Here is a 144,179-nt window from a genome sequence, read left to right on the forward strand (position 1 = left end):
TTCAATTTAAACCCTGCTTAGTAAAGTTATTTGACCTGGCGGAGTGATACTCACTAGCCTCAGTTGTGAAGAGGGCTAGGTGGGTCAGTGTGGGCTCGGTCAGCAACTGGGGAGGTCAACCATTCTCACCTCTCCCAAGATCAGCACTCCATCAGCTGGTTTCATAGTCAAGGTAAAAGTTGCAGAGTTTTGTTATAGGGAAGTAATTCATTCATGCCTCAATAGGAAAATATTAAAAGTTTTAAAAAGTCAGGTTAGGGAGTGTTAAGTCAGGGAGTGATTTCTATTAGTTGTTGTTTAGATTTGCATAAATAAATGATTAGATTGTTCTTCGGTATTTTATTATTTCCATGAATAACTTTGCATGTGTTGATATCCTCGCCACCTGGTCTCCACGAGTCTGGGTTTATTTGGGGTCGCAAGCCTAGCCCAGTTTAAGAGCTAATATATTCCCTTGTTTTCTGTAATTCCCACACTTAACGTAAATTCATCCCCTCTTTTTCCAAGTAATTTGTGGATTAAGCCCCAAGGGTTAAATGATTGATTAATTGGTCCAGACCCCGATTAATTGACGCTTTTGGTTAATGGTGTGGTGGTGGCAGCGTAAAGAGGTCCTTGAGTTTGCTAGAAATCAAGTACGACGTCACTTGGCTGTAGAATCTTAGCCGATCGAGCAGCTAAGACCACGTGGCGTGAGACTCGGCTGAGAGGTAGCTCTGGGGTCCCTTGGAATTAAGTTTAAGTAAGCATATGCATGGGCAGGGTAAAGGACAAAGTAGAGCTAATACCCGTCCCGTGTTACAGAGATGTGAACTTCCGCCCACCCACCCGTGCCCCACTGGCCACAATATCCCATCACACACACAAGCCAGCTGAGCAGTGATTCAGGCGGGCCTCACTGACACTCATTTTTGCCCGACTTCGCTACCCATCACGAGTTCAGGACAATATAATACAGGCATAGATATATGGTGAACATCATTGGAGCAGGACGGGGGATCGAAGCAGCATCCTGGGTACAGGTGCGTGCCTTAACCAATGTACCACGACATGGTAAAGGTTATATAACCTGGGATGCGCCCGGATCCACAAGGAGCCTGGAAGCACCGAGCTGGTAGGTTACGGAGTTTTCCACCAAACTCTCTCTTCATATACTGTTATGATCCCAGGTAGCTGAGAAACGAGTCTACCTTGAGAGTTATTCTGCAAGACCTGACCTATATAAGAGGTCAAACAAATATAGACATGGAGGTACATACGTAAAACAAGTGGTTAGATTTGATAAATAGTTTAAGAGTATGGGCAGTGATCAAGAATATAAGAAAATGACTTGACATGAGATGTGGAGAGTTTGCTGGGGGCGTGAGGCTCGCGTCTGATGACGTTGAGCTCACTTGAGCACCAGACATCGTGGGGGGAAAGCCACGCTCCATGTGAGCTCCTGTTAGAGAGGAACCACTAGTTGATATACCTTCAAGAGGAAGGAAGTGTGCAGACGTTTCAGCTGTGGAATCAAGCTGGGAACGTGTGGTTTCAAGTCCTGGACGGCAAGAAGAGTTGTGAAACCGCCCAGACATTTTCGTGGCCCTGGTCAGGCGCCATTGAGAGGGAGAGCACCCTGCAGGAGACCTTATTGTGGTAAGCCCAAATTTAACTAATTACTAGTGATTGCCTATAGTTGATCGTGTGCCCAGCGATCGTAGCAAGTGTCTGTTGATATGTTAGGCATGTTTTGATAAGGCAGAAGGCCTAAATAAGTGAGTAAAGATGGAGGAACGTCCTGGAGGGCAGAGCGACATCCATTTCCTCCGACCGCTTGTGGGTGACTGAGGGACCCTGACAGGCGGAGAATCGCTTAGCAGGAGGTGGAGTATAGACCAGCCCAAACGGAGGAGTCCACACTCAAGACATTCGGAAAGCAGGAAGATGTCAAGTGAAACATTCATTGTGTGTGATTCATTTCGGTTATGTGTTTGTAGAGCAACGTTTTTATTGGCGTGTCGATGGGTTGCAGGTTTGTCCTGAGGAAGATGTTGATGGGAGTACTTTAAGGCCAGAGGAGAAGTTATTGAGTGGAACTTCAAGGCCGTTGGAGTGGATATTGAACCCTGTAGAAGAACAGAGCCCCATAGTGAGGAGGTGGATCTCAAACTGTGGGAAGAGGAGCAGTGAAGGAAAGATTCACGTGCTTCTGTGATACCAGTGCTTCACCACTGGTATCACAGAAGGAAGTTAAGGAAGACTTCATGGTGTAGCAGCCGGAAGAGCTGTCGAGGACCATGGTAGACAATTCTAAGAGAACCTAAAGATGTTCAGGGTGGAGAGCCTCTGTTTGTAGAGAAGAGATTCTTAGTAATTACTTATGGAGAGTCGGTAGAGCGTTTGAGTGTCATTGGCGTGCAAGACGCAGTGGAAGGTGGGTGACTGACCATTTTTGTATCAAGGAACATTTATATTAATGTTTATAGTGTTACAGCCATAGGCTAGATTTCCTTGTGTACATTTCGTGTATATTTATATATGTTCTAGGACTCACAGGGTGATTGGTTATCATTTACTTATGCTGAAGTTTATTGAGTTACAACTGTGTGCTGAGTTACCTGCAGATATATATATATATATATATATATATTATATATATATATATATATATATATATATATATATATATATATTGTGACGGTAAAGTGTTGGAGTGTTGATGTTCGGCAGTCATCAAATGGCAGGGGGCAATGCCTTGTCACATTTACAGAAAAAAAAGAGACTGCTTGCCTGTGGTAAGGTAATGGGAAGACACACAACACAAAATATAAACAATGAAATTTTAATTACTTTAGAAAACAAGATATGAACAAAGACAATCCCTTGGCTTACGTAAAATTCAAAACAAGTCAACAAACAAAACAACATGAATAATTAATAAATATGATATTTTACTCTAATATAAAATGAAGTGCAAGACAATAATGATAATCAGGTGCTGAGAATACTGGCTTAAGCTGCCACCTCCCTTAGTACACGACAGCCAGGGCTTAGTCTACAAGAGAGAGATGTCAACTTCTAAGAGCACAGAGATATTCTGAGGAATACGACGTGAGCTGGCCCAGACGTCGACTCAGGTAGGGGGCGTGAGTGCAGGTGCAGGTGCGGTCGGCGAAACACCAGCCAATCAGGAGCAGGCAGGCGGAGAATGGGTAGTTTGCTTGTTGACGGCGGGCGGAGGAGCCGGCGTGTCTGGTGGTGCATGGTACGCTTTGCTTCCTGGGCAAAACGTTTGGCGATACTGGTGGACGTATCTTCAATATAGTATCTTGTACTTGTAATATGACGTAAATGATATAGGGAAGAGCAGGCTCAATCTCTCTTGAAAGAGATTATCGTCCCAACTCTCCCCCGAAGCCTGCGGTTCCGGAAGAAGTTACGTCTTCATGTGGTAGAGTGATAGGTGGAGTTGCCTCTACTTCATAGACTCTGGAGAGGGCGTCAGCTGTGATGTTGTCAGAACCCTTGTTGTAGAGATCTCCAGGTTGAATTTCTGCAGTTATCAAGCCCATCGTAGAAGACGTCGAGTGTGGAATTGGGCTTACTGCAGGAAGTGTAGGGTGTTGTGGTCCGTGTTGATGGTGGTAGACCGAGCACTTTTCAGGTATTGCTTGAAGTGCTGCAAGTTCAGGACGATGAGTAGCACCCTGTCGATTGTGCTGTAGTTCCCTGTAGCTGTGGTCGTTAATAGGTATATTCTCCTCGCCTCGTTGCTGTATTAGGTCAACCCCAATGCCGGTACCACTGGCGTCGACATGGAGGATGAAAGGCTTGGTGATATCTGACGAGGTGAGAATAGGATTAGAATATGGCAACGGAGCCCTATTATGGTCCTGAAAATGGTTATGAAGATTAGTTAGGATTTCCGAATTGGAAAGCGCTGACTCAGTGTCAGTGCTTTCGGGAGGAGAAGCAGGGAAGGTCTCACTGTGGATGTATGGACTTTTAAAGGAAGAATATGTTATCAATACAGTGGGAGGAGTACCGTTATATAGCTTCAGGAGGTTGACGTGGCACAACTGGGTCTTCCGCCGCCTATCTGGAGTCTCTAGAACGTAATTGTGGTTGTTTCTGCACTCCTTGATGCGGTAGGGTCCTGAAAACCTGTTTTGCAAGGGAGAACCTGGGATAGGGAAATAGGCAAGCACGAAGTCTCCCGGTTTAAATTTCCTTACTTTGCTGTTCTGGTCGTAATGAGTCTTCATCCTCTCCTGTGCTTTCAATAGATTATCCTTGGCAAAGTTATGCACCCTCTCTAGAATGTGTTGTAGGTTTTGAAGAAACTGGGGCACATTCTGATGCTCACTGAAGGTGGCATCACGTAGAGAGTCTTTAAAAGCTTTGAGAGGAGTACGGCACTTACGTCCGTAGAGCATCTCATAAGGAGATACTCCTAGAGACTCATTGGGAAGACTTCTAAATATACACATTATTAAATCTATTTGCTTATCCCAATCCTTAGAGGTTTCATTGCAAAACTTCTTCAGGAGTGCTTTAATAGTCTGATGACTACGCTCAAGAGAACCCTGTGAAGCAGGATGATAGGGGCTGGACAATACCTGTGTGATGTTGAACTCTTCCAGTGTCCTCTTGAAGAGATCACTGGTGAAGTTGGTGCCACAGTCGCTCTGAACCTCCCTTGGAAATCCATACTGGGTGAAGATCTTCAATAAGTGTTTCACAACCGTAGCAGCCGTAATGTTCTTTACTGGAACTGCTATGGGGAATCTGGTGGTAGGACACAGGATGGTTAGTATATAGGCATTACCAGAACTGGTCCGAGGTAAAGGACCAACACAGTCTATAATAAGTCTGTGGAAAGGTTCTGCAGGCACCTGGATGGGTGTCAGTGGTGCTCTGGGGATAGAGATGTTCGGTTTACCTGCCATCTGACATGTATGACACTGCTTGACGTACTGTTTGACGCTATTTACCATACCTGGCCAGTAGTAGTCTTGACGGATTCCGTGGTAGGTCTTGTTAAATCCGTAGTGTGAGAGTGCTCCGTGGGCCAGGTGTAGAATAGTGGGCCGCAGGCTGGCAGGAATCACTAGTTGTTCGACGTTGGCCCAATCGTCCTCCTCCTTCAGTTTACTGTGTCTGTATCTGCGGTAGAGCAACTCGTTCTCTAGAAGAACCCAGGAATACTGTCAGGTTGAGTCTCAGTCTGGAAGAATAATGGTGTCAAGGTAAGATCTTCCTTCTGTAACTTACGGAACTCCAACGTGGTCAGATTCGGGGGTAGTTTCTGAGGGTCTTGAGGGACAGCGGTAGCAGTAGAGTCAGCTGGCTGTGGTCGTGCAGCTTGTGCACGGGTGGTCACTAAAACCGGAGGAGAAACTTCATCACTCTCTTGAACCTTTGCTGGAACATACTCAAAGATGGGATTATCCATTACAGAGGTACACACCTGGGGTTTGTCCATGACGATCAGGTTGGTCGGTTGCAGGTCTTCTGCCAAGTCGTTGCCCAGGAGAAGTTGGACTCCAGGCATGGGAAAAGGCTTTTCCCTGATGGCGACTTGGACTTCACCGGTCACGAAGGGACAATCCAGATGGACTCTGGCGAGTGGATAAGGAGTGGTAGCAGTGAGGTCAGTGATGAAGACGGTTTCCCCGGTGTAGGCGATATTGGGCACAGCTGATTTCAAAATAATTGATTGAAGAGCCGCTGTGTCCCTCAAGATCTTCAGTTTGAAACGTCCCTCCGGATCTGAACCGTTGGTAGAGACAGTTCCAGTATACAGGTGTTTACTGAAGAGAGAAAGATCATTAACATGAACACCAACATTCATCACAGGCTTACCGGACTTAGTAGGAGTCTGTTTGGTTGAGTGGATTCAGTATTACCTTTGTATTGAGACTTACCACTTTTATCTATGGTATGTCCAACGAGTCTACAATACTTACAGTACAATTGCGAGCCAGCTTGATCGGTACTCACTTTCTCGTTACTGTACCAAGACTTCTTACTGGAAGATGGTTCTGGTGTCAGCCGGTGGATGAGGCTGTAAGTGTCAGCCGACTTAGCACACTTTAGGTAGTCGGTCTCTTCTTTATCTGCTAAATATAAACGGACAGGAGGAGGCACACGCCTCAAGAATTCTTCAACGAGCATGAGGTTGACGAGTTCTGCAAAGGTAGAGACATGTGCTGCTTCCAGCCATTTCATAAAATATCTCCTTTTGGTATTAGCAAATTCTAGAAAGGTAGTGGTACTTGCCTTTAGGTGGTCACGGAATTTTCTTCGGTAGCTTTCGGTGGAGAGAAGGTAGGCGTCCAACACTGCTTGCTTCAGGGTCTGGTAGTCATTCTCAGACGCCAAAGTACTGAGTGTAACTGCAGCTCTACCTGTGAGATGTACTCTGAGAAGGGTAGCCCATTGGTCGGCAGGCCAACTAAGTTAATTAGCAAGGGTCTCAAAGGTGGTAAAAAATACATCAACTTCTGTTTCTACGAATGGTGGCATTAACTTACTTGCATGGGAGATATTGAAACTTACAGGAAGACTGGCGGTAGCTTGCTGGCGTTGAGTGAGGTGTGTAGTTTCCAACGCGAGTTCTTGTTGACGATATTTCATAGCCATAGCAGCTTGTTGTTTGTCATGCTCGCGTTGCATCTCCAGGTGACGATGTTTTGTTTCAAGCTGTACTCGCTCACGTTCACGGAGTATTGCAATCTCACGTTCTTGGTCTTCTTTCCTCATGTGTAGAGCTTCTTTTGCCAGGGCAGCTTCTCGTTCCTTGAGGGCGATTTCACGTTCCTGTTCTTCTTTCCTCATTGCAGCTTCTCGTTCTTTTATTTGTAAAGCTTCTTTTTCTTGTTCTCGTTCGATCTTGGCAAGCTCTAGTTTGAGTTTCATCGTTGCCAAATCAGGTTTATCTGCAATAGTTTCGTGAGTTTCAGAGTCAATCTTACCTTCCTCTAAGAGATGATCCAGTAACAGGTTATGCAGTTCATTTTTGTTGGCTCCATGGGGAACATCTAGTGTGATACTCATGTGCAAGAGTTTGTAATTCAGTCCTCTTGGCACGACTTAAGGTCCCTATTGCACCTGCTGGATCTGCACGGAAAGCTTGGAGACGAAACATGGTGAAATTAGCAAATAAATGCACAACGAATATACTGTTGTGATATGGTGAATGTCAGAAACAGGACAACGTGGCAACTGGTACCTATCCTGTGGAATCGTTAACAATTAATGTTAATTTCAAGATGGTAAATGATTAATAAATCAAGATCGCAGGAAATCTTGTACCCGGTACTCAATGTAAGAGGAGAAGGGCAAGAAAATCCTACTAAATAAGCGAAACTGAGTTTCTAAAACAAATGAAACAGTTAATTGCCTCAAAAGTGAATTAGGTAGTCCAAGGATGTAGGCATACCTTGCCGAGTCTCTATAGGATATAAGCAAGTTTTTCCCACTGAAATGAAATATGATACTTACAGAATTAGCGAACTTTTGTGCTCTGAAAAAGAAAGCTAATTCCCTACCTAGGTAAATATCATCATCTCTGACCGACGTGTAGGGGGTGCGAGGTGTCAACTGGTGACGAGAACTGCTGCTGAGGTCCCAATTCAGCGACAAAAGTTCGTGCTAGAGGAACTATGGCCCTCTTTATCCTCCTACCGTCGGATTGCAGAAGATTAGGTGCTCTTGACCCGGGGACAGACCACAGTACCAGGGTACCAATATGATGATCTGCCGAAAATATGAGAAATATCCTAGGGACAAAAGATGGTAAACACGAGTAATAACACGGAGGGAGAGATGACCAATTAAGAGAATGACTGAGGCCTACAGTCACCACGTAATCCAAAGTTGTCTCACCTTCACCATATGCTACTCTCGTAATGCACAATACACACAGCACCATATGAAAATAAAATTGAATATTGAAAATAGTGAAAAGCTACTGTACCAAAGCCAAGTACGCTTACCACAAATTTTCGGTCTAGTACTAGTACCTGAGTGAAGCATCCTGGACAGGCCCCCATGAAAAGTGACGGTAAAGTGTTGGAGTGTTGATGTTCGGCAGTCCTCAAATGGCAAGGGGACATTGCCTTGTCACATTTACAGAAAAAAAAGAGACTGCTTGCCTGTTTGTCTGTGGTAAGGTAATGGGAAGACACACAAAACACAAAATATAAACAATGAAATTTTAATTACTTTAGAAAACAAGATATGAACAAAGACAATCCCTTGGCTTACGTAAAATTCAAAACAAGTCAACAAACAAAACAACATGAATAATTAATAAATATGAAATTTTACTCTAATATAAAATGAAGTGCAATACAATAATGATAATAATCAGGTGCTGAGAATACTGGCTTAAGCTGCCACCTCCCTTAGTACATGACAGCCAGGGCTTAGTCTACAAGAGAGAGATGTCAACTTCTAAGAGCACAGAGATATTCTGAGGAATACAACGTGAGCTGGCCCAGACGTCGACTCAGATAGGGGGGCGTGAGTGCAGGTGCAGGTGCGGTCGGCGAAACACCAGCCAATCAGGAGTTGGCAGGCGGAGAATGGGTAGTTTGCTTGTTGACGGCGGGCGGAGGAGCCGGCGTGTCTGGTGGTGCAAGGTACGCTTTGCTTCCTGGGCAAAACGTTTGGTGATACTGGTGGACGTATCTTCAATATAGTATCTTGTACTTGTAATATGACGTAAATGATATAGGGAAGAGCAGGCTCAATCTCTCTTGAAAGAGATTATCATCAAAAAAAAAAAAAAAAAAAAAAATATATATATATATATATATATATATATATATATATATATATATATATATATATATATATATATATATATATATATAAATATATATATGTTCTAGGGCTGATAGTGCTGTATTATATGACAAGATTTAACCCACCTAATGAGGTTGATGGCAAAAGTGGCGAGCCAGGAATTGGACTACCACTTGAGATAAGCAGCTGATAGAGTCCCGATGGGATTGGATGCAACCTGATTGCAATAGCATAGAGTGTTGGAGTTATTATTGTATCTTGTGTATGTATATGTTCATTGTATATTAAATGTTTATAACTAGAAGGTGTTTCCCTTGTCCTAGTGAGGCTTCCCAGAAAGTAGAAAAAAAAGAGAGAGAGAAAGAACCAAAGCTGTGGACAGGATAGTACGGAGTAATATCAAAGAAAAGGGGATTGAGATCATACCAAATAAGGAGAGAGTGAGGAGTCACGGCGACTCGAGTGGGTGTGTGTACGTGACAACGAGGCTAGTGATAGAGTCGCATCCCCTAAACATGTGACGCTGAAACCCTCTCCAAGAGCAGGAAGTGTACGGGGGTGATCTCCTGGCTGAAGTGTAAGCATTCTCCGGGTTTTGGGTTGGGTTGTCCGTAAGGAAGGACGACCAACATCATAATAATACACAGAATTGGCTGCCAGCGCCGTGCCTCCAGAATCCGAGTGGATTCGGGCCGATTCCACCTTGTGGAGGTTCCGGGGATCAAAGGACACCGCGACCAAACCAGCAACCTGTGGAAGCCAATGTTGTAGTGTCACAGGGTCTGGCTTGTCTCAGAGATATTCCTTGCAAGTCTTTATGCGTTAAAGTCCGTATTCTCAGAGCGTCAAAGCAACCACTCTGGCCACATTGTGAGCAGACACCCACACACACATACATTTGGTCCCTTTATCTTTCAGAGGTGATGCTAAAATATATTGTGAGTAGAGGTTTCTGAGTGTGTGAGGTCCAGCTGACAGTCTCACTCCCCACAGGTGCTCCTGACAGGAGGTGCGGGTGAGAGGTGCAGCACAGGTGGGGGAGAGTGTGTGTGGGGTCCGGCTGACTGTCTCACCCCCCTCACTGACTATGATGATTGCCCCAACGGTGCCCGCTGCTGCCTCAGTAAGTATATTCCTGTTGTCTGCCTCAGTAAGTATATTCCTGTTGTCTGCCTCAGTAAGTATACCCCGGTTGTCTACCTTAGTAAGTATACTTCTGTTGTCTTCCCTCAGAAAGTATACCCCTGTTGACTCTCTCAGTAAGTATACCACTGTTATCTAACTCAATAAGTATACCCCCCTGTTGTCTACCTCAGTAAGTATACCCTTGTTGTCTACCTCAGTAAGTATACCCCGGTTGTCTACCTCAGTAAGTATACCCTGTTGTCTACCTCAGTAAGTATACCCCTGTTGTCTACCTAAGTAAGTATTGCCCTGTTGCCTACCTCAGTAAGTATACCCTGTTGTCTACCTCAGTAAGTATACCCCCTATTATCTACCTCAGTAAGTATACCCTCTGTTATCTACCTCAGTAAGTATACCCCTGGTGTTTACCTCAGTAAATATATACCTGTTGATCAAACCACACACTAGAAACTGAAGAGACGACGACGTTTTGGTCCATCCTGGACTATTATTTTGTGATGAGACGAGAGTCAAGGACATTAAGTAAGGCAAGAGAGAGGTGAGGAGGCGGAATCCTTAGAGGAAGGTAAGAGCAAGGCAAAAGGTTCGGAAGGTAAGATGTAATATAGGGTGTAATAATAGGAATCAGAATGGGAACGTACGAAAAACAAGTGAAAGAAAAAGAAAGAGAAAAGGGAAGGGTAGGCTTATGTTAGGTCACGTTTGTTAGAAAATTTGGAACATTTGAGTATGATCTGTGAAAGGGAAGAGTCAACAGCAACAAAACCAGGACTAAGGTTCATATTGGGCAGGTTGTGAATCAGAGCCGATTCGACAAGAAGGCGTCTGTGAAGAGTAGAAGCAGGATAGATTATTTTAGAAATCCAATCAATAGGATGATTATATTCTCTAACATGACAGCAGAGAGCATTGTTTGAGTCTGCAGACTTAACACTTCTTTTACGTTTCATAAGTCTTCATTTAGTGTACGGCCAGTTTCACCAAAATATTGGAGAGGACAAAACGAACAGGAAAGAGAGAACGTCATCAAGGGCCACATTAGTAAACAGAGTCGACATCAAGACTAAGAATCTTACAGAAGGACTGCAGGCGCAGTCTTTTCTATGAAGTCCTGAGGCTGAAGGTGGGAAGGAGAAAAAGTGCCGAGGTAAGGCGTTAGAGTTTTGCTAGCCAGGAGGCAAGAGGATAGCCGACAGAGCCCCTTGAAGATATGATAGGACAAAGAGGAACACCAGGCTTAAGAGTCTTAGGTACAGAAAAAATTTCTTTCATCCTAAACCTGCTTCCAACCCTTTTAACACTGTGCTCTGTCGTCCCTTCATATCTGAACTCAAACCTCTTACTAATACCTTTCGTCCTCTTGACATAAAGCTCGCCTTTCGACACACTAACACTCTCCGTAGTAATCTAGTTCACCCTTCTCCTGCTTCTAATGCTGCTGGTGTCTATTTATATACAGTATACCCCTGTTGTCTGCCTCAGTAAGTACACCCCTGTTGTCTGCCACAATAAGTACACCCCTGTTGTCTGCCACAATAAGTACACCCCTGTTGTCTGCCTCAGTAAGTACACCCCTGTTGTCTGCTTCAGTAAGTACACCCCTGTTGTCTGCCTCAGTAAGTACACCCCTGTTGTCTGCCACAATAAGTACACCCCTGTTATCTGCCACAATAAGTACACCCCTGTTGTCTGCCACAATAAGTACACCCCTGTTGTCTGCCACAATAAGTACACCCCTGTTATCTGCCACAATAAGTACACCCCTGTTGTCTGCCACAATAAGTACACCCCTGTTGTCTGCTTCAGTAAGTACACCCCTGTTGTCTGCCTCAGTAAGTACACCCCTGTTATCTGCCACAATAAGTACACCCCTGTTGTCTGCCACAATAAGTACACCCCTGTTGTCTGCTTCAGTAAGTACACCCTTGTTGTCTGCCTCAGTAAGTACACCCCTGTTGTCTGCCTCAATAAGTACACCCCTGTTGTCTGCCTCAATAAGTACACCCCTGTTGTCTGCCTCAGTAAGTACACCTCTGTTGTCTGCCTCAGTAAGTATACCCCTGTTGTTTGCCTCAGTAAGTACACTCCTGTTGTCTGCCTCAATAAGTACACCCCTGTTGTCTGCCTCAATAAGTACACCCCTGTTGTCTGCTTCAGCAAGTACACCCCTGTTGTCTGCCTCAGTAAGTACACCCCTGTTGTCTGCCACAATAAGTCCATCCCTGTTGTCTGCTGCAGTAAGTACACCTCTGTTGTCTGCCTCAGTAAGTACACCCCTGTTGTCTGCCACAATAAGTCCATCCCTGTTGTCTGCTGCAGTAAGTACACCCCTGTTGTCTGCCTTAGTAAGTACACCCCTGTTGTCTGCTTCAGTAAGTATACCCCTGTTGTCTGCCACAATAAGTACACCCCTGCTGTCTGCTTCAGTAAGTACACCCCTGTTGTCTGCCTCAATAAGTACACTCCTGTTGTCTGCCTCAGTAAGTACACCCCTGTTGTCTGCTTCAGTAAATACACCCCTGTTGTCTGCCACAATAAGTACACCCCTGTTGTCTGCTTCAGTAAGTACACCCCTGTTGTCTGCCTCAGTAAGTACACCCCTGTTGTCTGCCTCAGTAAGTATAACCCTGTTGTCTGCCACAATAAGTACACCCCTGTTGTCTGCTTCAGTAAATACACCCCTGTTGTCTGCCACAATAAGTACACCCCTGCTGTCTGCTTCAGTAAGTACACCCCTGTTGTCTGCCACAATAAGTACACCCCTGTTGTCTGCTTCAGTAAGTACACCACTGTTGTCTGCCTCAGTAAGTATACTCGTGTTGTCTGCCTCAGTAAGTATACCCCTGTTGTCTGTCTCAGAAAATATACCCTGTTGTCTGCCTCAGTAGGTATACCCCTTTTATCTGCCTCAGTAAGTATACCCCTGTGGTCTGCCTCAATAAGTACACCCCTGTTGTCTGCCTCAAAGTGTATACCCCTGTTGTCTGCTTCAGAAAGTATACCCTTGTTGTCTACCTCCATAAGTATACCTCTGCTGTCTGCCTCAGTAAGTACACCCCTGTTGTCTGCCTCAGTAAGTATACCCCTGTTGTCTGCCTCAGAAAGTATACCCTGTTGTCTGCATCAGAAAGTATACCCTTGTTGTCTATTTTCGTAAGTATACTCCAGTTGTCTGCCTCAGTAAGTATTCTCGTGTTGTCTGGCTTAGGAAGTATACTCCTGTTGCCTACCTCAGTAAGTACACCCCTGTTGTCTGCCTCAGTAAGTATACTCTTGTTGTTTGTTTCAAGAAGTTTATTTCTGCTGTTTGCCTCAGTAAATATACTCCTGTTGTTTGCCTCAGTAAGTATACTCCTGTTGTCTGCCTTAGGAAGTATACTGCTGATGTCTGCCTCAGTAAGTATACTCCTGCTGTCTACCTCGGTAAGAACACCCCTGTGATTAATATAAGTTTACTCTTTTAACTCTTAATTAATTACGCAGACAACATCTTTGCTGCCCAACATGAACGTATATACCAAATGCTTCACTGGGTATATACGAGAACATTATCTCCTCCACTATACCTTCCAAATATGCAAAAAATATATCCTGCAAACTAGATCTGCTTCGAATCGCACCACTAACACCAATAAGTCCCCCACCTTCTGAACATACAGCACCACCACCACCAGTAAGACCCCCACCTTCTGAACATACAGCACCACCACCACCACCAGTAAGACCCCCACCATCTGAACATACAGCACCACCACCACCACCAGTAAGACCCCCACCATCTGAACATACAGCACCACCACCAACACCAGTAAGACCCCCACCATCTGAACATACAGCACCACCACCACCACCAGTAAGACCCCCACCATCTGAACATACAGCACCACCACCACCACCAGTAAGACCCCCACCATCTGAACATACAGCACCACCATCACCACCAGTAAGACCCCCACCATCTGAACATACAGCACCACCACCACCACCAGTAAGACCCCCACCATCTAAACATACAGCACCACCACCACCAGTAAGTCCCCCACCATCTGAACATACAGCACCACCATCACCACCAGTAAGACCCCCACCATCTGAACATACAGCACCACCACCACCAGTAAGTCCCCCACCATCTGAACATACAGCCCCACCGCGAACACCAGTAAGTCCCCCACCTTCTGAACATACAGCACCACCATCACCACCAGTAAGACCCCCACCATCTGAACATACAGCACCACCACCAACACCAGTAAGACCCCCACCATCTGAACATACAGCACCACCACCACCACCAGTAAGACCCCCACCATCTGAACATACAGCACCACCACCACCACCAGTAAGACCCCCACCATCTGAACATACAGCACCACCACCAACACCAGTAAGACCCCCACCATCTGAACATACAGCACCACCACCACCACCAGTAAGACCCCCACCATCTGAACATACAGCACCACCACCACCACCAGTAAGACCCCCACCATCTGAACATACAGCACCACCATCACCACCAGTAAGACCCCCACCATCTGAACATACAGCACCACCACCACCACCAGTAAGACCCCCACCATCTAAACATACAGCACCACCACCACCAGTAAGTCCCCCACCATCTGAACATACAGCACCACCATCACCACCAGTAAGACCCCCACCATCTGAACATACAGCACCACCACCACCAGTAAGTCCCCCACCATCTGAACATACAGCCCCACCGCGAACACCAGTAAGTCCCCTGTGGGGGATTTTTACTTCAGCGTATAATATCATTCATAAAGTTCCAAGTGCCATAAAAAAATTTATGGTCTGAAGAACCAGTAATCTAAAACATATTATAATACATTTAATAATTAGTTCAAAATGAAGATAGAGAAGTGGACTGTCAAAACTTCTATTTAAAGTAGAGTAATTTCCCTGCACTTCTTTTGGGGGAGGAGGGTAAATTCTTCAATGTTAATCTACTGATAATATAGATGTAATAGTTTCATGAATAAATCAGAAAGAATTAATGCATGGGTTAGTAACCTAACTACTAAATTTAAACATTTGGAAGCTTAGCTGCCAAAGTTGAATGGAGAACACATCCAGCAGCTCTATGACCCATCTAATCCTGTCAATACCTGTTATCTCGGGCGACCCGTGATTCTACAGGATGAAGTACACTTCCCTTGTTGCTAGCTCCACGCTGAAATATTAATATCATATAATTTCTACCTAAGAGTGTATATTTACACGTTTACTAATGAAATTAGAGTGGATTAGGCATAATAATTACACTCACGGGTTTATTTGGTTTACATGATGCGTAACAACAAGGCACACTACATAAATATAAGAGTAATGGCCAGAACAATGTATTGCAGGGAACTCAGCCTTGCCGGACGCGGTGTACGTAATAAGATGAAGCTGTCGAATCAGTCTGAAGTTCAATAATAATAAATTCTACAAGGTTAGACTGGGTTTAATTCGATTTATGGATATATATACTTTATTCTCACGAGCTGGGCGGCTGACGCAATTGCAGCCATGAATTCTAGGAAGAATTTGGCGTTAATACGCCTCAGATTAATAAGATTTAATATTGCTACACTACTGTTTAGTAGTGTTAGTAAATTAGATTTCTTATTACAATAAATTTATATTATTGCACTAGGATTTAATATTTGGGTGATAAAAATTTCCAACACCCCCCACCATCTGAACATACAGCCCCACCAACATCAGTAAAACCCCCCACCATCTGAACATACAGCCCCACCACCAATATCAGTAAGACCCCCAACCATCTAAACATACATCCCCACCAACATCAGTAAAACCCCCCACCATATGAACATACAGCCCCACCACCAATATCAGTAAGACCCCCAACCATCTAAACATACATCCCCACCACCACCAACATCAGTAAGATCCCCCACCATCTGAACATACAGCCCCACCACCAACCCTCCCCGTTTCCTGACACATGCACCTCTCTGTCAACTCCCACCTGCGCAGTTAGTGGGAATTTAACCATTCCGTGGTTGCATTTTCTCAACTCACTTAAATTTATCAGGCCTGGGTGAATGTTTCCCATTAGCTTAACTCAGTTCAATAATTTACCTTTACGTTAAGGTTTGAAGCATTTATATTAGTGTACTTGTAGCAGGCTCCTCACCAACCAAGTATTATGCTGTGGTATGCGGTCTGTGCTGTACACAGCCTATGCTGAGCCTCACCTGTGTCCGAAATTAACCCAATCCCTTAATGATTTAATTACCAGAATTCTAGAAAAAATTTGAGAGTACTTATGCACAAATCCTGTTCAGAAGGTTCAGAAGGGGCTCTTATTGGATGTCGAGCAGAGGAAACTTTTAGTCTAGCACTAAGTAATATTAAATTTTACCCAGATGTTCCTAGCTGGTGGCTGGGTCTTGGTGTTTACCACTATACTGAAGTGCTAGGTGGCTGGGCATGGGTGTGTATCATAATACTGACTTGCTATGGGGCTGGGTATGGGCGTGTACCACAATACTGATTTGTTAAGGGGCTGGGCTGAACACAGTATAGTGTGTTCCACTATACTGACTTGCTAGGTGGCTGGGCATGGGTGTGTACCACACTACCTACTTGTTAGGGGGTTGAATTGAGCACAGTATTGTGTGTTCCACTATACTGACTTGTTAGGTGACTGGGCATGGGTGTGTACCAATACTGGCTTCCTAGGAGACTGGGCATGAGTGTGTACCACAATACTGACTTGCTAGTTGTCTGGGCATAAGTATGTATCACAATATTGGCTTGCTAGTAAGCTAGACATGGATGTGAACCACTATACTGACTTGCTAGGTGACTGAGCATGGGTGTGAACACCAGTACAGGATTGCAAGGGGGTTGTGCATGGGTGTGTTATGATCACCGTCTAATAACAGTCCTGAATACTTCAATACTTCCAGTCTCAAGAGTCATTTTTACCCACCTAGAAAGATCGCAGACGGCCCAAGCTGTAATTTAAGTTAAGAAGGAAGGAGTCTTATACACAAACTTTCGTGATATTTGGCTGTAAAGAGGTGAATTGTGGTAGATTGCAAAACAAAATGGCGCCCAGCTGGGCAGTCACACATCTGGGAACTTTTGAAGTGCAGCAACATAGATTTAAAGCTCACGCAGAGAGAGACGAGTGGCGGTGGCTCAGGTGCTCAGCCAGTCAACGACGAGTTTTCTATGACGTCATCGGGGGGCACCAAGCCTGCCCCAGGGAGAAGAGCCTGGCTCACTGCTCGGCTAGACTTCAGACGGGAAATTGTAGCCCCTAGGCACTTTCGCGAAAATCCGCATATTTGGATCTTAAAGTGGAGAGTTGAGCCTGGAAGAGAGGCAACAGCACTCCGACCACATTGTGGCACCAAGGGGACCTTTCTGGATAAGGTCGTAAGAGCATCGTCGACGTAGGGACTTGCTTAGAGTACAAGAGACTCAATAGCATGCCAGATTCAGTGGAAGAATTGCAAGTACCTTCATTTGGACCTTTGTCTGTCAACACGAAAGGACTGACCGTCGAAGCCTAGTGACAGTCTGGACCAGTGAGCGTCAGAAGAAGTAATGACTCCTGTGTATGAATCCACAAGGAACCGCCGTTGAAGAGGCTAGTGAAGACACGACCGACTTCACGGTAAGAGAGTGCTCCTTTTGATTTTCGCATAAGAAGAGGCAAGAGGAATGTCGACTGTGACCCTAGAAAGGAAATATTTTATGTGCCAGCAAAACGGCTGTGAGCACACGTTTGTCGACGTTAAACATTTCTATAGTAACCAGTGAGGTGAGCAAGTGTAGCAGAAAATAATATCTCTGGTTACCCTATTAAGACAGTGAATATAGTGAACAAACTGTGACGGCGCTCTGTATCAAAACCGACCCAACTAATGAAGTCCGCCATTGTGATATCTTTTTCCATGGCAGTGAATCAATGCATTACTGACATAAGGCTACCGGGAAAAAGTACATCTCGCGGAGTGACGTGAGTCAAGGAAAACCCAGTTTCGACCCCAGCGTTGGACACCCCACCAAATGTGTCTAAGTGATGTGTCCCACTGGTGTGTGGAGAGAATCGGCGCCACGTCTGTTACCCAGCGAAGAAGGATGAGGATGTGTGAGCAGCTAAGGATGTGGGGATGGAACTTCAGTGAGCTGGCGACACATGAAAACTACAAACCACTTGAGATATCATCATTTCCTAGCTAAGTAATCTGCCCTACCCATCTCCCCCTGTTGAACAGGCGCTCCCAAGGAATTTTGGAACTTGTAGGAATTTATTATTATTTATGTATACACTCATATGGTGTTAGGATACTTTGATATTATACATCTAGTAACGTTAGTTTTAATGAAGATCGAGAGCGGTGCAGACTTGATTGAGACACTACAATACAAATTATTATTTATTATTTATTTTTATGTAATTCTTTGGTCGATAAATGTTCTTTTTAGTTTTATACGCTGTGTTTATATGTACCTTCATTACGTTTATGCCATGTCTATATATATATATATATATATATATATATATATATATATATATATATATATATATATATATATATATATATGTAGATATAACTGAAAACTCACACCTCAGAAGTGACTCGAACCCAAACTGCCAGGAGCAACGCAATTGGTATGTACAGGACACCTTAATCCGCTCGACCAGTCACTCCTGGGGTGTGAGTTTTCAGTTGCATATAGTCCTGTCCTATACCGAGTAACCTTCGACCATCCCCGGTTAACAACAACCCAACATCAACCGATGTTACACTGGTGGCAGCGGTGGGATGGTCGAAGGTTACTCGATAGTGGGCAGGAATTGGAGTACCAAACGTCCAGTGCTTTTCCTTAGTTTATTATAAAAATATATATATCTTCAGGCGCAGAGCTACATTTAAATCTGCTGACAACGTTGTTGATATCTATTAAGTTGTTTAGCTTAGCGCCTGCCATCATAAGAGGGTATTGGGTCACCCCATGTGTATGGCGCCTAACTGGCATCCAACACTCATTTGGGTACTCAGTTTCCACCTGTGTCCCTTTGTTCGCATATCACCCATGTTAAACAGTTTATCTTTATCTACCCTGTCAATTCCTCTGAGAATTTTGTAGGTATTGATCATGTCTCCCCTTACTCTTCTGTCTTCCAGTGTCGTGAGGTGCATTTCCCGCAGCCTTTCTTCGTAACTCATGCCTCTTAGTTCTGGGACTAGCCTAGTGGCATATCTCTGAACTTTCTCAAGCCTTGTGCTTGACAAGGAACGGGCTGCATGCTGGGGCCGCATATACCAGGATTGGTCTTACATATGTGATATACAAGGTTCTGTGTGTGTAATTACTTAAGTGTAGTTATAGGATGAGAGCTATGCTCGTGGTGTCCCGTTTTCCCAGCGCTCTTTGTCATATAACGCTCTCAAACTATTGACGGTCTTGGCCTCCACCACCTTCTCACTTAACCGTCTACCACTCTGTTTGCGAAAGTGAATTTTCTTATATTTCTTCGGCATGTTTGTTTAGGTAGTTTAAATCTATGACCTCTTGTTCTTAAAGTTCCAGGGCTCAGGAAATCTTCCCTATGAATTTTGTCAATTTCTGTTACTATTTTCTAAGTAGTGATCATATCACCTCTTTTTCTTCTGTCTTCTAGTTTTGGCATATTTAATGTCTCTAACCTCTCCTCGTAGCTCTTGCCCTTCAGTTCTGGGAGCCACTTTGTAGGATGTCTCTGCACCTTTTCCAGTTTGTTGATGTGCTTCTTAAGATATGGGCACTACACAACTGCTGCATATTCTAGCTTTGGCCTAACAAAAGTCGTGAAAAGGAATTGCCAGCCTGAAGGGTCGACCTGGTGACCGCTTTAACACCGGGTCCGGAAGAAACCTTCGGAAATTGGGTGGAACTCTGGACTGCGAGGCCACAGAGGACACTCCCACAGCTGGGCTACGACGGCTGCAAATGTTGTCCCCGTTCCTCTGGGCTGGACCTGAAGACCGTCAGGACTCCGGCGGTCGTACCCACAACCTGGCCATGACTCTTCCCTTTAAAGTAACCTGAACCCATTTTGGATTTGACCTGCAGACTATGAGGCCACGGAGGTCGCTCCCACACCAAGACTACTGCGTTTTTTTAAGTGTTTTTTTTTAGTGTGTGTGTGTGTGTGTGTGTGTGTGTGTGTGTGTGTGTGTGTGTGTGTGTCCTTACTTACCTAGTTACCTAGTGGTGCTTGCTGGGGTTGAGCTCTGGCTCTTTGGTCCCGCCTCTCAACTAATGTACAGGTTCCTGAGCCTATTGGGCTCTATCATATTTACACTTGAAGCTGTGTATGGCGTCAGCCTCCACCACATCACTTCCTAATGCATTCCATTTGTCTACTACTCTGACACTGAAAAAACTCTTTCTAACGTTTCTATGGCTCATTTGGGAACTCAGTTTCCACTTGTGTCCCCTAGTGCGTGTGCCCCTTGTGTTAAAAAGTCTGTCTTTATCTACCCTATCAATTCCTCTGAGAATCTTGTATGTGGTGATCATGTCCCCTCTAACTCTTGTCTCCCTGTAACGTGAGGTTTAATTCCCGTAGTTTCTCCTCGTAGCTCATACCCCTCAGTTCGGGTACTAGTCTGGTGGCAAACCTTTGAACCTTTTCCAGTTTAGCCTTATGCTTGACTAGATATGGATTCCATGCTGGGGCTGCAAACTCCAGGATTGGTCTGACATATGTGGTATATAATGTTCTGAAAGATTCCTTACACAAGTTTCTAAAGGCCGTTCTTATGTTAGGCACCCTGGCATATGCCGCTGATGTTATCCTCTCGATATGAGTTTCAGTGGACAGGCCTGGCGTGATATCAACCCCTCAGGTCTTTCTCTCTCTGACTCTTGAAGTACTTCATCTCCCAAATAACACCCTTGTATCTGGTCTCCTGCTCCCTACACCTATCTTCATTACATTACGTTTCCTTGGGTTAAACTCTAACAATCATTTGTTCGACCATTCCTGCAGCTTGTCCAGGTCTTCTTAAAGCCTCAAGCTGTCCTCCTCTGTCTTAATCCTTCTCATAATTTTGGCGTCGTCAGCAAACATTGAGAGGAATGAGTCTATACCCTCTGGGAGATCATTTACGTATATCAGAAACAGGATAGGTCCGAGTACAGAGCCCCGTGGGACTCCACTGGTGACTTCACGCCAATATGAGGTCTCACCCCTCACTGTAACTCTCTGCTTCCTATTGCTTAGGTACTCCCTTATCCACTGGACCGCTCTACCAGTTACTCCTGCCTGTTTCTCCAGCTTATGCATCAGCCTTTTATTGGGTACTGTGTCAAACGCTTTCCGACAGTCCAAAAAATGCAGTCCGCCCATCCTTTTTTTTCTTGCTTAATCTTTGTCACCTGATCGTAGAATTATATTAAGCCTGTAAGGCAAGATTTGCCCACTCTGAACCCATGTTGATGGGTTGTCACGAAGTCTCTTCTCTCCAGATGTGTTACTAGGTTTTTTCTCACGATCTTCACCATCACCTTGCATGGTATACAAGTTAAGGGCATTGGCCTGTAGTTCAGTACCTCTTGTCTGTCACCCTTTTTGTATATTGGGACTACATTAGCAGTCTTCCATATTTCTGGTAGGTCTCCCGTTTCCAGTGACCTACTCTACACTATGGAGAGTGGCAAACAATGTACTCCTGCACACTCTTTCAATACCCATGGTGAGATTCCGTCTGGCCCAACAGCCTTTCTCACGTCCAGCTCCATTAGGTGCCTCGTGATCTCATCTCTCATAATTTCGAACCCTTCCAAGGTCGCCTGGTTTGCTGCCACCTCTCCTAGAGCCGTGACCTCTCTTTGTTCTATTGTAAAGACCTCCTGGAACCTCTTGTTGAGTTCTTCACACACCTCTTTGTCATTCTCTGTGTACCTCTCCTCACCCTTTCTAAGTTTCATCACCTGTTCCTTCATTGTTTTTCTCCTCCTGATGTGACTGTGTAGTAGCTTTGGTTTGGTCTTGGCTTTATTAGCAATATCATTTTCATACCTTTTCTCAGCTGCTCTTCTCACACTAACATACTCGTTCCTGGTTCTCTGGTATCTCTCTCTACTTTCTGGTGTTCTGTTATTACGGAAGTTCCTCCACGCCCTTTTGTTCAGCTCCTTTGCTTTCATACATTCCCTATTAAACCACGGATTCTTCTTTTGCTTCTCGGTTTTTCCTGTCGGGCCGGGATAAACCTGTTTACCGCCTCCTGACACTTTTGGGTGACATAGTCCATCATTTCTTGTACGGACTTAGTTCTGAGTTCTGTGTCCCATGGAATATTCCTTAGGAATTTATTCATCTCCTCATAGTTTCCCTTTCGGTACGCCAGCCCTTTGTTTCTCAGTTCTTTTTGGGGGGAGATAATTCCTAGCTCAGCCAGGTACTCAAAGCTCAATACACTATAATCACTCATTCCCAAAGGGGGATACCAACTTAACCTCCCTTATATCCGACTCATTTAGGGTAAATATCAGATCAAGCAAAGCTGGATTATCCTCTCCTCTCATTCTTGTTGGTCCCTTGACGTGTTGACTTAGAAAGTTTCTTGTTGCCACGTCCAGCAGTTTAGCTCTCCATGTGTCTGGTCCTCCATGTGGGTCTCTGTTCTCCTAATCTATCTTCCCGTGGTTGAAGTCTTCCATGATTAGTAGTCTGGATCCGTTCCTGCTAGCCACAGAAGCTGATCTCTCTATTCTGTTGATGGTGGCCATGTTGTTTCTATCATATTCCATTCTGGGTCTTCTGTAGTTTGGTGGGGGGGTTAAATATGACTACTACTATAATTTTCTGTCCTCCATTTGCTATGGTGCCTGATATGTAGTCACTGAAACCATAACAGCTCTGATTAACCATCTCTTCAAAACTCCAACCTTTTCTTATCAGCAAAGCTTCACCACCTCCTCCTCTCCGTTCTCACTCTTTTCTCACTAGGACTTTTCCACTAGTCCTGTGGAAACACTGCATTTGTTATGGTTTTTCGTTAGCTGTGTCTCTGTGAGTGCTATTATGTCTGTGTTTGTTTCTAGTGCCCATTCTCCGAGTTCATGTGTTTTATTTGTAATCCCATTTATGTTAGTGTACACTGCCTTGAAGCTCACTTTCTTCTGTTCATTTTCTTGTCCCCTTCTTGGTGAGCGTTCTGCTGGTGGGGAAAACTGTTCCCTGGGTGTGAAGATCTGTGAGGTGGTTTGCTGGGTCTCAGAGGATTTTGGGGTGTGGGGTGGGGGTTCAAGGGAAGGGAGGGGGACAGGTAGGGTATGGGGTAAGGAGATAGGGGGGGACATGGAAGATACGGGGGGAGGAGGGATAGGGAGGGTTTGGGATGAAGAGGGAGGGGGACATGGTGGGAATGGGGGAGGGGTGACAGGGTCAGAATGGGGTGGGGGGGAGGGAGGGTTGGGTGAGCATTTGAGTGGGGGCATGTAGGGTGAGGGGAAGGGAGGGTTTCTATGCAGAGGGGGCGGGGGTGGTGGTTTGCCTTCCCCCTTGATGTTGCTGGGATGCTGGTTGTGGGTTCCCCCTCTTGTCTCTGGGACTGTTGTGTTGGGGGCTGTGATTTCCTGGCTTACTCCTCTCTCCCTGCACTTTCTCCTTGTCTCTGCTGCCCTGGCTCTCTCCTCCTTCGTCCTGTCCCTCAGCAGGAATACTTTTTTGTATTCCTCCACATACTGCAGATGACTCTTCCTTTCTAGAATAACCTCCTTCGTGGTCTCGTTTGTAAACACCACCTTTACCAGTCGGTTTCTGTCCTTGTTGTACCAGCCCAACCTTAAAACTTTCTCAATGTTTTATTCAGCCCCTTCCATCTGTATCCCCTTCAGTATCCCATGTACTGCCTCTCTGTCCTTGCTAATCCTTTCCTGCCTATTGGATCTTTCCTGTTCTTTGATGCCTACAACTACCACTGATCTTTTTCTTTCCAGCAGCTGACTGGTGCACCTTGCTGCTTTCTGGGAGGTAGATGCTTGCATGGCTACCTCCCTCACTGCATCCATTGCTTCTGAACTCTTTCTCAGTATTTCTGCAAATGTTTCAGGTACAGAGGCATTTCCTTCCAATGCAACATACCCACCTTCCCTTTGGATGATAATCTGATGCTCAGCCACTTTATTTTTCTCTGTGAGAAATTTGATCTCCTCCCTTGCTGATGTCAGCTCACTTTGCAGGCTGTTAATTGTAATCCTCGTCTCATGCATCACCCTCCTGAATTCCTCCAAAACTTGGGCTAACATTTCCTTTGTTTGGTCACTTTGATTATTCCCTGTGTTCCTGTTGCATCCTCCTGCCATCTTATCCCTTTCCCTGAAATGTTTTGATAGGGTTAGGCAGGGGGGGCAGAGAGAGAGAGAGAGAGAGAGAGAGAGAAAGAGAGAGAGAGAGAGAGAGAGAGAGAGAGAGAGAGAGAGAGAGAGAGAGAGAGAGAGAGAGAGAGAGAGAGAGAGAGAGAGAGAGCGAGCAAGATAGAGAGAGCAAGAGAGAGAGAGCAAGAGAGAGAGAGAGAGAGAAAGAGAGAGAGGGAGCAAGATAGAGAGAGCAAGAGAGAGAGAGACAGAAAGAGAGAGAGGGAGCAAGAGAGAGAGAGAGGGCAAGAAAGAGAGCAAGAAAGATAGGGAGAGGGCGAAAGAGGGGGACAGAGAGAGGAAGAGAGGTGGAGGGGGAGAGAGGGCAAGAGAGGGAGAGAGCAATAGTGTCCCAACAAGGACACAAAGAGAGAGAGAGAGAGAGAGAGAGAGAGAGAGAGAGAGAGAGAGAGAGAGAGAGAGAGAACAGAGAGGGCAAGAGAGAGAGAGAGAGGGAGGGTGGGGTGGGGGGGAGGAGGGAGATTGTATGTCACTCTATCTATGGTGTCCAGTTGACGTGTAGGGGGAATAAGGGGGATGGGGGTGGCGGTGTAACCCTGACTTGCCAATTCCTACACACACATACAATTCAGGTCCCAACTTGAGCTGACAGTGAATAACTGCCTTATTATCTATCAATCTATCAAGATTACTATTCTATTATCGAATGAAATGCATTATATGTGACTACTATATGATATTATATAAACCTTGCACACTTGTTGAAGGCTTCAGAGAGAGGGGCACTTACCAGTCACCACCCAACAAGCACAACCAGGCAGTTCCACGGTGGGTCTACCCACGCTGGCCGTCAGGTCATGTCGCTCCACGCGGTTCTCCACACTTTATATGCACCGGTGATGCCACTAGTTCCACTTCGGTTTCTTCATTCTATTGCTTGCGATATGACTGCTACGTTGCACCCTGCTTGCTACACACTGGGAGAGGCCAAATACTATGATCTAGCTTCTATACTCCTTCATTGTCCCGAATATTTCACGAATCTCCACGGACCTCACTAACACGTGTGTTTCTCTCTGGCGGCGGCCTACTACTGCCCATCTACTACTACTACTCCTACTACTCCAGCGGCGGCCTGTGTGTGTGTAATAATTACCTAAGTGTAATTACAGGATGAGAGCTACGCTCGTGGTGTCCCTTCTACCCAGCACTCTTTGTCATATAATGCTATGAAATTACTGACGGTTTTGGCCTCCACCACCTTCTCACTTAACTTGTTCCAACCGTCTACCACTCTGTTTACAAAAGTGAATTTTCTTATATTTCTCCGGCAGCTTTGTTTCGTTAGTTTAAATCTATGACCTCTTGTTCTTGAAGTTCCGGGTCTCAGGAACTCTTCCCTCTCAATTTTATCGATTCCTGTTACTATTTTGAACGTAGTGATCATATCGCCTCTTTTTCTTCTATCTTCTAGTTTTGGCATATTTAATGCCTCTAACCTCTCCTCGTAGCTCTTGTCCTTCAGTTCTGGGAGCCACTTAGTGGCATGTCGTTGCACCTTTTCCAGTTTGTTGATGTGCTTTTTAATAAGATATCTGCACCATACAACCGATGCATATTCCAGCTTTGGTCTAACAAAAGTCGTGAACAATTTCTTTAGTATTTCTCTATCCATGTATTTAAAAGCAATTCTGAAGTTAGCAAGCAGTTTTCTATCTAGAACCACCCCCTAGATCCCTTTCTTTGTCAGGATTCTTTAAAGATTTCTCACATAATTTATAGGTTGTGTGAGGTCTATGTTCTTCAATTCCACATTCCATAACATGGCATTTATTCACATTAAATTCCATTTGCCGAGCGTTACTCCATATACTTATTTTGTCCAGGTCTTCTTGAAGAGCATGACAATCATCAAAGTTTCTTATTTTCCCTATTATCTTAACATCATCAGCAAACATGTTCATATAATTTGTATTCCGTCCATTCCGTTGTTCATGTAATTTGAATTCTGTATCCCCACTGGTAGGTCGTTTATGTAGACAATGAACGTTACCAGTGCAAGAACTGAACCCTGTGGTACTCCACTCGTGACATTCCTCCAATCCGATACCTTGCCTCTGATTACGGCCCTCATTTTTCTGTCAGGAAATTTTTCATCCATGTTAGAAGCTTACCTGTCACCTCTCAATATGTTCCAGTTTCCAGAACAACCTCTTATGGGGAACTCTGTCGAAAGCCTTTTTTAGTTCCAGATAGATGCAGTCAACCCAACCATCTCTTTCCTGTAAAATTTATGTGGCTCGATTATAAAAACTGAGTAAGTTCGTTACACAGGATCTTCCAGATCGAAAACCATACTGTCTGATATTATATCGGTTTTCTCAAAGTATTCTACCCATTTAGTTTTAATTATTTTTTCCAAAGTGTGTGTGTGTGTGTGTATGTGTGTGTGTGTGTGTGTGTGTGTGTGTGTGTGTGTGTGTGTGTGTGTGTGTGTGTGTGTGTGTGTGTGTGTGTGTGTGTGTGTGTGTGTGTGTGCGTGCGTGCGTGCGTGTGTGTGTGTATGTGTGTGTGTGTTTGTGTGTGTGTGTTAGCCGGACAGTAGGGTACTAGCCACTTAAGTACAGAAATAAAGATTAAATGAAATCCGGGAACGTAGACTCATGCTCAACAGGTCTATAAGGGAGTATTGAGGTAATTTCTTCCGCACTGGGCGCAGTTGAGAACCCCAATAACCACAAGAATAGCTGAAAAGCCAGGTGTATGCGGGAGACACCTGCCACTCTGCCTCCCGCTCTCTGGGGGTAGAAAGTAGCCTAGCGAGTTCCCAGGAGAGCTGCGAGGGCCCTGGGTTTTAGTACTGGTGTACTCAGGGGTTAAGCGCCGACTTCATCACAAAGGAAAGTGAGTACAGAGCCAACAACAAGGATACTGTAAAGAGAGCAGTAACGGAGTGTCACCGGTGGAGCTCGACGAGGCTCTCCCGTTTTGTCTTTCTCCGTGACAGATGTGTTCCACAATACTGACTTGCTAGGGGGCTAGGTATGTGTGTGTACCATAATACTGAGTTGTTAGGTGACTGAGCATGGGTGTTTACCACACTACTGACTTGCTAGGCGGGCTGGGCATGGCTGTGTACCATAATATTGACTTGCTAGGGGGCTAGGCATGGGTATGTACCACAATACTGACTTGCTAGGTGACTGGGTATGGGTGTGTACCACAATACTGACTTGCTAGGTGACTGGGCATGGGTGTGTACCACAATACTGAGTTGCTAGGTGTCTGGGCATGGGTGTGTACCACAATACTGAGTTGCTAGGGGGCTGGGTATGCGGATGTTTCATAATAAAATACAAATAATAAAAAAGGTAATAACGATCATGCTTATAAAAAACCAGTTATTACAAAAATCATTACTTTCTCTTATGAACAATTTTGTACTTGGTTTCGTTTCTGTATAAAATGTAAACTACACACTTCCCTGTTTATACCGCAGGTGTGGAATCGTCTGAGCCCCCAAGAACAGATATGGAATCGCTTGAGCCTCCACCGAAAGGTATGGAGTCATCTGAGCCTCCAAGAACAGGAAGGATAACGAGAGAGAGTAAGAATGGACCCGCTGGCGACGATGGCAGCCAGAAAATATTAATGAATAAAAGTAGTGATAAGAAGAGAAACAAGAGAGAAGAAAAGGCCGCAATAAAGAGTAAAGAGAGAGATGAGAACACGAGGAGGAAACAGATGGTAGAGGAACACAACAACAAGAGTCGTGATGGAGGTAACGAGAAGGAACAGAACACGTCAAAAATCTCAAGAAACGACAAAAAGACAAAAACAAAACAACGAAGAGAAAGAGGCAAGAAGACCCTTACGAGAATGGGAAAGAATGACCTTAATAAAGACAGCGACAAGAACAATGGACCAACTGGGCCTGGCAGCAAGAGAACACGGAAACCACAAGGAAAAGAAAAGAACTCTAACGGAAAAGACAACTGGAAAAGTGGAAGAAAACGGGAAAAAAGAAAGGGAACAGACAATAACACAAGAAACAAGACAATAACAGCCAACACAAACCGAAAAGGAAAAGAGATAGATAAAGCGCAAGGAAAAGGGAAAAATGACGAAGAAATAGGCAAACCCGAACGAGAGAGAAAGATAAAGGATTACATAAAAATGATGAAGAACACGAGAGCTGGAGGAGGAAATAAGAAGCACAGAGGAAAGAACAACAATAAACACAGGAGGAAAACAAATACAGGCGAACCGAAGATGAGAAAAATCAAGAAAATTAAGACAGAGAAGCAAAAACCTGAGAGAAAAATGAGTTCATCCTCGAGGAAGAAAATGAAAACAAACTCGAAAGAGAGCACGTTCAATATAAAGAAAAGGATTTTTAACGGAAATATGAGAAACAGGAATTCTACAGCAAATACATTGACTAAGAAGAAAAAGATGAGTAATACAAATAAGAGTAAGAGTAAGAAGGTCAGAGGCAACAAGACTGGAGCCTCCAGGAAGAGTAAGAAGGTCAGAGGCAACAAGACTGGAGCCTCCAGGAAGAGTAAGAAGGTCAGAGGCCAAAAGACTGGAGCCTCCAGGAAGAGTAAGAAGGTCAGAGGCCACAAGACTGGAGCCTCCAGGAAGAGTAAGAAGGGCAGAGGCCACAAGACTGGAGCCTCCAGGAAGAGGAAGAAGGTCAGAGGCCAAAAGACTGGAGCCTCCAGGAAGAGTAAGAAGGACAGAGGCCACAAGACTGGAGCCTCCAGGAAGAGTAAGAAGATCAGAGGCCAAAAGACTGGAGCCTCCAGGAAGGGTAAGAAGGGCAGAGGACACAAGACTGGAGCCTCCAAGAAGAGTAAGAAGGACAGAGGCCACAAGATTGGAGCCTCCAGGAAGAGTAAGAAGGGCAGAGGCCACAAGACTGGAGCCTCCAGGAAGAGTAAGAAGGTCAGAGGCAACAAGACTGGAGCCTCCAGGAAGGGTAAGAAGGTCAGAGGCAACAAGACTGGAGCCTCCAGGAAGAGTAAGAAGGTCAGAGGCCAAAAGACTGGAGCCTCCAGGAAGGGTAAGAAGGGCAGAGGCCACAAGACTGGAGCCTCCAGGAAGAGTAAGAAGGTCAGAGGCAACAAGACTGGAGCCTCCAGGAAGAGTAAGAAGGACAGAGGCCACAAGATTGGAGCCTCCAGGAAGAGTAAGAAGGTCAGAAGCCACAAGACTGGAGCCTCCAGGAAGAGTAAGAAGGTCAGAGACCAAAAGACTGGAGCCTCCAGGAAGAGTAAGAAGGTCAGAGGCCACAAGACTGAAGCCTCCAGGAAGAGTAAGAAGGGCAGAGGCCACAAGACTGGAGCCTCCAGGAAGAGTAAGAAGGTCAGAGGCCAAAAGACTGTAGCCTCCAGGAAGAGTAAGAAGGTCAGAAGCCACAAGACTGAAGCCTCCAGGAAGAGTAAGAAGGGCAGAGGCCACAAGACTGGAGCCTCCAGGAAGAGTAAGAAGGTCAGAGACCAAAAGACTGGAGCCTCCAGGAAGAGTAAGAAGGTCAGAGGCCACAAGACTGAAGCCTCCAGGAAGAGTAAGAAGGGCAGAGGCCACAAGACTGGAGCCTCCAGGAAGAGTAAGAAGGTCAGAGGCCACACGACTGGAGCCTCCAGGAAGAGTAAGAAGGGCAGAGGCCACAAGACTGGAGCCTCCAGGAAGAGTAAGAAGGTCAGAGGCCACAAGACTGGAGCCTCCAGGAAGAGTAAGAAGGACAGAAGACAAAAGACTGGAGCCTCCAGGAAGAGTAAGAAGGTCAGAGGCCACAAGACTGGAGCCTCCAGGAAGGGTAAGAAGGACAGAGGCAACAAGACTGGAGCCTCCAGGAAGAGTAAGAAGGTCAGAGGCCAAAAGACTGGAGCCTCCAAGAAGGGTAAGAAGGACAGAGGCCACAAGACTGGAGCCTCCAGGAAGAGTAAGAAGGACAGAGGCCACAAGACTGGAGCCTCCAGGAAGAGTAAGAAGGACAGAGGCCACAAGACTGGAGCCTCCAGGAAGAGTAAGAAGGTCAGAGGCCGTAAGACTGGAGCCTCCAGGAAGAGTAAGAAGGGCAGAGGCCGTAAGACTGGAGCCTCCAAGAAGGGTAAGAAGGACAGAGGCCACAAGACTGGAGCCTCCAGGAAGAGTAAGAAGGGCAGAGGCCGTAAGACTGGAGCCTCCAAGAAGGGTAAGAAGGACAGAGGCCACAAGACTGGAGCTTCCAGGAAGAGTAAGAAGGTCAGAGGCCGTAAGACTGGAGCCTCCAAGAAGGGTAAGAAGGACAGAGGCCACAAGACTGGAACCTCCAGGAAGAGTAAGAAGGGCAGAGGTCGTAAGACTGGAGCCTCCAGGAAGAGTAAGAAGGGCAGAGGCCACAAGACTGGAGCCTCCAGGAAGAGTAAGAAGGGCAGAGGCCACAAGACTGGAGCCTCCAGGAAGAGTAAGAAGGGCAGAGGCCACAAGACTGGAGCCTCCAGGAAGAGTAAGAAGGGCAGAGGCCGTAAGACTGGAGGCTCCGGGGAAGGACAGGCACTGGACGACCGGTGCAAGAAGACTGTGAAGGCGTGCAAGAGGTACGGCGGCCAGTGTGTCAGTCCAGAGAAGAAGTGTTCATACGTGTACAAAACTTACACCAGCAGCTCCTGTAAGACTTGCAAGTGTTGCAAACTAGGTGAGTGTTGTCTGCTTGGTTTGTGTGATATTGTGACACCCAGACTATTGTTGTGTTGCTGACACCCAGACTGTTGTTGTTGTGTTGCTGACACCCAGACTGTTGTTGTTGTGTTGCTGACACCCAGACTATTGTTGTTGTGTTGCTGACACCCAGACTATTGTTGTTGTTGCTGACACCCAGACTATTGTTGTTGTGTTGCTGACACCCAGACTATTGTTGTGTTGCTGACACCCAGACTATTGTTGTTGTGTTGCTGACACCCAGACTATTGTTGTGTTGCTGACACCCAGACTATTGTTGTGTTGCTGACACCCAGACTATTATTGTTGTGTTGCTGACACCCAGACTATTGTTGTTGTGTTGCTGACACCCAGACTGTTGTTGTTGTGTTGCTGACACCCAGACTATTGTTGTTGTGTTGCTGACACCCAGACTGTTGTTGTTGTGTTGCTGACACCCAGACTATTGTTGTTGTGTTGCTGACACCCAGACTGTTGTTGTTGTGTTGCTGACACCCAGACTATTGTTGTTGTGTTGCTGACACCCAGACTATTGTTGTTGTTGCTGACACCCAGACTATTGTTGTTGTTGCTGACACCCAGACTGTTGTTGTTGTGTTGCTGACACCCAGACTGTTGTTGTTGTGTTGCTGACACCCAGACTGTTGTTGTTGTGTTGCTGACACCCAGACTGTTGTTGTTGTGTTGCTGACACCCAGACTATTGTTGTTGTGTTGCTGACACCCAGACTATTGTTGTTGTGTTGCTGACACCCAGACTATTGTTGTTGTGTTGCTGACACCCAGACTATTGTTGTTGTGTTGCTGACACCCAGACTATTGTTGTTGTGTTGCTGACACCCAGACTATTGTTGTTGTGTTGCTGACACCCAGACTATTGTTGTTGTGTTGCTGACACCCAGACTATTGTTGTTGTGTTGCTGACACCCAGACTATTGTTGTTGTGTTGCTGACACCCAGAGTATTGTTGTTGTGTTGCTGACACCCAGACTGTTGTTGTTGTGTTGCTGACACCCAGACTGTTGTTGTTGTGTTGCTGACACCCAGACTGTTGTTGTTGTGTTGCTGACACCCAGACTATTGTTGTTGTGTTGCTGACACCCAGACTGTTGTTGTTGTGTTGCTGACACCCAGACTATTGTTGTTGTGTTGCTGACACCCAGACTATTGTTGTTGTGTTGCTGACACCCAGACTGTTGTTGTTGTGTTGCTGACACCCAGACTATTGTTGTTGTGTTGCTGACACCCAGACTATTGTTGTTGTGTTGCTGACACCCAGACTGTTGTTGTTGTGTTGCTGACACCCAGACTATTGTTGTTGTGTTGCTAAAACAGTTATTAGGAAGTTGTGTTATTTTACTGGTGGTTATAATCAGTGTTAGTTGAGATTTGTTACACCAGCGGTGTTACACCAGCGGTGTTACACCAGGGGTGTTACACCAGCGGTGTTACACCAGCGGTGTTACACCAGCGGTGTTACACCAGCGGTGTTACACCAGCGGTGTTACACCAGCGGTGTTACACCAGCGGTGTTACACCAGCGGTGTTACACCAGCGGTGTTACACCAGCGTTGTTACACCAGCGGTGTTACACCAGCGGTGTTACACCAGCGGTGTTACACCAGCGGTGTTACACCAGCGGTGTTACACCAGCGGTGTTACACCAGCGGTGTTACACCAGCGGTGTTACACCAGCGGTGTTACACCAGGGGTGTTACACCAGCGGTGTTACATCAGTGGTGTTACACCAGCGGTGTTACACCAGCGGTGTTACACCAGCGGTGTTACACCAGCGGTGTTACACCAGGGGTGTTACACCAGGGGTGTTACACCAGGGGTGTTACACCAGGGGTGTTACACCAGGGGTGTTACACCAGGGGTGTTACACCAGGGGTGCTACACCAGTGGTGTTACATCAGTGTTACACGAACATGAAGATCGCGAATTCTGGAACTCTCTGAGAGACGTCATGACCAGTGAGGTGTTTCTCTCCACTAGTGCTCCAGGACGTGAGCCGCTGCTCTGGTCACTTATGTATGTCTTAGATCATTTTCTGACCATCTTATTCCAATAGATGGTCAGAAAATAGTAATATCCTTCATTTATTGTGTACCAGCAACTGTGCTGCCAAGTGATAGTTTGCCTTGCAAGTCTTACTGCCATCAGTGGGAAATGTTTTCATACACACATGATATTGTATGTCGTAAAACTGTCCTTCATCAACAGGTTGCAAAAGCAAGAGCAAGTGCAAGAGGCACCAGGACCACTGAGAGTAGTGTCTGGTCTCCCGAAGTGACTATGGGGAAGGTGGCTCCATTACCCGACTCGTCGAGGCCTACCTTTATACACACATGATATTATATATTGTAAAACTGTCCTTCATTAACAGATTGTAAAACCAAGAGCAAGTGCAAGAACCGTGGAGGGTCTTGCAAGACGTTGTGTTCGGTGGGTGAGAGAGTGTATACGACTGGCTGTAAAGGACGGAAGTGCAAGTGTTGTGTGGCAAGTGGTGGAGGTAAGTGTTGTGTGGCGGGTGGTGGAGGTAAGTGTTGTGTGGTGGGTGGTGGAGGTAAGTGTTGTGTGGTGGGTGATGGAGGTAAGTGTTGTGTAGGTGGAGAGAACGAGAACAAAGGCGCATAGGGCGAACGATATCATAGATATCCGATTCACCAAGAATTCTCTCCAGGGACAACTGACCGCGAGGGACGGTCGGAAAGCAAGACGCACGAACATCCTGGAAGTCAGGACATTCAACAAGGATATGCACGACCATAAGCGGGACAATGCAGTATGGACAATAAGGAGCAGGACAGCGCTCTATTAAGTGCCCATGAGTTAAGTGTGTATGGCCAAAACGTAGTTTCGCCAGAGCCGTTTCCCACCGCCGGTTACGGTGATAGGAGGAAGGCCATGAGGACACTACTCTTAAGAGCACTCAGTTTGTTGCCAGTAACAGAAGACAACGACCCTGCTCATGGGCAAGGATGGAGGAATAAATACCTGGGTAAAAGTCGGAATAAGGAATACCTTTACGGGAGATGGAACAAGAGCGGACAGTTTCCCTAGAGGCAGCGTCCGCATGCTCATTTAAGGACACACCAATATGGCTGAGAACCCAGTAAAACTCCACTGTCTTAAACCTCCTGGAGATAAAAAAAACAGCCAATATTGAATCGACTACCACAGGATGGACTGGATTAAAGTACTCCAAAGTCATGAGCTGTTGTTGTTGATTTAGGGGCAACGACGATCGTGGGATCGGATGCGCCCCGGCGTACCCGTGAAGGATACGCGAAGCCTAATGGTGAAATGAATGTTGCTTATCAGCGGAAACTACCATGCCTTACGGCCAATAAACACAGACGGGCATATGATTGCGGAGCCCCCAGGAGTCCCTCAGGATGACAAGCACCTGCCCCGCCCCACACAGAGAACACTGGGTAACAAAATCAAAAACTCGGCCCCACAACGAAAGCGCAATATGTCGTCCAGTGCCCCCCCCCCCGGTACCTCTCGGCCAAGCCGACGTCGGACGCCGCCACCCCATCAGGAGAACCAACCAGAAAACGTTCAAAATTTATCAACTATCCTGTGACCCAAGGCAATATGTGCGGACCATAACAATCCGGACCGTTGAAAAGAAATGCCAAACGGCAGTATCAAAATCGTGAAACGGAACATGATCAGGCGGAGGTGTCCTGACGTCCGCTCGTCATCAAGGTTTAACCAGGACTCCAGAGCCATGAATGCACTGCAAGAGTCACCGACAACGACAAAGGAAGAGTGACAGCGAGAAAGCAGTTGAAGAGCATACAAAATTGCATAAAGTTTTACTGTGACAATGCTAGTCTCCAGGGGCAGGCGACACATAAAGGCGAGGTCAGAAAGTATACCGCCGTAGCCCACACCATCGGCAGTCTTAGACCCATCGGTGAAGACGGAGATGGAGCGGGAAGGGAAGAGAACTATCAGGGGAAAAGCGCCAAGCCATTATGACTATATAGCACTTGGAAGGGATCAGGACAATGTGAGGAGAATCTGAAATAGAGCAGTAACTATCCTGGCAGGCGTTGTGCCAATCGTACATTAATAAAAAAGAAAACAGAGAACAAAGTAAAAAAAAATGTTTGATACTTTTACCGTGTGAAAACTGCGGGTAAAAACAAGAGAATAAAAACTTTAAACATTTAATATAAAAAAATTAATTTTACACAAACTGACAAGTAACAATTAATGAAAACAAAACCCGTTATCCACTTGGCTTAAACACAATCAAAAGAGAAATATACACATGTGAAATTTACGTTCATAACAAAAGTGCAGGTAATACTTTATACAAAAATGCTGTGTGCGTCTACTATCACCCGGAGGCGAGAGTAGTTGCGGTAGCAATGAACACTTGAGGAGTAGTCCGACGCTCTGGACGCTGGCAGGGCTTCTTATACGGGCTGTGACGTCATATTCAGCGTGAATACTGGAGTTGGAGACAAGAAGCCGGCAGTTAAACGAGCGAGAGAGGTAATTAGCTGCTGGTGTCTGGTTATCCGGCGAGACAGCAGGTGCAGGTGTCTCGGGTACGGAAATGTGGAGGGGGAAGGAGGTGCATTTTGGCCCGTAATGTTGTTGTTGAATCTTGATGTTGGAGCATGCAGATACGTTGGTGGTAAGGAACAGGCAGAATCTAATGCTATGTAGAAGATAACCGTAACAATGAGGCTTGGAATGGGATGGGGGGAAGGAATGGTGCCCAATCACTTGGACGGTCGGGGACTGAACGCCGAACTGCTTGAAGGCTAGACCGTCGCTCTACCATCCATCCCAAGTGATTAGAAATTGAATGGGAATGTGAAGTTAAGTGAGCAAGGAAAAGGCGTTTCAAAACTGTAGATATGTAAAAACTTTAGTCACGTGGGTCAAGGTTTTACAAAAGTTAGGAAGAGGGACCCTCCATGGGCGACAAGGATGGAACGACACGAGGAGAAATATTGGTAACAAGAACCGAGAGAGAATCTTGCAAGCGAGACAACCGTACAGAAAGGGGAAGGTGGTGAAAGGAAACAGGGACCACAGGAGGGGTAACGGTCAAAGTGCGACATAAGCGAGTGTGAGGATGTTGTAGGGACCGCGCAAGGTAGCGATGACGGCGATCCTGTAGAGATAGGACGCCAGTTTCATCATACATGCTAAAGGTAGGAGTCGAACGGAAGGCACCACAGCTGAAGCGTAACCCAGTATGGTGCAGAGCGTCAAGACAACGAAGAGTTGAGGGAGAGGCAGACGAGTAATCAGGAAGTGCAAGTGTTGTGTGGCGGGTGGTGGAGGTAAGTGTTGTGTAGCGAGTGGTGGATGTAGGTGTTGTGTGGCGGGTGGTGAAGGTAAGTATTGTGTGGCGGGTGGTGGAGGTAAGTGTTGTGTGGCGGGTGGTGGATGTAGGTGTTGTGTGGCGGGTGGTGAAGGTAAGTGTTGTGTGGCGGGTGGTGGAGGTAAGTGTTGTGTGGCGGGTGGTGGAGGTAAGTGTTGTGTAGCGAGTGGTGGATGTAGGTGTTGTGTGGCGGGTGGTGAAGGTAAGTGTTGTGTGGCGGGTGGTGGAGGTAAGTGTAACTGAGCTCACCTAACAGCGTCTACGCGGGAGTGAGGTTTAGGTCTTTATGCCTTAACTATGTTAACGTTTAAATTTTTTGTCGAATATGTCCTTAAAACTTTGCATGGAGGTGGCTTCCACAGCTTCTTTCAGCGCATTCCACTTGTTGACTACCTGTACAGAGTATGAGTATTTCCTTACATTCCTTCGGCTCATTTGCGTTTCCAGCTTCCCCCTGTGTTCTCTTGTCCTACTTTCTCTCAGTATGAGGAGGCTATCCTTGTCCACCCTCATCTCTTCCCCTCATTATTTTGTATGCTGTGGTCATATCCTCAATGTTCCTTCTATCCTCTAAGGATGTGAGATTTAGTTCCATTAGCCTATTCTTGTAGCTTAACTCTCTCATCACCAATTTTATTGCAAACTTTTGTATCGTTTAAATTTTGGCTTTATGCTTCAAAAGGTGCGGATTCCAAGCCGGTGCTGCATATTCCGGTATTGGTTTAAGAAATGTTGTGCATCTTGCCTTGAAGGAGTCCTGATTTAGGTTTCTAAATAATGTTCTTATATTTGCCAGCGTTCCATTTGCTTCTGATGTTATCCTGTTTATCTGTTCCTCTGGGGTGAGTGTTAAAACTACTTCCCCTCTCAAAACTTTCTTTTTCTGATTTCTGTAGTTGTCTTTCCCTTATGGTATATTTATTATTATTAACATCTTTATTGACAAAATTAATGACAATTTTGCCTAATCTGAGGATTTCAATTAATTCTTATTAATTAAAGTGAGGATAATGCTGGTATTCACTGTCACGCAGGACAGAGGGTCATACATAAGACAATAGGTCTAAACTGTAGGCTGAAGCACATGTATATCATGGTTACAATCAATGTTTTAATGTATGAATATGTGAAAACAACTTTCTATTGCGCACTGCCACACAAGGGCAGGGATGGGTTCATAAGTGATGCAGCTTAGAAGTAATATAAATACAATTGTTCTTCATTCTTTAAAATGGACAAGCAAATTTTGGATAAATTGTTAGGATGTCGTCCAGAACACCTGAGTCAGTGAAATAGTTACACAGTTGGTGGTACAAGAGGTCAGAAGGTCTAAAGTCTTTTACAGTTTCACATTCAACAATATAGTGTTCTAGTGAATGTATTAAAGGTTTATCACAGAGTTTACAATCTGAGTATTCTGGTAGTGGCTCAGCCTCACTAACTTGCCAGATGTGTCTATAGCCAAGGCGAATTCGTGCAATGACTACATCACATTGCCTGGTCCGGTTACTGTGCTGACCATACAAATACCTATTATTACAAAACTTGTCATAACTTTTAATACTGCAGCTTTCAAGTCTCTGGACATTTCTTAGTTCTTCTAAATCTGAATTAATTTCTTTAATTTGTATGTTTCTTATAATTGCATTAGATAGTCCAAAGTCATAATCAATGTTTTCTTTCCTGCAAGCCTCATTGGCCAATCTATCTACAAAGTCATGTTTTCCAACTCCAACATGAAATGGGATCCACACAAATTTTATACAATAGTTAATATAATTGACAAAAATTACATTCCATTTAATATTACAAGCTACTTCCGACATACAGTGTGATGGGTTATTTAAGGACTGCAGAGCACTTTTAGAGTCACAGAAAATTTAAGGTACACAGTTGCTAGATGAATACCCAATAGCTCAGTCTGTGTCGTGCTTGCCCAGACGCTCAGTCTCTGTGTACTAGACATGATCATTTCATTCCCTTTATATACTGCACATGCACAACCTGTTCTACCAGTGCCTAACTGCACAGAGCCATCAGTAAAGGCATAGGATTCAGTCGGTTTGAGATTTTGAAGATGACTGTCAATAGCTTCTGTTATACATCTCATAGTTTCAGTGCTATACATTTGTTTTACACTGATGGGGGGAATAATGCAAAGAGACCTGCACATCTTTCCAAGGGGGAATATAGGGAACATTTTTATCAGGATTAAGAGACATTCAGTTTCAGAAGATTATAAGCACAATAACTGAGCCACACACTGTAAGGAGCTTTTTGCGGCGGATTGAGGGAACAGTCAAATTTTTTTAGAATGGATCTCAATTTAATTTGAATAGAGCTGGGGAGACCATTATTTTTCAAAGTTATGGCGCAAAACATAGTACTAAGTAGAACTATTCTTTCGTAAATGAAAAGTAATTTTAGTTCCTTACTCATGTTAACAATTCTGACAGTTCTAGGACAACCAAGGATGATGCGCATGGCATCATTCTGCGATATATCTAGGCCTTGTAATTGTTTAGGAGAAAAATTAAGAAGATGCAAGGCATAATAATCAACAACAGATCGTATAAAGGCAATATAAAAACTATGAGCATATTTTATGTTAATGCCAAATCTTATGGAATCGATGTCTTTGGTCTCCTCTCTCCGTTTCCCATCTTCATTACTTTACAATTGTTAGATTGAATTCCAGCAACCATTTGTTTGACCACTCCTGGAATTTTATCTAGGTCCTTCTGTAACTTCCTGTAGTCATCCTGTTTTTACATTACTCATCAACCTTGTGTCGTCTGCAAACACTGACATGTCTGAGCTCACTCCCTCGGGTAGGTCGCTCACATAAATTAGTAACAGCAGTTGTCCCAGGACCAAGCCTTGTGGGACTCTACTTGTTATATTCAACCAGCTTGAAGCCTACTCTCGGATTATGACTCTTTGTTTTCTGTCCTCCAGGTACTCCCTTACCCAGTTCGTGTTTTCCAGTTATCCCAGCCTGCCTCTCCATCTTGTACCCCAGTCTTTTATGAGGAACAGTGTCAAATGCTTTTTGACCATCTAGCAAACTACAGTCTAACCAGCCTTCTTTTTTCCTGTCTTATTTTAATAACCCTGTCATAGAACTCAGTCGAGTTTTTCAGTCATGATTTTTCCTTTCAAATCCAAGCTGCCATTTTGTCACATAGTCGGTCTTCTCCAATTGCTCTACGATATTTTACATGATTTCTTTTTCAAGCACTTTGTTCAGAATACATGTCAATGGCACTGGTCTGTAATGTAAAGCCTCCTTTCTATCTCCTTTTTTGAAAACTGGGACTACATCTGCTATTTTCCAGATTTCTGGAAGATTTCCTGTCTCAATCATTTTATTAAAAATGTTAGATAATGGATGATAAAGTATTTCTGCAGCCTCCTTCAGCAGCCATGGTGAGATTAGATATTGCTCTATTCCTTTTATCGCATATAGTTTCTCCCAACCTTTTCTTACCTCATCTACAGTAACTACAATGTCATCCATTGTTTCTTCCGGCCTTTCATCTCACAACCTTGGTATCTACACTGGTTCTACTGTGTGGACTAGATCCTTTGTTGATTTAGGTTTAGCTCTAAATATTTTGTTGTGTTCTTCTCATACCTCATTATCATTTTCTGTGAGAATTCCCCCTTGTCTCCCTAATCTGAGTATATAGCCTTGCACTGTTATTTTTCTCCTTATATGGCTATAGAACAGCTTTAGGTAGTCCTTAATTATTGCAGCAATGTCATTTTCAAATTGCCTCTCGGCTTCTCTCCTAACTTCGGTGTATACATTTCTGGTTCTCTTTAATGCCTCTCTATTGTCCCCTATTCCTGGTTCTCTTTATTTTGTTGAGGATTTTCGTCCTTTCATTAGCTTGAAGGCAATATTTACACATTTGTTGAGCGTTTGTTATAAAGCTGTCTCTGATAAGAAATCAGATACTGGAAGGGGTCTGATGCTCTTGAGAACCGGACAAATCCCTTCACAAAAGATGAGAAGCTGGAGATGATCACTGGTCATGTAGGAAACCAGAGGCTGATGTGAAGATACTATTGCCAGACAGAGGTCCAGAGTTGATGCAGCTCTCATGTGAGGATCTCCCCAACTCTCCAGACCTAGGGACATAAGGAGAGAAATGGGTCTCTGGGCCACTGAGGGGCAATATGACTGCTGGTTATCATGCGGCATGACAAGCGTTGAAGTCGTCCATCATAAGAGTCGGGGAAGCAGAGGTCAAGGGACGGGAAATTGCTGGAGGTAATGCTAAAATTTCATGTGGTCAAAGCGGAGATCTTCACTAGAGACTGAATCTCGGAGCAGGTTGACACGCCCACTACCACACATCGTCAGCCAGTCTTGGTAGATTCCATACATTGACCGAAAGGAACCACCAGGGCAACAGCCCATGTTTCGCAGAGGCCAACGCTCAAGGAAAGCCTCTCCCAGCCATTTCGCTTGAGTTGTCTGCAGCACGGAACGCGCGTTAACAAGCTTAAAAAGTTGCTTTGGAGTACGAGACATTACAGACTTAAGAGGGAGAGCACCTGTGCGAATTCTCTGTCTTCCTGGAGGCCGACTTCCTTGTCCAGGGGGAGCTTACATAACGTTTCCCTTTCGTAGTCAAAGTTTTCTGGCACGGGATCGGTCGAGGCTCCGGAACTTCGCCACTTGCGACCAGCAACTGGGTTGGGGGCGGGGCTGAGACACTCGAGCATTTCATCCTTATTGAAGTAGTAATTCAGGCTTCACAATGTTTATAACAATGTTTATAACATTGAGAAGGTATAAATGTTATTGGTAAATGTAGGACAAAACATTAATTACTTTGAATATAATAATGTGCTTCATATAAATTACTAAAAGTATAATGGCATATTAAGATTGCACTCCAATATATTGGTCTAGGTGAGGTCTAATTAGACGGTGGACCAATATTTACATATTTACCTGTATATTTGCCAATATATTTATCTATATGGATGGTTATCTTGAGATGATTTCGGGGCTTAGCGTCCCCGCGGCCCGATCCTCGACCAGGCCTCCTTTTTGTTACACACCCCCCAGGAAGCAGCCCGTAGCAGCTGTCTAACTCCCATACCAATTTACTGCCAGGTAACAGGGGCATCAGAGAGCAAGAAACTCTGACCATTTATTTCCGCCTCCACCGGGTATCGAACCCGGAACCTCAGGACTACGAATCCGAAGCGCTGTCCACTCAGCTGTCAGGCCCCGGTGGTGGCCTGACAGCCACCACGGTGGTTAAGGATTTAGTCTTTATTATTTAGTATTTAAAATTTTTGCACATCATATGGGTAAACATTTTCAAAGAACAGTATTAACAGTATCGGAATGCAGCAAATATTAAATACAAGAATTTCTTAATTAGAAATCATTGACTAAGTGTTCAATATTTAATTTGTCATGAATTATTAAATATTTAGGCCTACAGTTTATAATATAATTGATAACTTTAATTGTGGGTGAAATATATATATTAGTAAACAGAATAGGTATGGAAAAACACATTGCCTGCAGGCATGCGTCGGCTTCTCTTAGTTTAAATGAATAAAAGTAATGTTGATTTATTAAGTATTTAATAATAACTTGCTATGCTAACTTTAGCCTTTTCATCAATTCATATTTAATACGTGTAATACACACACAGAGCGCACATTGCAGGCGGGACGGGATCCCCCGACTAAAGTATTTTCTGTTCCCGGTTGTGTAGTCGAGAAAATGTGACTTATGTACGGTTTACGTAACGGAAGGAGGGGTCCGGAGGTGTCCTGACGTTAAGTGGTGGTCTTAAGAAGGTCGGTCTTCATAAACGGTTTCTTAAGTTGGGACGTAACTACGAAAAAAGACGATAAGAAGCATAAGTTTCCTAAAGAATTAGCGCAACTGCTACATGAATCCTGCCCAAGGTTTTCTTTGTTTAATTATGATTCACATTTGTTTTAAAAGGATTAATTTTATTTTCTGAAAATTTTAATATTCAGTTCTGTGATAAGTTTCATAACCAAACTTCATGACAATATGACACGAGTTTAACTCATGAAAGATTAAAGAATCAATGCTCAGGGCGGAGTCTATAGACATTCAGAACCATTTTCTAGTACGGAACAGAGATTCTTTTATTCAGAACTATAATCAAAGATGGCAATGCTAATGAGATATTTCACACATGCCTGGTTCGGTTCTTTTCTTATTTCTCTCTTATCACAACTTGGCGGTGTGGCTGGAGCATGTAAGGAACATTCTGCTCCTCCCACAGTGTAAGCTGAAGACCATTTAAGGAACATTCTGCTCCTCCCACAGAGTGTAAGCTGAAGAAAAAGTGCCAGAAGCTTGGAGGTTCCTGCCGGAAGCGGTGTTCAGCGGGCGAGACCACGGTGAAGAACGGCTGTAGAGGACGCAAGTGCAAGTGTTGTGTGACGAAAGGTAAGTGCAAGTGTTGTGTGGTGGACGGTAAGTCCAAGGTGGTGTTGTGTAATGGACGGTAAGTGCAAGTGTTGTGTGGTGGACGGTAAGTCCAAGGTGGTGTTGTGTGGTGGACGGTAAATCTAATTGTTGTGTGGTGGACGGTCACTGCAAGGGTTGTGTGGTGTGTAAGGTATTCTGACTCGTGGAAGTTTATTTAATTTATTTTAATTATTAATCAATTGAATTCTAATTTATAATGTAAATTTGATTTATTTATTATTTCTTACGATAGCTTACCGGACTGTATGTTTTATTGTGTGGACTGTATGAACTAAAATTCTCCCACAAGTCACATCCCTATACAAGTTTAGATTTTTTATGTAATTGTAGCCTATTAATCGAAAATTATTGATTGACAGAAAATGTATACTAATTGTTAATACTACTGGGGTTAGTTTCAATGTTTGATAGTCTTATCTGATTAGAAGACTTCAATTTGAGTATTAGAGGGACATGTGAACAATCAGCCAAGCATGGGCCTCATGGCTATGGCGTCGTCGATACGTCCTCACGTGATGTAACAAGTAGAAGTCGCCAATTTCTTCAGGTTGCCACAGAAGATCTGCCAGAATGATCCAATATAACTACTGCAAATAACTTCCTATTCAGAGATATGGCATATTAATGTTTGATACGTGATTGTAAGAGGCTCACGAGATTTTGGTGATTGCCCGCCTCCTCACCGGTTGGTATACTTATATTAAAGAGCTCAATAATAATAGAGAATATGTTTATACAACCGGAACGAGGTACTCCCGATATTTTGAGGTAGCAGCAGAAGAACGAAGAGATGGCTCGGGTTACGAGAATAATGGTGGCTGCCTAGAGTGCTTCCTCATAAGAGATTTGCTGGTTACACAATGGCGTCCTCCTCCTCCCTGCTTGCTCCAGTGACGCCACTAGGAACGGTTCAATTTTCTGTTCATTTATGGATGAAGGTTGGGAGGCGTTGATTTTATTGATTATATGATTTAATTAAGTCACAGAAAACAATTTTTTATTGTTTATAATGCTAGACTAGAGGTTTTAAGTAATTGACTTATATTGAATATATATATATATATATATATATATATATATATATATATATATATATATATATATATATATATATATATATATATATATATGTCGTACCTAGTAGCCAGAACGCACTTTTCAGCCTACTATCCAAGGCCTGATTTGCCTAATAAACCAAATTTTCATGAATTAATATATTTTCTCTAATTTTTTTCTTATGAAATGATAAAGCTACCCATTTCATTATGTATAAGTCAATTTTTTTTTATTGGAGTTAAAATTAACGTAGATATATGACCGAACCTAACCAACCCTAACCTAACCTAACCTATCTTTATAGGTTAGGTTAGGTTAGGTAGCCGAAAAAGTTAGGTTAGGTTAGGTTAGGTAGGTTGGGTAGTCGAAAAACAATTAATTCATGAAAACTTGGCTTATTAGGCAAATTGGGCCTTGAATAGTAGGCTGAGAAGTGCGTTCTGGCTATATATATATATATATATATATATATATATATATATATATATATATATATATATATATATATATATATATATATATATATATATATATATATATATATATATATATATATATATATATATATATATATATTAATGGCATGGCAATAATATCCCATGTTTAAGGGAAAATTCCACTGTAATCTCATTTTCTTTGAACGAGTAACTAAATGAACTTGTGTTAGTGTTGGTTAATGGATTAGTACATGAACAGCAGCGCATTTATCAGCGTATTGCAACTAAGATTATTGCAGGATGTCGTTTTTTTCCCGACATGGTGGACGGTAAGTGCAAGTGTTGTGAGGTGGACGGTAAGTGCAAGTGTTGTGTGGTGAACGGTAAGTGCAAGTGTTGTGTAGTCGACGGTAAGTGCAAATGTTGTGTGGTGGACGGTAAGTGCAAGTGTTGTGTGAGGAAAGGTAAGTGCAAGTGTTGTGAGGTGGACGGTAAGTGCAAGTGTTGTGTGGTGGACAGTAAGTGCAAGTGATGTGAGGTGGACGGTAAGTGCAAGTGTTGTGAGGTGGACGGTAAGTGCAAGTGTTGTGAGGTGGACGGTAAGTGCAAGTGTTGTGTGGTGGACGGTAAGTGCAAGTGTTGTGTAGTCGACGGTAAGTGCAAATGTTGTGTGGTGGACGGTAAGTGCAAGTGTTGTGTGAGGAAAGGTAAGTGCAAGTGTTGTGAGGTGGACGGTAAGTGCAAGTGTTGTGTGGTGGACGGTAAGTGCAAGTGTTGTGAGGTGGACGGTAAGTGCAAGTGTTGTGAGGTGGATGGTAAGTGCAAGTGTTGTGTGGTGGACAGTAAGTGCAAGTGATGTGAGGTGGACGGTAAGTGCAAGTGTTGTGAGGTGGACGGTAAGTGCAAGTGTTGTGAGGTGGACGGTAAGTGCAAGTGTTGTGTGGTGGACGGTAAGTGCAAGTGTTGTGAAGTCGACGGTAAGTGCAAATGTTGTGTGGTGGACGGTAAGTGCAAGTGTTGTGTGAGGAAAGGTAAGTGCAAGTGTTGTGAGGTGGACGGTAAGTGCAAGTGTTGTGTGGTGGACGGTAAGTGCAAGTGTTGTGAGGTGGACGGTAAGTGCAAGTGTTGTGAGGTGGACGGTAAGTGCAAGTGTTGTGAGGTGGACGGTAAGTGCAAGTGTTGTGTAGTGGACGGTAAGTGCAAGTGTTGTGAGGTGGACGGTAAGTGCAAGTGTTGTGAGGTGGACGGTAAGTGCAAGTGTTGTGAGGTGGACGGTAAGTGCAAGTGTTGTGAGGTGGACGGTAAGTGCAAGTGTTGTGAGGTGGACGGTAAGTGCAAGTGTTGTGAGGTGGACGGTAAGTGCAAGTGTTGTGAGGTGGACGGTATGTGCAAGTCTTGTGTAGTGGACAGTAAGTGCAAGTGTTGTGAGGTGGACAGTAAGTGCAAGTGTTGTGAGGTGGACGGTAAGTGCAAGTGTTGTGAGGTGGACAGTAAGTGCAAGTGTTGTGAGGTGGACGGTAAGTGCAAGTGTTGTGAGGTGGACAGTAAGTGCAAGTGTTGTGAGGTGGACAGTAAGTGCAAGTGTTGTGAGGTGGACAGTAAGTGCAAGTGTTGTGAGGTGGACAGTAAGTGCAAGTGTTGTGAGGTGGACAGTAAGTGCAAGTGTTGTGAGGTGGACAGTAAGTGCAGGTGTTGTGTAGTGGACGGTAAGTGCAGGTGTTGTGTAGTGGACGGTAAGTGCAAGTGTTGTGAGGTGGACGGTAAGTGCAAGTGTTGTGAGGTGGACAGTAAGTGCAAGTGTTGTGTGGTGGACAGTAAGTGCAAGTGTTGTGTGGTGGACGGTAAGTGCAAGTGTTGTGAGGTGGACGGTAAGTGCAAGTGTTGTGAGGTGGATGGTAAGTGCAAGTGTTGTGTGGTGGACGGTAAGTGCAAGTGTTGTGAGGTGGACGGTAAGTGCAAGTGTTGTGTGGTGGACGGTAAGTGCAAGTGTTGTGTGGTGGACGGTAAGTGCAAGTGTTGTGTAGTCGACGGTAAGTGCAAATGTTGTGTGGTGGACGGTAAGTGCAAGTGTTGTGTGAGGAAAGGTAAGTGCAAGTGTTGTGAGGTGGACGGTAAGTGCAAGTGTTGTGTGGTGGACGGTAAGTGCAAGTGTTGTGAGGTGGACGGTAAGTGCAAGTGTTGTGAGGTGGACGGTAAGTGCAAGTGTTGTGAGGTGGACGGTAAGTGCAAGTGTTGTGTAGTGGACGGTAAGTGCAAGTGTTGTGAGGTGGACGGTAAGTGCAAGTGTTGTGAGGTGGACGGTAAGTGCAAGTGTTGTGAGGTGGACGGTAAGTGCAAGTGTTGTGAGGTGGACGGTAAGTGCAAGTGTTGTGAGGTGGACGGTAAGTGCAAGTGTTGTGAGGTGGACGGTAAGTGCAAGTGTTGTGAGGTGGACGGTATGTGCAAGTCTTGTGTAGTGGACAGTAAGTGCAAGTGTTGTGAGGTGGACAGTAAGTGCAAGTGTTGTGAGGTGGACGGTAAGTGCAAGTGTTGTGAGGTGGACAGTAAGTGCAAGTGTTGTGAGGTGGACGGTAAGTGCAAGTGTTGTGAGGTGGACAGTAAGTGCAAGTGTTGTGAGGTGGACAGTAAGTGCAAGTGTTGTGAGGTGGACAGTAAGTGCAAGTGTTGTGAGGTGGACAGTAAGTGCAAGTGTTGTGAGGTGGACAGTAAGTGCAAGTGTTGTGAGGTGGACAGTAAGTGCAGGTGTTGTGTAGTGGACGGTAAGTGCAGGTGTTGTGTAGTGGACGGTAAGTGCAAGTGTTGTGAGGTGGACGGTAAGTGCAAGTGTTGTGAGGTGGACAGTAAGTGCAAGTGTTGTGAGGTGGATGGTAAGTGCAAGTGTTGTGAGGTGGACAGTAAGTGCAAGTGTTGTGAGGTGGACAGTAAGTGCAAGTGTTGTGAGGTGGACAGTAAGTGCAAGTGTTGTGAGGTGGACAGTAAGTGCAAGTGTTGTGAGGTGGACAGTAAGTGCAAGTGTTGTGAGGTGGACAGTAAGTGCAAGTGTTGTGAGGTGGACAGTAAGTGCAAGTGTTGTGAGGTGGACAGTAAGTGCAAGTGTTGTGAGGTGGACAGTAAGTGCAAGTGTTGTGAGGTGGACAGTAAGTGCAAGTGTTGTGAGGTGGACAGTAAGTGCAGGTGTTGTGTAGTGGACAGTAAGTGCAAGTGTTGTGAGGTGAACAGTAAGTGCAAGTGTTGTGAGGTGGACGGTAAGTGCAAGTGTTGTGGGGTGGACGGTAAGTGCAAGTGTTGTGTGGTGGACGGTAAGTGCAAGTGTTGTGGGGTGGACGGTAAGTGCAAGTGTTGTGTGGTGGACGGTAAGTGCAAGTGTTGTGTGGTGGACGGTAAGTGCAAGTGTTGTGAGGTGGACGGTAAGTGCAAGTGTTGTGAGGTGGACGGTAAGTGCAAGTGTTGTGAGGTGGACGGTAAGTGCAAGTGTTGTGTGGTGGACGGTAAGTGCAAGTGTTGTGAGGTGGACGGTATGCACAAGTGTTGTGTGGTGGACGGTAAGTGCAAGTGTTGTGTGGTGGACGGTAAGTGCAAGTGTTGTGAGGTGGACCGTGTGCACAAGTGTTGTGTGGTGGACGGTAAGTGCAAGTGTTGTGTGGTGGACGGTATGCACAAGTGTTGTGTGGTGGACGGTAAGTGCAAGTGTTGTGAGGTGGACGGTAAGTGCAAGTGTTGTGAGGTGGACGGTAAGTGCAAGTGTTGTGAGGTGGACGGTAAGTGCAAGTGTTGTGAGGTGGACGGTAAGTGCAAGTGTTGTGAGGTGTACGGTAAGTGCAAGTGTTGTGAGGTGGACGGTAAGTGCAAGTGTTGTGAGGTGGACGGTAAGTGCAAGTGTTGTGAGGTGGACGGTAAGTGCAAGTGTTGTGAGGTGGACGGTATGTGCAAGTGTTGTGAGGTGGACGGTAAGTGCAAGTGTTGCAAGGTGGACAGTATGTGCAAGTGTTGTGAGGTGAACGGTAAGTGCAAGTGTTGTGAGGTGGATGGTAAGTGCAAGTGTTGTGGGGTGGACGGTAAGTGCAAGTGTTGTGTGGTGGACAGTAAGTGCAAGTGTTGTGAGGTGGACAGTAAGTGCAAGTGTTGTGAGGTGGACAGTAAGTGCAAGTGTTGTGAGGTGGACAGTAAGTGCAAGTGTTGTGAGGTGGACAGTAAGTGCAAGTGTTGTGAGGTGGACAGTAAGTGCAAGTGTTGTGAGGTGGACAGTAAGTGCAAGTGTTGTGAGGTGGACAGTAAGTGCAAGTGTTGTGAGGTGGACAGTAAGTGCAAGTGTTGTGAGGTGGACGGTAAGTGCAAGTGTTGTGAGGTGTGCTGGGACACTCTGGACCAGGCTGGGTACACCACAATGTTCTTGATGACAATGAATCACTCCTTTGTGTAACAACAAGTTTACTGAGCTGTTTCACATCACGCCACAAATTATTTCCTTATAAGGTAAGTTTACACTCAGAAAAGTTCTGGAAAAATACGGGTTTGGTAATATGGTTCCAGTAGGCCTAACTGGTACATTCCCCCGATTTGTCCATTAGGCCTAATTATAGCCTCCAACAATGGGACCAGTAGGTCTAATATATATTTGCCTTGCATGGGGGGGGGGGACAATAGGCCTAACTTAGGCCCACCTCACACGAGACAGTAGGCCTAATCAGAAATCGCCTTGCTTACCCAAGTAGGCGTTGACGTGAAGTCTTCCTTTTGTTGTTATTACATCAAAAAAAAATTATGTAATAATTTTTTTGTCCATTCTTAAACTTGTATTATGAGGCAACACCAATGAAATGTTTCACCTATGTCCATATGTTCCTCTCTTATAACAACTTGGCGGTGAGCATCTAAGGCACATTCTGCTCCTCCCACAGTGTGTAAGCTGAAGACCATTTAAGGAACATTCTGCTCCTCCCACAGAGTGTAAGCTGAAGACCATTTAAGGAACATTCTGCTCCTCCCACAGAGTGTAAGCTGAAGACCATTTAAGAAACATTCTGCTCCTCCCACAGAGTGTAAGCTGAAGAAAAAGTGCCAGGAGCTTGGAGGTTCCTGCAGGAAGCGGTGTTCAGCGGGCGAGACCACGGTGAAGAACGGCTGTAGTGGACGCAAGTGCAAGTGTTGTGTGACGAAAGGTAAGTGCAAGCTGGTGTGGTGGACGGTAAGTGCAAGTGTTGTGAGGTGGACGGTAAATGCAAGTGTTGTGTGGTGGACGGTAAGTGCAAGTGTTGTGTGGTGGACGATAAGTGCAAGTGTTGTGTGGTGGACGGTAAGTGCAAGTGTTGTGTGGTGGACGGCAAGTGCAAGTGTTGTGTGGTGGACGGTAAGTGCAAGTGTTGTGTGGTGGACGGTAACTGCAAGTGTTGTGTGGTGGACGGTAAGTGCAAGTGTTGTGTGGTGGACGGTAAGTGCAAGTGTTGTGTGGTGGACGGTAAGTGCAAGTGTTGTGTGGTGGACGGTAAGTGCAAGTGTTGTGTGGTGGACGGTAACTGCAAGTGTTGTGTGGTGGACGGTAAGTGCAAGTGTTGTGTGGTGGACGATAAGTGCAAGTGTTGTGTGGTGGACGATAAGTGCAAGTGTTGTGTGGTGGACGATAAGTGCAAGTGTTGTGTGGTGGACGATAAGTGCAAGTGTTGTGTGGTGGACGGTAAGTGCAAGCGTTGTGTGGTGGACGATAAGTGAAAGTGTTGTGTGGTGGACGATAAGTGCAAGTGTTGTGTGGTGGACGATAAGTGCAAGTGTTGTGTGGTGGACGGTATGTAAGTATCAAAAGAAAGCACCAAACTGGGAAGGCTATTTAGCACCATGAAATGTGCGGGATAATCAGAGGGCTCTAAATATCACTCAGGATGCCAATACGGGAACAAAGGCGCATAGGGCGAACGATATCAAAGGTATCCGATTCACCAAGAATTCTATCGAGGGAAAAGTGACCGCGAAGGACGGTCAGGAAGCAAGACACACGCTCGTCCTGGAAGTCAGGACATTCAGTAAAGATATGCGCGACTGTAAGAGGGAAAATACAGTTAGGACAATAAGGAGCAGGGCGGCGCTCCATTAAGTGCCAGTGAGTTAAGCGTGTATGGTCAATACGTAACCTCGCCAAAGCGTTTCCAACCGCCGAATACGGTGATAGGAGGAAGGCCACGGGGGACACACTACTCTTAAGACTACGCAGTTTTTACCAGCAACACAAGACCAACGACCCTGCCAACGGGCAAGGATTGAGGCATGAATAACCGGGTAGAATTGGGAATTAGGAACACCTTTATGGGAGATAAGACAAGTGTGGGTAGCCTCCTTAGCGGCAGCGTCCGCATGCTCATTTAAGGACACACCAATATGGCTGGGAACCCAGCAAAACTGCACTGTCTTAAGCCTCCTGGAGATAAGAAACAACCAATGTTCAATTTCGATTACCACAGGATGGACAGGATAAGAGGACTCTAGAGCCATGAGGGCACTGCGAGAGTCAACTACAGCAACAAAAAAAATTGACAGCGAAAAAGCAGTTTACGAAGAGCATACAAAAATTGCATAAAGTTTTGCCGTGAAGATGCTAGTCTTTAGAGGCAGGGGACACATATAAGTATGGTCAGGAAAAACGAAAGAGTAGCCTACACCGTCTGCAGACTTAGACCCATCGGTGAAGACGGAAATGAAACAAGAGTGTGAAGAAAAGTGTTCAAGGAAAAGGCGTTTCAGAACTGTAGGAGGGTGAAAAGCTTTAGTCACGTGGGCCAAAGTTTTACAAAACTTTGGAAGGGGGACCCTCCATGGGGACAAGGATGGACGACACGAGGAGAAATATTAGTAACAACGAACCTAGAGAGAATCTTGCAAGCGAGACAACCATACAGAAAAAGGTAGGTGGTGAAAAGGAACAGGGACCACAGGTGGGGTAACGGTCAAAGTGCGACATAAGCGAGACTGAGGGTGTTGTAGCGACCGTGTAAGGTAGCGAAGACAGTAGCATCACGGCGATCCTGTAGAAACAGAATGGCAGTTTCAACGTACAGGCTTAGGGTAGGAGTCGATCGAAAGGCAGCTGAGCTGAGACATAACCCAGTATGGTGGAGAGCATCAAGACGGCGAAGAGTAGAAGGAGAAGCAGACGAGTAAGCAGGGCAACCATAATTCTGTTTAGACAGGACGAGAGAGGAATGTAAAGAGAGGAGCGTACGCTTATCAGCTCCCCAGCAAGTATGGGACAAAATCTTAAGTAGGTTAAGGGCCTTAGAGCATTTAACTCGGAGGTAAGAGATATGGGTTGACCAAGACAAACGAGTGTCAAAGTTTAACCCCAAAGGCTTAGCATAATCTTTGTACAAAAGGGGATGGCCATAAAGTGACAAAGGTGGGACGAAGAACTACCTGCTTCCGTGTAAAAATCATAGCACAAGTTTTGTTGTAGAGAACTTGAAGCCATGATATAGACCTATAAAATTATGAACAGAGTTTGCTTCCACAACCTACTCCTTTAGTTCACTCCATTTTCCCACTACTCTTACGCTAAATGGAAACTTTATAATATCGTTGACTCATCCGAGTCTGAAGCTTCCACCCATGTCCCCATATTCTGTTCATGTTCAATGTGAACATTTTGTCTATTTCCACTCAATTCCCTTAATTATTTTATATGTCTCTATCATATCTCCCTGCTTCTTCCTTTTTTTCTATCGTCGTCAGGTTCAGTTCATTCAGTCGTTCTTCATACTCCATCCCTCGCAATTCTGGGACAAACCTCGTCGTAAACTTCTGAACTTTTCCAGTTTCCTTCTGTATTTTTTCAGGTGAGAACGCCATGGAGGGGCTGCATACTCTAAGGCTGGTCTCACATAGGCAGTGTAAAGCGATCTAAATGCCTCCTTACTTACATTCCTAAATGTTCTAACTTTTGCAGCGTAGAGTACGCTGCTGTCGTTATCCTATTTATATATGACTCAGGAGTTAGAATAGGTGTTACATCCACTCCGAGGTCTCTTTCTCAAGTCATCACAGGTAAATAGTTTCCTTTCATTTTGTATTGTCCCTTTGGTCACCTGTCACCTAGTCATATTTCCATCACTTTACACTTGCTCGTGTTGAACTCCAGTAGCAAATACTCGACCATCTCTGCAACTTGTTCAAATCCTCTTGGAGGATCCTATAATCTTCATCTGTCACAACTCGTCTCATTACTTTCGCATCATCCGCAAACATTGACATACAAGACTCAACTACTATAAACATGTCATTTACTCTGAGGTACTCCACTTCTTACTGTTCGCCAGTGTGACTTGTCGCCCTTACTCTCACTCTTACTCTGGCTTCTGCCTGTTAGGTAATTCTTTACCCATGTTAGGGCTTTTCCACTTACTCCTGTCACGCTAGGAATTTGCAACTTCTGCTGATGTAGATCTAACTAAATGTTAACTCTGTCAGCAGAACTATTCGCATACATTGCGTCACTATATAATGGAATGTGAAAAACCGCGGAATTCAGAGATGACACCATCAATGGAGTCCAAGAAATGTGTAAGTTCATTCATAATGATGTACTGCCGGGAAACTTAGCCAAATATCCAAAATTTAATGACAGTAGATAATGCTGCACAGGACTGTAAAGCTGCCGCCCAGTTGGGTGGGTGTGGCGCACATGACTGTAAAGTTGTCGCCCAGTTGGGTGGGTGTGGAGCACATGACTGTAAAGCTGCCGCCCAGTTGGGTGGGTGTGGAGCACATGACTGTAAAGCTGCCGCCCAGTTGGGTGGGTGTGGAGCACATGACTGTAAAGCTGCCGCCCAGTTGGGTGGGTATGGAGCACATGACTGTAAAGCTGCTGCCCAGTTGGGTGGGTATGGAGCACATGACTGTAAAGCTGCCGCCCAGTTGGGTGGGTATGGAGCACATGACTGTAAAGCTGCTGCCCAGTTGGGTGGGTGTGGAGCACATGACTGTAAAGCTGCCGCCCAGTTGGGTGGGTGTGGCGCACATGACTGTAAAGCTGCTGCCCAGTTGGGAGGGTGTGGAGCACATGACAGTAAAGCTGCCGCCCAGTTGGGTGGGTGTGGAGCACATGACTGTAAAGCTGCCGCCCAGTTGGGAGGGTGTGGAGTACATGACTGTAAAGCTGCTGCCCAGTTGGGTGGGTGTGGAGCACATGACTGTAAAGCTGCCGACCAGTTGGGTGGGTGTGGAGCACATGACTGTAAAGCTGCCGCCCAGTTAGGTGGGTGTGGAGCACATGACTGTAAAGCTGCCGCCCAGTTAGGTGGGTGTGGAGCACATGACTGTAAAGCTGCCGACCAGTTGGGTGGTATGGAGCACGTGACTGTAAAGCTGCCGCCCAGTTAGGTGGGTGTGGAGCACATGACTGTAAAGCTGCTGCCCAGTTGGATGGGTGTGGAGCACATGACTGTAAAGCTGCTGCCCAGTTGGATGGGTGTGGAGCACATAACTGTAAAGCTGCCGCCCAGTTGGGCGGGTGTGGAGCACATGACTGTAAAGCTGCCGCCCAGTTGGGTGGGCATGGAGCACATGACTGTAAAGCTGCCGCCCAGTTGGGTGGGTGTGGAGCACATGACTGTAAAGCTGCCGCCCAGTTGGGTGGGTATGAAGCACATGACTGTAAAGCTGCTGCCCAGTTGGGTGGGTGTGGAGCACATGACTGTAAAGCTGCTGCCCAGTTGGGTGGGTGTGGAGCACATGACTGTAAAGCTGCCGCCCAGTTGGGTGGGTGTGGAGCACATGACTGTAAAGCTGCCGCCCAGTTAGGTGGGTGTGGAGCACATGACTGTAAAGCTGCCGCCCAGTTGGGTGGGTGTGGAGCACATGACTGTAAAGCTGCCGCCCAGTTGGGTGGGTGTGGAGCACATGACTGTAAAGCTGCCGCCCAGTTAGGTGGGTGTGCAGCAAGACTAGTAACTGTGTGACTCACCATAGATGTAAAGTGCCTTGTATAGTGACTGTTGTGAGCCTCTTGTTGAATCACTTGTGATATAAAAGGATTATAAATGTAATAAGTTATTACGAAACGCATTCAAGCGTCGCGTCAGACTAGAAATAAAAATTAATTTTGGAGAATTGATTTTTCAATTACCGTCGACAGTAAAAAGAAACATAAGAAATATTGAGAAAATTCGTGTTAGAATTATTAATCTCACTTTTTCGGTCATATTTAACCGAAATTTATAAATATAAATATATATATAAATTCTTATTCTGTGTATGAAAATTACAGCATAACCTGCTGTAATATTTACTCATCTGTCAATATATTAACAAATTTATGAACATATTTGCACATTTACATAGTTTTCTTGGCCACAATGAACACGCTGATTAATACTAGTCTTTGTTACTTTAGTGACGCTGGTCTCATCAACAAGTACAAGATCCACAACAATTTCTGAAGCACCAGCAACTACAGGACTACCACCAACAACAACTACAGGACCACCACCAACAACTACAGAACCATCACCAACAACAACTACAAGACCACCACCAGCAACTACAGGACCACCACCACCACCACCAGCAACTACAGGACCACCACCACCACCACCACCAGGAACTACAGGACCGCCACCACCACCACCATCACCACCACCACCAGCAACTACAGGACCACCACCACCACCACCACCACCACCACCATCACCACCACCACCAGCAACTATAGGACCACCACCACCACCAGCAACTACAGGACCACCACCACCACCACCACCACCAGCAACTACAGGACCACCACCACCACCACCACCACCACCAGCAACTACAGGACCACCACCACCACCACCACCACCAGCAACTACAGGACCACCACCACCACCACCACCAGCAACTACAGGACCTCCAACACCACCACCACCAGTAACTACAGGACCACCACCACCACCACCACCAGCAACTACAGGACCTCCAACACCACCACCACCAGTAACTACAGGACCACCACCACCACCACCACCAGCAACTACAGGACCACCACCACCACCACCACCACCAGCAACTACAGGACCTCCAACACCACCACCACCAGTAACTACAGGACCACCACCACCACCACCACCAGCAACTACAGGACCACCACCACCACCACCACCACCACCAGCAACTACAGGACCACTTCCACCACCACCACCACCACCACCACCAGCAACTACAGGACCACCACCACCACCACCACCACCACCAACTACAGGACCACCACCACCACCACCAGCAACTACAGGACCACCACCACCACCACCATCAGCAACTACAGGACCGCCACCACCACCAACAACAACAACTACAAGACCACCAACACCAACAAAAACCTCAAAACCACCACCTTCATCAACAACCACTGGACCACCACCATCAGTAACATCCTCGCAACCATCACGATCACGAACAACATCAAAACAACCACAACCAACAACATCAAAACAACCACAACCATCACCAACATCTATAGGAAGAAAATCAACCACCACCACAACAATGCAAACACAGGTTACTAATACAAATGCCACAGTGTCGAAAAGAACCTCCAGCACTAGAACTACATCGATCACCACAACCACCATACCAACAACTAACACCAAAAGTACTACTTCAACAACTACCACCACTAGTAGTACATTGACCACTACCACCACCAGCATTTCATCGACAACTTCAACCACCACTACTTCGACAACTACCAACACAACTACTACTTCAACTACAACCACCACCACCACAATAACAACTTCGACCACTAGTACCACACATAAAGCTTGTCATTTTATCAACAGTGACGAGCACCATATTATTCATGGTAAGAAAAGATGCACAACCAAATGTATTCCTAAAGAGATGGCAGCCATTAAATGTGGAAACAATTTTGATACATCTCCGTGTACACCAGGTTGTGTCTGCTGTACCAAGACACAACACAACACAACGATAACCTCTACCACAACAAGCCCAGAATCGACAACTACTATCTCTAGCACTTTATCCACGAGCACATCGACCACTACCACCACAACATCGACCACTTCCACCATTACATCGACCACTACCACCACTAGCACTACATCGACAACTGCCACCACTAGTACTACATCGATTACTACCACCCCCAGCACGACATCGACTACCACCAGCACTACATCGACTACCACCAGCACGACATCGACTACCACCAGCACTACATCGACTACCACCAGCACTACATCGACCAGGAGAACCTCCAAGACATCATCGACCACTACACCAACTGGCAGTACATCGACCACTACAATCACTAGTACTACATCGACTAATACAACCACCAGCACTACATCGATCACCACAACCACCATACCAACAACTAACACCACAACTACTACTTCAACAACTACCACCACTAACAGTACATTGACCACTACCACCACCAGCATTTCATCGACAACTTCAACCACTACTACTTCGACAACTACCACCACAACTACTACTTCGACAACAACCACCACCACCCCAATAACTTCTTCGACCACTAGTTCCACACATAAAGCTTGTCACTTTATCAACAGTGACGAGCACCATTTTATTCATGGTAAGAAACGATGCATAACGAAATGTATTCCTAAAGAGATGGCAGCCATTAAATGTGGAAACAATTTTGATACATCTCCGTGTACACCAGGTTGTGTCTGCTGTACCAAGACACAACACAACACAACGATAACCTCTACCACAACAAGCCCAGAATCGACAACTATTATCTCTAGCACTTTATCCACCAGCACATCGACCACTACCACCACAACATCGACCACTTCCACCATTACATCGACCACTACCACCACTAGCACTACATCGACAACTGCCACCACAAGTACTACATCGATTACTACCACCCCCAGCACGACATCGACTACCACCAGCACGACATCGACTACCATCAGCACTACATCGACTACCACCAGCACTACATCGACCAGGAGAACCTCCAAGACATCATCGACCACTACACCAACTGGCAGTACATCGACCACTACAATCACAAGTACTACATCGACTAATACAACCACCAGCACTACATCGATCACCACAACCACCATACCAACAACTAACACCACAAGTACTACTTCAACAACTACCACCACAAGTACTACTTCAACAACTACCACCACTAGTAGTACATTGACCACTACCACCACCAGCATTTCATCGACAACTTCAACCACCACTACTTCGACAACTACCACCACAACTACTACTTCGACAACAACCACCACCACCACAATAACAACTTCGACCACTAGTACCACACATAAAGCTTGTCACTTTATCAACAGTGACGAGCACCATATTATTCATGGTAAGAAAAGATGCACAACCAAATGTATTCCTAAAGAGATGGCAGCCATTAAATGTGAAAACAATTTTGATTCATCTCCGTGTACACCAGGTTGTGTCTGCTGTACCAAGACACAACACAACACAACGATAATTTCTACCACAATAAGCCCAGATTCGACAACTACTATCTCTAGCACTTTATCCACCAGCACATCGACCATTACCACCACAACATCGACCACTTCCACCATTACATCGACCACTGCCCCCACTAGCACTACATCGACAACTGCCACCACTAGTACTACATCGATTACTACCACACCCAGCACGACATCGACAACCACCAACACTACATCGACTACCACCAGCACTACATCGACTACCACCAGCACTACATCGACTACCACCAGCACTACATCGACTACCACCAGCACTACATCGACCAAAGGAACCTCCAAGACATCATCGACCACTACACCAACTGGCAGTACATCGACCACTACAATCACTAGTACTACATCGACTAATACAACCACCAGCACTACATCGATCACCACAACCACCATACCAACAACCACCACCACAAGTACTACTTCAACAACTACCACCACTAGCAGTACATTGACCACTACCACCACCAGCATTTCATCGACAACTTCAACCACTACCACCACTAGCATTTCATCGACAACTTCAACCACTACCACCACCAGCATTTCATCGACAACTTCAACCACTACTACTTCGACAACTACCACCACAACTACTACTTCGACAACAACCACCACCACCCCAATACCTACTTCGACCACTAGTGCCACACATAAAACTTGTCACTTTATCGACAGTGACGAGCACCATTTTATTCATGGTAAGAAAAGATGCATAACCAAATGTATTCCTAAAGAGATGGCAGCCATTAAATGTGGAAACAATTTTGATACATCTCCGTGTACACCAGGTTGTGTCTGCTGTACCAAGACAGAACACAACACAACGATAACCTCTACCACAACAAGCCCAGAATCGACAACTACTACCTCTAGCACTTTATCCACGAGCACATCGACCACTACCACCACAACATCGACCACTTCCACCATTACATCGACCACTACCACCACCAGCACTACATCGACAACTGCCACCACTAGTACTACATCGATTACTACCACCCCCAGCACGACATCGACTAAAACCAGAACCACATCGACTACCACCAGCACTACATCGACCACCACCAGCACTACATCGACCAGGAGAACCTCCAAGACATCATCGACCACTACACCAACTGGCAGTACATCGACCACTACAATCACTAGTACTACATCGACTAATACAACCACCAGCACTACATCGATCACCACAACCACCATACCAACAACTAACACCACAAGTACTACTTCAACAACTACCACCACTAGCAGTACATTGACCACTACCACCACCAGCATTTCATCGACAACTTCAACCACTACTACTTCGACAACTACCACCACAACTACTACCTCGACAACAACTACCACCACCCCAATAACTACTTCGACCACTAGTACCACACATAAAGCTTGTCACTTTATCAACAGTAACGAGCACCATTTTATTCATGGTAAGAAAAGATGCATAACCAAATGTATTCCTAAAGAGATGGCAGCCATTAAATGTGGAAACAATTTTGATACATCTCCGTGTACACCAGGTTGTGTCTGCTGTACCAAGACACAACACAACACAACGATAACCTCTGCCACAACAAGCCCAGAATCGACAACTATTATCTCTAGCACTTTATCCACCGGCACATCGACCACTACCACCACAACATCGACCACTTCCACCATTACATCGACCACTACCACCACTAGCACTACATCGACAACTGCCACCACTAGTACTACATCGATTACTACCACCCCCAGCACGACATCGACTACCACCAGCACTACATCGACTACCACCAGCACTACATCGACCACCACCAGCACTACATCGACCAGGAGAACCTCCAAGACATCATCGACCACTACACCAACTGACAGTACATCGACCACTACAATCACTAGTACTACATCGACTAATACAACCACCAGCACTACATCGATCACCACAACCACCATACCAACAACTAACACCACAAGTACTACTTCAACAACTACCACCACTAGCAGTACATTGACCACTACCACCACCAGCATTTCATCGACAACTTCAACCAATACTACTTCGACAACTACCACCACAACTACTACTTCGACAACAACCACCACCACCCCAATACCTACTTCGACCACTAGTGCCACACATAAAACTTGTCACTTTATCGACAGTGACGAGCACCATTTTATTCATGGTAAGAAAAGATGCATAACCAAATGTATTCCTAAAGAGATGGCAGCCATTAAATGTGGAAACAATTTTGATACATCTCCGTGTACACCAGGTTGTGTCTGCTGTACCAAGACACAACACAACACAACGATAACCTCTACAACAACAAGCCCAGAATCGACAACTACTATCTCTAGCACTTTATCCACGAGCACATCGACCACTACCACCACAACATCGACCACTTCCACCATTACATCGACCACTACCACCACTAGCACTACATCGACAACTGCCACCACAAGTACTACATCGATTACTACCACCCCCAGCACGACATCGACTACCACCAGCACGACATCGACTACCATCAGCACTACATCGACTACCACCAGCACTACATCGACCAGGAGAACCTCCAAGACATCATCGACCACTACACCAACTGGCAGTACATCGACCACTACAATCACAAGTACTACATCGACTAATACAACCACCAGCACTACATCGATCACCACAACCACCATACCAACAACTAACACCACAAGTACTACTTCAACAACTACCACCACAAGTACTACTTCAACAACTACCACCACTAGTAGTACATTGACCACTACCACCACCAGCATTTCATCGACAACTTCAACCACCACTACTTCGACAACTACCACCACAACTACTACTTCGACAACAACCACCACCACCACAATAACAACTTCGACCACTAGTACCACACATAAAGCTTGTCACTTTATCAACAGTGACGAGCACCATATTATTCATGGTAAGAAAAGATGCACAACCAAATGTATTCCTAAAGAGATGGCAGCCATTAAATGTGAAAACAATTTTGATTCATCTCCGTGTACACCAGGTTGTGTCTGCTGTACCAAGACACAACACAACACAACGATAATTTCTACCACAATAAGCCCAGATTCGACAACTACTATCTCTAGCACTTTATCCACCAGCACATCGACCATTACCACCACAACATCGACCACTTCCACCATTACATCGACCACTGCCCCCACTAGCACTACATCGACAACTGCCACCACTAGTACTACATCGATTACTACCACACCCAGCACGACATCGACAACCACCAACACTACATCGACTACCACCAGCACTACATCGACTACCACCAGCACTACATCGACTACCACCAGCACTACATCGACTACCACCAGCACTACATCGACCAAAGGAACCTCCAAGACATCATCGACCACTACACCAACTGGCAGTACATCGACCACTACAATCACTAGTACTACATCGACTAATACAACCACCAGCACTACATCGATCACCACAACCACCATACCAACAACCACCACCACAAGTACTACTTCAACAACTACCACCACTAGCAGTACATTGACCACTACCACCACCAGCATTTCATCGACAACTTCAACCACTACCACCACTAGCATTTCATCGACAACTTCAACCACTACCACCACCAGCATTTCATCGACAACTTCAACCACTACTACTTCGACAACTACCACCACAACTACTACTTCGACAACAACCACCACCACCCCAATACCTACTTCGACCACTAGTGCCACACATAAAACTTGTCACTTTATCGACAGTGACGAGCACCATTTTATTCATGGTAAGAAAAGATGCATAACCAAATGTATTCCTAAAGAGATGGCAGCCATTAAATGTGGAAACAATTTTGATACATCTCCGTGTACACCAGGTTGTGTCTGCTGTACCAAGACAGAACACAACACAACGATAACCTCTACCACAACAAGCCCAGAATCGACAACTACTACCTCTAGCACTTTATCCACGAGCACATCGACCACTACCACCACAACATCGACCACTTCCACCATTACATCGACCACTACCACCACCAGCACTACATCGACAACTGCCACCACTAGTACTACATCGATTACTACCACCCCCAGCACGACATCGACTAAAACCAGAACCACATCGACTACCACCAGCACTACATCGACCACCACCAGCACTACATCGACCAGGAGAACCTCCAAGACATCATCGACCACTACACCAACTGGCAGTACATCGACCACTACAATCACTAGTACTACATCGACTAATACAACCACCAGCACTACATCGATCACCACAACCACCATACCAACAACTAACACCACAAGTACTACTTCAACAACTACCACCACTAGCAGTACATTGACCACTACCACCACCAGCATTTCATCGACAACTTCAACCACTACTACTTCGACAACTACCACCACAACTACTACCTCGACAACAACTACCACCACCCCAATAACTACTTCGACCACTAGTACCACACATAAAGCTTGTCACTTTATCAACAGTAACGAGCACCATTTTATTCATGGTAAGAAAAGATGCATAACCAAATGTATTCCTAAAGAGATGGCAGCCATTAAATGTGGAAACAATTTTGATACATCTCCGTGTACACCAGGTTGTGTCTGCTGTACCAAGACACAACACAACACAACGATAACCTCTGCCACAACAAGCCCAGAATCGACAACTATTATCTCTAGCACTTTATCCACCGGCACATCGACCACTACCACCACAACATCGACCACTTCCACCATTACATCGACCACTACCACCACTAGCACTACATCGACAACTGCCACCACTAGTACTACATCGATTACTACCACCCCCAGCACGACATCGACTACCACCAGCACTACATCGACTACCACCAGCACTACATCGACCACCACCAGCACTACATCGACCAGGAGAACCTCCAAGACATCATCGACCACTACACCAACTGACAGTACATCGACCACTACAATCACTAGTACTACATCGACTAATACAACCACCAGCACTACATCGATCACCACAACCACCATACCAACAACTAACACCACAAGTACTACTTCAACAACTACCACCACTAGCAGTACATTGACCACTACCACCACCAGCATTTCATCGACAACTTCAACCAATACTACTTCGACAACTACCACCACAACTACTACTTCGACAACAACCACCACCACCCCAATACCTACTTCGACCACTAGTGCCACACATAAAACTTGTCACTTTATCGACAGTGACGAGCACCATTTTATTCATGGTAAGAAAAGATGCATAACCAAATGTATTCCTAAAGAGATGGCAGCCATTAAATGTGGAAACAATTTTGATACATCTCCGTGTACACCAGGTTGTGTCTGCTGTACCAAGACACAACACAACACAACGATAACCTCTACAACAACAAGCCCAGAATCGACAACTACTATCTCTAGCACTTTATCCACGAGCACATCGACCACTACCACCACAACATCGACCACTTCCACCATTACATCGACCACTACCACCACCAGCACTACATCGACAACTGCCACCACTAGTACTACATCGATTACTACCACCCCCAGCACGACATCGACTAAAACCAGCACTACATCGACTACCACCAGCACTACATCGACCACCACCAGCACTACATCGACCAGGAGAACCTCCAAGACATCATCGACCACTACACCAACTAGCAGTACATCGACCACTACAATCACTAGTACTACATCGACTAATACAACCACCAGCACTACATCGATCACCACAACCACCATACCAACAACTAACACCACAAGTACTACTTCAACAACTACCACCACTAGCAGTACATTGACCACTACCACCACCAGCATATCATCGACAACTTCAACCACTACCACCACCAGCATTTCATCGACAACTTCAACCACTACTACTTCGACAACTACCACCACAACTACTACTTCGACAACTACCACCACAACTACTACTTCGACAACAACCACCACGACCCCAATACCTACTTCGACCACTAGTGCCACACATAAAGCTTGTCACTTTATCAACAGTGACGAGCACCATTTTATTCATGGTAAGAAAAGATGCATAACCAAATGTATTCCTAAAGAGATGGCAGCCATTAAATGTGGAAACAATTTTGATACATCTCCGTGTACACCAGGTTGTGTCTGCTGTACCAAGACACAACACAACACAACGATAACCTCTACCACAACAAGCTCAGAATCGACAACTACTATCTCTAGCACTTTATCCACCAGCACATCGACCACTACCACCACAACATCGACCACTTCCACCATTACATCGACCACTACCCCTACTAGCACTACATCGACAACTGCCACCACTAGTACTACATCCATTACTACCACCCCCAGCACGACATCGACTACCACCAACACTACATCGACTACCACCAGCACTACATCGACTACCACCAGCACTACATCGACTACCACCAGCACTACATCGACTACCACTAGCACTACATCGACCAGGAGAACCTCCAAGACATCGTCGACCACTACACCAACTGGCAGTACATCGACCACTACAATCACTAGTACTACATCGACTAATACAACCACCAGCACTACATCGATCACCACAACCACCATACCAACAACTAACACCACAAGTACTACTTCAACAACTACCACCACTAGCAGTACATTGACCACTACCACCACCAGCATTTCATCGACAACTTCAACCACTACCACCACCGGCATTTCAACGACAACTTCAACCACTACTACTTCGACAACTACCACCACAACTACTACTTCGACAACAACCACCACCACCCCAATACCTACTTCGACCACTAGTGCCACACATAAAGCTTGTCACTTTATCGACAGTGACGAGCACCATTTTATTCATGGTAAGAAAAGATGCATAACCAAATGTATTCCTAAAGAGATGGCAGCCATTAAATGTGGAAACAATTTTGATACATCTCCGTGTACACCAGGTTGTGTCTGCTGTACCAAGACACAACACAACACAACGATAACCTCTACCACAACAAGCCCAGAATCGACAACTACTATCTCTAGCACTTTATCCACCAGCACATCGACCACTACCACCACAACATCGACCACTTCCACCATTACATCGACCACTACCCCCACTAGCACTACATCGACAACTGCCACCACTAGTACTACCTCGATTACTACCACCCCCAGCACGACATCGACAACCACCAACACTACATCGACTACCACCAGCACTACATCGACTACCACCAGCACTACATCGACTACCACCAGCACTACATCGACTACCACCAGCACTACATCGACTACCACCAGCACTACATCGACTACCACCAGCACTACATCGACCAGGAGAACCTCCAAGACATCATCGACCACTACAATCACTAGTACTACATCGACTAATACAACCACCAGCACTACATTGATCACCACAACCACCTTACCAACAACTAACACCACAAGTACTACTTCAACAACTACCACCACTAGCAGTACATTGACCACTACCACCACCAGCATTTCATCGACAACTTCAACCACTACCACCACCAGCATTTCATCGACAACTTCAACCACTACTACTTCGACAACTACCACCACAACTACTACTTCGACAGCAACCACCACCAACCCAATACCTACTTCGACCACTAGTGCCACACATAAAGCTTGTCACTTTATCGACAGTGACGAGCACCATTTTATTCATGGTAAGAAAAGATGCATAACCAAATGTATTCTTAAAGAGATGGCAGCCATTAAATGTGGAAACAATTTTGATACATCTCCGTGTACACCAGGTTGTGTCTGCTGTACCAAGACACAACACAACACAACGATAACCTCTACCACAACAAGCCCAGAATCGACAACTACTATCTCTAGCACTTTATCCACCAGCACATCGACCACTACCACCACAACATCGACCACTTCCACCATTACATCGACCACTACCCCCACTAGCACTACATCGACAACTGCCACCACTAGTACTACATCGATTGCTACCACCCCCAGCACGACATCGACAACCACCAACACTACATCGACTACCACCAGCACTACATCGACTACCACCAGCACTACATCGACTACCACCAGCACTACATCGACCAGGAGAACCTCCAAGACATCATCGACCACTACACCAACTGGCAGTACATCGACCACTACAATCACTAGTACTACATCGACTAATACAACCACCAGCACTACATCGATCACCACAACCACCATACCAACAACTAACACCACAAGTACTACTTCAACAACTACCACCACTAGCAGTACATTGACCACTACCACCACCAGCATTTCATTGACAACTTCAACCACTACCACCACCAGCATTTCATCGACAACTTCAACCACTACTACTTCGACAACTACCACCACAACTACTACTTCGACAACAACCACCACCACCCCAATACCTACTTCGACCACTAGTGCCACACATAAAGCTTGTCACTTTATCGACAGTGACGAGCACCATTTTATTCATGGTAAGAAAAGATGCATAACCAAATGTATTCCTAAAGAGATGGCAGCCATTAAATGTGGAAACAATTTTGATACATCTCCGTGTACACCAGGTTGTGTCTGCTGTACCAAGACACAACACAACACAACGATAACCTCTACCACAACAAGCCCAGAATCGACAACTACTATCTCTAGCACTTTATCCACCAGCACATCGACCACTACCACCACAACATCGACCACTTCCACCATTACATCGACCACTACCCCCACTAGCACTACATCGACAACTGCCACCACTAGTACTACATCGATTACTACCACCCCCAGCACGACATCGACAACCAGTAACACTACATCGACTACCACCAGCACTACATCGACTACCACCAGCACTACATCGACTACCACCAGCACTACATCGACTACCACCAGCACTACATCGACTACCACCAGCACTACATCGACCAGGAGAACCTCCAAGACATCATCGACCACTACACCAACTGGCAGTACATCGACCACTACAATCACTAGTACTACATCGACTAATACAACCACCAGCACTACATCGATCACCACAACCACCTTACCAACAACTAACACCACAAGTACTACTTCAACAACTACCACCACTAGCAGTACATTGACCACTACCACCACCAGCATTTCATCGACAACTTCAACCACTACTACTTCGACAACTACCACCACAACTACTACTTCGACAACAACCACCACCACCCCAATACCTACTTCGACCACTAGTGCCACACATAAAGCTTGTCACTTTATCGACAGTGACGAGCACCATTTTATTCATGGTAAGAAAAGATGCATAACCAAATGTATTCCTAAAGAGATGGCAGCCATTAAATGTGGAAACAATTTTGATACATCTCCGTGTACACCAGGTTGTGTCTGCTGTACCAAGACACAACACAACACAACGATAACCTCTACCACAACAAGCCCAGAATCGACAACTACTATCTCTAGCACTTTATCCACCAGCACATCGACCACTACCACCACAACATCGACCACTTCCACCATTACATCGACCACTACCCCCACTAGCACTACATCGACAACTGCCACCACTAGTACTACATCGATTGCTACCACCCCCAGCACGACATTGACTACCACCAACACTACATCGACTACCACCAGCACTACATCGACTACCACCAGCACTACATCGACTACCACCAGCACTACATCGACTACCACCAGCACTACATCGACCAGGAGAACCTCCAAGACATCATCGACCACTACACCAACTGGCAGTACATCGACCACTACAATCACTAGTACTACATCGACTAATACAACCACCAGCACTACATCGATCACCACAACCACCATACCAACAACTAACACCACAAGTACTACTTCAACAACTACCACCACTAGCAGTACATTGACCACTACCACCACCAGCATTTCATCGACAACTTCAACCACTACCACCACCAGCATTTCATCGACAACTTCAACCACTACCACCACCAGCATTTCATCGACAACTTCAACCACTACTACTTCGACAACTACCACCACAACTACTACTTCGACAACAACCACCACCACCCCAATACCTACTTCGACCACTAGTGCCACACATAAAGCTTGTCACTTTATCGACAGTGACGAGCACCATTTTATTCATGGTAAGAAAAGATGCATAACCAAATGTATTCCTAAAGAGATGGCAGCCATTAAATGTGGAAACAATTTTGACTACATCTCCGTGTACACCAGGTTGTGTCTGCTGTACCAAGACACAACACAACACAACGATAACCTCTACCACAACAAGCCCAGAATCGACAACTACTATCTCTAGCACTTTATCCACCAGCACATCGACCACTACCACCACAACATCGACCACTTCCACCATTACATCGACCACTACCCCCACTAGCACTACATCGACAACTGCCACCACTAGTACTACCTCGATTGCTACCACCCCCAGCACGACATCGACTACCACCAACACTACATCGACTACCACCAGCACTACATCGACTACCACCAGCACTACTTCGACTACTACCAGCACTACATCGACTACCACCAGCACTACATCGACCAGAAGAACCTCCAAGACATCATCGACCACTACACCAACTGGCAGTACATCGACCACTACAATCACTAGTACTAAATCGACTAATACAACCACCAGCACTACATCGATCACCACAACCACCTTACCAACAACTAACACCACAAGTACTACTTCAACAACTACCACCACTAGCAGTACATTGACCACTACCACCACCAGCATTTCATCGACAACTTCAACCACTACCACCACCAGCATTTCATCGACAACTTCAACCACTACCACCACCAGCATTTCATCGACTACTTCAACCACTACTACTTCGACAACTACCACCACAACTACTACTTCGACAACAACCACCACCACCCCAATACCTACTTCGACCACTAGTGCCACACATAAAGCTTGTCACTTTATCGACAGTGACGAGCACCATTTTATTCATGGTAAGAAAAGATGCATAACCAAATGTATTCCTAAAGAGATGGCAGCCATTAAATGTGGAAACAATTTTGATACATCTCCGTGTACACCAGGTTGTGTCTGCTGTACCAAGACACAACACAACACAACGATAACCTCTACCACAACAAGCCCAGAATCGACAACTACTATCTCTAGCACTTTATCCACCAGCACATCGACCACTACCACCACAACATCGACCACTTCCACTATTACATCGACCACTACCCCCACTAGCACTACATCGACAACTGCCACCACTAGTACTACATCCATTACTACCACCCCCAGCACGACATCGACTACCACCAACACTACATCGACTACCACCAGCACTACATCGACTACCACCAGCACTACATCGACTACCACCAGCACTACATCGACTACCACCAGCACTACATCGACCAGGAGAACCTCCAAGACATCATCGACCACTACACCAACTGGCAGTACATCGACCACTACAATCACTAGTACTACATCGACTAATACAACCACCAGCACTACATCGATCACCACAACCACCATACCAACAACTAACACCACAAGTACTACTTCAACAACTACCACCACTAGCAGTACATTGACCACTACCACCACCAGCATTTCATCGACAACTTCAACCACTACCACCACCAGCATTTCATCGACAACTTCAACCACTACTACTTCGACAACTACCACCACAACTACTACTTCGACAACAACCACCACCACCCCAATACCTACTTCGACCACTAGTGCCACACATAAAGCTTGTCACTTTATCGACAGTGACGAGCACCATTTTATTCATGGTAAGAAAAGATGCATAACCAAATGTATTCCTAAAGAGATGGCAGCCATTAAATGTGGAAACAATTTTGATACATCTCCGTGTACACCAGGTTGTGTCTGCTGTACCAAGACACAACACAACACAACGATAACCTCTACCACAACAAGCCCAGAATCGACAACTACTATCTCTAGCACTTTATCCACCAGCACATCGACCACTACCACCACAACATCGACCACTTCCACCATTACATCGACCACTACCCCCACTAGCACTACATCGACAACTGCCACCACTAGTACTACCTCGATTGCTACCACCCCCAGCACGACATCGACTACCACCAACACTACATCGACTACCACCAGCACTACATCGACTACCACCAGCACTACTTCGACTACCTACCAGCACTACATCGACTACCACCAGCACTACATCGACCAGGAGAACCTCCAAGACATCATCGACCACTACACCAACTGGCAGTACATCGACCACTACAATCACTAGTACTACATCGACTAATACAACCACCAGCACTACATCGATCACCACAACCACCTTACCAACAACTAACACCACAAGTACTACTTCAACAACTACCACCACTAGCAGTACATTGACCACTACCACCACCAGCATTTCATCGACAACTTCAACCACTACCACCACCAGCATTTCATCGACAACTTCAACCACTACTACTTCGACAACTACCACCACAACTACTACTTCGACAACAACCACCACCACCCCAATACCTACTTCGACCACTAGTGCCACACATAAAGCTTGTCACTTTATCGACAGTGACGAGCACCATTTTATTCATGGTAAGAAAAGATGCATAACCAAATGTATTCCTAAAGAGATGGCAGCCATTAAATGTGGAAACAATTTTGATACATCTCCGTGTACACCAGGTTGTGTCTGCTGTACCAAGACACAACACAACACAACGATAACCTCTACCACAACAAGCCCAGAATCGACAACTACTATCTCTAGCACTTTATCCACCAGCACATCGACCACTACCACCACAACATCGACCACTTCCACCATTACATCGACCACTACCCCCACTAGCACTACATCGACAACTGCCACCACTAGTACTACATCGATTACTACCACCCCCAGCACGACATCGACAACCACCAACACTACATCGACTACCACCAGCACTACATCGACTACCACCAGCACTACATCGACTACCACCAGCACTACATCGACTACCACCAGCACTACATCGACCAGGAGAACCTCCAAGACATCATCGACCACTACACCAACTGGCAGTACATCGACCACTACAATCACTAGTACTACATCGACTAATACAACCACCAGCACTACATCGATCACCACAACCACCTTACCAACAACTAACACCACAAGTACTACTTCAACAACTACCACCACTAGCAGTACATTGACCACTACCACCACCAGCATTTCATCGACAACTTCAACCACTACCACCACCAGCATTTCATCGACAACTTCAACCACTACTACTTCGACAACTACCACCACAACTACTACTTCGACAACAACCACCACCACCCCAATACCTACTTCGACCACTAGTGCCACACATAAAGCTTGTCACTTTATCGACAGTGACGAGCACCATTTTATTCATGGTAAGAAAAGATGCATAACCAAATGTATTCCTAAAGAGATGGCAGCCATTAAATGTGGAAACAATTTTGATACATCTCCGTGTACACCAGGTTGTGTCTGCTGTACCAAGACACAACACAACACAACGATAACCTCTACCACAACAAGCCCAGAATCGACAACTACTATCTCTAGCACTTTATCCACCAGCACATCGACCACTACCACCACAACATCGACCACTTCCACCTATTACATCGACCACTACCCCCACTAGCACTACATCGACAACTGCCACCACTAGTACTACATCCGATTACTACCACCCCCAGCACGACATCGACTACCACCAACACTACATCGACTACCACCAGCACTACATCGACTACCACCAGCACTACATCGACTACCACCAGCACTACATCGACTACCACCAGCACTACATCGACCAGGAGAACCTCCAAGACATCATCGACCACTACACCAACTGGCAGTACATCGACCACTACAATCACTAGTACTACATCGACTAATACAACCACCAGCACTACATCGATCACCACAACCACCATTACCAACAACTAACACCACAAGTACTACTTCAACAACTACCACCACTAGCAGTACATTGACCACTACCACCACCAGCATTTCATCGACAACTTCAACCACTACCACCACCAGCATTTCATCGACAACTTCAACCACTACTACTTCGACAACTACCACCACAACTACTACTTCGACAACAACCACCACCACCCCAATACCTACTTCGACCACTAGTGCCACACATAAAGCTTGTCACTTTATCGACAGTGACGAGCACCATTTTATTCATGGTAAGAAAAGATGCATAACCAAATGTATTCCTAAAGAGATGGCAGCCATTAAATGTGGAAACAATTTTGATACATCTCCGTGTACACCAGGTTGTGTCTGCTGTACCAAGACACAACACAACACAACGATAACCTCTACCACAACAAGCCCAGAATCGACAACTACTATCTCTAGCACTTTATCCACCAGCACATCGACCACTACCACCACAACATCGACCACTTCCACCATTACATCGACCACTACCCCCACTAGCACTACATCGACAACTGCCACCACTAGTACTACATCGATTACTACCACCCCCAGCACGACATCGACTACCACCAACACTACATCGACTACCACCAGCACTACATCGACTACCACCAGCACTACATCGACTACCTACCAGCACTACATCGACTACCACCAGCACTACATCGACCAGGAGAACCTCCAAGACATCATCGACCACTACACCAACTGGCAGTACATCGACCACTACAATCACTAGTACTACATCGACTAATACAACCACCAGCACTACATCGATCACCACAACCACCTTACCAACAACTAACACCACAAGTACTACTTCAACAACTACCACCACTAGCAGTACATTGACCACTACCACCACCAGCATTTCATCGACAACTTCAACCACTACCACCACCAGCATTTCATCGACAACTTCAACCACTACTACTTCGACAACTACCACCACAACTACTACTTCGACAACAACCACCACCACCCCAATACCTACTTCGACCACTAGTGCCACACATAAAGCTTGTCACTTTATCGACAGTGACGAGCACCATTTTATTCATGGTAAGAAAAGATGCATAACCAAATGTATTCCTAAAGAGATGGCAGCCATTAAATGTGGAAACAATTTTGATACATCTCCGTGTACACCAGGTTGTGTCTGCTGTACCAAGACACAACACAACACAACGATAACCTCTACCACAACAAGCCCAGAATCGACAACTACTATCTCTAGCACTTTATCCACCAGCACATCGACCACTACCACCACAACATCGACCACTTCCACCATTACATCGACCACTACCCCCACTAGCACTACATCGACAACTGCCACCACTAGTACTACATCGATTACTACCACCCCCAGCACGACATCGACTACCACCAACACTACATCGACTACCACCAGCACTACATCGACTACCACCAGCACTACATCGACTACCACCAGCACTACATCGACTACCACCAGCACTACATCGACCAGGAGAACCTCCAAGACATCATCGACCACTACACCAACTGGCAGTACATCGACCACTACAATCACTAGTACTACATCGACTAATACAACCACCAGCACTACATCGATCACCACAACCACCTTACCAACAACTAACACCACAAGTACTACTTCAACAACTACCACCACTAGCAGTACATTGACCACTACCACCACCAGCATTTCATCGACAACTTCAACCACTACCACCACCAGCATTTCATCGACAACTTCAACCACTACTACTTCGACAACTACCACCACAACTACTACTTCGACAACAACCACCACCACCCCAATACCTACTTCGACCACTAGTGCCACACATAAAGCTTGTCACTTTATCGACAGTGACGAGCACCATTTTATTCATGGTAAGAAAAGATGCATAACCAAATGTATTCCTAAAGAGATGGCAGCCATTAAATGTGGAAACAATTTTGATACATCTCCGTGTACACCAGGTTGTGTCTGCTGTACCAAGACACAACACAACACAACGATAACCTCTACCACAACAAGCCCAGAATCGACAACTACTATCTCTAGCACTTTATCCACCAGCACATCGACCACTACCACCACAACATCGACCACTTCCACCATTACATCGACCACTACCCCCACTAGCACTACATCGACAACTGCCACCACTAGTACTACATCGATTACTACCACCCCCAGCACGACATCGACTACCACCAACACTACATCGACTACCACCAGCACTACATCGACTACCACCAGCACTACATCGACTACCACCAGCACTACATCGACTACCACCAGCACTACATCGACCAGGAGAACCTCCAAGACATCATCGACCACTACACCAACTGGCAGTACATCGACCACTACAATCACTAGTACTACATCGACTAATACAACCACCAGCACTACATCGATCACCACAACCACCATTACCAACAACTAACACCACAAGTACTACTTCAACAACTACCACCACTAGCAGTACATTGACCACTACCACCACCAGCATTTCATCGACAACTTCAACCACTACCACCACCAGCATTTCATCGACAACTTCAACCACTACTACTTCGACAACTACCACCACAACTACTACTTCGACAACAACCACCACCACCCCAATACCTACTTCGACCACTAGTGCCACACATAAAGCTTGTCACTTTATCGACAGTGACGAGCACCATTTTATTCATGGTAAGAAAAGATGCATAACCAAATGTATTCCTAAAGAGATGGCAGCCATTAAATGTGGAAACAATTTTGATACATCTCCGTGTACACCAGGTTGTGTCTGCTGTACCAAGACACAACACAACACAACGATAACCTCTACCACAACAAGCCCAGAATCGACAACTACTATCTCTAGCACTTTATCCACCAGCACATCGACCACTACCACCACAACATCGACCACTTCCACCATTACATCGACCACTACCCCCACTAGCACTACATCGACAACTGCCACCACTAGTACTACATCGATTACTACCACCCCCAGCACGACATCGACTAACCACCAACACTACATCGACTACCACCAGCACTACATCGACTACCACCAGCACTACATCGACTACCACCAGCACTACATCGACTACCACCAGCACTACATCGACCAGGAGAACCTCCAAGACATCATCGACCACTACACCAACTGGCAGTACATCGACCACTACAATCACTAGTACTACATCGACTAATACAACCACCAGCACTACATCGATCACCACAACCACCATACCAACAACTAACACCACAAGTACTACTTCAACAACTACCACCACTAGCAGTACATTGACCACTACCACCACCAGCATTTCATCGACAACTTCAACCACTACCACCACCAGCATTTCATCGACAACTTCAACCACTACTACTTCGACAACTACCACCACAACTACTACTTCGACAACAACCACCACCACCCCAATACCTACTTCGACCACTAGTGCCACACATAAAGCTTGTCACTTTATCGACAGTGACGAGCACCATTTTATTCATGGTAAGAAAAGATGCATAACCAAATGTATTCCTAAAGAGATGGCAGCCATTAAATGTGGAAACAATTTTGATACATCTCCGTGTACACCAGGTTGTGTCTGCTGTACCAAGACACAACACAACACAACGATAACCTCTACCACAACAAGCCCAGAATCGACAACTACTATCTCTAGCACTTTATCCACCAGCACATCGACCACTACCACCACAACATCGACCACTTCCACCATTACATCGACCACTACCCCCACTAGCACTACATCGACAACTGCCACCACTAGTACTACATCGATTACTACCACCCCCAGCACGACATCGACTACCACCAACACTACATCGACTACCACCAGCACTACATCGACTACCACCAGCACTACATCGACTACCACCAGCACTACATCGACTACCACCAGCACTACATCGACCAGGAGAACCTCCAAGACATCATCGACCACTACACCAACTGGCAGTACATCGACCACTACAATCACTAGTACTACATCGACTAATACAACCACCAGCACTACATCGATCACCACAACCACCTTACCAACAACTAACACCACAAGTACTACTTCAACAACTACCACCACTAGCAGTACATTGACCACTACCACCACCAGCATTTCATCGACAACTTCAACCACTACCACCACCAGCATTTCATCGACAACTTCAACCACTACTACTTCGACAACTACCACCACAACTACTACTTCGACAACAACCACCACCACCCCAATACCTACTTCGACCACTAGTGCCACACATAAAGCTTGTCACTTTATCGACAGTGACGAGCACCATTTTATTCATGGTAAGAAAAGATGCATAACCAAATGTATTCCTAAAGAGATGGCAGCCATTAAATGTGGAAACAATTTTGATACATCTCCGTGTACACCAGGTTGTGTCTGCTGTACCAAGACACAACACAACACAACGATAACCTCTACCACAACAAGCCCAGAATCGACAACTACTATCTCTAGCACTTTATCCACCAGCACATCGACCACTACCACCACAACATCGACCACTTCCACCATTACATCGACCACTACCCCCACTAGCACTACATCGACAACTGCCACCACTAGTACTACATCGATTACTACCACCCCCAGCACGACATCGACTACCACCAACACTACATCGACTACCACCAGCACTACATCGACTACCACCAGCACTACATCGACTACCACCAGCACTACATCGACTACCACCAGCACTACATCGACCAGGAGAACCTCCAAGACATCATCGACCACTACACCAACTGGCAGTACATCGACCACTACAATCACTAGTACTACATCGACTAATACAACCACCAGCACTACATCGATCACCACAACCACCATTACCAACAACTAACACCACAAGTACTACTTCAACAACTACCACCACTAGCAGTACATTGACCACTACCACCACCAGCATTTCATCGACAACTTCAACCACTACCACCACCAGCATTTCATCGACAACTTCAACCACTACTACTTCGACAACTACCACCACAACTACTACTTCGACAACAACCACCACCACCCCAATACCTACTTCGACCACTAGTGCCACACATAAAGCTTGTCACTTTATCGACAGTGACGAGCACCATTTTATTCATGGTAAGAAAAGATGCATAACCAAATGTATTCCTAAAGAGATGGCAGCCATTAAATGTGGAAACAATTTTGATACATCTCCGTGTACACCAGGTTGTGTCTGCTGTACCAAGACACAACACAACACAACGATAACCTCTACCACAACAAGCCCAGAATCGACAACTACTATCTCTAGCACTTTATCCACCAGCACATCGACCACTACCACCACAACATCGACCACTTCCACCTATTACATCGACCACTACCCCCACTAGCACTACATCGACAACTGCCACCACTAGTACTACATCCGATTACTACCACCCCCAGCACGACATCGACTACCACCAACACTACATCGACTACCACCAGCACTACATCGACTACCACCAGCACTACATCGACTACCACCAGCACTACATCGACTACCACCAGCACTACATCGACCAGGAGAACCTCCAAGACATCATCGACCACTACACCAACTGGCAGTACATCGACCACTACAATCACTAGTACTACATCGACTAATACAACCACCAGCACTACATCGATCACCACAACCACCTTACCAACAACTAACACCACAAGTACTACTTCAACAACTACCACCACTAGCAGTACATTGACCACTACCACCACCAGCATTTCATCGACAACTTCAACCACTACCACCACCAGCATTTCATCGACAACTTCAACCACTACTACTTCGACAACTACCACCACAACTACTACTTCGACAACAACCACCACCACCCCAATACCTACTTCGACCACTAGTGCCACACATAAAGCTTGTCACTTTATCGACAGTGACGAGCACCATTTTATTCATGGTAAGAAAAGATGCATAACCAAATGTATTCCTAAAGAGATGGCAGCCATTAAATGTGGAAACAATTTTGATACATCTCCGTGTACACCAGGTTGTGTCTGCTGTACCAAGACACAACACAACACAACGATAACCTCTACCACAACAAGCCCAGAATCGACAACTACTATCTCTAGCACTTTATCCACCAGCACATCGACCACTACCACCACAACATCGACCACTTCCACCTATTACATCGACCACTACCCCCACTAGCACTACATCGACAACTGCCACCACTAGTACTACATCGATTACTACCACCCCCAGCACGACATCGACTACCACCAACACTACATCGACTACCACCAGCACTACATCGACTACCACCAGCACTACATCGACTACCACCAGCACTACATCGACTACCACCAGCACTACATCGACCAGGAGAACCTCCAAGACATCATCGACCACTACACCAACTGGCAGTACATCGACCACTACAATCACTAGTACTACATCGACTAATACAACCACCAGCACTACATCGATCACCACAACCACCATACCAACAACTAACACCACAAGTACTACTTCAACAACTACCACCACTAGCAGTACATTGACCACTACCACCACCAGCATTTCATCGACAACTTCAACCACTACCACCACCAGCATTTCATCGACAACTTCAACCACTACTACTTCGACAACTACCACCACAACTACTACTTCGACAACAACCACCACCACCCCAATACCTACTTCGACCACTAGTGCCACACATAAAGCTTGTCACTTTATCGACAGTGACGAGCACCATTTTATTCATGGTAAGAAAAGATGCATAACCAAATGTATTCCTAAAGAGATGGCAGCCATTAAATGTGGAAACAATTTTGATACATCTCCGTGTACACCAGGTTGTGTCTGCTGTACCAAGACACAACACAACACAACGATAACCTCTACCACAACAAGCCCAGAATCGACAACTACTATCTCTAGCACTTTATCCACCAGCACATCGACCACTACCACCACAACATCGACCACTTCCACCATTACATCGACCACTACCCCCACTAGCACTACATCGACAACTGCCACCACTAGTACTACATCGATTACTACCACCCCCAGCACGACATCGACAACCACCAACACTACATCGACTACCACCAGCACTACATCGACTACCACCAGCACTACATCGACTACCACCAGCACTACATCGACTACCACCAGCACTACATCGACCAGGAGAACCTCCAAGACATCATCGACCACTACACCAACTGGCAGTACATCGACCACTACAATCACTAGTACTACATCGACTAATACAACCACCAGCACTACATCGATCACCACAACCACCATTACCAACAACTAACACCACAAGTACTACTTCAACAACTACCACCACTAGCAGTACATTGACCACTACCACCACCAGCATTTCATCGACAACTTCAACCACTACCACCACCAGCATTTCATCGACAACTTCAACCACTACTACTTCGACAACTACCACCACAACTACTACTTCGACAACAACCACCACCACCCCAATACCTACTTCGACCACTAGTGCCACACATAAAGCTTGTCACTTTATCGACAGTGACGAGCACCATTTTATTCATGGTAAGAAAAGATGCATAACCAAATGTATTCCTAAAGAGATGGCAGCCATTAAATGTGGAAACAATTTTGATACATCTCCGTGTACACCAGGTTGTGTCTGCTGTACCAAGACACAACACAACACAACGATAACCTCTACCACAACAAGCCCAGAATCGACAACTACTATCTCTAGCACTTTATCCACCAGCACATCGACCACTACCACCACAACATCGACCACTTCCACCATTACATCGACCACTACCCCCACTAGCACTACATCGACAACTGCCACCACTAGTACTACATCGATTACTACCACCCCCAGCACGACATCGACAACCACCAACACTACATCGACTACCACCAGCACTACATCGACTACCACCAGCACTACATCGACTACCACCAGCACTACATCGACTACCACCAGCACTACATCGACCAGGAGAACCTCCAAGACATCATCGACCACTACACCAACTGGCAGTACATCGACCACTACAATCACTAGTACTACATCGACTAATACAACCACCAGCACTACATCGATCACCACAACCACCATACCAACAACTAACACCACAAGTACTACTTCAACAACTACCACCACTAGCAGTACATTGACCACTACCACCACCAGCATTTCATCGACAACTTCAACCACTACCACCACCAGCATTTCATCGACAACTTCAACCACTACTACTTCGACAACTACCACCACAACTACTACTTCGACAACAACCACCACCACCCCAATACCTACTTCGACCACTAGTGCCACACATAAAGCTTGTCACTTTATCGACAGTGACGAGCACCATTTTATTCATGGTAAGAAAAGATGCATAACCAAATGTATTCCTAAAGAGATGGCAGCCATTAAATGTGGAAACAATTTTGATACATCTCCGTGTACACCAGGTTGTGTCTGCTGTACCAAGACACAACACAACACAACGATAACCTCTACCACAACAAGCCCAGAATCGACAACTACTATCTCTAGCACTTTATCCACCAGCACATCGACCACTACCACCACAACATCGACCACTTCCACCATTACATCGACCACTACCCCCACTAGCACTACATCGACAACTGCCACCACTAGTACTACATCGATTACTACCACCCCCAGCACGACATCGACTAACCACCAACACTACATCGACTACCACCAGCACTACATCGACTACCACCAGCACTACATCGACTACCACCAGCACTACATCGACTACCACCAGCACTACATCGACCAGGAGAACCTCCAAGACATCATCGACCACTACACCAACTGGCAGTACATCGACCACTACAATCACTAGTACTACATCGACTAATACAACCACCAGCACTACATCGATCACCACAACCACCTTACCAACAACTAACACCACAAGTACTACTTCAACAACTACCACCACTAGCAGTACATTGACCACTACCACCACCAGCATTTCATCGACAACTTCAACCACTACCACCACCAGCATTTCATCGACAACTTCAACCACTACTACTTCGACAACTACCACCACAACTACTACTTCGACAACAACCACCACCACCCCAATACCTACTTCGACCACTAGTGCCACACATAAAGCTTGTCACTTTATCGACAGTGACGAGCACCATTTTATTCATGGTAAGAAAAGATGCATAACCAAATGTATTCCTAAAGAGATGGCAGCCATTAAATGTGGAAACAATTTTGATACATCTCCGTGTACACCAGGTTGTGTCTGCTGTACCAAGACACAACACAACACAACGATAACCTCTACCACAACAAGCCCAGAATCGACAACTACTATCTCTAGCACTTTATCCACCAGCACATCGACCACTACCACCACAACATCGACCACTTCCACCATTACATCGACCACTACCCCCACTAGCACTACATCGACAACTGCCACCACTAGTACTACATCGATTACTACCACCCCCAGCACGACATCGACTACCACCAACACTACATCGACTACCACCAGCACTACATCGACTACCACCAGCACTACATCGACTACCACCAGCACTACATCGACTACCACCAGCACTACATCGACCAGGAGAACCTCCAAGACATCATCGACCACTACACCAACTGGCAGTACATCGACCACTACAATCACTAGTACTACATCGACTAATACAACCACCAGCACTACATCGATCACCACAACCACCATACCAACAACTAACACCACAAGTACTACTTCAACAACTACCACCACTAGCAGTACATTGACCACTACCACCACCAGCATTTCATCGACAACTTCAACCACTACCACCACCAGCATTTCATCGACAACTTCAACCACTACTACTTCGACAACTACCACCACAACTACTACTTCGACAACAACCACCACCACCCCAATACCTACTTCGACCACTAGTGCCACACATAAAGCTTGTCACTTTATCGACAGTGACGAGCACCATTTTATTCATGGTAAGAAAAGATGCATAACCAAATGTATTCCTAAAGAGATGGCAGCCATTAAATGTGGAAACAATTTTGATACATCTCCGTGTACACCAGGTTGTGTCTGCTGTACCAAGACACAACACAACACAACGATAACCTCTACCACAACAAGCCCAGAATCGACAACTACTATCTCTAGCACTTTATCCACCAGCACATCGACCACTACCACCACAACATCGACCACTTCCACCATTACATCGACCACTACCCCCACTAGCACTACATCGACAACTGCCACCACTAGTACTACATCGATTACTACCACCCCCAGCACGACATCGACTACCACCAACACTACATCGACTACCACCAGCACTACATCGACTACCACCAGCACTACATCGACTACCACCAGCACTACATCGACTACCACCAGCACTACATCGACCAGGAGAACCTCCAAGACATCATCGACCACTACACCAACTGGCAGTACATCGACCACTACAATCACTAGTACTACATCGACTAATACAACCACCAGCACTACATCGATCACCACAACCACCTTACCAACAACTAACACCACAAGTACTACTTCAACAACTACCACCACTAGCAGTACATTGACCACTACCACCACCAGCATTTCATCGACAACTTCAACCACTACCACCACCAGCATTTCATCGACAACTTCAACCACTACTACTTCGACAACTACCACCACAACTACTACTTCGACAACAACCACCACCACCCCAATACCTACTTCGACCACTAGTGCCACACATAAAGCTTGTCACTTTATCGACAGTGACGAGCACCATTTTATTCATGGTAAGAAAAGATGCATAACCAAATGTATTCCTAAAGAGATGGCAGCCATTAAATGTGGAAACAATTTTGATACATCTCCGTGTACACCAGGTTGTGTCTGCTGTACCAAGACACAACACAACACAACGATAACCTCTACCACAACAAGCCCAGAATCGACAACTACTATCTCTAGCACTTTATCCACCAGCACATCGACCACTACCACCACAACATCGACCACTTCCACTATTACATCGACCACTACCCCCACTAGCACTACATCGACAACTGCCACCACTAGTACTACATCCATTACTACCACCCCCAGCACGACATCGACTACCACCAACACTACATCGACTACCACCAGCACTACATCGACTACCACCAGCACTACATCGACTACCACCAGCACTACATCGACTACCACCAGCACTACATCGACCAGGAGAACCTCCAAGACATCATCGACCACTACACCAACTGGCAGTACATCGACCACTACAATCACTAGTACTACATCGACTAATACAACCACCAGCACTACATCGATCACCACAACCACCATTACCAACAACTAACACCACAAGTACTACTTCAACAACTACCACCACTAGCAGTACATTGACCACTACCACCACCAGCATTTCATCGACAACTTCAACCACTACCACCACCAGCATTTCATCGACAACTTCAACCACTACTACTTCGACAACTACCACCACAACTACTACTTCGACAACAACCACCACCACCCCAATACCTACTTCGACCACTAGTGCCACACATAAAGCTTGTCACTTTATCGACAGTGACGAGCACCATTTTATTCATGGTAAGAAAAGATGCATAACCAAATGTATTCCTAAAGAGATGGCAGCCATTAAATGTGGAAACAATTTTGATACATCTCCGTGTACACCAGGTTGTGTCTGCTGTACCAAGACACAACACAACACAACGATAACCTCTACCACAACAAGCCCAGAATCGACAACTACTATCTCTAGCACTTTATCCACCAGCACATCGACCACTACCACCACAACATCGACCACTTCCACTATTACATCGACCACTACCCCCACTAGCACTACATCGACAACTGCCACCACTAGTACTACATCCGATTACTACCACCCCCAGCACGACATCGACTACCACCAACACTACATCGACTACCACCAGCACTACATCGACTACCACCAGCACTACATCGACTACCACCAGCACTACATCGACTACCACCAGCACTACATCGACCAGGAGAACCTCCAAGACATCATCGACCACTACACCAACTGGCAGTACATCGACCACTACAATCACTAGTACTACATCGACTAATACAACCACCAGCACTACATCGATCACCACAACCACCATTACCAACAACTAACACCACAAGTACTACTTCAACAACTACCACCACTAGCAGTACATTGACCACTACCACCACCAGCATTTCATCGACAACTTCAACCACTACCACCACCAGCATTTCATCGACAACTTCAACCACTACTACTTCGACAACTACCACCACAACTACTACTTCGACAACAACCACCACCACCCCAATACCTACTTCGACCACTAGTGCCACACATAAAGCTTGTCACTTTATCGACAGTGACGAGCACCATTTTATTCATGGTAAGAAAAGATGCATAACCAAATGTATTCCTAAAGAGATGGCAGCCATTAAATGTGGAAACAATTTTGATACATCTCCGTGTACACCAGGTTGTGTCTGCTGTACCAAGACACAACACAACACAACGATAACCTCTACCACAACAAGCCCAGAATCGACAACTACTATCTCTAGCACTTTATCCACCAGCACATCGACCACTACCACCACAACATCGACCACTTCCACCATTACATCGACCACTACCCCCACTAGCACTACATCGACAACTGCCACCACTAGTACTACATCGATTGCTACCACCCCCAGCACGACATCGACAACCACCAACACTACATCGACTACCACCAGCACTACATCGACTACCACCAGCACTACATCGACTACCACCAGCACTACATCGACTACCACCAGCACTACATCGACCAGGAGAACCTCCAAGACATCATCGACCACTACACCAACTGGCAGTACATCGACCACTACAATCACTAGTACTACATCGACTAATACAACCACCAGCACTACATCGATCACCACAACCACCATACCAACAACTAACACCACAAGTACTACTTCAACAACTACCACCACTAGCAGTACATTGACCACTACCACCACCAGCATTTCATCGACAACTTCAACCACTACCACCACCAGCATTTCATCGACAACTTCAACCACTACTACTTCGACAACTACCACCACAACTACTACTTCGACAACAACCACCACCACCCCAATACCTACTTCGACCACTAGTGCCACACATAAAGCTTGTCACTTTATCGACAGTGACGAGCACCATTTTATTCATGGTAAGAAAAGATGCATAACCAAATGTATTCCTAAAGAGATGGCAGCCATTAAATGTGGAAACAATTTTGATACATCTCCGTGTACACCAGGTTGTGTCTGCTGTACCAAGACACAACACAACACAACGATAACCTCTACCACAACAAGCCCAGAATCGACAACTACTATCTCTAGCACTTTATCCACCAGCACATCGACCACTACCACCACAACATCGACCACTTCCACCATTACATCGACCACTACCCCCACTAGCACTACATCGACAACTGCCACCACTAGTACTACATCGATTACTACCACCCCCAGCACGACATCGACAACCACCAACACTACATCGACTACCACCAGCACTACATCGACTACCACCAGCACTACATCGACTACCACCAGCACTACATCGACTACCACCAGCACTACATCGACCAGGAGAACCTCCAAGACATCATCGACCACTACACCAACTGGCAGTACATCGACCACTACAATCACTAGTACTACATCGACTAATACAACCACCAGCACTACATCGATCACCACAACCACCATACCAACAACTAACACCACAAGTACTACTTCAACAACTACCACCACTAGCAGTACATTGACCACTACCACCACCAGCATTTCATCGACAACTTCAACCACTACCACCACCAGCATTTCATCGACAACTTCAACCACTACTACTTCGACAACTACCACCACAACTACTACTTCGACAACAACCACCACCACCCCAATACCTACTTCGACCACTAGTGCCACACATAAAGCTTGTCACTTTATCGACAGTGACGAGCACCATTTTATTCATGGTAAGAAAAGATGCATAACCAAATGTATTCCTAAAGAGATGGCAGCCATTAAATGTGGAAACAATTTTGATACATCTCCGTGTACACCAGGTTGTGTCTGCTGTACCAAGACACAACACAACACAACGATAACCTCTACCACAACAAGCCCAGAATCGACAACTACTATCTCTAGCACTTTATCCACCAGCACATCGACCACTACCACCACAACATCGACCACTTCCACCATTACATCGACCACTACCCCCACTAGCACTACATCGACAACTGCCACCACTAGTACTACATCGATTACTACCACCCCCAGCACGACATCGACTACCACCAACACTACATCGACTACCACCAGCACTACATCGACTACCACCAGCACTACATCGACTACCACCAGCACTACATCGACTACCACCAGCACTACATCGACCAGGAGAACCTCCAAGACATCATCGACCACTACACCAACTGGCAGTACATCGACCACTACAATCACTAGTACTACATCGACTAATACAACCACCAGCACTACATCGATCACCACAACCACCTTACCAACAACTAACACCACAAGTACTACTTCAACAACTACCACCACTAGCAGTACATTGACCACTACCACCACCAGCATTTCATCGACAACTTCAACCACTACCACCACCAGCATTTCATCGACAACTTCAACCACTACTACTTCGACAACTACCACCACAACTACTACTTCGACAACAACCACCACCACCCCAATACCTACTTCGACCACTAGTGCCACACATAAAGCTTGTCACTTTATCGACAGTGACGAGCACCATTTTATTCATGGTAAGAAAAGATGCATAACCAAATGTATTCCTAAAGAGATGGCAGCCATTAAATGTGGAAACAATTTTGATACATCTCCGTGTACACCAGGTTGTGTCTGCTGTACCAAGACACAACACAACACAACGATAACCTCTACCACAACAAGCCCAGAATCGACAACTACTATCTCTAGCACTTTATCCACCAGCACATCGACCACTACCACCACAACATCGACCACTTCCACCATTACATCGACCACTACCCCCACTAGCACTACATCGACAACTGCCACCACTAGTACTACATCGATTACTACCACCCCCAGCACGACATCGACTACCACCAACACTACATCGACTACCACCAGCACTACATCGACTACCACCAGCACTACATCGACTACCACCAGCACTACATCGACTACCACCAGCACTACATCGACCAGGAGAACCTCCAAGACATCATCGACCACTACACCAACTGGCAGTACATCGACCACTACAATCACTAGTACTACATCGACTAATACAACCACCAGCACTACATCGATCACCACAACCACCTTACCAACAACTAACACCACAAGTACTACTTCAACAACTACCACCACTAGCAGTACATTGACCACTACCACCACCAGCATTTCATCGACAACTTCAACCACTACCACCACCAGCATTTCATCGACAACTTCAACCACTACTACTTCGACAACTACCACCACAACTACTACTTCGACAACAACCACCACCACCCCAATACCTACTTCGACCACTAGTGCCACACATAAAGCTTGTCACTTTATCGACAGTGACGAGCACCATTTTATTCATGGTAAGAAAAGATGCATAACCAAATGTATTCCTAAAGAGATGGCAGCCATTAAATGTGGAAACAATTTTGATACATCTCCGTGTACACCAGGTTGTGTCTGCTGTACCAAGACACAACACAACACAACGATAACCTCTACCACAACAAGCCCAGAATCGACAACTACTATCTCTAGCACTTTATCCACCAGCACATCGACCACTACCACCACAACATCGACCACTTCCACTATTACATCGACCACTACCCCCACTAGCACTACATCGACAACTGCCACCACTAGTACTACATCGATTACTACCACCCCCAGCACGACATCGACTACCACCAACACTACATCGACTACCACCAGCACTACATCGACTACCACCAGCACTACATCGACTACCACCAGCACTACATCGACTACCACCAGCACTACATCGACCAGGAGAACCTCCAAGACATCATCGACCACTACACCAACTGGCAGTACATCGACCACTACAATCACTAGTACTACATCGACTAATACAACCACCAGCACTACATCGATCACCACAACCACCTTACCAACAACTAACACCACAAGTACTACTTCAACAACTACCACCACTAGCAGTACATTGACCACTACCACCACCAGCATTTCATCGACAACTTCAACCACTACCACCACCAGCATTTCATCGACAACTTCAACCACTACTACTTCGACAACTACCACCACAACTACTACTTCGACAACAACCACCACCACCCCAATACCTACTTCGACCACTAGTGCCACACATAAAGCTTGTCACTTTATCGACAGTGACGAGCACCATTTTATTCATGGTAAGAAAAGATGCATAACCAAATGTATTCCTAAAGAGATGGCAGCCATTAAATGTGGAAACAATTTTGATACATCTCCGTGTACACCAGGTTGTGTCTGCTGTACCAAGACACAACACAACACAACGATAACCTCTACCACAACAAGCCCAGAATCGACAACTACTATCTCTAGCACTTTATCCACCAGCACATCGACCACTACCACCACAACATCGACCACTTCCACTAATACATCGACCACTACCCCCACTAGCACTACATTGACAACTGCCACCACTAGTACTACATCGATTACTACCACCCCCAGCACGACATCGACTACCACCAACACTACATCGACTACCACCAGCACTACATCGACTACCACCAGCACTACATCGACTACCACCAGCACTACATCGACTACCACCAGCACTACATCGACCAGGAGAACCTCCAAGACATCATCGACCACTACACCAACTGGCAGTACATCGACCACTACAATCACTAGTACTACATCGACTAATACAACCACCAGCACTACATCGATCACCACAACCACCATACCAACAACTAACACCACAAGTACTACTTCAACAACTACCACCACTAGCAGTACATTGACCACTACCACCACCAGCATTTCATCGACAACTTCAACCACTACCACCACCAGCATTTCATCGACAACTTCAACCACTACTACTTCGACAACTACCACCACAACTACTACTTCGACAACAACCACCACCACCCCAATACCTACTTCGACCACTAGTGCCACACATAAAGCTTGTCACTTTATCGACAGTGACGAGCACCATTTTATTCATGGTAAGAAAAGATGCATAACCAAATGTATTCCTAAAGAGATGGCAGCCATTAAATGTGGAAACAATTTTGATACATCTCCGTGTACACCAGGTTGTGTCTGCTGTACCAAGACACAACACAACACAACGATAACCTCTACCACAACAAGCCCAGAATCGACAACTACTATCTCTAGCACTTTATCCACCAGCACATCGACCACTACCACCACAACATCGACCACTTCCACCATTACATCGACCACTACCCCCACTAGCACTACATCGACAACTGCCACCACTAGTACTACATCGATTACTACCACCCCCAGCACGACATCGACAACCACCAACACTACATCGACTACCACCAGCACTACATCGACTACCACCAGCACTACATCGACTACCACCAGCACTACATCGACTACCACCAGCACTACATCGACCAGGAGAACCTCCAAGACATCATCGACCACTACACCAACTGGCAGTACATCGACCACTACAATCACTAGTACTACATCGACTAATACAACCACCAGCACTACATCGATCACCACAACCACCATTACCAACAACTAACACCACAAGTACTACTTCAACAACTACCACCACTAGCAGTACATTGACCACTACCACCACCAGCATTTCATCGACAACTTCAACCACTACCACCACCAGCATTTCATCGACAACTTCAACCACTACTACTTCGACAACTACCACCACAACTACTACTTCGACAACAACCACCACCACCCCAATACCTACTTCGACCACTAGTGCCACACATAAAGCTTGTCACTTTATCGACAGTGACGAGCACCATTTTATTCATGGTAAGAAAAGATGCATAACCAAATGTATTCCTAAAGAGATGGCAGCCATTAAATGTGGAAACAATTTTGATACATCTCCGTGTACACCAGGTTGTGTCTGCTGTACCAAGACACAACACAACACAACGATAACCTCTACCACAACAAGCCCAGAATCGACAACTACTATCTCTAGCACTTTATCCACCAGCACATCGACCACTACCACCACAACATCGACCACTTCCACCATTACATCGACCACTACCCCCACTAGCACTACATCGACAACTGCCACCACTAGTACTACATCGATTACTACCACCCCCAGCACGACATCGACTACCACCAACACTACATCGACTACCACCAGCACTACATCGACTACCACCAGCACTACATCGACTACCACCAGCACTACATCGACTACCACCAGCACTACATCGACCAGGAGAACCTCCAAGACATCATCGACCACTACACCAACTGGCAGTACATCGACCACTACAATCACTAGTACTACATCGACTAATACAACCACCAGCACTACATCGATCACCACAACCACCATACCAACAACTAACACCACAAGTACTACTTCAACAACTACCACCACTAGCAGTACATTGACCACTACCACCACCAGCATTTCATCGACAACTTCAACCACTACCACCACCAGCATTTCATCGACAACTTCAACCACTACTACTTCGACAACTACCACCACAACTACTACTTCGACAACAACCACCACCACCCCAATACCTACTTCGACCACTAGTGCCACACATAAAGCTTGTCACTTTATCGACAGTGACGAGCACCATTTTATTCATGGTAAGAAAAGATGCATAACCAAATGTATTCCTAAAGAGATGGCAGCCATTAAATGTGGAAACAATTTTGATACATCTCCGTGTACACCAGGTTGTGTCTGCTGTACCAAGACACAACACAACACAACGATAACCTCTACCACAACAAGCCCAGAATCGACAACTACTATCTCTAGCACTTTATCCACCAGCACATCGACCACTACCACCACAACATCGACCACTTCCACCATTACATCGACCACTACCCCCACTAGCACTACATCGACAACTGCCACCACTAGTACTACATCGATTACTACCACCCCCAGCACGACATCGACTACCACCAACACTACATCGACTACCACCAGCACTACATCGACTACCACCAGCACTACATCGACTACCACCAGCACTACATCGACTACCACCAGCACTACATCGACCAGGAGAACCTCCAAGACATCATCGACCACTACACCAACTGGCAGTACATCGACCACTACAATCACTAGTACTACATCGACTAATACAACCACCAGCACTACATCGATCACCACAACCACCATTACCAACAACTAACACCACAAGTACTACTTCAACAACTACCACCACTAGCAGTACATTGACCACTACCACCACCAGCATTTCATCGACAACTTCAACCACTACCACCACCAGCATTTCATCGACAACTTCAACCACTACTACTTCGACAACTACCACCACAACTACTACTTCGACAACAACCACCACCACCCCAATACCTACTTCGACCACTAGTGCCACACATAAAGCTTGTCACTTTATCGACAGTGACGAGCACCATTTTATTCATGGTAAGAAAAGATGCATAACCAAATGTATTCCTAAAGAGATGGCAGCCATTAAATGTGGAAACAATTTTGATACATCTCCGTGTACACCAGGTTGTGTCTGCTGTACCAAGACACAACACAACACAACGATAACCTCTACCACAACAAGCCCAGAATCGACAACTACTATCTCTAGCACTTTATCCACCAGCACATCGACCACTACCACCACAACATCGACCACTTCCACTATTACATCGACCACTACCCCCACTAGCACTACATCGACAACTGCCACCACTAGTACTACATCCATTACTACCACCCCCAGCACGACATCGACTACCACCAACACTACATCGACTACCACCAGCACTACATCGACTACCACCAGCACTACATCGACTACCACCAGCACTACATCGACTACCACCAGCACTACATCGACCAGGAGAACCTCCAAGACATCATCGACCACTACACCAACTGGCAGTACATCGACCACTACAATCACTAGTACTACATCGACTAATACAACCACCAGCACTACATCGATCACCACAACCACCATACCAACAACTAACACCACAAGTACTACTTCAACAACTACCACCACTAGCAGTACATTGACCACTACCACCACCAGCATTTCATCGACAACTTCAACCACTACCACCACCAGCATTTCATCGACAACTTCAACCACTACTACTTCGACAACTACCACCACAACTACTACTTCGACAACAACCACCACCACCCCAATACCTACTTCGACCACTAGTGCCACACATAAAGCTTGTCACTTTATCGACAGTGACGAGCACCATTTTATTCATGGTAAGAAAAGATGCATAACCAAATGTATTCCTAAAGAGATGGCAGCCATTAAATGTGGAAACAATTTTGATACATCTCCGTGTACACCAGGTTGTGTCTGCTGTACCAAGACACAACACAACACAACGATAACCTCTACCACAACAAGCCCAGAATCGACAACTACTATCTCTAGCACTTTATCCACCAGCACATCGACCACTACCACCACAACATCGACCACTTCCACCATTACATCGACCACTACCCCCACTAGCACTACATCGACAACTGCCACCACTAGTACTACATCGATTACTACCACCCCCAGCACGACATCGACAACCACCAACACTACATCGACTACCACCAGCACTACATCGACTACCACCAGCACTACATCGACTACCACCAGCACTACATCGACTACCACCAGCACTACATCGACCAGGAGAACCTCCAAGACATCATCGACCACTACACCAACTGGCAGTACATCGACCACTACAATCACTAGTACTACATCGACTAATACAACCACCAGCACTACATCGATCACCACAACCACCTTACCAACAACTAACACCACAAGTACTACTTCAACAACTACCACCACTAGCAGTACATTGACCACTACCACCACCAGCATTTCATCGACAACTTCAACCACTACCACCACCAGCATTTCATCGACAACTTCAACCACTACTACTTCGACAACTACCACCACAACTACTACTTCGACAACAACCACCACCACCCCAATACCTACTTCGACCACTAGTGCCACACATAAAGCTTGTCACTTTATCGACAGTGACGAGCACCATTTTATTCATGGTAAGAAAAGATGCATAACCAAATGTATTCCTAAAGAGATGGCAGCCATTAAATGTGGAAACAATTTTGATACATCTCCGTGTACACCAGGTTGTGTCTGCTGTACCAAGACACAACACAACACAACGATAACCTCTACCACAACAAGCCCAGAATCGACAACTACTATCTCTAGCACTTTATCCACCAGCACATCGACCACTACCACCACAACATCGACCACTTCCACTAATTACATCGACCACTACCCCCACTAGCACTACATCGACAACTGCCACCACTAGTACTACATCCGATTACTACCACCCCCAGCACGACATCGACTACCACCAACACTACATCGACTACCACCAGCACTACATCGACTACCACCAGCACTACATCGACTACCACCAGCACTACATCGACTACCACCAGCACTACATCGACCAGGAGAACCTCCAAGACATCATCGACCACTACACCAACTGGCAGTACATCGACCACTACAATCACTAGTACTACATCGACTAATACAACCACCAGCACTACATCGATCACCACAACCACCATACCAACAACTAACACCACAAGTACTACTTCAACAACTACCACCACTAGCAGTACATTGACCACTACCACCACCAGCATTTCATCGACAACTTCAACCACTACCACCACCAGCATTTCATCGACAACTTCAACCACTACTACTTCGACAACTACCACCACAACTACTACTTCGACAACAACCACCACCACCCCAATACCTACTTCGACCACTAGTGCCACACATAAAGCTTGTCACTTTATCGACAGTGACGAGCACCATTTTATTCATGGTAAGAAAAGATGCATAACCAAATGTATTCCTAAAGAGATGGCAGCCATTAAATGTGGAAACAATTTTGATACATCTCCGTGTACACCAGGTTGTGTCTGCTGTACCAAGACACAACACAACACAACGATAACCTCTACCACAACAAGCCCAGAATCGACAACTACTATCTCTAGCACTTTATCCACCAGCACATCGACCACTACCACCACAACATCGACCACTTCCACCATTACATCGACCACTACCCCCACTAGCACTACATCGACAACTGCCACCACTAGTACTACATCGATTACTACCACCCCCAGCACGACATCGACAACCACCAACACTACATCGACTACCACCAGCACTACATCGACTACCACCAGCACTACATCGACTACCACCAGCACTACATCGACTACCACCAGCACTACATCGACCAGGAGAACCTCCAAGACATCATCGACCACTACACCAACTGGCAGTACATCGACCACTACAATCACTAGTACTACATCGACTAATACAACCACCAGCACTACATCGATCACCACAACCACCTTACCAACAACTAACACCACAAGTACTACTTCAACAACTACCACCACTAGCAGTACATTGACCACTACCACCACCAGCATTTCATCGACAACTTCAACCACTACCACCACCAGCATTTCATCGACAACTTCAACCACTACTACTTCGACAACTACCACCACAACTACTACTTCGACAACAACCACCACCACCCCAATACCTACTTCGACCACTAGTGCCACACATAAAGCTTGTCACTTTATCGACAGTGACGAGCACCATTTTATTCATGGTAAGAAAAGATGCATAACCAAATGTATTCCTAAAGAGATGGCAGCCATTAAATGTGGAAACAATTTTGATACATCTCCGTGTACACCAGGTTGTGTCTGCTGTACCAAGACACAACACAACACAACGATAACCTCTACCACAACAAGCCCAGAATCGACAACTACTATCTCTAGCACTTTATCCACCAGCACATCGACCACTACCACCACAACATCGACCACTTCCACTATTACATCGACCACTACCCCCACTAGCACTACATCGACAACTGCCACCACTAGTACTACATCCATTACTACCACCCCCAGCACGACATCGACTACCACCAACACTACATCGACTACCACCAGCACTACATCGACTACCACCAGCACTACATCGACTACCACCAGCACTACATCGACTACCACCAGCACTACATCGACCAGGAGAACCTCCAAGACATCATCGACCACTACACCAACTGGCAGTACATCGACCACTACAATCACTAGTACTACATCGACTAATACAACCACCAGCACTACATCGATCACCACAACCACCATACCAACAACTAACACCACAAGTACTACTTCAACAACTACCACCACTAGCAGTACATTGACCACTACCACCACCAGCATTTCATCGACAACTTCAACCACTACCACCACCAGCATTTCATCGACAACTTCAACCACTACTACTTCGACAACTACCACCACAACTACTACTTCGACAACAACCACCACCACCCCAATACCTACTTCGACCACTAGTGCCACACATAAAGCTTGTCACTTTATCGACAGTGACGAGCACCATTTTATTCATGGTAAGAAAAGATGCATAACCAAATGTATTCCTAAAGAGATGGCAGCCATTAAATGTGGAAACAATTTTGATACATCTCCGTGTACACCAGGTTGTGTCTGCTGTACCAAGACACAACACAACACAACGATAACCTCTACCACAACAAGCCCAGAATCGACAACTACTATCTCTAGCACTTTATCCACCAGCACATCGACCACTACCACCACAACATCGACCACTTCCACCATTACATCGACCACTACCCCCACTAGCACTACATCGACAACTGCCACCACTAGTACTACATCGATTAGCTACCACCCCCAGCACGACATCGACAACCACCAACACTACATCGACTACCACCAGCACTACATCGACTACCACCAGCACTACATCGACTACCACCAGCACTACATCGACTACCACCAGCACTACATCGACCAGGAGAACCTCCAAGACATCATCGACCACTACACCAACTGGCAGTACATCGACCACTACAATCACTAGTACTACATCGACTAATACAACCACCAGCACTACATCGATCACCACAACCACCATACCAACAACTAACACCACAAGTACTACTTCAACAACTACCACCACTAGCAGTACATTGACCACTACCACCACCAGCATTTCATCGACAACTTCAACCACTACCACCACCAGCATTTCATCGACAACTTCAACCACTACTACTTCGACAACTACCACCACAACTACTACTTCGACAACAACCACCACCACCCCAATATCTACTTCGACCACTAGTGCCACACATAAAGCTTGTCACTTTATCGACAGTGACGAGCACCATTTTATTCATGGTAAGAAAAGATGCATAACCAAATGTATTCCTAAAGAGATGGCAGCCATTAAATGTGGAAACAATTTTGATACATCTCCGTGTACACCAGGTTGCGTCTGCTGTACCAAGACACAACACAACACAACGATAACCTCTACCACAACAAGCCCAGAATCGACAACTACTATCTCTAGCACTTTATCCACCAGCACATCGACCACTACCACCACAACATCGACCACTTCCACCATTACATCGACCACTACCCCCACTAGCACTACATCGACAACTGCCACCACTAGTACTACATCGATTACTACCACCCCCAGCACGACATCGACAACCACCAACACTACATCGACTACCACCAGCACTACATCGACTACCACCAGCACTACATCGACTACCACCAGCACTACATCGACCAGGAGAACCTCCAAGACATCATCGACCACTACACCAACTGGCAGTACATCGACCACTACAATCACTAGTACTACATCGACTAATACAACCACCAGCACTACATCGATCACCACAACCACCTTACCAACAACTAACACCACAAGTACTACTTCAACAACTACCACCACTAGCAGTACATTGATCACTACCACCACCAGCATTTCATCGACAACTTCAACCACTACCACCACCAGCATTTCATCGACAACTTCAACCACTACTTCTTCGACAACTACCACCACAACTACTACTTCGACAACAACCACCACCACCCCAATACCTACTTCGACCACTAGTGCCACACATAAAGCTTGTCACTTTATCGACAGTGACGAGCACCATTTTATTCATGGTAAGAAAAGATGCATAACCAAATGTATTCCTAAAGAGATGGCAGCCACTAAATGTGGAAACAATTTTGATACATCTCCGTGTACACCAGGTTGTGTCTGCTGTACCAAGACACAACACAACACAACGATAACCTCTACTACAACAAGCCCAGAATCGACAACTACTATCTCTAGCACTTTATCCACCAGCACATCGACCACTACCACCACAACATCGACCACTTCCACTATTACATCGACCACTACCCCCACTAGCATTACATCGACAACTGCCACCACTAGTACTACATCCATTACTACCACCCCCAGCACGACATCGACTACCACCAACACTACATCGACTACCACCAGCACTACATCGACTACCACCAGCACTACATCGAATACCACCAGCACTACATCGACTACCACCAGCACTACATCGACCAGGAGAACCTCCAAGACATCATCGACCACTACACCAACTGGCAGTACATCGACCACTACAATCACTAGTACTACATCGACTAATACAACCACCAGCACTACATCGATCACCACAACCACCATACCAACAACTAACACCACAAGTACTACTTCAACAACTACTACCACTAGCAGTACATTGACCACTACCACCACCAGCATTTCATCGACAACTTCAACCACTACCACCACCAGCATTTCATCGACAACTTCAACCACTACTACTTCGACAACTACCACCACAACTACTACTTCGACAACAACCACCACCACCCCAATACCTACTTCGACCACTAGTGCCACACATAAAGCTTGTCACTTTATCGACAGTGACGAGCACCATTTTATTCATGGTAAGAAAAGATGCATAACCAAATGTATTCCTAAAGAGATGGCAGCCATTAAATGTGGAAACAATTTTGATACATCTCCGTGTACACCAGGTTGTGTCTGCTGTACCAAGACACAACACAACATAACGATAACCTCTACCACAACAAGCCCAGAATCGACAACTACTATCTCTAGCACTTTATCCACCAGCACATCGACCACTACCACCACAACATCGACCACTTCCACCATTACATCGACTCCAAGCACTACATCGACAACTGCCACCACTAGTACTACTTCGATTACTACCACCCCCAGCACGACATCGACTACCACCAGCACTACATCGACTACCACCAGCACTACATCGACCACCACCAGCACTACATCGACCAGGAGAACCTCCAAGACATCATCGACCACTACACCAACTGGCAGTACATCGACCACTACAATCACTAGTACTACATCGACTAATACAACCACCAGCACTACATCGATCACCACAACCACCATACCAACAACTAATACCACAAGAACTACTTCAACAACTACCACCACTAGCAGTACATTGACCACTACCACTACCAGCATATCATCGACAACTTCAACCACTACTACTTCGACAACTACCACCACAACTACTACTTCGACAACAACCACCACCACCCCAATACCCACTTGGACCACTAGTGCAACACATAAAGCTTGTCACTTTATCAACAGTGACGAGCACCATATTATTCATGGTAAGAAAAGATGCATAACCAAATGTATTCCTAAAGAGATGGCAGCCATTAAATGTGGAAACAATTTTGATTCATCTCCGTGTACACCAGGTTGTGTCTGCTGTACCAAGACACAACCCAACACAACGATAACCTCTACCACAACAAGCCCAGAATCGACAACTACTATCTCTAGCACTTTATCCACCAGCACATCGACCACTATCACCACAACATCGACCACTTCCACCATTACATCGACCACTACCACCACTAGCACTACATCGACAACTGCCACCACTAGTACTACATCGATTACTACCACCTCCAGCACGACATCGACTACCACCAGCACTACATCGACTACCACCAGCACTACATCGACCAGGAGAACCTCCAAGACATCATCGACCACTACACCAACTGACAGTACATCGACCACTACAATCACTAGTACTACATCGACTAATACAACCACCAGCACTACATCGATCACCACAACCACAATACCAACAACTAACACCACAAGTATTACTTCAACAACTACCACCACTAGTAGTACATTGACCACTACTACCATCAGCATTTCATCGACAACTTCAACCACCACTACTTCGACAACTACCACCACAACTACTACTTCGACAACAACCACCACCACCACAATAACAACTTCGACCACTAGTACCACACATAAAGCTTGTCACTTTATCAACGGTGACGAGCACCATATTATTCATGGTAAGAAAAGATGCATAACCAAATGTATTCCTAAAGAGATGGCAGCCATTAAATGTGGAAACAATTTTGATACATCTCCGTGTACACCAGGTTGTGTCTGCTGTACCAAGACACAACACAACACAACGATAACCTCTACCACAACAAGCCCAGAATCGACAACTACTATCTTTAGCACTTTATCCACCAGCACATCAACCACTACCACCACAACATCGACCACTTCCACCATTACATCGACCACTACCACCACTAGCACTACATCGACAACTGCCACCACTAGTACTACATCGATTACTACCACCGCCAGCACGACATCGACTACCACCAGCACTACATCGACTACCACCAACACTACATCGACTACCACCAGCACTACATCGACCAGGAGAACCTCCAAGACATCATCGACCACTACACCAACTGGCAGTACATCGAGCACTACAATCACTAGTACTACATCGACTAATACAACCACCAGCACTACATCGATCACCACAACCACCATACCAACAACTAACACCACAAGTACTACTTCAACAACTACCACCACTAGCAGTACATTGACCACCTCCACCACCAGCATTTCATCGACAACATCAACCACCACTACTTCGACAACTACAACCACAACTACTACTTCGACAACAACCACCACCACCATCACAATAACTACTTCGACCACTAGTACCACACATAAAGCTTGTCACTTTATCGACAGTGACGAGCACCATTTTATTCATGGTAAGAAAAGATGCATAACCAAATGTATTCCTAAAGAGATGGCAGCCATTAAATGTGGAAACAATTTTGATACATCTCCGTGTACACCAGGTTGTGTCTGCTGTACCAAGACACAACACAACACAACGATAACCTCTACCACAACAAGCCCAGAATCGACAACTACTATCTCTAGCACTTTATCCACCAGCACATCGACCACTACCACCACAACATCGACCACTTCCACCATTGCATCGACCACTACCACCACTAGCACTACTTCGACAAATGCTACCACTAGTACTACATCGATTACTACCTCCCCCAGCACGACATCGACTACCACTAGCACTACATCGACTACCACCAGCACTACATCGACTACCACCAGCACTACATCGACCAGGAGAACCTCCAAGACATCATCGACCACTACACTAACTGGCAGTACATCGACCACTACGATCACTAGTACTACATCGACTAATACAACCACCAGCACTACATCGATCACCACAACCACCATACCAACAACTAACACCACAAGTACTACTTCAACAACTACCACCACTAGTAGTACATTGACCACTACCACCACCAGCATTTCATCGACAACTTCAACCACTACTCCTTCGACAACTACCACCACAACTACTACTTCGATAACAACCACCACCACCCCAATACCTACTTCGACCACTAGTGTCACACATAAAGCTTGTCACTTTAACGACAGTGACGAGCACCATTTTATTCATGGTAAGAAAAGATGCATAACCAAATGTATTCCTAAAGAGATGGCAGCCATTAAATGTAGAAACAATTTTGATACATCTCCGTGTACACCAGGTTGTGTCTGCTGTACCAAGACACAACACAACACAACGATAACCTCTACCACAACAAGCCCAGAATCGACAACTACTATCTCTAGCACTTTATCCACCAGCACATCAACCACTACCACCACAACATCGACCACTTCCACCATTACATCGACCACTACCACCACTAGCACTACATCGACAACTGCCACCACTAGTACTACATCGATTACTACCACCCCCAGCACGACATCGACTACCACCAGCACTACATCGACTACCACCAGCACTACATCGACTACCATCAGCACTACATCGACCAGGAGAACCTCCAAGACATCATCGACAACTACACCAACTGGCAGTACATCGACCACTACAATCACTAGTACTACATCGACTAATACAACCACCAGCACTACATCGATCACCACAACCACCATACCAACAACTAACAACACAAGTACTACTTCAACAACTACCACCACTAGTAGTACATTGACCACTACCACCACCAGCATTTTATCGACAACTTTAACCACCACTACTTCGACAACAACCACCACCACCCCAATAACAACTTCGACTATTAGTATCACACATAAAGTGTGTCACTTTATCAACAGTGACGAGCGCCATTTTATTCTTGGTAGGAAAAGATGCACAACCAAATGTTTTCCCAAAGAGATGGCAGCCATTAAATGTGGAAACAATTTTGATACGTCCCCGTGTACACCAGGTTGTGTCTGCTGTACCAAGACACAACACAACACAATGATAACCACCACAACAACAAGCCCTGAACACACAATTACCATTACTAGCATCACAACGCCATCTACCACCATTGTCACCCTAACGCAACCAACCACAACTGTCAAAACATCGCCAACTACCACCACTGTCACCACAACGCCAAATACCACAACTTTCACCACAACGCCAACTATCACCACATTAACCACAACGCCAACTACCACAATTGTCACCTCAACGGAAACTACCACCACTGTCACCCCAACGCTAACTACCACCATTGAAATCACAACGCCAACTACCACCACTTTCTCCACAACGCCAACTACCACCACTCTCACCACAATGCCAACTACCACCACTCTCACCCCAACGCTAACTACGACAATTGTAACCACAACGCCAACTACCACAACTGTCTCCACAACGCCAACTACCACAACTGTCTCCACAACGCCAACTACCACCATTGTAACCACAACACCAACTACTACCACTTTCACCACAACGCCAACTACCACCACATTCACCACAACGCCAAATACCACCTCTGTCACCACAACACCAACTACCACCACTGTTATCATTACGCCAACTACAACTACTGTCAACGCTACACCTATTTCCACCACAAAGCCAACAGCCTCCACTGTCATAACGCAAACTACGACCATTGTTATTACAACGCCAACTACCACCACTGTCACCACAACACCAACTACAACCACTGTCATCATTACGCCAACTACCATGACTGTCACCACTAAACTTATTTCCACCACATTGCCAACTACCACCTCTGTCACAACAATGCCAACTACTACCACTGTCACCCCAACGGCAAATTCCACAACTGTTACCACAACGCCAACTACCACCACTGAAATCACGACGCCAACTACCACCACTGAAATCACCACTATTGTAACCACAACTCCATCTTCCACCACTGTCACCACAACGCTAAATACTAACACTGCCACCCCAACGCCAACTACGACCATTGTAACCACAACGCCAACTACCACAACTGTCACCACAACGCCATCTAATATAACTGTCAGCACATCACAAAATATTACCACTGTAACCACAATGCCAACTACCACCACTGTAACCACATCGCAAACTACCACCACTGTGATGACAACATCAACTACCACCACTGTTACCACAACGCGAAGTCCCACCACTGTTAACACAACGCTAAATACTACCACTGTCACCACAACGCCAACTTCCAAATCTGTCACCCCAACGCCAACTACCACCATTGTAAACATAACACCAACTACCACTTCTGTCACCACAACGCCAACTACCATCACTGTCACCACAACGCCAACTACCATCACTGTCACCACAACGCCATCAACTACCACTGTCACCCCAACGCCAACTACCACCACTGTCACAACAACGAAAACTAACACCAATGTCACCACAACGCCAACTACCACCACTGTAACCACATTGCCAACTACCACCACTGTCACCACAACGCCAACTACCACCATTGTAACCACAACGCCAACTACCACCACTGTCACCACAACACCAACTACCACCACTGTCATCATTACGCCAAATACCACCACTGTCACCACTACACCTATTTCTACCACAAAGCTAACTACCACCACTGTCACCCTAACGCCAACTACCACCATTGTAACCACAACGCCAACTACCACCATTGTCAACCAAACGTCAAATACCACCACAACGCTAAATACTAACACTGTCACCAGAACTTCAACAATCTCCACTTTCAAAACAACGCCAACTACCACCACTGAAACCCTAACGCAACCTTATACAACTGTCAAAACATCGCCAACTACCACCACTGTCACCACAACGCCAAATACCACAACTGTCACTACAACGCCAACTATCACCACATTAACCACAACGCACACTATCACCACTGTAACCACAACGCCAACTACCACAATTGTCACCTCTACGGCAACTACCACCAATGCCACTACAACACCAACTAACACCACTCTCCCCACAACGCCAAATACCACCACTGTCACCCCAACGTCACCTATGACCATTGTAACTACAACGCCATCTACCACAACTGTCTCCACAACGCAAACTACTACCACTGTCACCCCAACGCCAACTACCACCATTGTAACCACAACGCCAACTACCACCATTGTCACCACAACGCCAACTACCACCACTGTCACCACAACGCCAACTACCACCACTGTCACCACAACGCCCAATACTACTACTGTCACCCCAACGCCAACTTCCACAACTGTCACACCAACGCCACCTACCACCATTGTAACCACAACGCCAACTATGACAACTGTCACCACAAAGCAAACTACCACCACAGTCACCCCAACGCCAACTACCACAATTGTAACCACAACGCCAACTACTACCAATGTCACCTCAACGCCAACTACCACCATTGAAACCACAACGCCAACTACCACCACTTTCACCATAACGCCAACTACCACCACTCTCACCATAACGCCAACTACGATCACTGTCACCCGAACGCCAACTACGACCACTGTAACCACAACGCCTACTACCACAACTGTCACCACAACGCCATCTACTACAAATGTCAGCACATTACAAAATATTACCACTGTAACCGCAATGCCAACTATCACCACTGTAACCACATCGCACACTACCACCACTGTGATGACAATATCAACTACCTCCATTGTAACCACAACGCCAACTACCACCAATGTAACCACAACGCCAACTACCACCATTGTCAACCAAACGTCAAATACCACCACAACGCCAAATACTAACACTGTCACCAGAACGTCAACAACCTTCACTTTCAAAACAACGCCAACTACGACCAATGTTATCACAACACCAACTACAACCAGTACGCCAACTACCAACACTCTCACCACAACTCCAACTACCACCACAACGCCAACTACCACCACAAATTGTTCTTCGACAACTACCACCACCACAACTACCTCGACCACTAGTACCACACATAAAACGTGTCACTTTATCAACAGCGACGAACACAATTTTGTTCATGGCAGGAAAAGATGCACAACCAAATGCTTTCCCAAAGAGATGGCAGCCATTAAATGTGGAAACAATTTTGATTCGTCCCTGTGTACACCAGGGTGTGTATGCTGTACCAAGACACCACACAACACAACGATAACCACTACCATAACAAGCCCTGAACACACAACTACCATTACTAGCATCACAACGACAACTGCCACCACTGTCACCCCAACGCCAACTACCACCACTGAAACCCTAACGCAACCTTATACAACTGTCAAAACATCGCCAAGTACCACCACTGTCACCACAACGCCAAATACCACAACTGTCACCACAACGCCAACTATCATCACATTAACCACAACGCATACTATCACCACTGTAACCACAACCCCAACTTACACAATTGTCACCTCAATGGCAACTACCACCACTGTCACCACAACACCAACTAACATCACTCTCCCCACAACGCCAAATACCACCACTGTCACCCCAACGCCAACTATGACCATTGAAACCACAACGCCAACTACCACAACTGTCTCCACAATGCAAACTACTACTACTGTCACCCCAACGCCAACTACCACCACTGCAACCACACTGCCAACTACCACCACTCTCACCACAACGCCAACTACCACCACTCTCCCCACAACGCCAACTACCACCACTGTTACCCCAACGCCAACTATGACCATTGTAACCACAACGCCAACTACCACAACTGTCTCCAAAACGCTAACTACTACCAGTGTCACCCAAACGCCAACTACCACCACTGTCACCCCAACGCCAACTATGACCATTGTAACCTCAACGCCAACTACCACAACTGTCTCCACAACACCAACTACCACGATTGTAACCATAACACCAACTACCACCATTGTAACCACAACGCCAACTACCACCACTGTCACCACAACGCCAACTACCACCATTGTAACCACAACGCCAACTACCACCACTGTCACCACAACGCTAACTACCACCACTGTCACCACAACGCCCAATACTACCACTGTCACCTCAACGCCAACTTCCACAACTGTCACACCAACGCCAACTACCACCATTGTAACCACAACGCCAACTATGACAACTGTCACCACAACGCAAACTACCACCACCTTCACCACAACGCCAACTACCACCACTGTAACCACACCGCCAACTACCACCTCTGTCAAAACAACACCAACTACCACCACTGTCATCATTACGCCAACTACCAACACTCTCACCACAACTCCAACTACCACCACAACGCCAACTACCACCACAAATTGTTCTTCGACAACTACCACCACCACAACTACCTCGACCACTAGTACCACACATAAAACGTGTCGCTTTATCAACAGCGACGACCATCATTATATTCATGATAGGAAAAGATGCACAACCAAATGTTTTCCCAAAGAGATGGCAGCCATTAAATGTGGAAACAATTTTGATACGTCCCCGTGTACACATGGTTGTGTCTGCTGTACCAAGACACCACACAACACAACGATAACCACTATCACAACCAGCCATGAACACACAACTACCATTACTAGCATCACAACGACAACTGCCACCATTGTCACCCCAACGCCAACTACCACCACTGTCACCCTAACGCAACCTACCACAACTGTCAAAACATCGCCAACTACCACCACTGTCACCACAACGCCAAATACCACAACTGTCACCACAACGCCAACTATCACCACTGTAACCACAACGCCAACTATCACTACTGTAACTACAACGCAAACTACCACAATTGTCACCCCAACGACAACTACCAACACTGTCACCACAACACCAACTACCACCATTGTCATCACAAAGCTAATTACTACCACTGTCACCCCAACGCAAACTACCACCATTGAAACCACAACGCCAACTACCACCACTTTCACCATAACGCCAACTATGACCACTCTCACCACAACGCCATCTACTACAAGTGTCACCACAACGCCAATTACCACCACTGTCAGCACATCACAAAATACCACCACTGTCTCCACAAGGCCAACTACAACCACTGTAACCACACCGCTATCTACCACGAATGTCACCACAACGCCAACTACCACAATTGTAACCACAATGCCAACTACCACCACTGTCACCACAACACCAACTACCACCACTGTCGTCATTACGCCAACTACCACCACTGTCACCACTACACTTATTTCTACCACAAAGCCAACTACCACCACTATCTCTACAACGTTAACTACGAACACTGCCAGCACAACGTCATCTATCACCACTGTTAACCCAACGCCAACTACCACCATTGTAACCACAACGCCAACTACCACCACAGTAGCCACACCGCCAACTACCACCACTGTCACCACAACGCTAAATACTACCACTGTCACCACAACGCCAACTACCACCATTGTAACCACAACGCCAACTACCACCATTGTAACCACAACGCAAACTTCCACAACTTTCACCGCAAAGCCAACAACGACCATTGTAACCACAACGCCAATTTCCACCACTGTCAGCACAACGCCAACTACCACCATTCTTATCACAACGCCAACTACCACTATTGTTACCACAACGCCAAATACTCCCATTGTCACCACAACGCCAACTTCCACAACTGTCTCCCCAATGTCAACTTCCAGCATTGTAACCACAACACCAATTACCACTACTGTCACCATAACGCCCAATACTACCACTGTCACCACAACGCCAACTACCACCACTGTAACCACACCGCCAACTACCACCACTGTCACCACAACGCCAACTACCACCATTGTAACCACACCGCCAACTACCACCACTGTCACCACAACGCCGACTACCACCATTGTAACCACAACGCCAACTACCACCACTGTCACCACAACGCCAACAACCACCATTGTTTCAACAATGCCAACTACCATGACTGTCACCACAACGCCAACAACCACCACTGTTATAACACTGCCAACTACCACCAGTTTCACTAAAACGCTAAATACCATCACAACGCCAACTGCCAACAATGTCACCACAACGCCAACTACCATCGCAACGCCAACTACCACCACAACGTCAACTACAACCACTATCACCAACACGACAACTACCATATTAACGTCAACTACCACCACTGTCACCACAACGCCCACTACCACCGTTGTAACCACAACGCAAACTACCACCACTGTCACCCCGACGCCAACTACGACCATTGTAACCACAACTCCAACTACCACCACTGTCACCACAACGCCATCTACAACCACTGTCACCTCAACGCACACTACCACCATTGTAACTACAACGCCAACTTACACCACTGTCTCCACAACGCCAACTACCACCACTGTCACCACAACGCCAACTATCACCACTGTAACCACACCGACAACTACCATCACCGTCAGCCCACCGCCAACTACTACCTTTGTAACCACATCCCCAACTACCACTATTGTCACCTCAACGCCAACTACCACCAATGTCACCACAACGCCATCTATCACCACTTTCACCCAAACGCCAAATACCACCACAACGCTGAATACTAACACTGTCACCAGAACGCCAACTACCTTCACTGTCAAAACAACGCCAACTACGACCATTGTTATCACAACGCCAACTACCACCAGAACGCCAACTACTAACACTCTCACCACAACTCCAACTACCACCACAACGCCAACTACCACCAGAAATACTACTTCGACAACTACCACTACCACAACTACTTCGACCACTAGGACCACACATAAAGCGTGTCAATTTATTAACAGTGACGAACACAATTTTATTCATGGCAGGAAAACATGCACAACCAAATGTTTTCCCAAAGAGATGGCAGCCATTAAATGTGGGAACAATTTTGATTCGTCCCCGTGTACACCAGGTTGTGTCTGCTGTTCCAAGACACCACACAACAAAACGACAACCACTATCACAACAAGCTCTGAACACACAAGAACTATCACTAGCACTACATTGATCACTACCACCACTGTTTCTACAACGCTAACTACCAACACTGCCAGCACAACGCCCACTTTCACCAATGTAACCCCAACGCTAGCTACCACCACTGTCACCCCAACGGAAACTACCACAACTATCACCACAACGCCAACTACCACCAAAACTCTAATTAACACTACAGTCAACACAACGACAACTACGCCAACTGTCACTACAACTTCAACTACCACAACTGTCACCACGACGCCAACTACCACCACTGTCACCATAACGTCAACTACCACCACTATCACCCCGACGCCAACTACCACCACTGTCACCCCGACGCCAACTACCACCACTGTCACCCAGACGAAAACTACGACCATTATTAATAAAACGCCAACTACCACCACTACCACAACGCCAAATACCAACACTGTTACCACAATGCCAACTACCTACACTGTCACCACAACGCCAACTACCACCATTGTCAACACAATGCAAACTACCACCACTGTCACCACAACACAAACTACCAGAACTGTCACCACAACGCTAACTACCACCACTGTCACTACAACGCCAACTACCACCACTGTGACTACAACATCAACTACCACAACTGTCACCACGACGCCAACTACCACCACTGTCACCATAACGTTAACTACCACCACTGTCACTACAACGCCAATTACCACCACTGTCACTACAACGCCAACTAACACAACTGTCACCACAACGCCAACTACCACAACTGTCACTATAACGCCAACTACCACGATTGTCATCACAACGCCAACTACCACCACAGTCACTACAACGCCAACTACCACAACTGTCACTACAACGCACACTACCGCCACTGTCACAACAATGCCAACTACCACAACCGTCAGCACAACGCCAACTACCCCCACTGTCATTAGAACGCCAACTACCACCAATGTCACAACAATGCCAACTACCACTACTGCCATCACAACGTCCAGTACAACCACTAGTACAACATCAACAACCACAACTACCAGTACAACATCAACAACCACAACCACCAGTACATCATCAACAACAACAAGTACTAGTACAACATCAACAACCACCAGCACAACATCAACAACCACAACCACCAGCACAACATCAACAACCACAACCACTAGTACAACATCAACAACCACCAGCACAACATCAACAACCACAACCACCAGCACAACATCAACAACAACAACCACTAGTACAACAACGACAACAACAACAACCAGCACAACATCAACAACCACAACCACTAGTACAACAACGACAACCACCAAGACACATAAAGAGTGCCATTTTATCAGCCACAGAGAAAGACATTTAGTCGCTAGTAAGAAAAGATGCACAACCAAATGTTTTCCCAAAGAGATGGCAGCAATTAAATGTGGGAACAATTTTGATACGTCACCGTGTACACCAGGTTGTGTCTGCTGTACCAAGACACAACACAACACAACGACAACCACTATCACAACAAGCCCTGAACACACAAGAACTATCACTAGCACTACATTGATCACTACCACCACTGTTTCTACAACGCTAACTACCAACACTGCCAGCACAACGCCCACTATCACCAATGTAACCACAACGCTAGCTAACACCACTGTCACCCCAACGGAAACTACCACAACTATCACCACAACGCCAACTACCACCAAAACTCTTATTAACACTACAGTCAACACAAAGACAACTACGCCAACTGTCACTACAACTTCAACTACCACAACTGTCACCACGACGCCAACTACCACCACTGTCACCATAACGTCAAATACCACCACTGTCACCCCGACGCCAACTACCACCACTGTCACCCCGACGCCAACTACCACCACTGTCACCCAGACGAAAACTACGACCATTATTACTAAAACGCAAACTACCACCACTGTCACCACAACGCCAAATACCAACACTGTCACCACAATGCCAACTACCTACACTGTCACCACAACGCCAACTACCACCATTGTCAACACAACGCAAACTACCACCACTGTCACCACAACACAAACTACCAGAACTGTCACCACAACGCTAACTACCACCACTGTCACTACAACGCCAACTACCACAACTGTGACTACAACATCAACTACCACAACTGTCACCACGACGCCAACTACCACCACTGTCACCATAACATCAACTACCACCACTGTCACTACAACGCCAATTACCATCACTGTCACCACAACGCCAACTAACACAACTGTCACCACAACGCCAACTACCACAACTGTCACTACAACGCCAACTACCACGATTGTCATCACAACGCCAACTACCACCACTGTCACTACAACGCCAACTACCACAACTGTCACTACAACGCACACTACCGCCACTGTCACAACAATGCCAACTACCACAACCGTCACCACAACGCCAACTACCACCACTGTCATCAGAACGCCAACTACCACCAATGTCACAACAATGCCAACTACCACTACTGCCATCACAACGTCCAGTACAACGACTAGTACAACATCAACAACCACAACTACCAGTACAACATCAACAACCACAACCACCAGTACATCATCAACAACAACAACCACTAGTACAACATCAACAACCACCAGCACAACATCAACAACCACAACCACCAGCACAACATCAACAACAACAACCACTAGTACAACATCAACAACCACCAGCACAACATCAACAACCACAACCACCAGCACAACATCAACAACAACCACTAGTACAACAACGACAGCAACAACCACCAGCACAACATCAACAACCACAACCACTAGTACAACAACGACAACCACCAAGACACATAAAGAGTGCCATTTTATCAGCCATAGCGAAAGACATTTAGTAGCCAGTAAGAAAAGTTGCACAACCAAATGTTTTCCCAAAGAGATGGCAGCAATTAAATGTGGGACCAATTTTGATACGTCCCCGTGTACACCAGGTTGTGTCTGCTGTACCAAGACACCACACAACACAACGACAACCACTATCACAACAAGCCCTGAACACACAAGAACTATCACTAGCACTACATTGATAACTACCACCACTGTTTCTTCAACGCTAACTACCAACACTGCCAGCACAACGCCCACTATCACCAATGTAACCACAACGCTAGCTACCACAACTATCACCACAACGCCAACTACCACCAAAACTCTAATTAACACTACAGTCAACACAACGACAACTACGCCAATTGTCACTACAACTTCAACTACCACAACTGTCACCACGCCGGCAACTACCACCACTGTCACCATAACGTCAACTACCACCACTGTCACTCCGACGCCAACTACCACCACTGTCACCCCGACGCCAACTACCACCACTGTCACCCAGACGAAAACTACGACCATTATTACTAAAACGCCAACTACCACCACTGTCACCACAACGCCAAATACCAACACTGTCACCACAATGCCAACTACCTACACTGTCACCACAACGCCAACTACGACCATTGTCAACACAACGAAAACTGCAACCACTGTCACCACAACACAAACTACCAGAACTGTCACCACAACGCTAACTACCACCACTGTCACTACAACGCCAACTACCACAACTGTGACTACAACATCAACTACCACAACTGTCACCACGACGCCAACTACCACCACTGTCACCATAACATCAACTACCACCACTGTCACTACAACGCCAATTACCACCACTGTCACTACAACGCCAACTAACACAACTGTCACCACAACGACAACTACCACAACTGTCACTATAACACCAACTACCACGATTGTCATCAGAACGCCAACTACCACCACTATCACTACAACACCAACTACCACAACTCTCACTACAACGCACACTACCGCCACTGTCACAACAATGCCAACTACCACAACCGTCACCACAACGCCAACTACCCCCACTGTCACCAGAACGCCAACTACCACCAATGTCACAACAATGCCAACTACCACTACTGCCATCACAACGTTCAGTACAATCACTAGTACAACATCAACAGCCACAACTACCAGTACAACATCAACAACCACAACCACCAGTACATCATCAACAACAACAACCACTAGTACAACATCAACAACCACCAGCACAACATCAACAACCACAAAAACCAGCACAACATCAACAACAACAACCACTAGTACAATATCAACAACCACCAGCACAACATCAATAACCACAACCACCAGCACAACATCAACAACAACAACCACTAGTACAACAACGACAACAACAACCACCAGCACAACATCAACAACCACAACCACTAGTACAACTTCAACAACCACCAGCACAACATCAACAACCACAACCACCAGCACAACATCAACAACAACAACCACTAGTACAACAACGACAACAACAACCACCAGCACAACATCAACAACCACAACCACTAGTACAACAACGACAACAACAACCACCAGCACAACATCAACAACCACAACCACTAGTACAACAACGACAAACACCAAGACACATAAAGAGTGCCATTTTATCAGCAATAGAGAAAGACATTTAGTCGCTAGTAAGAAAAGATGCACAACCAAATGTTTTCCCAAAGAGATGGCAGCAATTAAATGTGGGAACAATTTTGATACGTCACCGTGTACACCAGGTTGTGTCTGCTGTACCAAGACACAACACAACACAACGACAACCACTATCACAACAAGCCCTGAACACACAAGAACTAGCACTACATGGATCACTACCACCACTGTTTCTACAACGCTAACTACCAACACTGCCAGCACAACGCCCACTATCACCAATGTAACCACAACGCTAGCTACCACCACTGTCACCCCAACGGAAGCTACCACAACTATCACCACAACGCCAACTACCACCAAAACTCTAATTAACTCTACAGTCAACACAACGACAACTACGCCAACTGTCACTACAACTTCAACTACCACAACTGTCACGACGACGCCAACTACCACCACTGTCACCATAACGTCAACTACCACCACTGTCACCCCGTCGCCAACTACCACCACTGTCACCCAGACGAAAACTACGACCATTATTAATAAAACGCAAACTACCACCACTGTCACCACAACGCCAAATACCAACACTGTCACCACAATGCCAACTACCTACACTGTCACCACAACGCCAACTACCACCATTGTCAACAAAACGCAAACTACCACCACTGTCACCACAACACAAACTACCAGAAATGTCATCACAACGCTAACTACCACCACTGTCACTACAACGCCAACTACCACAACTGTGACTACAACATCAACTACCACAACTGTCACCACGACGCCAACTACCACCACTGTCACCATAACATCAGCTACCACCACTGTCACTACAACGCCAATTACCACCACTGTCACTACAACACCAACTAACACAACTGTCACCACAACGCCAACTACCACAACGGTCACTATAACGCTAACTACCACGATTGTCATCACAACGCCAACTACCACCACTGTCACTACAACGCCAACTACCACAACTGTCACTACAACGCACACTACCGCCACTGTCACAACAATGCCAACTACCACAACCGTCACTACAACGCCAACTACCCCCACTGTCATCAGAACGCCAACTACCACCAATGTCACAACAATGCCAGCTACCACTACTGCCATCACAACGTCCAGTACAACCACTAGTACAACAACAACAACCACAACTACCAGTACAACATCAACAACCACAACCACCAGTACATCATCAACAACAACAACCACTAGTACAACATCAACAACCACCAGCACAACATCAACAACCACAACCACCAGCACAACATCAACAACAACAACCACTAGTACAACATCAACAACCACCAGCGCAACATCAACAACAACAACCACCAGCACAACATCAACAACAACAACAACTAGTACAACAACGACAACAACAACAACCAGCACAACATCAACAACAACAACCACTAGTACAACATCGACAACAACCACCAGCACAACATCAACAACCACAACCACTAGTACAACATCAACAACCACCAGCACAACATCAACAACCACCAGCACAACATCAACAACCACAACCACCAGTACAACATCAGCAACAACAACCACTAGTACAACAACGACAACAACAACCACCAGCACAACATCAACAACCACAACCACTAGTACAACATCAACAACCACCAGCACAACATCAACAACCACAACCACCAGCACAACATCAACAACAACAACCACTAGTACAACAACGACAACAACAACAACCACTAGTACAACAACGACAACAACAACAACCAGCACAACATCAACAACCACAACCACTAGTACAACAACGACAACCACCAAGACACATAAAGAGTGCCATTTTATCAGCCATAGAGAAAGACATTTAGTCGCTAGTAAGAAAAGATGCACAACCAAATGTTTTCCCAAAGAGATGGCAGCAATTAAATGTGGGAACAATTTTGATACGTCACCGTGTACACCAGGTTGTGTCTGCTGTACCAAGACACAACACAACACAACGACAACCACTATCACAACAAGCCCTGAACACACAAGAACTATCACTAGCACTACATTGATCACTACCACCACTGTTTCTACAACGCTAACTACCAACACTGCCAGCACAACGCCCACTATCACCAATGTAACCACAACGCTAGCTAACACCACTGTCACCCCAACGGAAACTACCACAACTATCACCACAACGCCAACTACCACCAAAACTCTTATTAACACTACAGTCAACACAACGACAACTACGCTAACTGTCACTACAACTTCAACTACCACAACTGTCACCACAACGCCAACTACCACCACTGTCACCATAACGTCAACTACCACCACTGTCACCCCAACGCCAACTACCACCACTGTCACCCCGGCGCCAACTACTACAACTGTGACTACAACATCAACTACCACAACTGTCACAACGACGCCAACTACCAACACTGTCACCATAACGTCAACTACCACCACTGTCACTACAACGCCAATTACCACCACTGTCACTACAACGCCAACTAACACAACTGTCACCACAACGCCAACTAACACAACTGTCACCACAACGCCAACTACCGCAACTGTCACTATAACGCCAACTACCACGATTGTTATCACAACGCCAACTACCACCTCTGTCACCCCGGCGCCAACTACCACAACTGTGACTACAACATCAACTACCACAACTGTCACCACGACGCCAACTACCACCACTGTCACCATAACGTCAACTACCACCACTGTCACTACAACGCCAATTACCACCACTGTCACTACAACGCCAATTACCACCACTGTCACTACATCGCCAACTAACACAACTGTCACCACAACGCCAACTACCACAACTGTCACTATAACGCCAACTACCAAGATTGTCATCACAACGCCAACTACCTCCACTGTCACTACAACGCCAACTACCACAACTGTCACTACAACGCACACTACCGCCACTGTCACAACAATGCCAACTACCACAACCGTCACTACAACGCCAACTACCCCCACTGTCATCAGAACGCCAACTACCACCAATGTCACAACAATGCCAACTACCACTACTGCCATCACAACGTCCAGTACAACCACTAGTACAACAACAACAACCACAACTACCAGTACAACATCAACAACCACAACCACCAGTACATCATCAACAACAACAACCACTAGTACAACATCAACAACCACTAGCACAACATCAACAACCACAACCACCAGCACAACATCAACAACAACAACCACTAGTACAACATCAACAACCACCAGCGCAACATCAACAACCACAACCACTAGTACAACATCAACAACCACCAGCACAACATCAACAACAACAACAACTAGTACAACAACGACAACAACAACAACCAGCACAACATCAACAACAACAACCACTAGTACAACAACGACAACAACCACCAGCACAACATCAACAACCACAACCACTAGTACAACATCAACAACCACGAGCACAACATCAACAACCACCAGCACAACATCAACCACCACAACCACCAGTACAACATCAACAACAACAACCTCTAGTACAACAACGACAACAACAACCACCAGCACAACATCAACAACCACAACCACTAGTACAACATCAACAACAACAACCACTAGTACAACATCAACAACCACCAGCGCAACATCAACAACCACAACCACCAGCACAACATCAACAACAACAACAACTAGTACAACAACGACAACAACAACAACCAGCACAACATCAACAACAACAACCACTAGTACAACAACGACAACAACCACCAGCACAACATCAACAAGAACAACAACTAGTACAACATCAACAACCACCAGCACAACATCAGCAACCACCAGCACAACATCAACAACCACCAGCACAACATCAACAACCACAACCACCAGTACAACATCAAGAACCACTAGTACAACAACGACAACAACAACCACCAGCACAACATCAACAACCACAACCACTAGTACAACATCAACAACCACCAGCACAACATCAACAACAACAACCACTAGTACAACAACGACAACAACAACAACCAGCACAACATCAACAACCACAACCACTAGTACAACAACGACAACCACCAAGACACATAAAGAGTGCCATTTTATCAGCCATAGAGAAAGACATTTAGTCGCTAGTAAGAAAAGATGCACAACCAAATGTTTTCCCAAAGAGATGGCAGCAATTAAATGTGGGAACAATTTTGATACGTCACCGTGTACACCAGGTTGTGTCTGCTGTACCAAGACACAACACAACACAACGACAACCACTATCACAACAAGCCCTGAACACACAAGAACTATCACTAGCACTACATTGATCACTACCACCACTGTTTCTACAACGCTAACTACCAACACTGCCAGCACAACGCCCACTATCACCAATGTAACCACAACGCTAGCTAACACCACTGTCACCCCAACGGAAACTACCACAACTATCACCACAACGCCAACTACCACCAAAACTCTTATTAACACTACAGTCAACACAAAGACAACTACGCCAACTGTCACTACAACTTCAACTACCACAACTGTCACCACGACGCCAACTACCACCACTGTCACCATAACGTCAAATACTACCACTGTCACCCCGACGCCAACTACCACCACTGTCACCCCGACGCCAACTACCACCACTGTCACCCAGACGAAAACTACGACCATTATTACTAAAACGCAAACTACCACCACTGTCACCACAACGCCAAATACCAACACTGTCACCACAATGCCAACTACCTACACTGTCACCACAACGCCAACTACCACCATTGTCAACACAACGCAAACTACCACCACTGTCACCACAACACAAACTACCAGAACTGTCACCACAACGCTAACTACCACCACTGTCACTACAACGCCAACTACCACAACTGTGACTACAACATCAACTACCACAACTGTCACCACGACGCCAACTACCACCACTGTCACCATAACATCAACTACCACCACTGTCACTACAACGCCAATTACCACCACTGTCACCACAACGCCAACTAACACAACTGTCACCACAACGCCAACTACCACAACTGTCACTACAACGATTGTCATCACAACGCCAACTACCACCACTGTCACTAAAACGCCAACTACCACAACTGTCACTACAACGCACACTACCGCCACTGTCACAACAATGCCAACTACCACAATCGTCACCACAACGCCAACTACCACCACTGTCATCAGAACGCCAACTATCACCAATGTCACAACAATGCCAACTACCACTACTGCCATCACAACGTCCAGTACAACCACTAGTACAACATCAACAACCACAACTACCAGTACAACATCAACAACCACAACCACCAGTACATCATCAACAACAACAAGTACTAGTACAACATCAACAACCACCAGCACAACATCAACAACCACAACCACCAGCACAACATCAACAACCACAACCACTAGTACAACATCAACAACCACCAGCACAACATCAACAACCACAACCACCAGCACAACATCAACAACAACAACCACTAGTACAACAACGACAACAACAACAACCAGCACAACATCAACAACCACAACCACTAGTACAACAACGACAACCACCAAGACACATAAAGAGTGCCATTTTATCAGCCACAGAGAAAGACATTTAGTCGCTAGTAAGAAAAGATGCACAACCAAATGTTTTCCCAAAGAGATGGCAGCAATTAAATGTGGGAACAATTTTGATACGTCACCGTGTACACCAGGTTGTGTCTGCTGTACCAAGACACAACACAACACAACGACAACCACTATCACAACAAGCCCTGAACACACAAGAACTATCACTAGCACTACATTGATCACTACCACCACTGTTTCTACAACGCTAACTACCAACACTGCCAGCACAACGCCCACTATCACCAATGTAACCACAACGCTAGCTAACACCACTGTCACCCCAACGGAAACTACCACAACTATCACCACAACGCCAACTACCACCAAAACTCTTATTAACACTACAGTCAACACAAAGACAACTACGCCAACTGTCACTACAACTTCAACTACCACAACTGTCACCACGACGCCAACTACCACCACTGTCACCATAACGTCAAATACCACCACTGTCACCCCGACGCCAACTACCACCACTGTCACCCCGACGCCAACTACCACCACTGTCACCCAGACGAAAACTACGACCATTATTACTAAAACGCAAACTACCACCACTGTCACCACAACGCCAAATACCAACACTGTCACCACAATGCCAACTACCTACACTGTCACCACAACGCCAACTACCACCATTGTCAACACAACGCAAACTACCACCACTGTCACCACAACACAAACTACCAGAACTGTCACCACAACGCTAACTACCACCACTGTCACTACAACGCCAACTACCACAACTGTGACTACAACATCAACTACCACAACTGTCACCACGACGCCAACTACCACCACTGTCACCATAACATCAACTACCACCACTGTCACTACAACGCCAATTACCATCACTGTCACCACAACGCCAACTAACACAACTGTCACCACAACGCCAACTACCACAACTGTCACTACAACGCCAACTACCACGATTGTCATCACAACGCCAACTACCACCACTGTCACTACAACGCCAACTACCACAACTGTCACTACAACGCACACTACCGCCACTGTCACAACAATGCCAACTACCACAACCGTCACCACAACGCCAACTACCACCACTGTCATCAGAACGCCAACTACCACCAATGTCACAACAATGCCAACTACCACTACTGCCATCACAACGTCCAGTACAACGACTAGTACAACATCAACAACCACAACTACCAGTACAACATCAACAACCACAACCACCAGTACATCATCAACAACAACAACCACTAGTACAACATCAACAACCACCAGCACAACATCAACAACCACAACCACCAGCACAACATCAACAACAACAACCACTAGTACAACATCAACAACCACCAGCACAACATCAACAACCACAACCACCAGCACAACATCAACAACAACCACTAGTACAACAACGACAGCAACAACCACCAGCACAACATCAACAACCACAACCACTAGTACAACAACGACAACCACCAAGACACATAAAGAGTGCCATTTTATCAGCCATAGCGAAAGACATTTAGTAGCCAGTAAGAAAAGTTGCACAACCAAATGTTTTCCCAAAGAGATGGCAGCAATTAAATGTGGGACCAATTTTGATACGTCCCCGTGTACACCAGGTTGTGTCTGCTGTACCAAGACACCACACAACACAACGACAACCACTATCACAACAAGCCCTGAACACACAAGAACTATCACTAGCACTACATTGATAACTACCACCACTGTTTCTTCAACGCTAACTACCAACACTGCCAGCACAACGCCCACTATCACCAATGTAACCACAACGCTAGCTACCACAACTATCACCACAACGCCAACTACCACCAAAACTCTAATTAACACTACAGTCAACACAACGACAACTACGCCAATTGTCACTACAACTTCAACTACCACAACTGTCACCACGCCGGCAACTACCACCACTGTCACCATAACGTCAACTACCACCACTGTCACTCCGACGCCAACTACCACCACTGTCACCCCGACGCCAACTACCACCACTGTCACCCAGACGAAAACTACGACCATTATTACTAAAACGCCAACTACCACCACTGTCACCACAACGCCAAATACCAACACTGTCACCACAATGCCAACTACCTACACTGTCACCACAACGCCAACTACGACCATTGTCAACACAACGAAAACTGCAACCACTGTCACCACAACACAAACTACCAGAACTGTCACCACAACGCTAACTACCACCACTGTCACTACAACGCCAACTACCACAACTGTGACTACAACATCAACTACCACAACTGTCACCACGACGCCAACTACCACCACTGTCACCATAACATCAACTACCACCACTGTCACTACAACGCCAATTACCACCACTGTCACTACAACGCCAACTAACACAACTGTCACCACAACGACAACTACCACAACTGTCACTATAACACCAACTACCACGATTGTCATCAGAACGCCAACTACCACCACTATCACTACAACACCAACTACCACAACTCTCACTACAACGCACACTACCGCCACTGTCACAACAATGCCAACTACCACAACCGTCACCACAACGCCAACTACCCCCACTGTCACCAGAACGCCAACTACCACCAATGTCACAACAATGCCAACTACCACTACTGCCATCACAACGTTCAGTACAATCACTAGTACAACATCAACAGCCACAACTACCAGTACAACATCAACAACCACAACCACCAGTACATCATCAACAACAACAACCACTAGTACAACATCAACAACCACCAGCACAACATCAACAACCACAAAAACCAGCACAACATCAACAACAACAACCACTAGTACAATATCAACAACCACCAGCACAACATCAATAACCACAACCACCAGCACAACATCAACAACAACAACCACTAGTACAACAACGACAACAACAACCACCAGCACAACATCAACAACCACAACCACTAGTACAACTTCAACAACCACCAGCACAACATCAACAACCACAACCACCAGCACAACATCAACAACAACAACCACTAGTACAACAACGACAACAACAACCACCAGCACAACATCAACAACCACAACCACTAGTACAACAACGACAACAACAACCACCAGCACAACATCAACAACCACAACCACTAGTACAACAACGACAAACACCAAGACACATAAAGAGTGCCATTTTATCAGCAATAGAGAAAGACATTTAGTCGCTAGTAAGAAAAGATGCACAACCAAATGTTTTCCCAAAGAGATGGCAGCAATTAAATGTGGGAACAATTTTGATACGTCACCGTGTACACCAGGTTGTGTCTGCTGTACCAAGACACAACACAACACAACGACAACCACTATCACAACAAGCCCTGAACACACAAGAACTAGCACTACATGGATCACTACCACCACTGTTTCTACAACGCTAACTACCAACACTGCCAGCACAACGCCCACTATCACCAATGTAACCACAACGCTAGCTACCACCACTGTCACCCCAACGGAAGCTACCACAACTATCACCACAACGCCAACTACCACCAAAACTCTAATTAACTCTACAGTCAACACAACGACAACTACGCCAACTGTCACTACAACTTCAACTACCACAACTGTCACGACGACGCCAACTACCACCACTGTCACCATAACGTCAACTACCACCACTGTCACCCCGTCGCCAACTACCACCACTGTCACCCAGACGAAAACTACGACCATTATTAATAAAACGCAAACTACCACCACTGTCACCACAACGCCAAATACCAACACTGTCACCACAATGCCAACTACCTACACTGTCACCACAACGCCAACTACCACCATTGTCAACAAAACGCAAACTACCACCACTGTCACCACAACACAAACTACCAGAAATGTCATCACAACGCTAACTACCACCACTGTCACTACAACGCCAACTACCACAACTGTGACTACAACATCAACTACCACAACTGTCACCACGACGCCAACTACCACCACTGTCACCATAACATCAGCTACCACCACTGTCACTACAACGCCAATTACCACCACTGTCACTACAACACCAACTAACACAACTGTCACCACAACGCCAACTACCACAACGGTCACTATAACGCTAACTACCACGATTGTCATCACAACGCCAACTACCACCACTGTCACTACAACGCCAACTACCACAACTGTCACTACAACGCACACTACCGCCACTGTCACAACAATGCCAACTACCACAACCGTCACTACAACGCCAACTACCCCCACTGTCATCAGAACGCCAACTACCACCAATGTCACAACAATGCCAGCTACCACTACTGCCATCACAACGTCCAGTACAACCACTAGTACAACAACAACAACCACAACTACCAGTACAACATCAACAACCACAACCACCAGTACATCATCAACAACAACAACCACTAGTACAACATCAACAACCACCAGCACAACATCAACAACCACAACCACCAGCACAACATCAACAACAACAACCACTAGTACAACATCAACAACCACCAGCGCAACATCAACAACAACAACCACCAGCACAACATCAACAACAACAACAACTAGTACAACAACGACAACAACAACAACCAGCACAACATCAACAACAACAACCACTAGTACAACATCGACAACAACCACCAGCACAACATCAACAACCACAACCACTAGTACAACATCAACAACCACCAGCACAACATCAACAACCACCAGCACAACATCAACAACCACAACCACCAGTACAACATCAGCAACAACAACCACTAGTACAACAACGACAACAACAACCACCAGCACAACATCAACAACCACAACCACTAGTACAACATCAACAACCACCAGCACAACATCAACAACCACAACCACCAGCACAACATCAACAACAACAACCACTAGTACAACAACGACAACAACAACAACCACTAGTACAACAACGACAACAACAACAACCAGCACAACATCAACAACCACAACCACTAGTACAACAACGACAACCACCAAGACACATAAAGAGTGCCATTTTATCAGCCATAGAGAAAGACATTTAGTCGCTAGTAAGAAAAGATGCACAACCAAATGTTTTCCCAAAGAGATGGCAGCAATTAAATGTGGGAACAATTTTGATACGTCACCGTGTACACCAGGTTGTGTCTGCTGTACCAAGACACAACACAACACAACGACAACCACTATCACAACAAGCCCTGAACACACAAGAACTATCACTAGCACTACATTGATCACTACCACCACTGTTTCTACAACGCTAACTACCAACACTGCCAGCACAACGCCCACTATCACCAATGTAACCACAACGCTAGCTAACACCACTGTCACCCCAACGGAAACTACCACAACTATCACCACAACGCCAACTACCACCAAAACTCTTATTAACACTACAGTCAACACAACGACAACTACGCTAACTGTCACTACAACTTCAACTACCACAACTGTCACCACAACGCCAACTACCACCACTGTCACCATAACGTCAACTACCACCACTGTCACCCCAACGCCAACTACCACCACTGTCACCCCGGCGCCAACTACTACAACTGTGACTACAACATCAACTACCACAACTGTCACAACGACGCCAACTACCAACACTGTCACCATAACGCCAACTACCACCACTGTCACTACAACGCCAATTACCACCACTGTCACTACAACGCCAACTAACACAACTGTCACCACAACGCCAACTAACACAACTGTCACCACAACGCCAACTACCGCAACTGTCACTATAACGCCAACTACCACGATTGTTATCACAACGCCAACTACCACCTCTGTCACCCCGGCGCCAACTACCACAACTGTGACTACAACATCAACTACCACAACTGTCACCACGACGCCAACTACCACCACTGTCACCATAACGTCAACTACCACCACTGTCACTACAACGCCAATTACCACCACTGTCACTACAACGCCAATTACCACCACTGTCACTACATCGCCAACTAACACAACTGTCACCACAACGCCAACTACCACAACTGTCACTATAACGCCAACTACCAAGATTGTCATCACAACGCCAACTACCTCCACTGTCACTACAACGCCAACTACCACAACTGTCACTACAACGCACACTACCGCCACTGTCACAACAATGCCAACTACCACAACCGTCACTACAACGCCAACTACCCCCACTGTCATCAGAACGCCAACTACCACCAATGTCACAACAATGCCAACTACCACTACTGCCATCACAACGTCCAGTACAACCACTAGTACAACAACAACAACCACAACTACCAGTACAACATCAACAACCACAACCACCAGTACATCATCAACAACAACAACCACTAGTACAACATCAACAACCACTAGCACAACATCAACAACCACAACCACCAGCACAACATCAACAACAACAACCACTAGTACAACATCAACAACCACCAGCGCAACATCAACAACCACAACCACTAGTACAACATCAACAACCACCAGCACAACATCAACAACAACAACAACTAGTACAACAACGACAACAACAACAACCAGCACAACATCAACAACAACAACCACTAGTACAACAACGACAACAACCACCAGCACAACATCAACAACCACAACCACTAGTACAACATCAACAACCACGAGCACAACATCAACAACCACCAGCACAACATCAACCACCACAACCACCAGTACAACATCAACAACAACAACCTCTAGTACAACAACGACAACAACAACCACCAGCACAACATCAACAACCACAACCACTAGTACAACATCAACAACAACAACCACTAGTACAACATCAACAACCACCAGCGCAACATCAACAACCACAACCACCAGCACAACATCAACAACAACAACAACTAGTACAACAACGACAACAACAACAACCAGCACAACATCAACAACAACAACCACTAGTACAACAACGACAACAACCACCAGCACAACATCAACAAGAACAACAACTAGTACAACATCAACAACCACCAGCACAACATCAGCAACCACCAGCACAACATCAACAACCACCAGCACAACATCAACAACCACAACCACCAGTACAACATCAAGAACCACTAGTACAACAACGACAACAACAACCACCAGCACAACATCAACAACCACAACCACTAGTACAACATCAACAACCACCAGCACAACATCAACAACAACAACCACTAGTACAACAACGACAACAACAACAACCAGCACAACATCAACAACCACAACCACTAGTACAACAACGACAACCACCAAGACACATAAAGAGTGCCATTTTATCAGCCATAGAGAAAGACATTTAGTCGCTAGTAAGAAAAGATGCACAACCAAATGTTTTCCCAAAGAGATGGCAGCAATTAAATGTGGGAACAATTTTGATACGTCACCGTGTACACCAGGTTGTGTCTGCTGTACCAAGACACAACACAACACAACGACAACCACTATCACAACAAGCCCTGAACACACAAGAACTATCACTAGCACTACATTGATCACTACCACCACTGTTTCTACAACGCTAACTACCAACACTGCCAGCACAACGCCCACTATCACCAATGTAACCACAACGCTAGCTAACACCACTGTCACCCCAACGGAAACTACCACAACTATCACCACAACGCCAACTACCACCAAAACTCTTATTAACACTACAGTCAACACAAAGACAACTACGCCAACTGTCACTACAACTTCAACTACCACAACTGTCACCACGACGCCAACTACCACCACTGTCACCATAACGTCAAATACTACCACTGTCACCCCGACGCCAACTACCACCACTGTCACCCCGACGCCAACTACCACCACTGTCACCCAGACGAAAACTACGACCATTATTACTAAAACGCAAACTACCACCACTGTCACCACAACGCCAAATACCAACACTGTCACCACAATGCCAACTACCTACACTGTCACCACAACGCCAACTACCACCATTGTCAACACAACGCAAACTACCACCACTGTCACCACAACACAAACTACCAGAACTGTCACCACAACGCTAACTACCACCACTGTCACTACAACGCCAACTACCACAACTGTGACTACAACATCAACTACCACAACTGTCACCACGACGCCAACTACCACCACTGTCACCATAACATCAACTACCACCACTGTCACTACAACGCCAATTACCACCACTGTCACCACAACGCCAACTAACACAACTGTCACCACAACGCCAACTACCACAACTGTCACTACAACGATTGTCATCACAACGCCAACTACCACCACTGTCACTAAAACGCCAACTACCACAACTGTCACTACAACGCACACTACCGCCACTGTCACAACAATGCCAACTACCACAATCGTCACCACAACGCCAACTACCACCACTGTCATCAGAACGCCAACTATCACCAATGTCACAACAATGCCAACTACCACTACTGCCATCACAACGTCCAGTACAACCACTAGTACAACATCAACAACCACAACTACCAGTACAACATCAACAACCACAACCACCAGTACATCATCAACAACAACAACCACTAGTACAACATCAACAACCACCAGCACAACATCAACAACCACAACCACCAGCACAACATCAACAACAACAACCACTAGTACAACATCAACAACCACCAGCACAACATCAACAACCACAACCACCAGCACAACATCAACAACAACCACTAGTACAACAACGACAACAACAACCACCAGCACAACATCAACAACAACAACCACTAGTACAATATCAACAACCACCAGCACAACATCAACAACCACAACCACCAGCACAACATCAACAACAACAACCACTAGTACAACAACGACAACATCAACCACCAGCACAACATCAACAACCACAACCACTAGTACAACTTCAACAACCACCAGCACAATATCAACAACCACAACCACCAGCACAACATCAACAACAACAACCACTAGTACAACAACGACAGCAACAACCACCAGCACAACATCAACAACCACAACCACTAGTACAACAACGACAACAACAACCACCAGCACAACATCAACAACCACAACCACTAGTACAACAACGACAAACACCAAGACACATAAAGAGTGCCATTTTATCAGCAATAGAGAAAGACATTTAGTCGCTAGTAAGAAAAGATGCACAACCAAATGTTTTCCCAAAAAGATGGCAGCAATTAAATGTGGGAACAATTTTGATACGTCCCCGTGTACACCAGGTTGTGTCTGCTGTACCAAGACACAACACAACACAACGACAACCACTATCACAACAAGCCCTGAACACACAAGAACTAGCACTACATGGATCACTACCACCACTGTTTCTACAACGCTAACTACCAACACTGCCAGCACAACGCCCACTATCACCAATGTAACCACAACGCTAGCTACCACCACTGTCACCCCAACGGAAGCTACCACAACTATCACCACAACGCCAACTACCACCAAAACTCTAATTAACTCTACAGTCAACACAACGACAACTACGCCAACTGTCACTACAACTTCAACTACCACAACTGTCACCACGACGCCAACTACCACCACTGTCACCATAACGTCAACTACCACCACTGTCACCCCGACGCCAACTACCACCACTGTCACCCAGACGAAAACTACGACCATTATTACTAAAACGCAAACTACCACCACTGTCACCACAACGCCAAATACCAACACTGTCACCACAATGCCAACTACCTACACTGTCACCACAACGCCAACTACCACCATTGTCAACACAACGCAAACTACCACCACTGTCACCACAACACCAACTACCAGAACTGTCACCACAACTCTAACTACCACCACTGTCACTACAACGCCAACTACCACAACTGTGACTACAACATCAACTACCACAACTGTCACCACGACGCCAACTACCACCACTGTCACCATAACATCAACTACCCCCACTGTCACTACAACGCCAATTACCACAACTGTCACTACAACGCCAACTAACACAACTGTCACCACAACGCCAACTACCACAACTGTCACTATAACACCAACTACCACGATTGTCATCACAACGCCAACTACCACCACTGTCACTACAACGCCAACTACCACAACTGTCACTACAGCGCACACTACCGCCACTGTCACAACAATGCCAACTACCACAACCGTCACCACAACGCCAACAACCCCCACTGTCATCAGAACGCCAACTACCACCAATCTCACAACAATGCCAACTACCACTACTGCCATCACAACGTCCAGTACAACCACTAGTACAATATCAACAACCACAACTACCAGTACAACATCAATAACCACAACCACCAGTACATCATCAACAACAACAACCACTAGTACAACATCAACAACCACTAGTACAGCATCAACAACCACCAGCACAACATCAACAACCACAACCACCAGCACAACATCAACAACAACAACCACTAGTACAACATCAACAACCACCAGCGCAACATCAACAACCACAACCACCAGCACAACATCAACAACAACAACAACAACTAGTACAACAACGACAACAACAACAACCAGCAGAACATCATCAACAACAACCACTAGTACAACAACGACAACAACAACCACCAGCACAATATCAAAAACCACAACCACTAGTACAACATCAACAACCACCAGCACAACATCAACAACCACCAGCACAACATCAACACCCACAACCACCAGTACAACATCAACAACAACACCCACTAGTACAACAACGACAACAACAACCACCAGCACAACATCAACAACAACAACCACTAGTACAACATCAACAAATACCAGCACAACATCAACAACCACAACCACCAGCACAACATCAACAACAACAACCACTAGTACAACAACGACAACAACAACCACAACATCAACAACCACAACCACTAGTACAACATCAACAACCACAACTACCAGTACAACATCAACAACCAAAACCACCAGTACATCATCAACAACAACAACCACTAGTACAACATCAACAACAACCAGCACAACATCAACAACCACAACCACAAGCACAACATCAACAACAACAACCACTAGTACAACATCAACAACCACCAGCACAACATCAACAACCAAAACCACCAGCACAACATCAACAACAACAACCACTAGTACAACAACGACAACACCAACCACCAGCACATCAACAACCACAACCACTAGTACAACATCAACAACCACCAGCACAACATCAACAACCACAACCACTAGTACAACATCAACAACAACAACCACTAGTACAACATCAACAACCACCAGCGCAACATCAACAACCACAACCACCAGCACAACATCAACAACAACAACAACTAGTACAACAACGACAACAACAACAACCAGCACAACATCAACAACAACAACCACTAGTACAACAACGACAACAACCACCAGCACAACATCAACAACCACAACCACTAGTACAACATCAACAACCACCAGCACAACATCAACAACCACCAGCACAACATCAACAACCACCAGCACAACATCAACAACCACAACCACCAGTACAACATCAACAACAACAACCACTAGTACAACAACGACAACAACAACCACCAGCACAACATCAACAACCACAACCACTAGTACAACATCAACAACCACCAGCACAACATCAACAACAACAACCACTAGTACAACAACGACAACAACAACAACAACCAGCACAACATCAACAACCACAACCACTAGTACAACAACGACAACCACCAAGACACATAAAGAGTGCCATTTTATCAGCCATAGAGAAAGACATTTAGTCGCTAGTAAGAAAAGATGCACAACCAAATGTTTTCCCAAAGAGATGGCAGCAATTAAATGTGGGAACAATTTTGATACGTCACCGTGTACACCAGGTTGTGTCTGCTGTACCAAGACACAACACAACACAACGACAACCACTATCACAACAAGCCCTGAACACACAAGAACTATCACTAGCACTACATTGATCACTACCACCACTGTTTCTACAACGCTAACTACCAACACTGCCAGCACAACGCCCACTATCACCAATGTAACCACAACGCTAGCTAACACCACTGTCACCCCAACGGAAACTACCACAACTATCACCACAACGCCAACTACCACCAAAACTCTTATTAACACTACAGTCAACACAAAGACAACTACGCCAACTGTCACTACAACTTCAACTACCACAACTGTCACCACGACGCCAACTACCACCACTGTCACCATAACGTCAAATACCACCACTGTCACCCCGACGCCAACTACCACCACTGTCACCCCGACGCCAACTACCACCACTGTCACCCAGACGAAAACTACGACCATTATTACTAAAACGCAAACTACCACCACTGTCACCACAACGCCAAATACCAACACTGTCACCACAAGGCCAACTACCTACACTGTCACCACAACGCCAACTACCACCATTGTCAACACAACGCAAACTACCACCACTGTCACCACAACACAAACTACCAGAACTGTCACCACAACGCTAACTACCACCACTGTCACTACAACGCCAACTACCACAACTGTGACTACAACATCAACTACCACAACTGTCACCACGACGCCAACTACCACCACTGTCACCATAACATCAACTACCACCACTGTCACTACAACGCCAATTACCACCACTGTCACCACAACGCCAACTAACACAACTGTCACCACAACGCCAACTACCACAACTGTCACTACAACGATTGTCATCACAACGCCAACTACCACCACTGTCACTACAACGCCAACTACCACAACTGTCACTACAACGCACACTACCGCCACTGTCACAACAATGCCAACTACCACAATCGTCACCACAACGCCAACTACCACCACTGTCATCAGAACGCCAACTATCACCAATGTCACAACAACGCCAACTACCACTACTGCCATCACAACGTCCAGTACAACCACTAGTACAACATCAACAACCACAACTACCAGTACAACATCAACAACCACAACCACCAGTACATCATCAACAACAACAACCACTAGTACAACATCAACAACCACCAGCACAACATCAACAACCACAACCACCAGCACAACATCAACAACAACAACCACTAGTACAACATCAACAACCACCAGCACAACATCAACAACAACCACTAGTACAACAACGACAACAACAACCACCAGCACAACATCAACAACAACAACCACTAGTACAATATCAACAACCACCAGCACAACATCAACAACCACAACCACCAGCACAACATCAACAACAACAACCACTAGTACAACAACGACAACATCAACCACCAGCACAACATCAACAACCACAACCACTAGTACAACTTCAACAACCACCAGCACAACATCAACAACCACAACCACCAGCACAACATCAACAACAACAACCACTAGTACAACAACGACAACAACAACCACCAGCACAACATCAACAACCACAACCACTAGTACAACAACGACAAACACCAAGACACATAAAGAGTGCCATTTTATCAGCAATAGAGAAAGACATTTAGTCGCTAGTAAGAAAAGATGCACAACCAAATGTTTTCCCAAAAAGATGGCAGCAATTAAATGTGGGAACAATTTTGATACGTCCCCGTGTACACCAGGTTGTGTCTGCTGTACCAAGACACAACACAACACAACGACAACCACTATCACAACAAGCCCTGAACACACAAGAACTAGCACTACATGGATCACTACCACCACTGTTTCTACAACGCTAACTACCAACACTGCCAGCACAACGCCCACTATCACCAATGTAACCACAACGCTAGCTACCACCACTGTCACCCCAACGGAAGCTACCACAACTATCACCACAACGCCAACTACCACCAAAACTCTAATTAACTCTACAGTCAACACAACGACAACTACGCCAACTGTCACTACAACTTCAACTACCACAACTGTCACCACGACGCCAACTACCACCACTGTCACCATAACGTCAACTACCACCACTGTCACCCCGACGCCAACTACCACCACTGTCACCCAGACGAAAACTACGACCATTATTACTAAAACGCAAACTACCACCACTGTCACCACAACGCCAAATACCAACACTGTCACCACAATGCCAACTACCTACACTGTCACCACAACGCCAACTACCACCATTGTCAACACAACGCAAACTACCACCACTGTCACCACAACACCAACTACCAGAACTGTCACCACAACTCTAACTACCACCACTGTCACTACAACGCCAACTACCACAACTGTGACTACAACATCAACTACCACAACTGTCACCACGACGCCAACTACCACCACTGTCACCATAACATCAACTACCCCCACTGTCACTACAACGCCAATTACCACAACTGTCACTACAACGCCAACTAACACAACTGTCACCACAACGCCAACTACCACAACTGTCACTATAACACCAACTACCACGATTGTCATCACAACGCCAACTACCACCACTGTCACTACAACGCCAACTACCACAACTGTCACTACAGCGCACACTACCGCCACTGTCACAACAATGCCAACTACCACAACCGTCACCACAACGCCAACAACCCCCACTGTCATCAGAACGCCAACTACCACCAATCTCACAACAATGCCAACTACCACTACTGCCATCACAACGTCCAGTACAACCACTAGTACAATATCAACAACCACAACTACCAGTACAACATCAATAACCACAACCACCAGTACATCATCAACAACAACAACCACTAGTACAACATCAACAACCACTAGTACAGCATCAACAACCACCAGCACAACATCAACAACCACAACCACCAGCACAACATCAACAACAACAACCACTAGTACAACATCAACAACCACCAGCGCAACATCAACAACCACAACCACCAGCACAACATCAACAACAACAACAACAACTAGTACAACAACGACAACAACAACAACCAGCAGAACATCATCAACAACAACCACTAGTACAACAACGACAACAACAACCACCAGCACAATATCAAAAACCACAACCACTAGTACAACATCAACAACCACCAGCACAACATCAACAACCACCAGCACAACATCAACACCCACAACCACCAGTACAACATCAACAACAACACCCACTAGTACAACAACGACAACAACAACCACCAGCACAACATCAACAACAACAACCACTAGTACAACATCAACAAATACCAGCACAACATCAACAACCACAACCACCAGCACAACATCAACAACAACAACCACTAGTACAACAACGACAACAACAACCACAACATCAACAACCACAACCACTAGTACAACATCAACAACCACAACTACCAGTACAACATCAACAACCAAAACCACCAGTACATCATCAACAACAACAACCACTAGTACAACATCAACAACAACCAGCACAACATCAACAACCACAACCACAAGCACAACATCAACAACAACAACCACTAGTACAACATCAACAACCACCAGCACAACATCAACAACCAAAACCACCAGCACAACATCAACAACAACAACCACTAGTACAACAACGACAACACCAACCACCAGCACATCAACAACCACAACCACTAGTACAACATCAACAACCACCAGCACAACATCAACAACCACAACCACTAGTACAACATCAACAACAACAACCACTAGTACAACATCAACAACCACCAGCGCAACATCAACAACCACAACCACCAGCACAACATCAACAACAACAACAACTAGTACAACAACGACAACAACAACAACCAGCACAACATCAACAACAACAACCACTAGTACAACAACGACAACAACCACCAGCACAACATCAACAACACACAACCACTAGTACAACATCAACAACCACCAGCACAACATCAACAACCACCAGCACAACATCAACAACCACCAGCACAACATCAACAACCACAACCACCAGTACAACATCAACAACAACAACCACTAGTACAACAACGACAACAACAACCACCAGCACAACATCAACAACCACAACCACTAGTACAACATCAACAACCACCAGCACAACATCAACAACAACAACCACTAGTACAACAACGACAACAACAACAACAACCAGCACAACATCAACAACCACAACCACTAGTACAACAACGACAACCACCAAGACACATAAAGAGTGCCATTTTATCAGCCATAGAGAAAGACATTTAGTCGCTAGTAAGAAAAGATGCACAACCAAATGTTTTCCCAAAGAGATGGCAGCAATTAAATGTGGGAACAATTTTGATACGTCACCGTGTACACCAGGTTGTGTCTGCTGTACCAAGACACAACACAACACAACGACAACCACTATCACAACAAGCCCTGAACACACAAGAACTATCACTAGCACTACATTGATCACTACCACCACTGTTTCTACAACGCTAACTACCAACACTGCCAGCACAACGCCCACTATCACCAATGTAACCACAACGCTAGCTAACACCACTGTCACCCCAACGGAAACTACCACAACTATCACCACAACGCCAACTACCACCAAAACTCTTATTAACACTACAGTCAACACAAAGACAACTACGCCAACTGTCACTACAACTTCAACTACCACAACTGTCACCACGACGCCAACTACCACCACTGTCACCATAACGTCAAATACCACCACTGTCACCCCGACGCCAACTACCACCACTGTCACCCCGACGCCAACTACCACCACTGTCACCCAGACGAAAACTACGACCATTATTACTAAAACGCAAACTACCACCACTGTCACCACAACGCCAAATACCAACACTGTCACCACAAGGCCAACTACCTACACTGTCACCACAACGCCAACTACCACCATTGTCAACACAACGCAAACTACCACCACTGTCACCACAACACAAACTACCAGAACTGTCACCACAACGCTAACTACCACCACTGTCACTACAACGCCAACTACCACAACTGTGACTACAACATCAACTACCACAACTGTCACCACGACGCCAACTACCACCACTGTCACCATAACATCAACTACCACCACTGTCACTACAACGCCAATTACCACCACTGTCACCACAACGCCAACTAACACAACTGTCACCACAACGCCAACTACCACAACTGTCACTACAACGATTGTCATCACAACGCCAACTACCACCACTGTCACTACAACGCCAACTACCACAACTGTCACTACAACGCACACTACCGCCACTGTCACAACAATGCCAACTACCACAATCGTCACCACAACGCCAACTACCACCACTGTCATCAGAACGCCAACTATCACCAATGTCACAACAACGCCAACTACCACTACTGCCATCACAACGTCCAGTACAACCACTAGTACAACATCAACAACCACAACTACCAGTACAACATCAACAACCACAACCACCAGTACATCATCAACAACAACAACCACTAGTACAACATCAACAACCACCAGCACAACATCAACAACCACAACCACCAGCACAACATCAACAACAACAACCACTAGTACAACATCAACAACCACCAGCACAACATCAACAACAACCACTAGTACAACAACGACAACAACAACCACCAGCACAACATCAACAACAACAACCACTAGTACAATATCAACAACCACCAGCACACCATCAACAACCACAACCACCAGCACAACATCAACAACAACAACCACTAGTACAACAACGACAACATCAACCACCAGCACAACATCAACAACCACAACCACTAGTACAACTTCAACAACCACCAGCACAACATCAGCAACCACAACCACCAGCACAACATCAACAACAACAACCACTAGTACAACAACGACAACAACAACCACCAGCACAACATCAACAACCACAACCACTAGTACAACAACGACAACAACAACGACCAGCACAACATCAACAACCACAACCACTAGTACAACAACGACAAACACCAAGACACATAAAGAGTGCCATTTTATCAGCAATAGAGAAAGACATTTAGTCGCTAGTAAGAAAAGATGCACAACCAAATGTTTTCCCAAAGAGATGGCAGCAATTAAATGTGGGAACAATTTTGATACGTCACCGTGTACACCAGGTTGTGTCTGCTGTACCAAGACACAACACAACACAACGACAACCACTATCACAACAAGCCCTGAACACACAAGAACTAGCACTACATGGATCACTACCACCACTGTTTCTACAACGCTAACTGCCAACACTGCCAGCACAACGCCCACTATCACCAATGTAACCACAACGCTAGCTACCACCACTGTCACCCCAACGGAAGCTACCACAACTATCACCACAACGCCAACTACCACCAAAACTCTAATTAACTCTACAGTCAACACAACGACAACTACGCCAACTGTCACTACAACTTCAACTACCACAACTGTCACCACGACGCCAACTACCACCACTGTCACCATAACGTCAACTACCACCACTGTCACCCCGACGCCAACTACCACCACTGTCACCCAGACGAAAACTACGACCATTATTACTAAAACGCAAACTACCACCACTGTCACCACAACGCCAAATACCAACACTGTCACCACAATGCCAACTACCTACACTGTCACCACAACGCCAACTATCACCATTGTCAACACAACGCAAACTACCACCACTGTCACCACAACACAAACTACCAGAACTGTCACCACAACTCTAACTACCACCACTGTCACTACAACGCCAACTACCACAACTGTGACTACAACATCAACTACCACAACTGTCACCACGACGCCAACTACCACCACTGTCACCATAACATCAACTACCCCCACTGTCAGTACAACGCCAATTACCACAACTGTCACTACAACGCCAACTAACACAACTGTCACCACAACGCCAACTACCACAACTGTCACTATAACACCAACTACCACGATTGTCATCACAACGCCAACTACCACCACTGTCACTACAACACCAACTCCCACAACTGTCACTACAACGCACACTACCGCCACTGTCACAACAATGCCAACTACCACAACCGTCACCACAACGCCAACTACCCCCACTGTCATCAGAACGCCAACTACCACCAATCTCACAACAATGCCAACTCCCACTACTGCCATCACAACGTCCAGTACAACCACTAGTACAACATCAACAACCACAACTACCAGTACAACATCAACAACCACAACCACCAGTACATCATCAACAACAACAACCACTAGTACAACATCAACAACCACCAGCACAACATCAACAACCACAACCACCAGCACAACATCAACAACAACAACCACTAGTACAACATCAACAACCACCAGCGCAACATCAACAACCACAACCACCAGCACAACATCAACAACAACAACAACTAGTACAACAACGACAACAACAACAACCAGCAGAACATCATCAACAACAACCACTAGTACAACAACGACAACAACAACCACCAGCACAACATCAAAAACCACAACCACTAGTACAACATCAACAACCACCAGCACAACATCAACAACCACCAGCACAACATCAACACCCACAACCACCAGTACAACATCAACAACAACACCCACTAGTACAACAACGACAACAACAACCACCAGCACAACATCAACAACCACAACCACTAGTACAACATCAACAAATACCAGCACAACATCAACAACCACAACCACCAGCACAACATCAACAACAACAACCACTAGTACAACAACGACAACAACAACCACAACATCAACAACCACAACCACTAGTACAACATCAACAACCACAACTACCAGTACAACATCAACAACCACAACCACCAGTACATCATCAACAACAACAACCACTAGTACAACATCAACAACCACCAGCACAACATCAACAACCACAACCACAAGCACAACATCAACAACAACAACCACTAGTTCAACATCAACAACCACCAGCACAACATCAACAACCACAACCACCAGCACAACATCAACAACAACAACCACTAGTACAACAACGACAACACCAACCACCAGCACAACATCAACAACCACAACCACTAGTACAACATCAACAACCACCAGCACAACATCAACAACCACAACCACCAGTACAACATCAACAACAACAACCACTAGTACAACAACGACAACAACAACCACCAGCACAACATCAACAACCACAACCACCAGCACAACATCAACAACAACAACCACTAGTACAACAACGACAACAACAACCACCAGCACAACATCAACAACTACAACCACTAGTACAACAACGACAACCACCAAGACACATAAAGAGTGCCATTTTATCAGTCATAGAGAAAGACATTTAGTCGCCAGTAAGAAAAGATGCACAACCAAATGTTTTCCCAAAGAGATGGCAGCAATTAAATGTGGGAACAATTTTGATACGTCCCCGTGTACACCAGGTTGTGTCTGCTGTACCAAGACACCACACAACACAACGATAACCACTATCACAACAAGCCCTGAACACACAAGAACTATCACTAGCACTACATTGATCACTACCACCACTATTTCTACAACGCTAACTACCAACACTGCCAGCACAACGCCCACTATCACCAATGTAACCACAACGCTAGCTACCACCACTGTCACCCCAGCGGAAACTACCACAACTATCACCACAACGCCAACTACCACCAAAACTCTAATTAACACTACAGTCAACACAACGACAACTACGCCAACTGTCACTACAACTTCAACTACTACAACTGTCACCACGACGCCAACTACCACCACTGTCACCATAACGTCAACTACCACCACTGTCACCCCGACGCCAACTACCACCACTGTCACCCCGGCGCCAACTACCACAACTGTGACTACAACATCAACTACCACAACTGTCACCACGACGCCAACTACCACCACTGTCACCATAACGTCAACAACCACCACTGTCACTACAACGCCAATTACCACCACTGTCACTACAACGCCAACTAACAAAACTGTCACCACAACGCCAACTACCGCAACTGTCACTATAACGCCAACTTCCACGATTGTCATCACAACGCCAACTACCACCACTGTCACTACAACGCCAACTACCACAACTGTCACTACAACGCACACTACCGCCACTGTCACAACAATGCCAACTACCACAACCGTCACCACAACGCCAACTACCTCCACTGTCATCAGAACGCCAACTACCACCAATGTCACAACAATGCCAACTACCACTACTGCCATCACAACGTCCAGTACAACCACTAGTACAACATCAACAACCACAATTACCAGTACAACATCAACAACCACAACCACCAGTACATCATCAACAACAACAACCACTAGTACAACATCAACAACCACCAGCACAACATCAACAACCACAACCACCAGCACAACATCAACAACAACAACCACTAGTACAACATCAACAACCACCAGCACAACATCAACAACCACAACCACCAGCACAACATCAACAACAACAACCACTAGTACAACAACGACAACAACAACCACCAGCACAACATCAACAACCACAACCACTAGTACAACATCAACAACCACCAGCACAACATCAACAACCACAACCACCAGTACAACATCAACAACAACAACCACTAGTAAAACAACGACAACAACCACCACCAGCACAACATCAACAACCACAACCACTAGTACAACAACGACAACCACCAAGACACATAAAGAGTGCCATTTTATCAGCCATAGAGAAAGACATTTAGTCGCTAGTAAGAAAAGATGCACAACTAAATGTTTTCCCAAAGAGATGGCAGCAATTAAATGTGGGAACAATTTTGATACGTCCCCGTGTACACCAGGTTGTGTCTGCTGTACCAAGACACCACACAACACAACGATAACCACTATCACAACAAGCCCTGAACACACAAGAACTATCACTAGCACTACATTGATCACTACCACCACTGTTTCTACAACGCTAACTACCAACACTGCCAGCACAACGCCCACTATCACCAATGTAACCACAACGCTAGCTACCACCACTGTCACTCCAATGGAAACTACCACAACTATCACCACAACGCCAACTACCACCAAAACTCTAATTAACACTACAGTCAACACAACGACAACTACGCCAACTGTCACTACAACTTCAACTACCACAACAGTCACCACGACGCCAACTACCACCACTGTCACCATAACGTCAGCTACCACCACTGTCACCCCGACGCCAACTACCACCACTGTCACCCCGACGCCAACTACCACCACTGTCACCCAGAAGAAAACTACGACCATTATTACTAAAACGCCAACTACCACCACTGTCACCACAACGCCAAATACCAACACTGTCACCACAATGCCAACTACCTACATTGTCACCACAACGCCAACTACCACCATTGTCAATACAACGCAAACTACCACCACTGTCATCACAACACAAACTACCAGAACTGTCACCACAACGCTAACTACCACCACTGTCACTACAACGCCAACTACCACCACTGTGACTGCAACATCAACTACCACAACTGTCACCACGACGCCAACTACCACCACTGTCACCATAACGTCAACTACCACCACTGTCACTACAACGCCAATTACCACCACTGTCACTATAACGCCAACTACCACGATTGTCATCACAACGCCAACTACCTCCACTCTCACTACAACGCCAACTACCACAACTGTCACTACAACGCACACTACCGCCACTGTCACAATAACGTCAACTACCACCACTGTCACTACAACGCCAACTACCACAACTGTCACCACGACGCCAACTACCACCACTGTCACCATAACGTCAACTACCACCAATGTCACTACAACGCCAATTATCACCACTGTCACTATAACGCCAACTACCACGATTGTCATCACAACGCCAACTACCACCACTGTCACTACAACGCCAATTACCACCACTGTCACAACAATGCCAACTACCACCACCGTCACCACAACGCAAACTACCCCCACTGTCATCAGAACGCCAACTACCACCAATCTCACAACAATGCCAACTACCACTACTGCCATCACAACGTCCAGTACAACCACTAGTACAACATCAACAACCACAACTACCAGTACAACATCAACAACCACAACCACCAGTACATCATCAACAACAACAACCACTAGTACAACATCAACAACCACCAGCACAACATCAACAACCACAACCACCAGCACAACATCAACAACAACAACCACTAGTACAACATCAAGAACCACCAGCGCAACATCAACAACCACAACCACCAGCACAACATCAACAACAACAACAACTAGTACAACAACGACAACAACAACAACCAGCAGAACATCATTAACAACAACCACTAGTACAACAACGACAACAACAACCACCAGCACAACATCAAAAACCACAACCACTAGTACAACATCAACAACCACCAGCACAACATCAACAAACACCAGCACAACATCAACAACCACATCCACCAGTACAACATCAACAACAACACCCACTAGTACAACAACGACAACAACAACCACCAGCACAACATCAAAAACCACAACCACTAGTACAACATCAACAACCACCAGCACAACATCAACAACCACCAGCACAACATCAACAACCACATCCACCAGTACAACATCAACAACAACACCCACTAGTACAACAACGACAACAACAACCACCAGCACAACATCAACAACCACAACCACTAGTACAACATCAACAAATACCAGCACAATATCAACAACCACAACCACCAGCACAACATCAACAACAACAACCACTAGTACAACAACGACAACAACAACCACAACATCAACAACCACAACCACTAGTACAACATCAACAACCACAACTACCAGTACAACATCAACAACCACAACCACCAATACATCATCAACAACCACTAGTACAACATCAACAACCACCAGCACAACATCAACAACCACAACCACAAGCACAACATCAACAACAACAACCACTAGTACAACATCAACAACCACCAGCACAACATCAACAACCACAACCACTAGTACAACATCAACAACCACCAGCACAACATCAACAACCACAACCACCAGTACAACATCAACAACAACAACCACTAGTACAACAACGACAACAACAACCACCAGCACAACATCAACAACCACAACCACCAGTACAACATCAACAACTACAAGCACTAGTACAACAACGACAACCACCAAGACACATAAAGAGTGCCATTTTATCAGCCATAGAGAAAGACATTTAGTCGCCAGTAAGAAAAGATGCACAACCAAATGTTTTCCCAAAGAGATGGCAGCAATTAAATGTGGGAACAATTTTGATACGTCCCCGTGTACACCAGGTTGTGTCTGCTGTACCAAGACACCACACAACACAACGATAACCACTATCACAACAAGCCCTGAACACACAAGAACTATCACTAGCAGTACATTGATCACTACCACCACTGTTTCTACAACGCTAACTACCAACACTGCCAGCACAACGCCCACTATCACCAATGTAACCACAACGCTAGCTACCACCACTGTCACCCCAACGGAAACTACCACAACTATCACCACAACGCCAACTACCACCAAAACTCTAATTAACACTACAGTCAACACAACGACAACTACGCCAACTGTCACTACAACTTCAACTACCACAACTGTCACCACGACGCCAACTACCAGCACTGTCACCATAACGTCAACTACCACCACTGTCACCCCGACGCCAACTACCACCACTGTCACCCCGGCGCCAACTACCACAACTGTGACTACAACATCAACTACCACAACTGTCACC

General features: G+C 45.8%; 6 protein-coding genes across 6 annotated transcripts; all 6 read left to right on the forward strand.

Annotated features, from left to right (window-relative positions):
* The first annotated feature begins 27,483 nt into the window (after positions 1-27,483).
* Positions 27,484-94,031, forward strand: LOC123757085 (mucin-22-like). Its single transcript, XM_069324009.1, has 22 exons — positions 27,484-27,487; positions 27,815-29,559; positions 30,097-30,727; positions 33,412-33,540; positions 42,728-42,850; positions 49,422-49,544; positions 57,056-57,828; positions 58,363-58,393; positions 58,703-58,870; positions 71,594-71,900; positions 75,038-75,207; positions 75,595-75,786; positions 77,334-77,640; positions 82,859-83,403; positions 83,792-84,197; positions 84,500-84,617; positions 85,932-85,979; positions 86,199-86,741; positions 87,600-87,798; positions 88,708-89,088; positions 91,986-92,177; positions 93,724-94,031. Exons 1-22 carry the CDS (start codon positions 27,484-27,486, stop codon positions 94,029-94,031), a joined length of 7,443 nt encoding a protein of 2,480 aa, XP_069180110.1.
* An 8,174-nt stretch (positions 94,032-102,205) lies between these two features.
* Positions 102,206-111,859, forward strand: LOC138364390 (mucin-2-like; the record flags this gene model as incomplete). Its single annotated transcript, XM_069324010.1, has 5 exons — positions 102,206-103,462; positions 103,817-107,877; positions 108,217-109,795; positions 110,426-111,222; positions 111,715-111,859. Coding segments are annotated over exons 1-5 (7,839 nt in total), but the record flags the coding sequence as incomplete, so codon positions are not given.
* A 2,907-nt stretch (positions 111,860-114,766) lies between these two features.
* Positions 114,767-118,437, forward strand: LOC138364391 (mucin-22-like). Its single transcript, XM_069324011.1, has 3 exons — positions 114,767-115,572; positions 116,758-117,846; positions 118,242-118,437. The coding sequence occupies exons 1-3, from the start codon at positions 114,767-114,769 to the stop codon at positions 118,435-118,437; spliced, it is 2,091 nt and encodes a 696-aa protein (XP_069180112.1).
* Positions 118,438-118,912: 475 nt separating this feature from the next.
* LOC138364392 (uncharacterized) lies at positions 118,913-120,775 on the forward strand (the record flags this gene model as incomplete). Its single annotated transcript, XM_069324012.1, has 2 exons — positions 118,913-119,304; positions 120,556-120,775. Coding segments are annotated over exons 1-2 (612 nt in total), but the record flags the coding sequence as incomplete, so codon positions are not given.
* Positions 120,776-128,584: 7,809 nt separating this feature from the next.
* LOC138364394 (uncharacterized) lies at positions 128,585-130,684 on the forward strand (the record flags this gene model as incomplete). The annotated part of the gene is made up of 2 exons (XM_069324013.1): positions 128,585-129,514; positions 130,172-130,684. Coding segments are annotated over exons 1-2 (1,443 nt in total), but the record flags the coding sequence as incomplete, so codon positions are not given.
* Positions 130,685-132,979: 2,295 nt separating this feature from the next.
* Sgs1 (Salivary gland secretion 1) lies at positions 132,980-139,217 on the forward strand (the record flags this gene model as incomplete). The annotated part of the gene is made up of 2 exons (XM_069324014.1): positions 132,980-134,060; positions 137,482-139,217. Coding segments are annotated over exons 1-2 (2,817 nt in total), but the record flags the coding sequence as incomplete, so codon positions are not given.
* Between the last annotated feature and the right edge of the window lie 4,962 nt (positions 139,218-144,179).

This window comes from Procambarus clarkii, chromosome 13 (assembly GCF_040958095.1).
Source record: "Procambarus clarkii isolate CNS0578487 chromosome 13, FALCON_Pclarkii_2.0, whole genome shotgun sequence".
In the NCBI taxonomy this organism is placed as follows: Eukaryota; Metazoa; Arthropoda; class Malacostraca; order Decapoda; family Cambaridae; genus Procambarus; species Procambarus clarkii.

What these genes read in the sequence shown, in the direction of transcription:
- LOC123757085 (XM_069324009.1), top strand. An exon ending in ATCGACCACTACAATCACTA is followed by an intron (nt 84,198 to 84,499) that starts GTACTACATCGA and finishes CTTTATCGACAG; the next exon opens with TGACGAGCACCATTTTATTC. An exon ending in ATCGACAACTGCCACCACTA is followed by an intron (nt 92,178 to 93,723) that starts GTACTACATCCA and finishes TTTATCCACCAG; the next exon opens with CACATCGACCACTACCACCA.
- LOC138364391 (XM_069324011.1), top strand. Translation starts at nt 114,767, where the DNA reads ATGCCAACTACCACAACCGTCACTACAACGCCAACTACCCCCACTGTC. An exon ending in ACCACCAAGACACATAAAGA is followed by an intron (nt 115,573 to 116,757) that starts GTGCCATTTTAT and finishes CACTGTCATCAG; the next exon opens with AACGCCAACTACCACCAATG. An exon ending in ACCACCAAGACACATAAAGA is followed by an intron (nt 117,847 to 118,241) that starts GTGCCATTTTAT and finishes TTAACACTACAG; the next exon opens with TCAACACAAAGACAACTACG.